We start from the raw sequence: 121,896 nt of genomic DNA on the forward strand, positions 1-121,896 counted from the left end.
TTAACCAGTGAAGATCTCAAGAGTTGGGTCAAGTAAATAATCAGATGTTTGTTGCATTGCTGCAAACTGTAAAGGTGACATGTGTACTCCTTCCGCCTCTCTCTCTCGAGCGACTGAAAACATCACAGTGAATCGTGTATTATTCATAAGTAAACCTTTTCACACCCAAGTACTGCACAGCATCTACACTTATAGATGATTTTGATTATACAAATTCAACACCATATAATCTGACTACAGGGCTCCCAGAAACCCCTGAAAATATTTTCTGAGAAACTTTGTTTTTGTTTTTGATCAGTAACTGACATATTTAATGTTAGGTTTGAAACTAAACAATATTTAAAAAAAAACTATTACAATTATATATTGAAATCTGTCTTTGTATTTTAATGAATTTATTTGAAGACATCAGCCTCTGCAATAACGATGTTTTTGCGCAGCAGTGTGAACTGATTTGATTTATTACTGTCACATGTACCGTGATACAGTGAAAAGTATTGTCTTGTGTGCAGATTGTATTATACAAGTGTGGCAGGGTAACCGAACAGAGTTCAGGATGCAGTGTTACAGCTGCCAAGAAGGTGCAGAGAAAGATTAACATTAAAGAGATCCATTCAAAAGTCTGATAACAGCTGAGAAGAAACTGTTCTTAAATTTGTTCTTGTATACAAAAATTTTAATATCTTCTGCCCGATGAAAGAGAGTATAACTGTTGGGAGGGGCCTGGGATAATGTTGGTTGTTTTCTGGATGCAGCGAGAAACATAGATGGAGTCAGTGGATGGGAGGCTGGTTTGCGTGATGGATTGGGCTGTCTTCAGGACTCTGTGGTTTCCTTCAGTCTCAGGAAGAGCAGATACCATATCAGCTGTGATATATCCGGATAGAATGTTTTCTATAAAAAAATTTGCAAGTGTCTTTCGGGCCATGCCAATTTTCTTTAGCCACCTTGGAAAGTAGAGGTGTTACTGTGGTGTCAATGTGGGTGGACCAGTATAGATTGTTGGTGATTATCACTCTCAGGAACTTGACACTATCAGCCTTCTCCACCACAGCACCATAGACAGGGCATGCCCTCCACTCTGCTTCTTGAAGTCAATAACCAGCTCCTTCATTTTGCTAATGTTGGAGAGATTGCTGTCGTTACACCATGCCATTAAGCACTCAATCTCTTTCCTGTACTCCATCTCATCATTATTCGAGACTAAATCTACAATGGTAGTGTTATCTGCAAACTTGTTGAATGGAGTTGGTGTGGAATTTGGCCACTCAGTTGTGTGTGTAAAAGGAGTACAGTAGGAGGCTGAGTAGGCAGTGGTGCAGGGTGCCAGTATTCAAGATTATCTTGGAGAGGATGTGTAAGCTTATGCTTACTGACTGCAGTCTGAAGGCCAGGAAGTTGAGAATCCAGTTATAGAGAGGGGAGCACAGACCGAAGTCCAGGAGTTTGGAGATGCATTTGTTTGGAATTATGGTGTTGAAGACGGAGCTGTAATCAATATATAGGAGCTTGACGTAGGTATTTTTGTTGTCCTGATGTTCCAGGGATGAGTGTAGATCCAGGGAGATAGTGTCTGCCATGGACCTGTTATATCAGTAGGGAAATTGCAGGGGATAGAAGTAGACTGGGAGGCTGGAGTTGGTGAGCCATGACCAAGGTCTTGAAGAACTTCATAATTAGAGGTCAGAGCCACTGGATGGTAGTCGTTGAGGCACGATCATGAGTTTTTGTTTTTAGCACTGGGATGATGATCGTCTTGAAGCGAGGGGATTGTTGTAAGGAGCAGTTGAAGATGTCTGCAAATACTCCCGCCAGCTGGTCCCCACAGGATCTGAGTGCATGGCCGAATACTCCATCTAGGCCGGTCACATTCCATTCGTTCACCCTTAAGACACCTCGAATGCCTTCAACAGCGACCATGGGTACAGGTGCAACCCAGGCTCAATGGACAGGTGACATTGTTTCACTGTCTTTCTGTTCAAAGTGAGCATAGAATGTATTGAGCGGATCAGGTAAGGATTAATGTTGTCTGTAATTCTGTTCAACTTCATTTTGGAGCTTGCTATGTAGAGTAAGCCTTTCCATTACTGACAGGTGTCTATGTGGTTAGTCTGGGTGGAGAAAGTGAGGTCTGCAGATGCTGGAGATCAGAGCTGAAAATGTGTTGCTGGAAAAGCGCAGCAGGTCAGGCAGCATCCAAGGAACAGGAGATTCGATGTTTCGGGCATAAGCCCTTCTTCAGGAAGGGTCTGGGTCTCTGGCTTTGTTTGGTGTTGCCTCTTGGCATCCCTGATGGCCTTGCGAAGGTTGTACCTGGATTTCCTGTACAGGTCAGGGGTCACCCAACTTGAATGCCCCGTAGGGAATGGATCGCCCAGTTCATCCATAGTTTCCAGTTGGGAACATCTGGATTAACTACTTTGACACGCAGTCGTCTACACGCTTACTAATGAAGTCTGTAACAGTAATGGCGTACTTGTTTAGGTTGGCTGCTGAGTTCTTAAATATGGACCAGTCCACTGATTCCAAGCAGCCCCATAGAAGCCCTTCCATTGTTTCAGACCAACACTGCACTACATTCTACATTGGGTCCTGATGCTTCAATTTCGGCCTGTGAGCATTGTGGTCTGATTTTCCAAGATGAGGACCGAGGAATGGTAGGCATCTTTGTTTGTGTGGCAGTGGTCATGGACGTTCAGCTTTCTTGTGGGATAAGAGACCTGTTTATGGTATTTGGGTAGCACATTCTGGAGGATGGCCTGGTTGGATTCACTGGTTATGGTGAATAAGGCCTCGGGATAGTCTATCTCTTCGTAGCAATGTATACCATGTAAAATGCACACTTCAGTTCTGCATGGGGTGGGATGTAGGCCACTGCCACGATAGCAGAGGTGACTCCGTGTGGCAGGTAGTAGGAATGACACTTTACTGTTAGATACTTGAGGTTAGGGGAGCAGTGACTCACTAAGTATGAGCACCAGGAGGTGTTGATCAGGAAGCAGACCCCACCATCCCTTGCCTTGCCCAACTACACCGAGCGGTCGATTCGGTGAACTGAGAAACCCTGCGGTTGTAAGGCACAGTCGATAGTAGCAGGAGTGAGTCATGTCTCCGTAAAACAGCACACAGTGGTCCGTCAATTCCGTCTAGAAGTTGAGTCCTTTTAAGTTCATCCATTTTGTTCTCAATGGCTTGGACATTTGCCAGGTATAAACTGGGGGAGGGAGAGCTTGAAACTTTGGAATTTTAGTCACACCTGAAGTCCAGTATGTCTCCCACATTTCCTGGGTGAGGAACCACTAACTCCTATTCGATCAATGAGGGACATCTGCTGCTTCGGACGGTGAGTGAGTGCTCCTAATGGGGTCTTGAGTACCAGTCCCAGCCTTGAACACTCTGAGGGGCCTTGTGGCTGGTTTGGTCAATCGCTGGCGTCAGTGAGGGAAATCTGCTCCAGAAGGTAAGTGAATTTGGCTTGTGCAGTCTGTGTTTGTGTATCACACTTGATTTCCCAAAACTGATCCACACTATTTGGTCGCTGTACGGATGAAATAATTTTCTTCAGGTTTTAGTGGTTTACATTGAAAAGCTTCTGAAATTGGCTTGCTTTTGTTGAAACAGAGGACAATCTTTAGACAATAGGTGCAGGAGTAGGCCATTCTGCCCTTTGAGCCTGCACCACCATTCAATATGATCATGGCTGATCATTCTTAATCAGTATCCTCTTCCTGCCTTATCTCCACAACCCTTGATTCCACTATCCTTGAGAGCTCTATCCAACTCTTTCTTAAATGAATCCAGAGAATGCGTCTCCACTGCCCTCTGGGGCAGAGCATTCCACACAGCCATCACTCTCTGGGTGAAGAAGTTTCTCCTCATCTCTGTCCTAAATGGTCTACCCAGTATTTTTAAGCTGTGTCCTCTGGTTCGGCACTCACCCATCAGCGGAAACATGTTTCCTGCTTCCAGAGTGTCCAATCCTTTAATAATCTTATGTCTCAATCAGATCCCCTCTCAGTCTTCTAAACTCAAGGGTGTACAAGCCCAGTCGCTCCAGTCTTTCAGTGTAAGGTAATCCTGCCATTCCAGGAATTGACCTCGTGAACCTACGCTGCACTCCCTCAATAGCCAGAATGTCTTTCCTCAAATTTGGAGACCAGAACTGCACACAATACTCCAGGTGTGGTTTCATCAGGGCCCTGTACAGCTGCAGAAGAACCTCTTTGCTTCTATACTCAATCCCTCTTGTTATGAAGGCCAGCATGCTATTAGCCATCTTCACTACCTGCTGTACCTGCATGCTTACCTTCATTGACTGGTGTACAAGAACACCCAGATCTCTTTTGTACTGCCCCTTTACCTAAATTGATTCCATTTAGGTAGCAATCTGCCTCCTGTTCTTGCCACCAAAATGGATAACCATACATTTATCCACATTAAACTGCATCTGCCATGCATCTGACCACTCATCTAACCTGTCCAGGTCACCCTGTAATCCTGCTCACATTTCACCCTGCCACCCAGCTTAGTATCATCAGCAAATTTGCTAATGTTATTATTAATACCATCTTCTATATCATTAACATATATTGTAAAAAGCTGCGGTCCCAGCACTGATCCCTGCAGTACCCCATAGTCACTGCCTGCCATTCTGAAAGGGAGCCGTTTATCACTACTCTTTGTTTCCTGTCAGCCAACCAACTTTCAGTCCAAGTTCATACTTTGCCCCCAATACCATGCACCCTAACTTTGCTCACTAACCTCCTATGTGGGACTTTATCAAAAGCTTTCTGAAAGTCCAGGTACACTACATCTACTGGATCTCCCTCGTCCATCTTCAGAATTACATCCTCAAAAAATTCCAGAAGATTAGTCAAGCATGATTTCCACTTCATAAATCCATGCTGACTCTGACCGATCCTGTTACTACTATCCAGATGTGTCGTAATTTCATCCTTTATAATAGACTCCAGCATCTTTCCCATCACTGAGATCAGACTAACTGATCTATAATTTCCTGCTTTTTCTCTCCCACCTTTCTTAAAAAGTGGTATAACATTAGTCACCTTCCAATCCACAGGAACTGATCCCAAATCTATCGAACTCTGGAAAATCACCACCAACGCATCCACGATTTCTTGAGCCACCACCCTGGGATGTAGACCATCAGGCCCCGGGGACTTATCAACCTTCAGACCTAACAGTCTGCAACACCAATTCCTGGCAAATATAAATTCCCTTCAGTTCAGGTCCGTCAGCCACTATTACATCTGGGAGATTGCTTGTGTCTTCCCCAGTGAACACAGATCTGAAGTACCAATTCAATTTTTCTGCCATTTCTTTGTTCCCCATAATATATTCCCCTGTTTCTGTCTTCAAGGGCCCAATTTTAGTCTTAACCTTTTTTTTGCCTTTCATATACCTAAAAAAGGTTTTACTATCTTCCTTTGTATTTTCGTACCTCTTTTTTTTTCTCTCTGCGTGTTTCTTTCTTCGTTCTTTAAAAGCTTCCCAGTCCTCCGTTTTCCCACTTATCTTTGCTATGTTATACTTTTTCTCTCTTAACTTTTGTATGTTTCTTAACTTTTATATGTTTCTTAACTTCCCTTGTCAGCCACGGCCACCCATGCCACCTCCTAGGATCTTTCTTCCTTTTCGGAATGAACTGATCCTGCACCTTCTGCATTATACACAGAAATATCTGCCATTGTTCCTCCACTGTCGTCCTTGCTAAGGTATTGCACGATTGAACTTTGGCCAGCTCCTCCCTCATAGCTCCATAATTCCCTTTATTCAACAGAAATATTGTCACTTCCGATTGTACCCTCTCCCTCTCAAATTGCAGATTGAAGCTTATTGTATTATGGTCACTACTTCCCAATGGCTCCTTCACTTCGAGGTCCCTGATCAATTCTGGTTCATTGCACAATACCAGATCCAGAATTGCCTTCTCTCTGGTAGGCTGCAGCACCAGCTGTTCTAAGAATCCATCTTGGAGGCACTCCACAAAGTCTCTTTCCTGAGGTCCAATACCATTCTGATTCTCCCAGTCTACCTTCATGTTGAAATCCCCCATAACAACTGTAGCAACATCTTTGCAACAGGCCAATTTCACTCCTGATTCAACTTGCATCCGATATCCATACTACTGTTTGGGGGCCTGTAGATAATTCCCAAGAGAGTCTTTTTACCCGTTAGAATTTATCAGCTCTATCCATACTGACTCTACATCCCCTGATTCTAGGTCCCCCCGCGGAAGGGACTGAATATCATCCCTTACAACATGACCACCCCACCCCCTCTGCCCGTCAGTCTGTCTTTACGATAGCACCTTTAGCCTTGAATATTCATTTCCCAGGCCCTGTCCACTTGAAGCCATGTCTCCGTTATCCCCACAATATTGTATCTGCCAATTTCCAAAAGACCCTCAAGCTCATCCATCTTATTTCTAATGCTTCGTGCATTCATATATAGTATTTTTAATTTGTTACTGCCCTCACCCTTCCCAGCAACTTCTATTTCACTCAACCTTACAGCATGATCCCGTTTTGAATTTTCTGCTTCATTGATGCAGTTGTCTTTCTTGACTTCCCTTGTTCTAACTTTCCCTTCAATTTCCTTCTTAAACATCCAGTTTGTCTCCCCCCCCCCCCCCCCCCCCCCCCCCCCCCCCCTTAAACTACTTAGTTTAAATGTAGCTGTGTTGCAGTTGCAAACCTGCCTGCCAGAATGCTGGTCTCTAACCTGTTAAGGTGCAAACCGTCTCTCTTATATAAGAAGCTTTACCCAAGTGTAAGTTATTGATTATAGTAAACAATTATGCGTAAAAAAAAATTAGGTAACCAACTGTTGGATCTCGCTGAAGCTGTGCATAAAAGAACAGTAACTACGTAGGTTTAAAATTACCAGCAGTACAGGAATACTTGGACAAATTGTTCTTGGGTACTGATAGACAAATCAAATGTGTGTCTCAAACAAATTTTGCTTTTAATGTTTATAAAACATTTGAGGTGCTGCCAATGATGATTGGTTTTGAACTGCATTGAACAGAGAGGAATTTTCAATGACTTCTGCTATTTGCCTTAAAAATTTGGATCCTATTTCTTCGTAAGCATGGGTGCTGAATTTGCATAACAGAAGACTATTTGTTGTACTTAATCAGTTGTTGGTATCCTTTGGTTTCACGATGACATCCAAACCAGGTTGCAAGTTCCTGTCATGGGCCTTCAAAGGGCTGAACAGTCTGTCCTTAGAGCACTCAAGACAGAATATCCCAGGTGGCAGTGTGATTCGGAGTGCTACATTTCTTCCTTTTCTTTTTGCTGAGGTGATCACTCCACCTCATCATTTAAGGCAGCGGGACTCCAAGCGTGATGCAACTTGATTTAAATATCACCATTTGAATGATGGGTAGTAAACTTCTCCCAGTTGGTGCCTCCATGTTTCAGGGAGAGCTACAGAGTGCCACTGAAACATTTCCTGCATCCTTCCCTGGAACACCACCCATATGAGAGTTGAGAAACAAATCCTTAGCAGAGGAGGTATCTTTCAACCATCCGAACATGGTGTCCACTTCATTGTGGTGGATTTTGCAAGTGTGTTGCCTGAATGCTGGTGGATCTGGCTTAAACAAATATACTTTTGATATTTTTCGCTTTGAATCTGGAGCATGCAGTGGAAGCATTGCTGGTGGTATTTCTTTAGCACTCTCATGTATCACTGATACAATTGTCGCATTACAGTACAAGAGTCAGCTGACCTGTCTACTCTGAGAGGGCCCCAGCTGTCTGATTTTCAGCTCAGGAGGCAGGGGGTGGAATGGAGTCTGCCTGCTGCCTCTAGAGACAGCTTTTGGGCGGCTGAGGAGGTGGGCGCATGCCAAGGTAGGCTGGTTAGCAGGCCCACCTCCATTCCCATAAGATACACCCCTGCCTCCACTCACTCTCCTTATACTCCCTCTATGCCCCTTCCATGGGCCCCATGCATCCTGTTCCCCCAGTTTGCACAATAGAACCAGTGAGTTTCATGATAACAATAGCAAGGCATTATAAAAAAACAAAAGCACTCTCATTTTGAAAACTGCTTTTGAAAAGAAATACTCCTTTCATAACCTTGTAAAAGTATTAATCAGACCGAGCCGTGTAACTGAAGCTTTGCCTTACTTCACACCAGCAACCACAATAAGATTGAATTTTACATTGTTTGAAAGGGAGGAGAATGGAATCTAGGATTAGTATTTGAAACCTATGTCAGGATAATTGTTTGGCATGAAAGCTGAGCTAGCTGAAGTGAACTGACTAACTCGGGTAGAGGACAGATCAATAGAGTCACATGGTAGACATTTAAGGGGATATTTCCGAATAGGAGAAAGTGAGGACTGCAGATGCTGGAGATCAGAGCTGAAAATGTGTTGCTGGAAAAGCGCAGCAGGCCCTGAAGAAGGACTCATGCCCGAAACGTGAATTCTCCTGCTCCTCGGATATTTCCGAATACTCAAGGTAAGTATATATCTACTATAAAGAAAATGTCATAGTGAGGATCCACTATCTGTGGGTAAGTAAAGAAGTTGAGGAAAGTATTAGATTTAAGGAAAAAAACATATAACTGCAATGAATGTGTGGCAGATGAGATGAATGATCAGAATATAAAGATTGGTAGAGAATGAAGGTTAATCAGGAGGAAGAAATTAGAATATGGGAGGAAGCTAGCTAGGAATAACAAAAATGAATAACGAGAGTTTCTATAATTTGGAGATGACGGTTGGAGAGTGTGGACTCCACCTCACTTTCAAGGTTGTGGCACCTGCTGTAGAGTTGGTCCTTGAGATTTTTTTTTAGATTACTTAGTGTGGAAACAGGCCCTTCGGCCCTACAAGTCCACACCGACCCGCCGAAGCGCAACCCACCCATACCCCTACCCCTTACCTAACACTACGGTCAATTTAGCGTGGCCAATTCACCTGACCTGCACATCTTTGGACCGTGGGAGGGACCCGGAGTACCCGGAGGAAACCCACGCAGACACGGGGAGAATGTGCAAACTCCACACAGTCTGTCGCCTGAGTCGGGAATTGAACCTGGGTCTCAGGCGCTGTGAGGCAGCAATGCTAACCACTGTGCCACCGTGCCGCCCACAGATGGTTGAAGAGTTTGCAAGAGGTGCGGTGGCAAAATCTCTCTGTGTAGTAGGTTGACTGGAGTGGGTTCGTGATCCATAATCCTTTTGGGATCTTTCCTGCTTTCCCGCATTTCTGCAGAAACTTGATGTCTGTGTCGATATATGTGCGATGTGCTTGGAGATCCTCTCCACTTTGAGCCGGGTTTCTAGGTGATTAGAAAGGAAATGAGTAAGTAAGGTCAGTGTTAGTTCTCTGGAGAGTGTGAGGGAGGAGTTAATCGTAGATAATAAGTAAGTGCTGGATGAGATTAACAAATATCTTGCTTCTATCTTCACTATACGGAAACTTTACAGTGATAGCTATAAACCAGGAGGTTAAAGGGAGAGACCAGTTTAGCAAAGTTAAAATCATAAGGGAAATAGCACAGAATAAACTGATGGAGCTGTGATCTTAAAAGAGGTGGCTATTGAGGTAGTATATGTGTTGATGTTTTTCCAAAATTGCCTAGACTCAATACTGGTTCTGTTGGATTGAAAAGTACGAAATATGACCCCACTATTCAAGGAGGGAGGCAGAAAACTTGACAATATAGGCCATTTAACTTGACATTAGAAGGTTTTAGAATTAGTGAAGGGATTTTAACTATGCACTTGAAAGAATCTGAAGTCATCTGGAAGAGTTGATATGCTTTTGTTGAAGAGAAGCATGTTTAGTCAATTTATTGTAGTCCATTAAAGGAGCAAACATGCACTATGGATAAAGGAGAGGCTGTAGGCATTTTATACTTGGATTTCCAGGATGTATTTGCTAATGTGCTACATTAAAGGTATTGCAGAGAACAAAGGCCATAGGAAGGAGGTAAAATATCAACATTGGTAGAAGATTGGCTGACGAGCTGAGGGACAACTGTCTGCTGAATGGCAGGGTATGACAATGGAGTTCTGTGCTGGGATCTCAACTTTATCAATTTACATCAGTTTGTTAGAGGAGGAAATGACAACGATAGCTAAATTTGTAGATGAGCCAAAACACGTAAGAAAGTATATTATGAAGCAGACATGGGGAAATTGCAGATAGATATTGACAAATTGAGTAAAAATCTGGCAGATGGATTATGAGATGGGAAGATGTGAAGTTGTTCACTTTGGTGGGAAGAATTAAAAGGAAGAGTGCAACTTAAAACCAAAATTAACTGCATAATTCTGAGATTGTAGAGGGATTTCAATGTAATGGTGCTTGAGCACATAACCAAGAAAGTGAATGAGATGCTATACTTTGTGAAAGGAATTGGACATAAAAGTAATGATGTTATGCTTCAGTTATATAGAGCATTGGTAAGACCAGATCTCAAATACTGTGTGCAGTTTTGGTTTCCTTGTTTTAAATACAATGGCTGATGCCTGGAGTGAAAAAGCTGTTAGGATAGATTGGACAATATAGGCTTGTTTCCATTGGTGCTTGGAAGAGTAAGCAGTGACTTGATTAAAGTGAATGGGATCCTGAATTGACTGAACAAGGATGTGGAAAGGATGTTTCCTCTTGTGGGTTAGGCAGCACCATTTTAAAATTAAGGGTTTCCCTCAAAGGATAGAGATGGAGAGGTTTTTTTTTCTGAGGCTAGTATAGCTTTGGAACTCTGTCTGAGAAGTGGTAGAGCCTGGGTCATTAAGTATTTTTAAGACTGACGGTGACTGATTCTTATTTGGCTAGGGAATCTAAAGTCATTGTAGGTTAATGGAAATGTGGAGTCCTCAATCAGCCATGCTCTTATTGTGTGGCAGTGGGAATGAATTGTCTGTTTCTGCTTCTATTTCATATGTTTGGTTTGTACCTCTGTATGAACACTCCTGTCTTCTATGTTTCTATACCTATTAATCTTACCTAAATAAACATATAGACTTTGAAAGAAAAAGTTAAGAATAACTTACTACTTTCAAAATGTCAGCAGACAGAACTATTATTGATGATATCAATATCCAAAGTTTTGCCTCCCTTCACACACTTTTAATTGTGCCCAGATATGAGGCCCCATCCATGAATTGTATCAATTGAAACAGATGGTTAGACATTGCTTCTTCCATTGGAGTTGACCTTATGAATAGTTGGCTGAATTCCAAGACTCACTAATGGAGCAGCTCAGCAGGCAGTCAATTGTCACAGGTGGATGTGAAGATTTTGCTTGATTTTGCATCAAAGACTTGTGTCTCTGAACTATTGGTGCTCCAGCCAAGCTGTTCCTTTACAGGTATCACACTGGCATCAACCAGGTAATGTGGAAAATTGTCCAGGTATCTGCTGTCCCCTAAAAGGAGGGCAAATCCAATCTGCCCAGTTATAACCCCAACTGTTTAATCTTTCGCAAATGGATGGAAAGTGTCATTGTGCAATCAAAATTGTATTATTTAACCTTGATTCGTAGTCATCCACTAATATCATTTTATTCTAAAACTTCATTATGGGCTTGATCAAAACACGCTCCAAAAAAAAGCTGACTTCCAGATCTGAAGCGAGAGGTGGTTGTTCTTGGCATCAAGGTAGCCTTTTACCAGGTCGGCATGAAGCAGCCCTTGCAAAAGAACAGTGGTGATCATCGTGGAAATCTCTTCACAGACAAACACAAGGAGCTAACACAAGGAGAGATGGTTTTGGTTTTTGCAGGGCAGTCATCTCCGCCACAGGACTTTACAGGTGGTCCTCCTGGATAAACAATCCTAAATGTCAACATTTCTTTTTCTGCTTCATCAATGACTGCTTCAGTATGGACGAAACTCACTGATTGCAGCAAGTCCATCATCATTCATAATTCTTCAGATAGAGAAACAAGCCATGGCCACAAGTATCAGCTGATCAATGGCAAGTAACATTCATGCCACATAAATGTGGGAGGTGTTGTCCTACTTGTATTATTGCTCAACTATTAATCCAGAGATCCAGGTAATATTCTAGGGCCCTAGACTGGATGGACTGATTGGCCTACTTCCACACTGGAGGGATTCTTTGGATCCAAGTTTGAATCCCACCATGGCAGATGGTAAAGCTTGAATTCCAAAAACAAATTTGGAATAAAGAGTCTTAATGATATCCATGAATGTCAATTGTTGAAAAATTCCATCTGTTTCACTAACATCCTTTAGCGAATGAAATTGCTGTCCTTATCTCACATGGCCTCCACGTGATTCCAAATCCACAGCAATATGGTTGACAACAATTAGGGATGGGCAATAAATGCTAGCTTAGCCAACAATGTCTACATCCCATGAATGAATTTTAAAAAGGCATGCATTGATCACCTCTAACAAGAGAGAATCTAACTAATTCCTCTTGATGTAACATGGCGTTATCATCATTGAATCTCCCAACATTAATATCCTGCAGGTCACCATTGATTATATTAAAACTGTGACTGCAAGTTCCACTCAGAGGCTGGAACTTTCGAACTGTACCACCCAGAAGGTCAAGGACATCAAACATTTGCAACACTGCCACACTCTAAGTCACACACCATCCTGATTTGAGTTGTATTGCTCTTTCTTTCCTGAATAATAATCCTGGAACTCCTTCATTAATAGCACATGGCTGTACCAACATTGATTGCAGTTGTTCAAGGTGGTGGCTCATCACCACTTACTTGAGGGCAGTTCAGAGTGGTCAATTAAAGCCATCTTGCCAGTGATGCTTCTACGCGGAAGACACAATTGGAAGTGCCTGGCAACTTTTCAGATTATATCAAGAAGAAACATATGGGTAAAAAATAAGTAGGGATAAGGATAAAGGTAAAAGCAAATTACTGCGGATGCTGGAATCTGAAACCAAAAGAGAAAATGCTGGAAAATCTCAGCAGGTCTGGCAGCATCTGTAAGGAGAGAAAAGAACTGACGTTTCAAGTCTAACTGACCCTTTTTTTTTTAAAGAGTTGCAGAACAGTGAAAAAATATTTTAAAAAAATAAATTAAATAAATGAGATAAAATTGCGGAGCAGAATGGAAACAGAGGGTCAGTTAGACTCGAAATGTCAGTTCTTTCCTCTCCGTACAGTTGCTGCCAGACCTGCTGAGATTTTCCAGCATTTTCTCGTTGGGTTAAGGATAAAGATAGTTGTGCAGGAACAAAAAGAGAAGGTGAATCTCTGTCCATGAATGGATAGAGATGAATTAGAATCAGGCAAGGGCTGTTCCTCACACTGGCACAGAATGGTGTGAAGAATGGAGGTCAAGAAGAATGTTTTCCTTTTGTCATTGTCACAGAGATTTTTATAAATTTATAAATTATAAATTCCGAAGAGTTGTTTTAATTCTTTTTGTAGGAGTGGAAATTTGCTGATAGAGACCGAAAGATGGAGTCCTTGGAGAGAGATGGGCCAGATTTGAAAGATGACCGTACGCTTAACTAATTTGGACAAGAAATTGGATATTGGAGATGGGATGGTAGTTTCCAAGACACAGCATAAAAAGGTTTTAATATTCTGAAGGAGATGTAGTTAACAGACGTGAAGGAGAGAGAGAATACTCCTGAAGAGACTGAGTCATGTTAAACAACAACTGAATTTAAAGCTTGGAAGAGATTCTTGATGGCTGTGGTTCCATGAGAATAGTAATTGAGAGAACCTGGAATTTGGTCTCAAGATAAAGTTGGAGAGGGTATGAGATTACAGAGCAACTGGCGAAAGGTACAATGTAAAAGCTGGACCACAGTAGAACTTTGGAAGTAGTTTGGCACTGTGGGCAGTGGAAGGGAGGCGGTGTGAGAGACAGGAGCAGGCATCCACCATGAGTGGTGGGGCAAATTCTAGCCTGCCCCACTATTCAACATGATCTGATCTGCCCTAGGCCACCATTCCTCCGTGTTTGAGTGGCAGAGGCACTGAATGACTGGTCTCAATTTAGTACAGAGTAGTTTCTGAATTTACTCTTATTGAAGTCAAGATTAGAGTGGTGCTGGAAAAGCACAGCAGGTCAGGCAGCATCGGTGAAGCAGGAAAATTGATGTTTCTAGCAAAAGCCCTTCATCAGCTATTCCTGATGCTCAGATGCTGCCTGACCTGCTGTGCTTTTCCAGCACCACTATAATTTTGACTCGAATTTCCAGCATCTGCAGTATCCACTTCTGCCTTACTCTTGTTGGAGCTGAGGGAGAAGGAAAGTCAGATGGAATTTTAAGAAGACAACTTGCTATAAACCAAAGAAACCTAGAAGTTATGTTTGCTTTCCAGCAAGATCCTGGAATAGTGAACAGCTGTCACAGATAAGAATACGACCCAGTTGTTCTGTGTGTTCTCATGCCAGATCTATGACTGAATAGCTTAAACTAGTTGTCTGCCTTATCTGTTCAAATGCATAGCTTGGACATGGAGCAAAGATGAAGTCTGAACTGGGTAAGAGTAATAATAATTTCTCAGCTGTTTCTGAAAGCTGATAACAGAAAATAGTGGTCAATTGACCTTTCGATATTACAACTGATTTTCTAATATTCAACATCTACCTTTAATTGTATAGCATAGCAGAGGGCCTTTGGCCTGTTAAGTCTGTACCACCAAAAAATACACTAAATCCTACACCAGCACACTTTCCCACACTCGGCCCACAGCCGCGAACGTTACAACACCCCAGGTGTTCATCCAAGTACCTTTTTTAAAAGGTTGTGAGGTTACCCACCTCAAATACCCTCCCAGGGAGTGCATTCCAGAACCCCACAATCCAAACATACCTTTAAAGAGTGCACCAATGGTGAGGCAGCTGTTGTCATTGGTAAAAATGGACAAATAGTTAACCACTTTAGGCTGGCTGATGACTACATTTTAAAGGTGAGTAATCTGTAGGTTGTGATGCCTTCATTCACAATTAGAGGAAATAATATTTTACATGTATTATGGTTCAAGTTACAGTGATCGGTAATACAATCTGGCAGTGAAATCATGGCTAGTGGCAAATAAAGTTGTTTACTTTGAATTGGATTTGATTACCTTTTATTGGTTGGCTGTACTGTTAAATGCAAGCTGAAAACAATTGTGTCTATTAGTTTAATGCAATATGTTCTCTCTCTCTCTCTCGCTCTCTCTCTCTTTTTTCACTAAATAGGTTGTACTGGTAAACAGAAAGTTACTTGAGCTCCAGGATTCCAAAGTGTTTGTGGCTGCAGTGCTAATTGGAATAATGCTCGTTAACATAAATAAGTCAAGTGGTAACTTCATAGCTTAATTGAAGGCCACAGTACAACTGTTACTGCATACATCAAACCGCCATCAGTAACCATGAGCTCAGAGGAGAAAAACATGTCGCCTGCTCACCAAATATCAACTCCATCTCATAGGAGTGCATCATCATCTTCATCCTCTCAAAGAGAGAGTAGACCGGTAAGGAAATATTTTTTTTTAAATCTTGCTGTCTATATTCTGATCTTTCAGGTGTTAAAATACATTTTGAGTATGGCTGAATTTTCAGCTATTAATGAAATTGGTGCTTATTTTAAGTAAATGCTTATATGCTGTAAAGTGCAGTGGGCATTAATTTTGATGAAATAGATTCATGTAAATTGGACTTTTATTTGTGAATAGATTTGAGGAATCCTATCATGAGGAATGATAGGAACATATTGTATAAGCTCATTATTAATAAGATTAAATAGTTATTTAAAATATATTTTTCAGAATCTTGTACCTCTGTTTGAAGTCCTGTTCAAATATTTAAATATTTGTCTTTGAAATTCTTAGGTGCAGTATTCTGAAACAACATTTCACAACTAATTATTTTTAACAATAAAAGTTATAGCTTTAATAAAAGGTTCTGTGTTAAAAAAATAATGAGAATTATGTTCGAGGGTTTCATTCCAAGATGGTCTAATGGGCTTGTCATACACTTTTCAATGGGTTGAGAGCTGGTCAGTTGATACCATTAGGGGTGGATATCTGCAAGATTAGAGGCAAAAGTGGAAGTTAAATATATTCCTTTTGGTGCAAAGCTGCTTGAAAGTGGGGATTGGTGTGGGGGAGACGTGGGGGAGAATTTGCTGAATGGTTGAGCTTTAATTTATTGCTATCCTATCTATTTGATAAACGATGCCAATGAATGCCACAAAAAGCATTCAAAATCGCCTTGGTAAATTAGCTGAGTTTAAATTCCTAGAGGTCATATTGGAGTTCGTCAGTGCCCTTGTCAGGCTGCAGTTGGTTACTATCTTCATTTAGGGTATCATGGAGGTCATTTGGAACCCTGGAGGCTGAACATTGGACAAAATGTTCTATGACAGTGTGACAGAGGATAAATTGATTAGGTCTGACTCTTAAGCTTCAAAATGATGCCTCGTACTGTATCGTATTTCTGAGATGCCAGGGCACAAGTGCACGAATTCTGGAATGTGAAGAGCTAATTAATTTGACGTAGATTTACACAATAGTACATTACGAAAAACAGCCATTTGATTGCTGTGACTGCACCACCTCTTTCAAAGAACTGACCAGTTTGATCCCATATTCCAGTTTTTCTCCTCCCAAATTAACTTCTTCAAAATACATGCATAAATGCTTTATGAAGGTTTCTATTGAAGCAAACTTTACTACCCTTTCTCAGTGGTATGTATCAGATGTTATAAATCCAGTATGAACACTTTATCTTATTTTCCCTTCTATCTAGTTCATTTACTATTTATTATAAATCTATAGACTCCTCTTACTGAACCACTTGTCAGAGGGAGTGGTTCTTGCCACTTATTCTATCAAGACACTGCTGCATTTGGATGATCTCCATTGGATCTTCCCCAATCCTTTCCTGCTTAAGGAAAAACCACATTTCTTCATCATCAATCACCCCATGCTTATAAGGTCACTCCTCTTTGGTAGCCATGCTGATAAAAGTCTCATGTACATTACTCATGGCCTCACCATCCTTCCTAAAGTGCCAAGAATTGTGGAGACAGAGCTCTGGTTGTGACCCAACAGTGACCTCTATGGCTTTAGTGTAACTTCCTTGTTTTTGTACTCTGTGTTCCAGAGCATTGTGAGGTCCTACCTTCTCTTAAGGCATGGTGATCCGCCAGGGAAACCGCTTACCATCACGTGCTTACTGATTAACAATCTCTCTATTTCAATCTTCAATGTATTTAACAGCAAAGCCTGTACAGTCCACAGATCCGCTGTCCTCTGGGAGAAGAAATTGCAGCTCATTTCTAGCCTTAAATGGGTGATTCCTTACTCTGAGGTTATTCCTGTTGGATCTCAACCTACCCACAAAAAGAACCAATCTCTCAACATCTACTTTGTCAAGCTTCCTAAGGATCATTTATGATCCAATAAAGTTATCTCTCATCCCTCTTAACTGCATGAGTACAGGCCTAACCTAATCAAACTCTCCTCATTGATCCTGGGCGTGGGGGGGATTTAATGTGAACTTTCTCTGGACTGCCTGCAATGCCAGTTTATCTTCCCTTACATAAGGGAACCAAACTGTTTACACTATTCCAGGTGTGGTCTAACTAGTGCCTTCTACAGTTCGAGTAAGACTTCTTTATTTTTATTATTCTTTCCTTTTGAAACATTCCAATTGTCCTCACTTACTACCCACTGAATTTGGATGTTAGCTTTTTGTGAATCATGGCCAAGGACTTGGAAATCCCTCTGTGCTGTAGTTTGTTGCAGTTTTTCTTAAGTTAAACAAAAAATATCAGCTCCTCTAATTTTCGAAGTGCACAATCTCATATTTTCCTACACTGTATTCCATCTGCTTAGTTTTTGTCTACACACACTCATTGGTGTCATCTTCACCATTTGCCTTTCCACCCAGTGTTGTCATCCACAAACTTACTATAGTATGTTAACTTTCCTCATCAAAGTCTTTGTTATACATTGCAAATACTTGTCGCCCCAGCACTGATCCTTGGGGCACACCATCACTACATATTGCTGTCATCTTGAAGAAAATGCCCTCTTTATATCATCTCTGTTTTCTATTAGCCATTCCTCTATCCATACTAATATACTGCCTCAACACTTAAGTGGGCTAACGTGTGATACCTTATCAGATGCCTTTTGGAAGTCCAAATATATTACATCTTCTAGTTCTCCTTTTATCTATCCTGTTTGTTACCTTTCCAAAGAATTCTAACAAATTTGTCAGGCATGATTTTTCCTTTGTGAAGCTGATTCTAAATGCTCTGCAATTTTATACTAGATTCTAACATTTTCCCAGTGATAGATATTATCCTCCAAGGCCTGTAGTTACTGTTTTATGTCTCTTTCCTTTTTTGAACAAGGGTATTAGGTTTGCAGTTTTCCATTGCTCCGGGACTTTTCCATATTCTAAGTATTCTTGAAGATCACTACAGTGCATCCAATATCTCTGTAGCTACATCCTTTAATATTCTAATGCAACCCATCAGGGTCAAAGAACTTATCAGCCTTTAGCCCGATTAGTTTACCTAATACAATATCCATCCCAGGGGTAAAAAAAGTATCTATTTCACTCCCTACCCCTTTCCCAAAAACGCCTTCTAGCACCTTGAATATTTTGTATGTTTGGAATAACATTAGTATCTTCTACTGTGAAGACTCTGGCGAAGTATTTATTCAACTCCTCTGCCATTTCATGGTTCCCTACTGATATTTGTCCAGCCTCATTCTTGAAGGGACCATAGTTCACTTTGGCCCCTATCTTTTGTTTAAAGAGGCTCTTATAGTCTGTTTTGATATTACTTGCTGATTTACTCTCAAAGTTTATTTTCTCTCATATTGGCTCTTAAAACTTTTCCAATCCTCTGGCTTACCATGAATTTTTCCCACGTCTTTTTTACTTTTAATTTGAAACTATCCCCAACCATAGTTAACTGTGATAGGTTTTTCCTTTTTCTAGAATTCTCCTTCCTCATCTTTATTGTGAGTCATGAGCTATTTTCTTAAACATCTGCCATTGTCCACCAACCTTCTTTTCAACTAAACCCTTTTTCCCAATCCTCTCCAGCTAACTCTGTCATCATTCCTTTGTAATAATCTTTTATTCAAGTTGAATGCAGTTGTTTCCAACCAAAACCTCTCACTGTTGATCTGAATGCTAAATTCTACCATGCCATGGTTATTGTTCCCTCTGGGATATTTTACTCTGGGATCTTGATTTAAAGCTGTTTCTTCACATCACCAGGTCCAAAATGACCTGATTCCTGGTTGGATCTACGACACATTGTTCTAGGAAATTATGCCAAATGCACTCAATGAATTTGCCCTTGTGGCTACCTCTGCCAAATTGATTTTACCGATCTCTTTAAAGATTAGTCACACATGCCTCATTACCTCCTGATTTATTTTCTGTCTGAAACTATAGCTATTGTTAGGTAACCAATAGACGACACCCATCTGTGTCTTCATCTTCCAATCCAAGTTCATAGAACATAGAAAAATACAGCGCAGTACAGGCTCTTCGGCCCTCGATGTTGCGCCGACCGAAGCCTACCTAACCTACACTAGCCCAATAACCTCCATATGCTTATCCAATGCCCGCTTAAATGACCATAAAGAGGGAGAGTCCACCACTGCTACTGGCAGGGCATTCCATGAACACTCAACCCGCTGAGTAAAGACACTCACTTGATATCATACCTATTCCATCTCATGTTTACAAAATGACCCAGGATTCATGTTCCTGAGCAGTGTGAAAATACTCAAAGAAAATGATTGACAGAAATTGCCGATATTATAATACATTAAAAGTAAAAATTAAAAGTTAAAAGTCATAAACTGGCAAATTTAAGTTTAAAAGGTGTTTGGTAATGCACATCGAAAACTTAATTTGCACACGTGTCAGTTTAGATCATCAATGTGTATTGCAGCACAGCGGAGTGGATAACAGCAAATTAATAAGTGAATAGAGCACTGACCACCACTAAATAAATATATTCTAAAGCAACAGACACCAACAAATTAAAGAAGGAATATGATTGAGGAAATAAAATGCTTCCAAGTCAGTAAAGTAATGGGCACACAAGTAATTAATAAGTAACATGCAACAGTGAATTTATAGCATTTAGTAAGTTAATGTAGAGGTGGGAATCAGTGAATTAATAAGTTCACAAAGTAGCAAGTACAACAACAAAATTTACAAATTGTTGGATTGTCAGCGACTGAAAATGAAGTCTTAAAAGGAAAGAAAGCAGATAAATCAAACAATAAGAAGTATTTTAAAAAATCAGATGAATAAATTGCAAATGTGAATTATTTTCATAGAACAGTGGACATCAATTAACTAACAAATTGATACTTGATTGAAGGCCACCAGGTAAATGAAGGAGTTGACTTATCGTGCACCAGTGAATCAGCTGTTAATGGAGCGAATGGAGAAACACCTTTTTATTTACGATGCTATCTGCGTTGTCAACTACTTGTAGCTTTGTGTAATATTGGCTTAGGACTGCAGGCTGGAAGTGAGCACAGAAAAGGCAGGAGAACATGGACATGGGAAGGCTTAAATGATACAAATAGCATTGAGGCAGGAAGTGAGGAGAAGGGAAGCTTAAGGAGCAGTGGACGCAAAGTTTCACATGAGGCAGATGAGGAAAAGGGAGAGGATTTCAGAGTCGGGCAGGGAATGAGTGCAAAATATTTTCTTTCTTAAGTTGCAGCCAAATAAAACTGGCAAGTATGCTTTATGAAAGGATGGGAGTAGAAATGATTTATTTCTTTTTGTTCATCTTCACTTTGCAAATGCAGGTCTAACTAGTTAGTTAGATCTCTTTATATGGCTCAGTGTCAAAATTAATCAGGTAACTGGAAGTAAAGTATCTTGGGATGTTTTTCTTCATGAAATGTGTTACATTATTCTCCTTAAAAATGACATGTGTAACCTCTTAAGCTGTTCAAGTAGTTTAAATACCACGAAAGGCAAATGGATGAAACTTGTTAACGTGACAATGAAATATGCAGTATTTCCCTGTCATTGATGCTCAGTAGCTTTGTCAGAAAGTGAGCTTTCCAAACTAGTATCTTTTACTAACATATATAGTACAGACTGTACAGAACAGAAAAAATTCTTATAGCTGTCCCTATTGTTATTCAACTCTTAAAATGTGATAGCTTTCTTTGTGCAATGGTTAATGTTCAGCACCATTCGCAAACCCCCGATCTAAACCCAACCGTATCCATTTTAGACAAGTAACATTCACTGCACTCAAGTGCCAGGTAAAGACCATTTAACCATCACCTCTTGATGGTCAACAAAATTACCTTCACTGAATCTCCCACTATCAGCTTCCTGGGGGTTATCATTGACCAGGAATGGAACTGAACCAACCATATATATGTTGTGCCAACAAGAGCAAGTCAGACACTAGGAATCTTGCAGCAAGTAACTCACCAGCTAACTCTCCAAAGCTTGTCGACCATCTACAAAGCACAAGTCAGGAGTGAGATAGAATACTCCCGACTTGCCTGGATAGGTGCAGCTCCAACAATACTCAAGAAGCTTGACACCATCCAGGACAAAGTAGCCCACTTGATTGGCATCTTATCCGCCACGATCCATTTTCCCTCTCTTCACCATTAATGCATAGTAGCTGCAGTAATTCACCAAGGCTTCTCCAACATCACCTTCCAAACCTGTGATCTCCATCAGCTAGCTGGGAGGATAAAGGTGGCAGATACATGGGCTCGCCACCTCCTGTGAGTTGCTCTCCAAGCCTCTCTCCAGCCTTACTTGGAAATATATCACCATTCCTTTAGTGTTGTTGGGTCAGAATCGTAATCTCCCTGATGCCACTGTGGTGCATCTGCATCAATGAATGCCAGCAGTTTAAGAAGACAGCTCAATATCACCACCTCAAGGGCAGTTAAGAATGAACAATAAATGCTGCCAGGGATACCCACATCAAATAAAATAAGTAAACCTTTCTAAAGCACTTGTTAGGTTTCAGCTGGTCACTTTAGTGCATTGCCCTTTAGGAAAGTTATCAAGTTTTAGAAATTGGTGCAGATGAGCTTTTCTAGAGCAGAGATGAAAGCTTTGTCATTTGGAGAAACTAAAGAAATTGGGATTATTCCCCTTAAATCAGAGAAAATTAAAGGAAGAATTGTTAGAAAAATTCAAAACCATATGGCGAAACTATAGTCTATAGTTTAAGGGTCAATAGGAGTCAAATATTATTTATGAAAAGAGCCAAAGGTGAAGTGAGGCATTGATGTTATGCAGTAATGGAAGGTGTAGCTTGAAAGTAAAGTGGAAGCAAATTCAGTAATGAGCTTTGAAAAGGAACTTGGCTAAATACATAAAAGAAATCCATGATAGCAATTTTACAATATCAAGAGGCAATGGTTAAATATTAAATAAATGGCAGATGTCACTTGTCAGCCCAAACCCAGATGTTGTCCAGGCCTTGTGACATTTGGTCATATAAACTCCAACATCTGAGAAGGTACAAATGGTACTGAACTTTTTGAAATAATTGGTCCTGAACAATCATTGAACATTCCCACTTCTGACTTTCCTGTAGCTCCATACATGTAGATGAGTGAGATCCTAAACAAATATTTCTTTTGTTTTTACCATGGAACGGCACGGTGGCTCAGTGGTTAGCACTGCTGCCTCACAGCGCCAGGGACCTGAGTTCAATTCCTGCCTCAGGTGACTGACTGTGTGGAGTTTGCATGTTCTCCCCGTGTCTGCGTGGGTTTCCTCCGGGTGCTCCTGTTTCCTCCCACAGTCCAAAGATGTGCAGGTTAGGTGAATTGGCCATGCTAAATTGCCCATAGTGTTAGGTAAAGGGGTAAATGCAGGGGAATGGGTCTGGGTGGGTTGCGCTTCGGCGGGTCGGTGTGGACTTGTTGGGCCGAAGGGCCTGTTTCCACACTGTAAATAATCTAATTTAATCTACCTGAAAAAGACTTGGGAGCTAGGAAACTCTGGAAAATAAGTAGTGATGTCTCGAACAGAGTCCACATTACAGAAGAGAAGGTGCTTAAAATGCATAAAAGTAGACAAATGTCCAGTAATGAAAAGAACTGCCAGAGGAAGTGGTGGAGACAGTTTCAATTACAACATTTAAAAGACATCTGGATTGGTACATGAATAGAAAGAGTTTAGAGGGATATTGGCCAAGTGTTGGTAACTGGGACGAGATCAGTTTTCAGGATATGTGGTCGGTGTGGACAGGTTGGACCAAAGGGTGCTATCTAACTCTGACGGTAGAGGACATTATGGGATGGTGGGGCAATTAGGGAAGGGCAATGAATATGGATATGGGCTAAGCACCAGACGAGTGGGACGAGTTCAGTTTAGGAAACTTGGTCGAGTTGGGCCAAAAGGTCTGTTTCTTGCTGTATGCCTCTATGCCTCTATGAATGCATTTCCTGGATTTAGGGCAAGAGCAGGGAACTGGTTTAATTGCATGGCTCTGGCACAGACACACTTGCTGGAAGGGCCCCCCTCAATGTTCCAATCTCTAATTTTCTGTCCTGCAAAGTAATTTGCATCTTTGGGAAAGGAATCAACGCTGAGGGATAGTCCCAAACAGGTGGATGAAGGTAAAACGGTTGATGTGATGTATGTGGATTTCAGTAAGGCATTGGATAAGGTTCCCCACAGTAGGCTATTGCACAAAATATGGAGGCATGGGATTGAGAGTGGTTTAACGGTTTGGATCAGAAATTGGCAAGTTGAAAGAAGACGGAGATGGTGGTTGATGGGGAACATTCATCCTGGAGTTCAGTTACTAGTGGAGTACCACAAGGATCTGTTTTGGGTCCATTGCTGTTTTGTCTTTTTTATAAATGACCTGGTTGAGGGCGTAGAAGGATAGATTAGTAAATTTGTGGATGACACCATGGTCGGTAGTGTTGTGGATAGTGACTTTTATTTCTGTAATCGATAAGCTGCAGAGCTGGGCTAAGAGGTGGCAAATGAAGTTTTTACTGCGGAAAAGTGTGAGGTGATTCACTTTGGAAGGAGTAACAGGAATGCAGAACACTAGGCTAATGGTCAGATTCTTGGTAGTGTAGATGAGCAGAGAGATCTTGATGTCCAGGTTCATAGATCCTTGAAAGTTGTCACTCAGGTTGATATGGCTGTTAAGGCATACTGTGTGTTAACTTTTATTGACAGAGGGATTGAGTTTCAGAATCATGAGATCATGCTGCAGCTGTACAAAACACTGGTGCGGCCACATTTGGAGTATTGCATACAGTTCTGGTCACCGCATTATAGGAAGGATGTGGAAGCCTTGGACAGGATTCAGAGGAGATTTACTAGGATGCTGCCTGGTATGGAGGGAAAGTCTCATGAGGAAAGGCTGAGGGACTTGAGGCTGTTTTTGTTGGAGACAAGACGGTTGAGAGGTGACTTAATTGAGACATATAAGATAATCAGTGGGTTAGATATGTAGGACAGTGAGAGCCTTTTTCCTCGGATGGTGATGGCTAGCACAAGGGGACCTAGCTTTAAATTGAAGGGTGATAGATATAGGACAGATGTCAGAAGTAGTTTCTTTATTCAGAGTGGCATGGAACACGCTGCCTGCAACAGTAGTAGACTCGCCAACTTTAAGGGCATTTAAATTGTCGTTTGATAGGCATATGGTTGAGAATGGAATAGTGTAGATTAGATGGGCTTCAAATTGGTTCCATAGGTCCCCACAACATCGAGGGCCGGAGGGTCTGTACTGCGCTGTAATGTTCTAATGGGGCACTGTGGAAGAAAGAATGGTCATCTATAGTGGCGATTAATGAATGGGAGAAAGAAATATTACTCAGGAACAAAGAGTACAAGCAGGAATAATGGCTTTAGAAGCCAGCTAAATTCAAACCAGATCTGGTAACCATTTTTAAAAATATTACAATTGATACAGAAAACTCATTGGATTCTATTGAAATCTCTGTGATGGGAATGCATGTCTTTGGATAAGAATGCAGGATGTCTGAATTAGCTACAATTTAAAGAGGTATAATTATCAAAAACAAGCTGGAAGAACATTAGAGAAATTGAGGCTCAATGTGATAAAAGCATGGATTAAAGGCTCCGCAGCAGTGAGAATTCCAATACATCTGGAATCCCATGTGGCTTGCAGGTTGGTTGAGCAACTACCCACCATCGCATCCCTTTTAGTTAGAGCCATCTTTGAAGTAAGGCAGAAGCAGGAACTTGTGACATGTAAGGGCTGAATGAACAATGTAAATACCGTAACCATACAGACACAGATTAACAGTAAAGCAGTTTGTGTTTAATAGAGCTTTGATATTCAATTGGAAAAAAAAATAGAACAACAGTAATTATTGTTTAACAGTACAGGATTAACAGCTGGCAACTGTGGTTGTAATTATACCCAGTAGAAAATAATCGATTAAATTGGAAGACACTTTCAAAGAATCAGGCAGTCAAGCACCTGACTTCCGTTCTGCAGCAGCTGGTCTGCTTTACATCTGGTTCTCCTGGTTTGCCATGACTTGCAGTTCCTTGTCTAAGTCTATGATAATGTGCCTGCTCATGGCACAGTTGCGTATGAAGCATGCCATAATTATTAGATTAGATTAGATTATTTACAGTGTGGAGACAGGCCCTTCGGCCCAACAAGTCCACACCGACCGGCCAAAGCGCTACCCACCCGTACCCCTACATTTAACCCTTACCTAACACTACGGGCAATTTAGCATGGCCAATTCACCTGACCTGCACATCTTTGGACTGTGGGAGGAAACCGGAGCACCCGGAGGAAACCCACGCAGACACGGGGAGAACGTGCAAACTCCACACAGTCTGTCGCCTGAGTCGGGAATTATTTTGGAGACCAGCTCTGAAACACATTGTAAGATTTCCCTTTCTCCTTACTAGTATAAACATTGGCCTTACCACCACAAAACACATTTTTTTTTAACTACTGATTTCAGGTACTCTTGTCTTGATGGGAGCTAGGGTATCAATAACCATGTCAGTTAGGCGCACAATTTTCCCATCACTGCAAGGGGAGAATAGGGCAAACAAGTGCAGTAATTTGTCCCTAGAGAGACCCCCCCCTCCTTCAGTCATTAGGCTCAGCTTGCCAGTAAGTAAGGACCTTAAATGGTCAATAAATAATCCAATTAAAAGCGTCAACATTTCCATCTCTCTGATCATCTGCATGTATGGTGGGTGAGAAAGGTGACTATTTCCCAAATGGGAAAGCATGGCAACTTTCCTATTGAGTCTGGGTGGGGGCCTCCAGTTGTCCCAATTCAAGGCTCAGATGGCGAGAAGGATGCTGGTCTTTGACAGTCACCCTCTGCCTCCTCTTCCTCCTCTTCCTCCCTATGAACCCCACTCGGCCAGAGGAACAACAACAATTTACCTTCTCACCACTGATGTCCACTGAGGAATAAATTTTGCTTGGCCCCTGATTGGCCGCAGCTCTGGTTACCTGAATCACCAATATCGATGGCTGTAATAGGGCAAAAAGCTCACTTGCCTGAGCCATCTCAACGAGCTGAATGGAGGGTAATTTTGTGCGTTGTCTTGCTGTTGTGAGGCCATGTTAGTCATCGCCTAGCATGCTGGGCCCGACACTTAGAAAAGGCATGGAAAAATTCTGCTCATTCTAATCCTTATGTTGTACTTAATGAGTTGGAAACCTGTTAACGAACTGCTACATTTTTGGCTACATTTAAAAAAAATTCAGTCTGATGTGATGAGGATAGTAGCCTGTGCACATGGAAAATTAATATTTCATGAATTTTGAATTACCTTTTACAAATTTCATCAGCAAATTTTTGTTGTAACAGAAGTGAGTCAAGCAGTCAGGACAGGCAGGGACAAGGTAGGACTAATAAATTAAACTGCATTTATTTCATTGCAAGAGGCCTAACAGGGAAGGCAGATGAACTCAGGGCATGGTTAGGAACATGGGACTGGGATATCATAGCAATTACAGAAACCTGGCTCAGGGATGGGCAGGACTGGGAGCTTAATGTTCCAGGATACAAATGCTACAGGAAGGATAGAAAGGGAGGCAAGAGAGGAGGGGGAGTGGCATTTTTGATAAGGGATAGCATTACAGCTGTGCTGAGGGAGGATATTCCCAGAAATACATCCAGGGAAGTTATTTGGGTGGAACTGAGAAATAAGAAAGGGATGATCACCTTATTGGGATCGTATTATAGACTCCCTAATAGTCAGAGGGAAGTTGAGAAACAAACATGTAAGGAGATCTCAGCTCTCTGTAAGAATATTAGGGTAGTTATGGTCAGGGATTTTAACTTTCCAAACATCAACTGGGACTGTCATAGTGTTAAGGGTTTAGGTGGAGAGGAATTTGTGTGTACAAGACAATTTTCTGATTCAGTATGTGGATGTATCTACTAGAGAAGGTGCAAAACCTGACCTACTCATAGTCACTGCCCTGCCATTTTTCCTGAGGTGTCAGTGTGGGAGCACTTTGGGGCCAGCGACCATAATTCTATTCGTTTTAAAATTGTAATGGAAAAGGATAGACCAGATCTAAAAGTTGAAGTTCTAAATTGGAGAAAGGCCAATTTTGACGGTATTAGGCAAGAACTTTCGAAAGCTGATTGGAGGCAGATGTTCGTAGGTAAAGAGACGGCTGGAAAATGGGACACCTTCAGAAATGAGATAACAAGAATCCAGAGAAAGTATATTCCTGTCAGGATGAAAAGGAAGGCTGGTAGGTATAGGGAATGCTGGATGACTAAAGAAATTGAGGGTTTGGTTAAGAAAAAGAAGGAAGCATATGTCAGGTAGAGACAGGATTCTTGAAGAAGGGCTCATGCCCGAAACATCAATCCTCCTGCTCCTTGGATGCTGCCTGACCTGCTGCGCTTTCCCAGCTACACATTTTCAGCTCTGAACTCCAGCATCTGCAGTCCCCACTTTCTCCTATGTCAGGTATAGACAGGTTAGATCGAGTGAATCCTGAGAGTACAAAGAAAGTAGGAGTATACTTAAGAGAGAAATCAGGAGGGCAAATCAGGAGGGGACATGAGATAGCTTTGGCAAATAAAATTAAGGAGAATCCAAAGGATTCTTACAAATATATTAAGGACAAAAGGGTAACTAGGGAGAGAATAGGGCCCCTCAAAAATCAGCAAGGCGCCTTTGTGTGGAGCCACAAAAAATGGGGGAGATACTAAATGAATATTTTGTATCAGTATTTACTGTGGAAAAGGATATGGAAGATATAGACTGTAGGGAAATAGATGGTGACATCTTGCAAAATGTCCAAATTACAGAGGAGGAAGTACTGGATGTCTTCCAACGGTTCAAGGTGGATAAATCCCCAGGACCTGATTGGGTGTACCCGAGAACTCTGTGGGAAGCTAGAGAAGTGATTGCTGGTCCTCTTGCTGAGATGTTTGTATCATCGATAATCACAGGTGAGGTGCCGGAAGACTGGAGGTTGGCAAACGTGGTGCCACTGTTTAAGAAAGGTGGTAAAGACAAGCCAGGGAACTATAGACCAGTGAGCCTGACCTCAGTGGTGGGCAAGCTGTTGGAGGGAATTCTGAGGGACAGGACGTACATGTATTTGGAAAGGCAAGGACTGATTAGGGATAGTCAACTTGGCATTGTGCATGGGAAATCATGTCTCACAAACTTGATTGAGTTTTTTGAAGAAATAATAAAGAAGATTGATGAGGGCAGAGCAGTAGCTGTGATCTATATGGACATCAGTAAGGTGTTTGACAAGGTTCCCCATGGGAGACTGATGAGCAAGGTTAGATCTCATGCAATACAGGGAGAACTAGCCATTTGGATACAGAACTGGCTCAAAGGTAGAAGACAGAGGATGGTGGTGGAGGGTCGTTATTCAGACTGGGGGCCTATGACCAGTGGAATGCCACAAGGATCGGTGCTGGGTCCTCTTTTTGTCATTTACATAAATGATTTGGATGCAAGCATGAGGGGGTCAATTCAGAACAGAAATGCGGAGACGTTTCTTCAGCCAGAGGGTGGTGGGCCTGTGGAGTTCATTGCCACGGAGTGCAGTGGAGGCCGGGACGCTAAATGTCTTCAAGGCAGGGATTGATAGATTCTTGTTGTCTCGAGGAATTAAGGGCTACAGGGAGAATGCTGGTAAGTGGAGTTGAAATGCCCATCAGCCATGATTGAATGGCGGAGTGGACTCGATGGCCGAATGGCCTTACTTCCACTCCTAGGTCTTATAAGAGGTACAGTTAGTAAGCAGATGACACCAAAATTGGAGGTGTAGTGGTCAGCGAAGAAGGTTACCTCAGATTACAACAGGATCTGGACCAGATGGGCCAATGGGCTGAGAAGTGGCAGACGGAGTTTAATTCAGATAAATGCGAGGTGCTGCATTTTGGGAAAGCAAATCTTAGCAGGACTTATACACTTAATGTTAAAGTCTGAGGGAATGTTGCTGAACAAAGAGACCTTGGAGTGTAAGTTCATAGCTCCTTGAAAGTGGAGTAGCAGGTAGATAGGATAGTGAAGAAGTCGTTTGGTATGCTTTCCTTTATTGGTCAGAGTATTGAGTACAGGAGTTGGGAGGTCATGTTGCAGTTGTACAGGACATTGGTTAGGCCACTGTTGGAATATTGCATGCAATTGTGGTCTCCTTCCTATCGGACAAAAGGGTAACTAGGGAGAGAATAGGGCCCCTCAAAGATCAGCAAGGCGCCTTTGTGTGGAGCCACAAAAAATGGGGGAGATACTAAATGAATATTTTGTATCAGTATTTACTGTGGAAAAGGATATGGAAGATATAGACTGTAGGGAAATAGATGGTGACATCTTGCAAAATGTCCAGATTACAGAGGAGGAAGTACTGGATGTCTTCCAACGGTTCAAGGTGGATAAATCCCCAGGACCTGATTGGGTGTACCCGAGAACTCTGTTGTGAAACTTGAAAGGGTTCAGAAAAAATTTACAAGGATGTTGCCAGGGTTGGAGGATTTCAGCTATAGGGAGAGGCTGAACAGACTGGGGCTGTTTTTCCTGGAGCATCGGACACTGAGGAGTGACCTTAGAGGTTTACAAAATTATGAGGGGCATGGATAGGATAAATAGACAAAGTCTTAACCCTGGGGTCCGGGAGTCCAGAACTCGAGGGCATAGGTTTTGGATGAGACGGTGTTACGTGTATGGAATGAGCTGCCAGAGGAGTGGTGGAGACTGGTACAATTGCAACATTTAAGAGGCATTTGGATGGGTATATGAATAGGAAGGGTTTAGAGGGATATGGGTTGGGTGCTGGCAGGTGGGACTAGATTGGATTAGGATATCTGGTTGGCATGGATGGGTTGAACTGAAGGGTCTGTTTCCATGCTGTACATCTCCATGATGATGAAGAACTCTCCCTTTATGCTGGTTAGAGTCTTCAATTTCTCTGTCTTGAAAATATGGATTGTAGGGTTATCTGTTAACGAACTGTTCTGAACTGAATTTAAAAATATTTCAACTACCCTGCTAAAAATATCAGAATTAAGAGCAGGAGTAGGCCATTTGGCACTTCTAGCCTTCTCTGCCATTTGTTCAGATTATGGCTGATCTAACGATGGCCTTAACTCCATTTATTGCCATCTCCCCATAAGCTGCAGTTTCCTTGTGGATTCAAAATCTTTCCAACTTGGCTTTGAATATATATTTTTGACCCAGCACTCACCTCTGTTTTAGTAGAGAATTCCAAACCTTAATGCATCTCTGAGAAAATGAATTCCTCCTCATGAGTTAATTCATGGCATGTGGGTGTTGTTGGCTGGCCAATCCTTTGTTGCCCTTGGGAAGGTGGTGGGTGAGCTGCTGCCTTAAACTGCTGAAATCCATTTGGTATAGGTACGCCCACAGTACTGTTTAGGAGCGATTCCAGGATTTTGACCCAGCGTCACTGAAAGAGCTTGTTTTCATTTTGGTTAAAGGAAGATTTTGTTTTGAGTGAGAACAAAGTACAAAAATGTGAGTAGCTTTTATGTTTTATGCTTTTTCATAGTTTTGTATAGAAGCATCACTGATTGTGTTCATGACTTCAGCAACATTAATTTGTTATGTGTACAAAAACGAAAAACACACAAGAGAAGTACAGCACAGGAACAGGCCCTTCAGCCTCCAAACCTGTGCCAATCATCGTGCCCTAACCAAACTAAATCAGTCCTTGCCTTCTGCCCTTATTTGGTCCGTATCCCTCTGTTCACCAATGTGCCTACTTCCACCACCTCTTCTGGCAGTGCATTCCAGGCTCCTACCACTCTCTGTGAAAAACATCCCTCTCGCATCCCCCTTAAATTCTTCCCCTCTCACCTTGAACCTGTGGTCCTTTGTAATTGAAACTTCAACCTTGAGAAAAGCCACTGACTATCCACCCTATCTATGTAGACCTCTGTCATGTCTCCCCTCAGCTGTAGTCTTTCCTGTGAAAACAGTTACCCTTTCCTCGTAGCTAATGCCCTCAAGACTGGGCAACATCCTTCACTGCACACTCTCCAAAGCTTTCATGTCCTTCTGGTAGTGTGGCAACTAAAGCTGCACGCAGTATTCCAAGTGTGGCCTAATAAGGGTTTTATATAGCTGCAACATGGTTTGCCAACTTTTGTAGTCCATGCCTGGCCGATAAAGGTAAACATGCCATTATGCCTTCTTAATTACCTTAGCTACCTGTGTTGCCACTTCTAGGGAACTGTGGACCTGCACACCCAGATCTCTCTATGTTGACGTTCTTAAGGGTACTGCCGTTTACAAAATAATTTGCACATAAATTTGATTCTCCTAAAGGCATCACCTCACATTTGTCTGGATTAAACTCCATCTGCCATTTATGTGCCCAAGTTGCCAATCCTGTTGTATTCTTTCACAATCGTTGGTACTATCAGCAACTCCTCCATTCCTCCTGTCAACTGCAAGCTTACTAATCAGACTACCCACATTTTCCTCCAGATCATTTGTGTGCTACTAACAACAGAGTACCTAAAACTATTGCTATGGAGCATCACTAGTTACTGATCTCCATTCTGAAAAACACCTTGCTACTGTTACCCTGTGTCTTCTATGACCAAGCCAGTTTTGTATCCATCTTGCCAGTCCCCCCCAAATCCCATGTGATTTTAGTTTTTGTACCAATCTGCCTTTTGTACTTTATATGGACTTTAGTAAGACATTTGATAAACTATATACACAGCCCTTCCCTCATCAATTATCTTTGTCACCTCTTCAAAAAATTCACCAATCACCTTCTCCCTCTCCTTCATCCACCTATCACTTTCCCAGCTACCTCCCTCCACCCCCCCCCCCCCCCCCCCCCCCCCCAAAACCCCACTCCCCTCTCATTTATTTCTCACCCCTGACCCACAAGCCTCATTCCTGAGGAAGGGCTTATGCCTGAAACATCTATTCTCCAGTTCCTTGGATGCTGCCTGACCTGTTATGCTGTTCCAGCACCACACTGTCGACTCAGATCTCCAGCATCTCCTTCAAAAACTTCAGTCAGGTTGATGAGACATGACCTTGCCTGTACGAAACCGTGCTGCCTATCACTAACGAGTCCATTTTCTTCCAAATGTGTAAACACTGTTAGAAACATGGACTGATGATGTACCAGTCTCCCCAGAAATACTTGATTTAGCTAATTTTTAAACAATCTTATTAATAAAATCACCTGCATTCCCTGATTAATCACTCACCCAAACACACACCTTCCTCTCAAAAGTATGAGATCAATCTAAGATAAATTACATCTTTGGTTCCATCTAAAGCCATTCCATAGTCTGCAGCTCCCCAGCTCACCGTGTTTGGAAGAACCATATGCATCTAGCATCTCCTACGTGGCATAGAATCAGTAATTCACCATGTGATGTGACCCCACATCCACTGGACCACCATGCTTGCCCACTTCACTGTTGCAGGAATGTCTTCCTTTAGCAGTAACTTGCTGTCAACATTTAAAACTGCTTTAGAAACCAAGGTCAATGACATGAATTATTACTGTTACGCAAACAGCCAGTCAGCTATTTTGTAACTAACCTCATCGTTGAATCTAGGGAATGCAATAGGAATCACTGATATGAAGGGCATTACTTTTACTATGGGTAATGGTGGCTGCTTTTGATATATAATTGATTACTGCTAACAAGTATTGCTGAATGCAATTTATTTCCTAAAACTGTGTTTGAAACAGTTATAAGACTCATCAGTGATGCCTGTGCTGGTGCCAATGTTATATTTTGTATGCATTGATGGAAATCAATAGTGAATAGTCTATTTGGCTGCTATTATGGTTTTGGCATAAATGGGTGAAAAAATGCCTCACACTATGTAACCAAAATATCATATAACTAGAATCACACGATACTTACAAACACGACCTGACTTTGCATTTATGATAAATAAAATCACTGCAGATGTTAGAAATCTCAAATGACAACAGAATACGCTGCAAAGATCCAGCACCAATGGAGGGAAAACCGAAATAATGCTCAGATTAGTGGTCTTGCATCAATCCTGGAAACAAATTGAAGATTTAGCAGGTTTTAAGTAACTAGAGAGTCAGAAAGTGAAATATGGGAGGAAAGAATAAGAGGGCAGGTCTGTGTTAGGGTGGTGGACAGTTGCATTAAAGCATGGAATCTGTGGTGTTAATGATGGTTGAACTGTCATCATTGCTCATGTCTCATTACTTTTCTGAAACTAACAGCAATTTCTAGTAGGGGAAAGTGAGGACTGCAGATGCTGGAGACCAGAGTTGAAAAATGTGGTGCTGGAAAAACACAGCAGGCCAGGCAGCATCCAAGGAGCAGGAGAATCGACATTTCGGGCAAAAGCCCTTCTTCAGGAATGAGCAATTTCTAGTATCTGAACAAGTGCAAATAAACAGAAAAATACAGAATTTTTACTGACAGCGATTCTGTGCTTCTCCAGAAGGTGAATAGCTGAATACAGCCAGACTGAAATCAACTCGACATCAGTGAACTGATGAGAACTTCCAACTTGGAGCTCTGGTCTTGCTGTAAATGCATTTATAAAACACACTTTCTTGAATGAACTATATATTAAATCCATAAGTATTGACAGAACCAAATGCTGAAAAGGTAGCTTTCTGTTTGTCCGTAATGACAAAATATATAGATTTTTATTTTTTACATTTATTTGATATTTCACCTTCGACTTTAATTCCATACGTTAGTTCAAAACATTTTCTCTTTATAAGATGAAGGATGAACAGTGATTTTCACTTCCTGCTTTGGTGTCAGAGAGTTTTCAATGTGCTTACCCTGCTTAATGAGGTCACTGTTGCTAAAAGCCCAGAGATTTCCTTGAATTTGGTGGCACATTTAAGCTAGAGGAGGTGTAAGTTGCAACAGCACTAACAAGGTTGTAAAGTGCCTGATAAACTGAAGCGTTGCTTTTTTTTAAGTGTTTGCTGAACATTACTGTAATGAAGACCTGGACAGATAAGAATGGGAGTAGGGCAGAGAATTAAAACCGCAAGGGGCTTGAGCTCAGGGTCATGTTATTAGACTCTAAAGTTTTCAGCAAAATATCCACCTGATTTGGTTTTTTCAATGTATTGGAGAACACATCACAAGTAGTGAATATATTACACAAAAGTTGCAAGTAAACTATGTTTCTCCTGCAGTTTATCGATTAGTACCAGTATGGATAGATGGGAGTATACCCTTGGATAGCTGCAAGGGGCCTCTCAAGATTTCAGAAGATATGTTTGTAGGTTTATAATTCTTGTGACATTACAACATGGAACGTATATGGCCCTGTTTATATTTTGAGTTTCATGTAAATATGACCATGTAAAAATGAACCCCACCAAGCCCTTTCCTCCAGCTTTCACTTTCTTCCCATGTCCACACATTCTGTTCCATAATTTATCCTGACCTTCTCAACTTTCCATTTCATTCTCTCTGTTCCTCATTAATAATTTATCAAAAACGACAACGTCCTCGTCCAGTCAGCCTTAAACTTGATGCTGTTAGCAAAATTATTCCCCTGCCCATCACCTTTATATCTTGTGCTTACTCATGCCCTAATGAGTCCATTGGTTTTAAATCATTTCTGCAGGTTTTGTAAAACTGATCAAATTAAGTAATCTTTTGCATCAGTGTAAATTTCATGTATTAGCCCACGAAGTCTCAGTTAGCTCTTTGGGTAAGCAACCTGGCTAGTCCCACTCTGTTCTGCCCTCTTCTCATTGCCTGCTGTTTTCTTCTGTTTTTGTGCTATAGATCCAATTCCTTTTTGAAAGCCGTGATTGAAGCTGCCTAAGCCACTCTTTCAGACAGAGCATCCAAGATCTTAATGTTACCCTGTGTATGAAAAGTGCTATCCTCATGTTGCCTTTGGATATTTGACATCATTTTAATTCTGTCTCCCCTGATTCTCAATACTATCACTAATGGAAATAGTTTCTCTTAATGTATTCTGTCCAGACTCTTCATGATAATGAGCGCTTCTATCAGATCCTCAGTCTACGTTTGCTTCTCTCATGAGGACCATTCTGGCTTCTCCAGTCTGTTATCATGCCAGAAGTCTCTCCTTCCTGGAAACATTCTTATAAATCTCCTTTTTGCCTCTGCAAAGTTTGCACATCCTTCCCAAAGTGAGTGCCTGGAATTGGACACGATACTAGACAGTATCGTACAATAATATTTAAAAGATTTCTTATAACTTCCTCACTTTTGTACTTCTGCATACTTAAAGGGTCCTGAACTTTAGAATTATGTTTTTAATCATTTTCACAACCTGCCCAGCCATCTTCAACTGTCTGTGTACATATGCCCCAGTTTTCCTGATTCTGGCATACTCTTTAGAATTGTGTCTTCAGTTTATATTGCCTCTCCTCATTCTCTCTGCCAAAATGCATCACTTCACACTTCTCTGCATTAAATTTCATCAGTCATCCATGTGCCAATTCTACTAGTTGGGCCTGGTCGTCTTGTTCGATAACAGTCCACGATAATTCAAACTTCTGTGATAAATGCATACATTGAAATTGTGCCCTGTATGCCCAAGACCAGTTTATTTTTATATATATCAAGAAAACATCCTTCCAGTTTGAGAGACAACTGTCCACCACTGATTGCTCTTTCCAACTTTGTATTTACACTGCCACTGTTCCGTTTATTATATGGGCAGGGAGAGTTTGGACTCTTCACTGCTAGGAGCAAATTGGAAAGCCAATTAAAAGCCAACGCCTCAGCCAGAAAGCACTGAGGACTGGTTAAATGTGCACCACCTAGTATTTCTGACTCTCATTGGGAGGAGGTCCTGTCCTCTGGAACTACCAGGTAGCACCAACAGTCCCTGCAGTGGCACAGTTGTAGGACCTGCTGGGACTGACATGCGATTTTGATCCCAGCTTTACAACTTGGTCAAAACAGGCAAAGTGGGTGGATTTTAATGCACATTAAGTTGGGAAGTAATGGGAGCTGCTATCTTCTTGGGACCCCACCACCAATAATGGCAGGAACCTGCTTTCCTTTGTTTTAAGCAATTTCAAAAATTGTAAAGCCCACTCCTACTTGCCAGCCCATAATAAGTGTCTTATGGCATTGGTGTAGAGTAATATTGGGGTCAGTTGAGCTTTAGGATATAGTGAGCTGACCGCCCTCCCTAACTTACATGTCATCTTGCCCAAAACATACCCAAAAGAGGCATGTATTATCCACCTCCTCACCTTTTTGTCAATTTTTAACCTATCCAGCAACTCTTGTCATGAAGCTGTAGGGGTACTGTATATTTAAGCAAGTTGAAAAGCTAGCAAGAGAAGCACAGAGAATCTGGAACAAGGTAACAATGGAACATTTGGTGGGAACAGCTAGAGTAGATGGGTTGCCATGAGACACAAACAAATTCAAATTGGCCCAATCAGTTTAAATTATACCCCAAGATACCAAACTCCAATCGCATTTGAACTTAGTATTTTGGTAATATTAAAGTCAATGAAATGATCCAATGTTTTGGGGTATAAAACTGAATATTTTTGACTAGTTGAGAGAGAACTACCAAAAACCAACAGGTGTAGGCTTCTAGTTTAAGATCTCTGTGAGAGGTAACTATCTGTGGAAGAAGTCTGCGCAGCAGAACATCCAGGCCAAGCTGGAGAGCGAATCTACAGAGGAAACTTGGTAAAACTGACTGGTTTTGAAACTTTTTTTTGTAAATCATATTACAAGATATCCTTTTATTGGACTAGTTTTATGGAGGGGGAATTAAAAGATTGGTTTAAAGAAAGGAGTTGTAAATAGTTGTTAGTTAATATTCTCTGTTAGACTTAAAATGCAAAGTTGTTAATTTTACTTTAAACAGTGACTTTTGAGAGAGTTCTTTGCCTCTCAAATTTTAGCAGATTACAGCACGGGCTGAATCTTTTGTGTTGCAGGTTTAAATTAGCAGATATGTCATAGCACTCTCATGTGTCCTCATTCACTATGACTCCAGTAGCATTTTCTTCCTTAGTAAAAGCAGATGTGAAATACTCATAACATTTCAGCCACCTCTCTCTTTTCATGTGTAGAACCCTTTCAGGTCCCTAATCATCTCCATCCCTCTTATTATCATGCTTTTATAGTTGATGAGCCTCTGCAAGACTTTTCGATTCTGTTTTATGTTTGCTGTCATCCTCCTACTCTCTCATTGCCTCTTATTTTGATTTGATCTTCACTTTGAACTTCCCATTTCAAACCTGGTTCTCACTTGTATAATCAAGATGACACTTGCCATGCACTTTCTTTATCTGCTTTGTCTTAGTCTATCTCTGTAGATAGACTACAGAGCCCTGGTTTTGCTTTCCCTACATTTTTTTTTCCCTCACTCAGGAAAAGGACATTAATTACACCTGAGCCATCTGCTGTTTAAATATAGCCCATTGCTCATTTAGTTTTGCCTGACAATCTTTCATTCTGAGGACAGGCCAGTTCTCAGTCCATGAAAACTGGGTTATCATAGATCTTTACACCATTCCCTTTATTCTTGCTAACCTGGCTGGCTTCCAGTATGCTAAGACTTCCATATTAGATTTTGTTTAATATCACTGATGTGATGTTTTGTGATATTGAAGGCATATAAAATTGCAAATTGTTGTTTTCTTAAAAATTTGAGAATTTCTCCCTTCCATCTCCAGTGGAGCAGTAGCTCCCTAGGCTGTTTCTCCAACTGTGGAGTAAAGTGAACACCTGAAAAACTAATGTCAGCAACCAGAGAATGTGATTTTATTAAATTGTTAGCAAAATGCAATTTTTCTCTTAGATAGGATTGCAATGTCCCAATATGTTTATAATGCTCCATAAAATGAACAGATGGGGAATGTAGATCCTTCCTCCGACTTCATTTCAAGCTGTGCGTAAATAGCAAGACAGTGAAAGCAATTAAGTTTTCTTCGCAATCCCGTGCATATTGTCTATTTTCTCATTTGCAAAGGTTTATCCTAAACATTGCCTTATTTCTGTATAATTTTCTTTGTCAAAATTCACAGGATGGTGACAACTGGGAAATCATTGAAGGATTAAAAATTGGTCAGACTAATGTGCAGAAACCAGATAAACATGAGGGGTTCATGTTGAAAAAACGCAAGTGGCCCTTAAAAGGTTGGCATAAAGTAAGTATTAGATAAATTCCTTCTCAGGGAAGGCAATTGTACTGGTCATTGCCTAAGATTACAAAGTAATTTTGAATAGATTATCACTATGATTAATGCCCTACTTCTAACTGCAGTCTGTGAAGCTTTGCATTATTTGTAATTGCTATGTCATCTCAGCAATGGTCTATCGTGGATTTTTTGCCTGTTATACTATCATGAGCTGAGTTTGCAACTTGCATCTGAGATGGGAAAATGGATTTTATAACGTCAGAACGTTGAGTTATTTGCTGGTGTGGTGTATATGATCTTCGAGTGGAAAAGATATTTTAAGTAAATCTGTTCTCTAACATCCTCCCTGTCTCCATGATCCTTGCACAAAGCAATCCCTTGACCCAAAATAATGTTTTTTTGTCTCTTTATACTTCCCTGTTTCAAAATTTAGAAAAATGAAAATAGAAAATTAAGAGCAATTGCTGCAAAATCAGTTGAAGTACAGTAAAGGAAGTGATCATGAATATTGCAAAAACAATAAGGAAAAAAAGACTATTCAGTCCTCTTTGCCAGCATTCCCATTCTTAAAAAAAAAAGAGACTTAACAAACAATCCAGGTCTTTTTCAATATATAATTTCAGTTACATCGCATTGTAAACTTATGCTATAAATTCTGTGTCCTACAACCACCTGATGAAGGAGCAGCGCTCTGAAAGCTAGTGCTTCCAAGTAAGCATGTTGGACTTTATCCTGGTGCTGTATGATTTATAACTTTATTCAGTCTTCTGTTTCAGTGTATTCTGTACCAAGATGTAACCCTGCTTCAGAGTTTGCCATCTTTAATCACAGCTCAAATAAATTAGTGTCCAAATCAATTTGCCGTTCTGTCCAGTTTTTCATTCATATTCCTTCTTTCATATCTCTTAGAATTCACAAGGTAAGTGAAAATGTTTAAATATTTTCTGTTCATTTTAGCCACAGATCTTTCAGCCTGTCACAATGCCCTCCAACTGTTTCTTAAATAACTCAAGGAGTTTTATCTCCACTATTCCATCTCAAAGTCTATTCCACTGTTGATCATGTAATACTCATAAACTTGCCATTTATTCAATTAGACCTGGTTCTCTTGTCGTCTTGTGTTTCATTTGAATTAATTTTCTGAATGTATACAACCACTCGATCATCTATCACATCTACATTTGGGCTGAAAAGCCCACTTTCTTAAAGTTTTCTTCATTTATTTGAGAAAGAATGATCTCAACTTGGTCCCTGCTGAAGCAGTGTAACCATTAGTGAGTTGGGAGCCATTGGATGCTGAAATGGACTTTGCTGTGGTTTGTTGACGGAGCCACAACATCAATCTCATGCGTTTTGGTGCCACAACCAATCAGAGGGTGGGTGGAATAATGTTCTTGCTTTGCCAAAGGTAGGGTTTCTAATTAAAGGGCCACAGTGTAGCTTACAAGGACTTAGCTGCATCTGGGTTTTCAGGCTATAGCTAGCACAGGAATGGTGACCTGGGAGCGCAACTTCCTGGGTTTTCTCATTTATTTGGAGGTCCTACTGTGGGATGAGAGAGGGAAAATAATTTCTCTAACCAAGTAGATATACAAGTGATTGAGGACATCAGCAGAAATGTACTCCTTCCGATCTGGAGTCAATGCACAAGAGGATCCAGGAGGGCAGGAAAGCTGTGACAATAAGACCTCTGAGTGTCAATCCTGCAGTTTAACATTTCCAATCTACTCTGCACAGCATTTCTTGTGCACCAAATTCAACAGTTCCACTTGTGGCTTTCCCAAGGATCTTACATCGGAAAACTTGATACTCAAATTCATTCTCATCCTATCAACCTCCTGCTCCCAGGCCTCAAAAAATACTCCACAAACGGCATTTCCATCTCCATGCAAGACTTCAGTAATTTATCCTTCTCTGTTTTTACTCTTTGCAGTAGAGGAGAGTTCTTAGCCTCAGGCAGAGGCAAGGACCCAGGATAGGAATGCCCCTTAAGTGACCATTGGTGATGTATACCCATGTGCTCCATTCCGAAGCAGGCCTGGTTTCAGAAGGCTATGGGTGTCAGCACCGACTGGGTCTTCGCTTCTTGAGGCACTACATTGACAGAGTTAATCCTCTGCCTGCAAGCTCAGTTAGGTTTTCTTTGAATTGGTTCTTTGTATCCATTCCTGCTTCCATGTGGAACAGCACATGACTGAGGACAAAGCAGCTTTTCTTGCAGTGATGAACTACTCATGTCTTGTATGGAGGATGGAATGATATTTGTGGAGGATGACTGAAGCCTGGCTGCAGGAGGTTGACAAGATGAGACTGAATTTAAGTATCAAGAAAAGACTGAGTGTCCAATTGTCTGCCACTTCAACACATCACCCTGTTCCCTGGCCAACATTCTGTCTGAAAATGTGTTGCTGGAAAAGCGCAGCAGGTCAGGCAGCATTCAAGGAGCAGGAGAATCGATGTTTCGGGCATGAGCCCTTCAGCTCTGATCTCCAGCATCTGCGGTCCTCACTTTCTCCTACAACATTCTGTCTGAGACTTGCTGCAGTGCTCCAGTGAAGCTCAGCGCAAACTGGAAGAACAGCACCTCATTTCCCGTTTGGGAACCCTGCAGCCTTCTGGACTCAGCATCAAGTTCAACAGTTTTTGGGCTTGAGCTCTCCCATGTTCTTACCCCAAGCTTCACACACCAGGTCTTGTTATCACATAGTCTGCTATTACACAAAGCCCATTCTTAGTCACTAATAGTCCCCATTAGCAGCCATTCACCCTCCGAGCAGATTGTTATCCAGTGTCCAATGGTTCTCTCTCTTTAGACTGTATCCCCACCTATTGTTTACTCCTTTTATCTTCCTTCCCCAACCCTATTTTCTGCATAAAAACCAACATTTTTCTAGCTACCATCAGTTCTGAGGAAGGGTCACTTGACTGGAAATGTTAAGTGATTTCTGTCCAAAGATGCTGCCAGACCTGGTGAGCTTTTCCAGCAGTTTGTTTTCATTTCTGACTTACAGCATCCACACTTCTTTTGTTTGTTTTTCTTGCCGCTGGTATTGTTCATGTTGCTTCCTTTTTTTTTTGCTCCTTGTCATGGAATGTAGACAGAGCAGAATGAAGTGCCCCCCCATGTCAGGTTGAAGACTGGCAGCAGGGAAGGTGAGGGTAAGGCGGGTGAAATTGCTTCCGTGAATATAGAAATCATCATTGCCTCTCTCTCTCTAAGGAGGAGTGCTGTTACAGCAACCCCTCCATTTGCATTTACTTAGTTTAATTGATCTAAGGTTTTATAGTGTCACTGAAGAAGTACCTCTTGCTGTGCATTCAGTTCAGTGGCTTGGTGAATTGCTGACAACATGGGAAATACTTATGTGTAACCTTTTGTGATGAAAAGCTCCTTAGTCAATGTTTTCTAATCCCTTGAGGGTCCAATGAAATGATGAGCCCCCATTTGTTCATGTGTGAATGTAGATGGTGGTGAGCCTGGGCAGCTGGCCATGATGAAAAGCCCACACAGGATCACAGACCTCTTAGCTCCCACTGAACAAGTGACCAGCAGAATTAATGTTAAAACTTAAGTATAGTATGACATAGATTAAAGTTTAAGATATTTATCATAAAATAGAGAATGGTGAATTTGTTGAAAAACATCACAATTGGTTAAGCCAGAGCTTAATTATTAGCAAATGCACAGAATTGCTCTGCTCATCTTAAAATCTGCCTTACCTAAACCTGCAATAAGAAGGAATGTGTCCATCACATACTGACATTCGTGGTTCTAATGACAGAAGCTTTACCCCACTTCACATTTCCAATTCTTGTCCAAATAAAGACTTGGACATTGAAGAACAAACCAGAGAGAATATTCTATTGTAAATTCATAAAAGTGAATTCATAAAACTCATTAGCCTGTGTAAACTGATCCTGAGCTAATTATTTGGAGCTCAGCCAGGCATTCATAACAACACCATATTTGTTCTTTGGCCTTTTGTTTTTCGGTATCTATATTTATTTAGATAAGATTTAGAGGTTTGAAATTTGAGTCAAGCTTCTTTTATTGAAGGTAAGAATGCTAGTGACCAATTGAAACTTTTATAAGGTTGCGAGAACAACATTTTGTTTTCTCTGAAGTAGATTTCTGAATTATTCTTCATCTTGAAATGCTTATGAAAAATAATGTTTCATCATTACTTTGGGTCATGGATTCTGTACAGAGAGTCCACTGGGACAAAGGGACATGGAACCATAGAGAGGATGTTGGTAATAGCTTTTAAACATATCTCTTAAAGCCTACCCAAATCCAGCTTATGGTTCATAGTTCATCTGTGGGCCAGCGAACCACAAGTCCTGGAGCAGCTATCCATTGAAACTGTGGAGCATTATGAGATACTTTTTTATGCATTAAAATTGGCCAATTTGAGATTGAGTGCAGGCTTGCTAGCTCCACTTTTTATGCCAATCTAAGTGAAAGTTGGTGGTTTGAGCAACAAGGAAAGGAGTGCCAGAATAAAGTCCCACCCTACTTCTAGAGACCTACAGAGGTAGCTTACTCTGTGGAAATCCAGCCCATTATGTTGAGTTTTGATTTTGTCAGTAAAACAACTTGGAAACCATGCCACCCTACGTGGGAAAATGTATGTCTGGAGGAATTGTCTTTAGTTAGTCCTCAAAATATTTACAGTTGATTTCTAGATCTTGAGTTTACTGAGCTGTCACCTTTTTAATTATCATTTATATTCACTTATAGCGCAGTAACAAAATATATATTAAAAATTATGTTTTTTTTAAACTTAAATGTTTAGAAATGAATTGTATTGTTTAATTGTTTTATACCATCCAATTGATTTTTATTTGGGACTTTTAACTTGTAAAATTAATCAGAATTAACTTGTAGGTTAATTTATTAATCAAAATATGTCCTGTTACAGCGCTTCTTTATCCTTGATAATGGAATGCTAAAGTACTCTAAGGCACCATTTGATGTGAGTAACAAGACAACATGTTCTGATTTGGGCAGTCTCCAAGTACCAGTTGACCAGTCAGATTTATTTAGTAACCACCTATTATTCTTTAAATTTAACTTCAAAAGGTGGATCATATATAGGTAATAATGGAGTTTTATTTGATAACCAATTATCAGGTTTATTGCAATTTATGATGAAATGGAGAACAATAAAATTTACAGACTTTTGAATAATTACAATTGTAAACTCTGATTCCAAGCAATAATTATGGGTTTCATATGTGTTTATCATGGACTAGAGACATTGTATGTTAGTATTTCTACTGTGTTGTGTTAGTACATAATGGCAATGAAGTGAAATTTGCTGAGAAAGAGGAGTTGGACATTTTTGCATTCTCTATGGCCACATCTGGGAAATAGAATGTGACAAGCCAATAACAGGATTATTTTACAGCCTGTCACAAGTTAGAAGGAGGTCATTAGAATAAATGCCAAGGCCACCTTATGATCATGGAGAATTGTAATCTTTCCTGCCTAAAATGGAACTTCCAGCAGAGGCAATTTGAATGTAAAGATTCATTATGAAACCTAATTATGAACTCAACAGAAAATTCAATAATTTAAGTAGGAATAGAAAGCTGTGTTAAATACTGAAATATTTAGGTCTAACCATCAAAGTTGTCAATTTTAAGCATAACATAAGGACAGCCCGCATAATGTAAGTTATTAACTGGGAGTTCAGAAGTGCAGACTTTGAGGAAGAAAATGCTACTTCAAAAATAGAAAGAAACCAAGGATATGCAAGTTTGGAATATGAGAGAAACAGTGAATGATTTAAAGATTACTAGTATAGGGATAGAGGCAGGGGAGGTGATGGCCCAGTGCTATTATCACTATACTATTGAATAGCATGGTGGCTCAGTGGTTACCACTGCTGCCTCACAGCACCAGAGTCCCAGGTTCGATTCTAGCCTTGGGCGACTGTCTGTGTGGAGTTTGCATATTCTCCTCGTGTCTGAGGGTTTCCTCTGGGTGTTCCTGTTTCCTCCCACAGTCCAAAGATGGGCAGTTCAGGTGAATTGGCCATGCTAAATTGCCCAAGTGTTAGATGCATCAGTCAGAGGGAAATGGGTCTGGGTATGTTACCCTTCAGAGGGTCGGTGTGGACTTGGGCCAAAGGGCAGCACGGTGGCTCAGTGGTTAGTACTGCTGCCTCACAGCACCAGGGTCCCAGGTTTGATTCCAGCCATTGGTGACTGTGTGGAGTTTGCACGTTCTCCCAGTGTCTGTGAGGGTCTGTTTCCATGCTGTACATCTTTATGTATGTACGATTTGGACTATGTGTCACAGCAATTTGGTTCACTCATAACTGCCCTCTGGGAAATTAGAGATGGGCAATAAAACTGGCCTAGCCAGTGATGTCTACATTTGTGGATCAGTAAGCTACAAGTCCTCCTTATGTGGCAAATTAGGGGAGCTGTCTCAGACTGTGGTGGAACAATGATATTCTGTTTGAAGTGAATTGCCCTCAAAAGAGTCCTGAACATGACTGAGCTATGATTGATCCTGTGAAGTCTCATGGTGTCAGGTCAAACATGGGAAAGGAAACCTCCAGCTGATTACTACCTAAAATGCCCTCAGCTGATGAATCACAACCCCTCCATGTTGAACATCAATTGAAGGAAGCATCGAGGATAACAAGGGCACATAATGCTTGGTTGTGTCGGGGATTTCAATATCCATATTTGAATTTCAGAGATGAGATGAGAATGACTGCCTTTAATATTGAGGCAACATTGAAGTGACTGTGGCACCAAGTGGAATTTGGGGCAGTTTCTTACTGGTTGGAGTTGTCCCTGGTACAAAGGATGATGGTTGGGATTATTGCAGGTCAATCATCTCAACTCCATGACACCTCTGCAGGTGTTCCTCATTAGGGTCTAGGTCCGACCATCTTCAGCAGGTTCATCAATGACCTTCCCTCCATTATAAGATCAGAAATGGCAATGTTAGCTGATGACTGCATGTTCAGCATGATTCAGAACATGTGCCATACAATGACTATCAGCATCAGGAGAGAAACTACCACCCTTGGAGATTAGTGGCATTACTGTTACTAAATCCTCAAATAACATATCAACATGAAGGAACTATCTTTGTGCCGAGTGGTACTGTGGTTAGCACTGCTGCCTCACAGCACCAGGGTCCCAGGTTTGATACCAGCCTCTGGCGACTGTCTGTGTGGAGTTTGCCCATTCTCCTTGTGGTCTGTGTGTGTTTCCTCCCACCGTCCAAAGATGTGCAGGTCAGGTGAATTGGCTATGCTAAATTGTCCATAGTGTTAGGTGCATTATCAGAGGGAAATGGGACTGGGTAGGTTATTCTATGGAGGTTTGGTGTGGACTTGGGCTGAAGGGCCTGTTTCCACACTGTAGGGAATTAATTTAATCATTGTTCAGCTATATAAATACTGGGACTACAAGATTAGCTCAAAGGCTAGGAATCCTGCAGCAAGTAACTCCCCTCCTGTCTGCTCACAGCCAGTCCACCACCTACACAGCACAAGTCCGATGGCATACTCTGCTGTAGTCTGGTTGGGTGCAGCTTCAACAACATTCATAGAGCTTAACCCCTTCTGGAGCAAACTAGCCTGTTTGATTGATACCCCATACATAGTCTTCAACATTCACTCCCTTTGCCATTGATGCACATTGGCAGCAGTGTGTGGAGAGTCCTTGACACTAGTCTGGCTTCCTCAGACAGCTTTGAGTGAACAGGACTTCTGACACTTTTCTGTAAACTCTTTTGTAATCGTTTAATAAAATAAAATAAACAAACAGTTAACATTTACAGCTATTTACAAGAGAGAGGAACAGTGAAACCAGGCCCCAAACCCTACCGTTCAACCAGTTTATAGGGAAGTGAGGACAAAGCCCAAATCCCAGTTTCAAGTATGACAAGACAGCAACAATGACATTTGTACATAAAAAGACAATCCAGTTACATAAGTGCAAACAATACAGACCAGCAAGCACCCCCCCCCCCCCAATCCCTCTCACCTTCCGCCACTCTAAGACAGCCTATGCACCTTCCGGCTCTTGGTCCACCCTGACACACCTTTCGATCACCCCTAGGACAGCCCGCCCTGGTACCTGCCCGGGGTGACAGCACTGAGGACTGCTACCCATCTTCTGGCTGGCTGTCTGCCCCCTACGTACCATTGGGCTCTCACTCACCCCAATGCACCATCCGGCCAGTGGGCTACCCTGACATATCTTCTCTAGGACAGCCCATCCTTCCCCAGGACGACAGCGTGCACGGTAGCCCACAAACCTTCTGGATCTCAGCCTGCCCCTACACACCACCTGGCTCTCGGCTGCTCTGACACACCTGCCGACCATCTCTGACAGCCCGTCCCGATTACCCCTTCTCAGGATGACAGCACTCAGAACGGCCGCCTCACCATCTGGCTCTCAGGGCAACTGGCATTAGGGTGGCCTACCCACCCTCCAGCTTTCAGGACAGCCTACCAACCTTCAGGTTCACAGGATGGCCTACCTACCGGCTCTCAGGGTGACAGCTTTCAGGATGACCCATGAGCTCCCCAGCTCACAGCAAGGCCTGCCAGACCCAGGGACACGCAAGACAGTGCAGGTGATAGACCCAACAAATAACACAATACAGTTAATTATCAAAAAAACGGAGTCCTTTCTGGTACACAGAGTTCAGATATAGAGTCTTCAAAAATATAGAGTCCATTCTCAGGAACATAGTCCACTCCAGTTTACAGCATGCATAGTCAGAAGTGGAGTCTACTCCAAATTGCAGAGTCCACTCCCAAAGGCAGCAAATGCACACCCCTCAGCACAAAGGTGTTCAGTCTCCATGGAGTCCTACCCCAGCCTTGGAAAACCAGGCCCATTCACAGGAACAGTATATTATACAGGGGCTTGGTTCACTCACGAAGGAAAGGTCTTCTCCCAAACTCCAGGATACAGCAAGTGCTCACCTCCCAGGACACACACAGGTGCTCAATCTTCAGAGACCCAGTCCCTGGGCTAGGCCCCCTCACAGGAACAGCTCCTCTGGTAAAATGTATGTCTTCCACAAGGGCTCAGTCCAAACACCAAAATCAATGAAGACACATACCAAAAAAACAAAGGAAACTAGAGTCAAGGGCTAAGCCCGACCACAAAATTAACAGTGTCCTTTTCTCAAAAAGTAAAGGAGAAAAGAGTAACACACAGGCTGTAACCAGCCAGTGAATCCCCTAATGAGAACACATTATGTGCATCAGGAGTTTAACAATCAGTCCTCACTAAAAGGAATGCCAGTTAACAAACTGGCTAAATAATTCAGCCAGTTCAGGAATCAGGTTTCCACCCCAGAAAAAAAAGGAGCAGAAACCAACTGTAGCACCAGCCAGCACAAAGTCAGTCCCCTAAACTGAGAAGGCCTCTGAATCTCCTGTTTATTTATTTGTTTCTTTTTTCCTTTTTTCTTTTTTTTCCCCCCACACTACCGCCTAATTGCGGTAGTGCTTATTTTCCCCAGCACCCATGGTGTGTGTGTGCAGGTGTGAGAGACATAGTGAGAGACACAAAGTGCACAAATCTTTATTTAATTTCCACCACCAGGAAAAATAGGAAAACACCCGAGTGGCCAGTGACAAGCAGTGCCCTTCACATCAAAGAGAGCAATGCTGTGTGATGAATCTCCTGTTTATGTCTGTCAGCCTGGGCTCCCTAATTGGACCAGGTTAACAGCCCCAATCAGGGAACTTCTCTTCTATGAAGTCCACCTGGCTGACTTTGTTACACTGTTCTATCTCCATAATGCATTGCAGTAACTCACTGAGCCTCCTTCAATAGGACCTTCCAAACCCATGACCCCTACCATCAAGAAAGTTAAATGATCCATGGCAACACCACTTGTCTGCACATTCCCCTCCATCCCTGACTTGGGAAATATATTGTGATTTCTTCAAAAGTCATAGTGGAAGAAAAACTGAATTAGGAAAGTACTGATCTTTGTTACCACATTCAATGAAACATGAGCAGCTTTACTTTATTTTTGCAGAAGCCATGGGATGTTTGAGAGTTCACAAATTGTTGGAAAAAATTATGCTTGTATCTTTTTCGTTAAATTTTAGTATTGTCAGACCTGAAACTAGTGTAACGTGTGAAAATGCTATCTAGAACATAGAAATTTCACTTTAAATTTTGAAATTCTAATAACACGGTTAGAGTCCGTACATGAAAATGAGGACACTGGTTCAAAGTGGTAGATCATCTGCATCTTCCTAGATGCAGTTCGGGATGAACAATAAGTGCCAGCCTAATCATTGATCCCATGTGTTAATTAAAAGAAAACTTCTGGTCCTTGACATTGAACTAGCTTTGAAGAACCTGGCCTAAGAGTGTGACTAATTCCTGCAAATGCCCAGGTCCCCATCAGACGAGTCAAGTCCCAAATTTGGATTGCAGCTCATCAGCTCTGAACTAAAATGTTACTCAGGCTGAAGAGATGTACTTCAAATGTGGTTGCTATGAATCACAATCCTCACATGCTACAGCTGCAACACCTCACCTATCCTGCCATTTTTATGTTGTTTGATGAAACTAATTAGGTCTCAAGGTTTAGCAGTGCTCCTCAATGATATTCTGAAGATCAAGGAGTAAATCAAATTATTGTCCTATTTGCCTTGTCTTGATTTTGTGGAAGATGAAAATTTGATGGTGAATTACCCAAGGGCCTTCAGAATCTGATGATGGACCTAGTTTCAGAAGGACAGGTTCTACAAAACAGTTTACTGTTTTTTTGTGTTAAGGAAGTTGCAGATCTAGTGTATAAGGATGAGGTGTAGTGGTTATCTGCATGGTTTCAAGAAGACCCTTGAAGTTTTCCCAATGTTCATATGGGATAGAGAGGAAAATAACAGATTAGATTCCCCACAGTATGGAAATAGACCCTTTGGCCGAACAAGTCCACACTGAGCCTTAGAAGAATAACCCACCCAGATCCATTCCCCTACTCTTATATTTACCCCTGACTAATGCACTTAGCACTATGGGCAGTTTAGTATGGCCAATTCACCTGACTTGCACATCTCTGGATTGCGGGAGGAAACCAGAGCACCCGGAGGAAACCCACATGGACAGGGGGAGAATGTGCAAACTCCATACAAGCAGTTGCCCAAGGTGGGAATTGAACCCTGGCCCCTGGCACTGAGAAACAGCAATGCTAAATCCTGAGCCAAGGTGCTGCCCGCCATGGCACTGATGACTGGTGAGCGTGTATAAATTTGATGCAGAAGGAGGTAAAGGGCAATTGCTGCTACACTTGGTGTAGCAAGGTTATGATGAATGGCCAAGGTACACAAGAACTTTTTCTGCATAATTATGTCACGATGTTTATAGGCTGTGCTTGCAATTTATTTGGGTCATTGAACACAGCAAAGTCATAGTAGAAGATTAACTGAGAAATTATTGATCTTAGTTACCAAATTCAATGAAACATGAGTAGCTTTGCTTTATTTTTGCAGAAGCTGTGGAATGTTTGAGAGTTGACAAGTTAATGGAAAAAAGTGTTGCTTGTATTTTATTTGATAAATTTTAGTTTTATCAGATTGTCAAGAGGCAGTACTGTTATGTGTCATGTGTATGTTTCATTATTCCACTATATCTTGGGTTTTTTACACTAAGCTATCTTACTGTCATTTAATGTGTATCAATGAAAGGGAAGCAGTAATTTTCTGTTTACACATGAGACCTGTCATCATTGTCTCTTAATGTGGTCAGAGGCTACTCTTCTGTAGGGCCGAATATATTGGATCTTGTTAATGTACATGTATGTTCATTTTTGATTTGTAAGTTTTCAACAAAACAATACTGTGCTTTGATCTTGCCATTCAAAATTGTGCATTCTTAGATTCAAAAAGGCAAACTTCATGGAAGCATTGATGTTGGGTTGTCAGTAATGTCGATCAAAAAGAAGGCACGCAGAATAGACCTTGACACAGAAGAACATATCTATCATCTAAAGGTATGTTAACATAACCAATAGGAACCTTATTTATTATCTGAAGATGTAACATCATCAGAAATAGGAGCAGGAGTAGGCCATTCAGCTCATTGTGTGTCTCTGTTCCACTGTTCAATAGGATCATGGCTGCTCTGATTGTGCCTTCAATTCCAGTTTTCTGTCTGACTCCCATATTTGTTAACTTGTCTGTTGATCGAAATCTGTATAGCTCAGCCTTGAGTATATCTAGAGATCCAAAGCTTTCCACTGCTTTCTGGGGAAGGGAATTCCAAAGACTAACAACCCTGTGAGCGACAAAATTCCTGCTTGTCTGTGCCTTAAATGGGAAACAACTTATTTTGAAACACTCTTCCCCGTTTTAGATTCCTTCATGAGGAGAAACACCCTCTCAACATCTACCCAGTCAAGTCCCCTGAATCTTTTATGCTTTAATAAGATTGCCTCTTATTCTTCTAGACTCGAATAGTTAGAGAACCTGCTTAACCTTTCCTTCATCCCCGTACTCTCTCTAATCAATGTACTCTGAGCTGCTTCCGATGCATGAATATACTTGGTTAAACAAGGAGACAAAGGCTCAGATCCTCCATTCTCTAGAAAATTAAAGTACCCTGAAGGATGCATATTGGCGCCCCTCGGAAGTTCAAATGCATTGACTTCATGGGAATTGCCCAGGAAGTTTAAACTACTGATGAAAAATCTCCTATTTGCAATTGATGAGGGTACCATGGATCTCACCGCTCACACCATACACCAGAGCTGTTCTGCCCTCTTTGTTTTGTTTTGTTAAAGTACTAAGACTTGAAATATTAAGTAATAATTTTAATAGTTATGTTATGAAGTCTAATTAGCTTTATATATTTAACATGCTGCTTAAATTTTCCCAGTTGCCTTTTAATGTCCTGTCCCTGTTGAGAAAGGAATAAAAATTTATAAAATCACCAGCCCCCTACTTATTTACCTATTTTTTTGCTATCTGATTTCAGTCCTCAAGTCTGTCTTTCATTAACCCTTTCAGACTGCTTAATTTTGCAAATAAAGGACTGACAGCATCTTCTCCCCTCACTATACAAAATTTCCTCATTTGTCAAATTCACAGGGTTAAGTATTTTACTTCACTGCACTCAGGCAGAGTGTACCTTTGTGCTGTTTACTGAAATAAAGCCTATTGACAGAAACATTTTTAAATAGAAATTGTCAACACATTTTTATGTGCACAGGTAAAATCTCAGGAAGTGTTTGATGCTTGGGTAACAAAATTGCGCCATCATCGATTGTACCGTCAAAATGAAATCGTGAGATCACCCAGGGATGCCAGCTTTCATGTCTTCCCGACATCACCAAAAACTGATACTTCACCAGCTCCAGCTACCACTGTGTTGGATGTAAAGGTGAGTGACTTTAACTGATCTATAAAGCATGTAATGTTTAAATTTGAATTTTCCAGTGACATTTTGAACTAAAACAGTTCAGATTAATTTAACAGATATTATCTTGTTATTTGTGCATTTTCCTTTTAGATTGGTGTTCACAAAATGCTTTCTTCTGTTTGTCACTGACAAAATAAAATTTAATCATGGTTGTAAAAAAAAAGCCAGTTTGGGTTTTGTTGTATTTCTACTTATGATTAAAATTAAAGCTTTGTTTTCTTTCTTTAATTTATTTCACAATATACCTATTTTTAAAGTATCCTAACATAAGACGGATGGTCTATTCTCTGGCTCATACCAGTGAAACATTGCAGCTGTTATTTAACATGATGATATTTATGTATAAAATACGCTGGCTATTTAATTTTAAACTGAAAATGTTTTGCTGGAAAAGTGCAGCAGGTCAGGCAACATTCAAGGAGCAGGTGAATCGATGTTTCGGGCATGAGCCCTTCTTCAGGAAGGGCTTATGCCCGAAACATCGATTCTCCTGTTCCTTGGATCTTGCCTGACCTGCTGCGCTTTTCCAGCAAAACATTTTCAGCTCTGATCTCCAGCATCTGCAGTCCTCACTTTCTCCTATTTAATTTTAAAATCAACATTTTTCTTCAATGCGTGTGGAAATCTTTCAGTCTGCTCCTTGAGTACGTAGTTACAGAATGGTTGTTCAGTCAATTATGCCTGTGCTAGCTGTTTGAAGGAGCATTTCGTCTAATTCCACACCTCAACCTTCTCCCTGTAACTCTGCAGACTTTTACTTCTCTGAAAATAATCTAGTTTCCTTTAGATTGCCTCAGTGATTCTGCATCACCGGGCACTCTGGCAGCACAGTCCAGATTGTGGCTTCTTGCTCGATGAAAGAATATCTCATCCTGTTGATCCATTGCCTACTGCCATAAATGTGTTGAGTCTGTAAAAGGCGAGTGGGTAGTTTAACGAGTGAGCAGGAATTTGGGAGGTGAAGTATAGTGTGAAAATATGAGCATCTCCCATTTCGAGAGGGAGAATAGAAAAGTAGTATCTTATTTAAATAAAGAGAAGTTGTGGAAGTCTGAGTATGATATCTTAGTACATGAAGCACAAAAGGTACAGCAAGTGATTAGGAAGGACATTGGAATGTCCTTTTTTATTATAAAAACAATGGAATATAAAAATAGGGAAGTTCTCTTACAATTGTACAGAGCATTTGTGAGACCATATCTGGAATCTGATGTGCAGTTTTGGTTTCCTTAATTAAGAAAATATATAATTAGACTAGAAATTCTGCAATGATGATTCACTTGGCTGGTTTCTAGCTATGAAAGTGTTACATAGAACATAGAACATAGAAGGATACAGCGCAGTACAGGCCCTTCGGCCCTCGATGTTGCGCCGACCGAATCCTACCTAACCTATACTAGCCCAATAACTTCCAAATGCCTATCCAATGCCCGCTTAAATGACCATAAAGAAGGAGAGTTCACCACTGATACGGGCAGGGCATTCCATGAACTCACAACCCGCTGTGTGAAGAATCTACCCCTAACATCTGTCCTATACCTACCACCCCTTAATTTAAAGCTATGTCCCCTAGTAACACCTGACTCCATTAGCGGTAAAAGGTTCTTAGTATCTACCCTATCTAAACCCCTAATCATCTTATACACTTCTATCAGATCTCCCCTAAACCTTCTCTTCTCCAATGAGAACAGCCCCAAGTGCCTCAGCCTTTCCTCATAAGATTTTCCTACCATTCCAGGCAACATCCTGGTAAACCTCCTCTGCACTCGTTCTAAAGCTTCCACATCCTTCCTATAGTATGGCGACCAAAACTGCACACAATACTCCAGATGAGGCCTCACCAGAGTCTTATACAACTGCAACATGACCTCAGGACTCCGGAACTCAATTCCTCTGCCAATAAAGCCCAGTACACCATATGCCTTCCTCACAGCACTATTTACCTGGGTGGCAACTTTCAGAGATCTGTGTACATAGACACCAAGATCCCTCTGCTCATCCACACTACCAAGTAGCCTACCATTAGCCCAGTAATCCATCATCTTGTTATTCCTACCAAAGTGAACGACTTCGCACTTAGCTACATTGAATTCCATTTGCCACATTTCCGCCCAGCTCTGCAACTTATCTATATCCCGCTGTAACCTACCACTTCCTTCCTCACTATCCACAACTCCACCGACTTTTGTGTCATCCGCAAACTTGCTTACCCAGCTTTCAAGTCCTTCCTCTAGATCATTTATAAAGATAACAAAAAGCAATGGTCCCAAAACAGATCCTTGTGGTACACCGCTGGTAACTGCGCTCCAAGATGAACATAATCCATCAACTACTACCCTCTGTCTCCTTCCAGCCAGCCAATTCCTAATCCAAACCTCTAATGTATCCTCAATGCCATACCTCCGAAGTTTTAGCATTAGCCTACCATGGGGAACCTTATCGAACGCCTTACTAAAATCCATATACACAACATCTACTGCTTTACCCTCATCCACTTCCTTAGTCACCTTCTCAAAGAACTCAATAAGGTTTGTGAGGCACGACCTGCCCTTCACAAAACCATGCTGGCTATCCCTGATCACGTTATTCCTACCCAGATGTTCATAAATCTTATCCCTTACCATTCTCTCTAAGACTTTGCCCACCACTGAAGTCAGACTCACTGGCCTATAGTTACTAGCGCTATCCCTACTCCCTTTCTTGAACAATGGGACCACATTCGCTATCCTCCAGTCCTCTGGTACTATTCCCGTTGACAACGACGACATAAAAATCCAGGCCAATGGCTCTGCTATCTCCTCCCTAGCTTCCCATAGGATCCTGGGGTAAATGCCATCAGGCCCAGGAGACTTATCTATATTCATCCTTTCCAATATTCCCAAAACCTCTTCCCTGCATATTTCCAGGGCATCCATTCTAATTATTTGTGATTCCATATTCACATCAGCAACAGTGTCCTGTTCCTGAGTGAATACTGATGAAAAGTACTGATTTAATGTCTCTCCAATCTCCTCCGCCTCCACACACAACTTCCCACTACTATCCTTGACTGGACCGATACCTACCCTAGTCATCCTTTTATTCTTGACATACCTATAGAAAGCCTTTGGGTTTTCCCTAATCCTACCAGCTAAAGATTTTTCATGTCCCCTTCTCGCTTCTCTTAGCTCCCTCTTTAGCTCCTTCCTGGCTACCTTATAACTCTCAATCGCCCCTACTGAACCTTCACGCCTCATCTTTACATATGCCGCCTTCTTCCCTTTCACAAGGGACTCCAATTCCTTACTAAACCACGGCTGCCTCACAAGGCCCTTTACACCATGCCTGACTGGTACATACCTATCGAGGACACGCAGTAGCTGCTCCTTGAACACTCCCCACATCTCATTAGTGTTCTTCACTTGAAGCCTGTTTTTCCAATCCACACATCCTAAGTCATGCCTCACTGCATCATAATTTCCCTGCCCCCAGCTATAGCTCTTGCCCTGCGGCGCACGATTATCCCTCTCCATCACTAAAGTAAAAGTCACCAAGTTGTGGTCACTGTCCCCGAAGTGCTCACCTACCTCCAAGTCTAACACCTGGCCTGGTTCATTACCTAAAAGAAGTGGTCAGCCCTGAACCTATGGAGTTCAAAAGACTGAGGTGATCTTATTAAAGAATATAAGGTCTTGAGGGACTTGACAGGCTGGATGTTGAAATTCTAATTCCCTTGTGGGAGAGTTTAGAAGTAGGAGATATTTTAAGAAACAAGGATGCTCAATTTAATACTAAGGTAAGAATTATTTTTCTTTGAGAGTTGAGTCTGGAATTGTGTTCCCTAAAGAGCATGGAGGCAAGGCCATTGAGTATCTTTAAGGCTAAATTAAGTAGATTTGTGACTGACAAGGGAGTCAAAGGGCATGGGTTAGACTGGAAAGTTGAGGCAACAGTCAGATCAGCCATGAACTTATCAAATGTCAGATCAGGCTTGATCAGCCAAACTGTCTATTCTTGCTACTCCTTAATACAGGCATTTTTCTGTAATGTCTTTGCAAACTTCATTCTCTATGTCCTTCCTGCTGGTCGGTTGCCTTTTGACTACTCCAAACACTGTATTTGTACCATTTTTGCCTTTAGATTCAACCACATAATGTGTCCTTAATTCATCTGAGAAATCCTCTCCCTCCAGTATTGTTGCATCTACTAAATCAATACTGTCATCTCTTTCATTACTTTCCGAGCAATAATTATTATTGAGTCATATCCTCCTTTGAGCTTGTAATAACAAGACCGTCATATTTCCATATTTTGTCTGCACATTTTGGATACTGGAATCAGTAAATGGGAACCTTCTTTGCCTATCTGTAACATTTACAGATATGTCAGCAAAATGATTAAAAAGACACAGGGTTGGGGATGGGTGTAGGGGGAGCTGCAGATAAAGGGGATGGGGCTGTTTGAGTAGTAGAGGGGAGGAGTGGTGAGGTCGTGATAGATGAACATGGGTCGAGGCTATGGCCTGGTTGGTCGATGTGAAGAATGAATCCGGTTGGTAGCTGGAAGGAAGGGTCAGTTGGAAAGGAGGAGGAGAGGCTGGAAAGGGAGTTGAATAATGGGAAGATTATTTGAAATTGGAGAACTCCATGTTGAGTCCTTCAGACTGTGGGCTGCCCAGGCAGCAGATGAGGTATTGTTCCTCCAATTTGCAGTATGATTCACTGTGGCAATGGAAGAGGCTGAGGATGGTCATGCTGGAAGAGAATAGGAAGGGGGATTGAAATGGCTGGTGACCAGGGCAGTTCATTGACTTTGCCAACAACTTCCACCCCACCCTTAAATTCACTTGGTCCACCTCGAACACATCCCTCCAACTTCTTGACCTGTCTCCATCTCCGGTGACAGTCTCCAGATGGCCACTGACTGTAAACTCTCAGACTCTCTCAACTATCTCAACTACACCTCTTCCCACCCAGTATCCTGCAAAAGCTCCATCCCGTTTTCCCACTTCCTTCGTCCCAGTCGCATCTGCTCAGATAGGGAAACATTCCAGTCCCAAGCATCCCAGATGTCCACCTGTTTCGACCAATGTGCTTTTCCCCCACACTGTCATCCAGACAACCCTCCACTGCACCACATCCATTCCCTGTTCCACTGCTCTAACCCCGCACTAATGCAATAAAGACAGAGTCCCCTTGTCCTCACCTACCACCCCACCAGTCTCTGCATCCAAAGCATCATTCTGAAACACTTCTGCCAACTCTAGCTAGATCCCACCACCAAGAACATCTTCCCCTCTCCATCCCTGTCCACCTTCTGCAAGGATCGTTCCCCTCACCAATCCTTGGTTCGTGCACCACATTCCCCCCCTCACCCCCAGGTACTTTCCCTGCAACCAGAAGAAAAACCTGGCAGCGCCCCCCCCACCCCCCATCCAGGGCCCCAAACAGTCCTTCCAGGTGAGACAGAGATTCACCTGCCTCTCCTCCAACCTAGTTTACTGTATCTGGTGTTTCCAATGTGGTCTTCTCTACATTGGGGATTCCAGAAGTAAACTCGGCACATTTCACCAGGCATCTCCGCTGGGCCTGCAGGAGCTGACCTGGCCTTTCGTCACAGCCCATTTTAATTTGCATTCCCAATCCTTCTCCCTTTCTGACATGACCATTCTTGGCTGCCTCCATTGCCACAATGAATCAAACCATAAAGTGGAGCCCAGAGGACTCAACATTGAGTTCTCCAATTTCAAATATCCTCCCTTCCCATCCCCCAACTCTCTTCCAGCCACCTCCACCCCCCCACTTCCATTCCTCTCATCAATCAACCAGGCCAAACCATCTATCAATGTTCACCTATCCTTCCCTCCCCCACCTTTACCTCCACCCCAGCCCTAAAGAAGGGTTATGCCCGAAACATTGACTTCTCCACCTCCTGATGCTGCCTGGCTTGCTGTGCTCTTCCAGCCTCCTGCTTGTCTATAAATGATTTAAAAGGCCTTTTGAAGAATAAAATATTTTTGCAGTCAGGACTTGTATTTAGATATCAGAATATGCTCTATGCTTAGAGTTTAATGAGCAAAATTAATTTTTGTTGGATACGTTTTGAAATTGGCTAAATTATTTTTATCGAGCTTAATGAAATTTGTAATTTGTTATGAGGAGTCATGTCTAGCACCTTGGTTTATAGGCCAATTACTTTCTGAAGACAAATATTTTTGTGTGGAACATCAGACAGGATAATGTCTGGAGATAATGATGATTTGGTTGCAGCTGCACAGCCAGGGGATGGTCTTGTTTTACCTTGGGTACATATAGATACAGTAGAAAATGAATTAATCAGAGCCACAAAAGACTAAATATATTTATTTCTGGAACTTCTCCAAGTCAACATGGGTGGAAAAGAGCCTGCTAAGATAAGATGATACAGCAAGTATGTATTAAATTTCTTTATTTAGATCTTTATAATTATCAGACCTGCTGACCTGTGAATTATTTAGGATTCTTTCCGCCCTTTCCATATTGTTGTACTGTTCCAGAAATGTCACTTGCCCTTTCAAATCTGGTCTAAATATTAATGCATGAGTCATGTCCATTGAGTATGACAGATTATTTGTATGCTGAGTCTGACCCACAACCATTTTGCTGCAATCAACCAACACAGAAAAGGCTGTGGATGAAATATGTGAATGTCTGATCTGTTACTCATTGAAAAGGTGTGCTGCAAAGTAGAGAACTCTATTGCAACTGATTTAATGATAGGTTATTATAATCTTTAATATTGAATGTCAGATATTTATTCCATTTGCTTTTGGCACCTTTATGTAGACAGCAACAATAAATACACTTGCATGTGAAGTAATGCTTTGTTATTTCATATTGATTTACACCAGCATAACTGTGTTTGCCAAGTGGAAGCAAAGTGAATTATCAAACACAATATGTAATTGTGAAATTCACATTTGTCGTTCACAAATAATCAGTAAAGCACATTATCTGAATTTGAGTTTAATTGTGTTTCCAGAGTTCTGTTGGAAATATGCTGAATTACTGAACGCCATATCTCAGGAACAAAGCCAGGGACTGACCCAGGGAATTGAATTTTGCCAATAGGAGCCAATTAAATGGCTGTGTGTGTGTTTGTGTAGGTTTGTTGATGGGCCAAATGAGGCTGCTAAGAAGTTGCATTGCTATCAGTTGGCCATTCCCACTTGGGATCTCCTAAAGAGTGTCCAAAAAAAAGGGATGCATCCAGTGGAGACCACCAGAGCTTTCCCAACGCTTTCCCTGCAAGGTGGCAGAGCCACCTCTTGCTGGGAAGGTGGGATGAGGGTTACAGAGCTCAGTTGGCTGGATGGCTAATGTACAGTGATGCCAACAGTGTGCATTCAATTCCCACACCGGCTGAGATTACCATGAAGGACTGTCCTTCTCAACCTCTCCCGTCACTTGAGTTGCGGGGACCCTTATGTTAAACCACCACTAGTTGTCTCACTGAGGAGAGAGTATCCCATGGTCTGGTAAGACTGTGGCAATTTTTTATGTGGCTATGACTCAACTGAATTCCTAGCTGGCAGCTGAAGCTCATGTGTCATCTTTCCCACCAAAATGGCATAGTAGAGGGAATGCCTCAACGTCAGTGCCTTTTTTTTTCCAGCCTTCCAGCTTCTCAGTTCAACCCCAGCGAAGACTGATAGTGGAATGACTATTCTAGAGGACTTTGAAATACTGAAGGCCAAACTACAGCATAGAAGACCAGGGAGTTCACTTTGTAGTATTGAAGCATGTTGATAGATTATATTTCAAGAATAACCTCATTCCAGTAATATGATTTAACTTTGTACTTCCTGTAATAGCACTTTTAAACAAATCTCCCCAACGTCTACCACAAACCCACAAAACAAGTTAAGTCAGCATTAAAATGATGCATTTTGGAAAGCCATTGACAGAATTTAGTTGTTGAATCATGAATTAAGAAAGATCATTCAGCCAGTTGTGTTTACACGAACTTTCCAAATAAGCAATCCACACGGTGCCATTCCCCTGCCTCCTCTCCGTATATCCTCTCCGTATAAGCTTCTTCTCTCGGTAATAATTCAGTTCGCTCAGTTGCCTCGATTGAACCTTCCTCCAGCACACAATTGGGCAGTGTATTAAGGAAGACCATAATTATAAGATGTTGGAGCAAAACGAGGTCATTTTGTCCATTAAGTCTGCTGTATTGTTCAGTGAGATTATAATCTTCTACTCCATTTTCCTGCCTTCTCTCTATTACCCTTGATTTCCTTGTTGATTAAAAATCTATCTGATTATAATTAATAACAAGGCCTCTCCAGCTCTGAGTAAGGGAATCTTCAGATTGCCAACTCTGAGACAAACAATTTCTCCTCCTCCTCATTGATTCTTTACTCTGATAGATGCCCTTTGGTCCTACACTCTCCCACAGGGAAAACCATCTCTCTCCATCTACCCTGTCAAGCCTCATCATACTCTTCTATGTTTCAGTTGAGTTTGCTATAGTCCTTCTAAACACTAATGACTATAAGCTCAACTCTCCTCATAATAAATCCCTGCATAACAGGGTTATACCTAGTGAACTTTCAACATCACTGCCAGTGTATTGGTCCTTAAATAAGAGGACCAAAATAATTCAGTGTTCTGGGTCTGATTTACATAGTGCCTTTTATAGTTTAGCAAGACCTCGCTATTTTATTTTGTTTTCAGTCTCTGGCCTGTTGCAGTGCTCTAGCAAGGTTCAGTATAAGTTGGAAGAATAGCATCTTATTTTCTCCTTGGGAACCCTGCAACCTTCAGGACTCGATACCGAGTGAGAACCAGAACATTGTCTTCCATGTCCTTTATCCAGTCCCATACACAGGCCTGAGGTGACATGGGCTGCTTTCAGCTTGGTTAACCCATTTTCACTTCCTTATGATCCCCATCAGCTTTCCTTTCTCCCTGGCAAGCTATAATCTATCCCGTTGTCTGTCAAACTGTTGTCTCTCTCTGCCTCCATCAGTACCTATTTGCTCTCACCTACACACCCTGTCTTCACTTATCCCCGTCTGTGAATCCATCTTCCAATGTCATAAACTGCTTACTTAAACATCTGCCATTGTTCCTTAACAGCCATTTGCACTAAACTCCTTTCCCTGTCCATTCCAGCCAACTCTGTCTGCATCCCTATGTAATTAGGAGAAAGTGAGGATTGCAGATACTGGAGATCAGAGCTGAAAATGTGTTGCTGGAAAAGCGCAGCAGGTCAGGCAGCATCCAAGGAGCAGGAGAATCGACGTTTCAGGCATGAGCCCTTCTTCAGGAATTCCTGAAGAAGGGCTCATGCCTGAAACATCGATGCTGCCTGACCTGCTACGCTTTTCCAGCAACACATTTTCAGCTCCCTATGTAATTACCCTTATTTAAATTCAGCAGGGTTACTTCCAACCCAGGTTTCTCTCACTTGATCTGAACGTTAAATTCTACCACAAATTTGTTCTACAGTGCTGCAGTCAGTTCCTCCCTACAGTACCTCCTCTCGTCCATACAGCTTACAAGGTCCTTGTAATTTGTACAGTGGCAGGGACGGAGGTTCCTCAAGGGCTGCCCTTTGTGTCCCCAGTTGCTTTGCCTGCAATCACATTATTCATATTTTCGATCACAGGGCAATGACCTCATCAGCCGGGGCAGGGGGTCTCTCTCCCTCCTGGAGCAAAGTGTCCGGGTAACTTGCCCTTTGCCTGATTTGAGCCTGCAGCTCACACACTAGCTCCTCAAACTGGATCCAAAGTTACTGGAGCTGTAAATATTTGCTTCAAGTATATTCCTTGTGGATCATCTTGGATGTTTACAGCTGCAGCACATCATCTCACCCGCCATCTTTAATGTATTTGGTTTAAGTTCTGAGTTAAATTACTTCAGTATCCCAACTCTTTCCACATGAAGAAAGACTTCCAGTGAGTGCCTTTATTGTATTTGCTTCCTTTTTTGAACACTCTAGTATCTCTCTCAAACTTAACAAATCCTTCCAGACCCTAAGTGACTTATTATAAACATTAAAGTCAGATAGATATTCCACCTTTTTATTAGCATGTGAAACAGATGAATTGCAAGTACTCCAGCAAGGAGTAATTAACTGGATATATGCGCTACATTATTGCCACCTGGACAAACTGCTTATTAAAACGTTAGACATTCAGTGAAAGTTGTTCTTATTAAAACGCTTAGTTCACTATTTATTAGGCAGTGAATTGTTTGGAAGGCTCTCACATCATATTAACAATAGCCTTGATCTTCTGCTTGTCATCGAAGAGGGTGTGACCAATGCTGACTACAATTTTAATGTACCCACTTCCCATTTAACAGTGCTGTTTTTGCACCTTGGATGCTGGCTACATTGTCAAAGCTGGGAGGCCAATTGTCAGATGTAACTCCAGTCCAACCCCTATTCTCATGATGAACTGAAGATGTGCCCCTTCAGATCTCCCCTCAGTTTGTTAAATGGAGCTGTCAACCCCGATACTGCTCAATGTCTCCTCCCTCACGTGCCCAACAATATTCAATCCCACAGCCACCACATCGTACAAACCTATTCTACTCTTCCCATTCCCTGACAATGCTGTCTTTCCTATCATCATCTGGACAGGAGGGAGGGATCACAGAAGGTGAGCTGGGAGAGGCAGTTTCAGAGTTGGACAGTGTCTGGGATTGTGGAGCTTAGCTGGATTGGGGAGCAGAGCATTCATGAGATGGGGCTGGGAAGGGTGTGAACATTGTTTGTACCTACACCGATCACAGCAATGACTGCAAATGCTGGAAACCAGATTCTGGATTAGTGGTGCTGCTCCTTGGATGCTGCCTGAACTGCTGTGTCCTTCCAGCACCACTAATCTTTGTTGAGTCTTTCTAGTAATTTCTGTTTTTGTTTCTGATTTTCAACCATCTGCAGTTCTTTCGGTTTTTATTCGTAAGATTTAGGGCCTTATTAATTAGATTTAGGTAGAGCTGAGTCATGATTTGTCATTGATCCTAATTGAATAATAGTATCCAAGAACAAGTGAAGGATCTAGTCACTTTAAATATATATCAATTGAAATAAAGATTATTCTCAACATTTCCCCTTTCAGAGTGACTCCTGACAATGAAGTGGAAGACTTGCATTTGTGCATATGCAACTCTAGTTATGTCCTGCAACATGTGACATCCACCAGACTGCATTTGCACATGTGCAGAGGGTAGGTGCTGCCCTTGCCTTATGATGTCGCTGGACCCACTTGTTCCCATTGACATTAAGTACCATTTTCAAACCCTTCACATTGTAAATTTACAAAGAGAGAGAGATCATCTGCAAAAGAGATCATTTATGACACCACAGCCAACTACCTTAGTATGCAACCTGTTCAGGTTCATTGTCAGCAGACACATACATCTCCTCAATATGTCTGGAGTGATGGATGAATCACTACAGTGTTTGATTAATATATAACGCTAATCTGTGAGCTGTTTTGTCTAATTGTGGACATATAAACAACAGCATGTTTCCTATGTTGTGTTTATCATGTTTATGCTGAAGTGATATGTTAATGCAGATTGAAATTGGGCCTTAAACTTCTTTCCCCCGTTGTTGTTTCTCACAGCTGACAATAATGGTGGTCAATACAATGCAGTGTTCCAATATAACCAACAGTATTAAGTCCCTAGAGTGTTTGTAGATATCTTACAATATTTTGTGATTGTTGTGCCGTTTTAAATATTTTTGTAGTATGAGGTTATGTTAATTGTATATTATTGTGCCTCTCATATCAACAAATATAATATCAATAGGAAATTGTTTAAGTGAAAGACTTTGTGATTTTCTATCTAAATGCTATTTCATGTAGTTGGGTGAGTTAATGACTGAAAATAGCCTGATTATAACTCAATGACCTCTTACTTTCAACAGAGACATCATTTTCATTTATTTAAAACTTATGAATTTACAAGCAATGGGCATTGAATGTAAATAAAACAAAGATCAGTAATAAGGAAAAAAAACTAACCAATACAGTAAGAAATTAGTAAAAAAAAATTGCTTAAGGGCCAGTGAATAGTACAAATAATGAGATATGAAATTATAAGAGACAAACAGAGGCTATGGCCATCAATACAAGAGGAAGCATACAGGATTCACACAAATGGTATGGGGTTGCAACTTCCAGAACTGGGGAAGACTTTCGTTGGTGTTTCAATTGAGGAACATTTCCTCTAGGATGGTAGGAAAATCTCAGGTGACCCATCCATACTTCTCTCTGATGTTTCTTTCCACTAAGACTACACATATCAGCTGCAAAAGCAACTTGCGTTGCACCAATTACATTTCATGCAGCTGATATCAACTCACTGGTTGGATGGAACCATAAAGAGCCAGCACCTCATCACTGACCCAGCAACTGAGGTCCCTGGATTGTCGTTCCTTGAAGACTGAGCATGTGACCAAATCAACACTGGGCTTGGGTGGTGTGGCTACCAGCTCCATAGTGGAAGGTGAGGGATCACCAAATCTCAGATTGTGGCCGTGAGTCCCAGGTCAAGGAGAACATCACATCAAACCTGCCCACTAAGATCTGTTGCGTGAAGTACATCATTTTTCCAGCTGACATCTGAGGAGAGCCATTGCATGGATCATTAAACAAGACATCCGATTATAAGTTTTCCCTTTTTTATGAAAGTTGGGAATGGAACTACGGAAGACAAAAAAAGCTAAATTTAAGAAAAGTGATTTGAACAGTACTAGTTTAAAAAATATAGTGTTCTCAAATTTGAGAGCACCAATGATCATGAAATGAATATGAAGGAATTTCAGCAAATACCAGATCGGCCAAAGATGCTTTTGGCTCCAGGATTTTGAGGTTTTTCTCTCTTTACTACTTTATCGACAAAAAGTTACATTAATTTTGTGTTTCATGCATTCTCTCTCTCTCTCTCTCTCTCTCTCTATGCACTTAGCCTCAGCAGAACAATTTCACATGGCTGCCCTCCATTCCATGCAGTACAAGTCTACCTGCTTCCTACAGCAGCAGCCAAACCAAAGTTGCAGCATGGTTGTTGGAATCTGAGGAAATGAGCAAGTGTGCTAAAGGTATTTTGTCAAAATTTGTTCAGTAATTATATTTTTCTTATTTTTTGGGGTTTGGGTGTCACTTGTTGCCCATCATTGAATGTCACTGCCTGGTCCATTAATAGTCAATCATATTGTATTTGTGGAGTCACATGTAAGCCAGACCAGGTAACCATGGCAGATTTCCTTCCCTAAAGAATGTTGGTGAACTAGTTGGCTTTTTGCAATGATCGACAATCAGTTCCAGATCATTTTATTAATTTAAATTTAAATTTCACCAGCTACTGTGATGGAATTTGAACCTACCTCCCCAGAGCATTAATCTGGACTCCTGAATTATTCATTCACTATTGTTACCACAATGCCACCCCCTTTCTATCCATGTTCTTGGATCTAAAGATGAAACCATCAAGGTTATTCACATTTTTTATGATTTCTGCAGATCTCGCAAATTGCCAATCAAGCTTAGTTGAACTCAGTAAACTACTACAAAATCTGGAAATCCTACAGAGGACACAGTCTGCGCCTAATTTCACTGATATGCAGGTATAGATGCTGCCTTTGCCTTATGATGTTGCTGGACCCACTTGTTCCCATTGTCATTAAGTACCATTTCATCCCCTTCACATTGTAAATCTATAAAGAGAGAGAGAGATCATCTGCAAAAGAGATCACTTATGACACCACAGCCAACTACCTTAGTATGCAACCTGTTCAGGAACTCAGGAATAGTTCAACATTGAGTTTTTAATTGCTTTTTAGAAGTGCTGTTTGAATCATGACTATTTTATGTATTGGTAAAATAACCTTTACATTTTCTAGGCTCAACATAGATTTAATAGACATCAATTTGGGGAACTATAAACAAATAAATCCAAATCGATCTTTCTCATGCCAGATACAATTCAGCAATTTGCCCAATTCTAAGAGGTTAAAAAGATAGCAAACATTTTGTTGCTTCTACCTAATTACATAAAATGTAGAGTGCAAGGTTGTTTTCAGTAAGCTAGTTAGTGCGGACAAATTGGTCAGCTTTGCAACAAAGGACCTAAACTTAGAATAGTAATTTTAGAGTAAATGATACCAATTAAATGGAAAATTGAGATAGCGTCATAAAGCAGAAAGGCAAAACCTGAACAGATCAACACTTGGCAGCATGCTGAAGTTAGATTATAGCATTTGAGTCATTTCCTGGTATATTTCATTTGAGCTTTCTTGCTTAGGGAAGGGGAAATTCAATTTTTTTTTGTAAATTGCAGTTGTCATTTCAGAAATTGACGTCATCTTACATTTATGTGAAGGGCATAAACAGCTTGTGACATCATTGTTATGAGCTTATTATGAAATAATTAAGGTGGTTACTAAAATAAACTGATAGATACTTGAGAATTAATTTGTTTTCATGTGGTTCTGGTAAATCGTGCCAAACTAAGTCTAGATTTTTTTTTTCTAAATTGTAGTTTTTAAATTGTCCTGGTCTCTATTGTGCACTAGTTTGTAAATTTAACAGCATGTTTGTCTTTGATTTTAACTGTTTTTGTAATGTAGGCTAACTGTATAGATATTACAAAGAAAGACAAGCGTGTCACCAGAAGATGGAGAACAAAAAGTGTCAGCAAAGATGGAAAAATGCAGCTTCAGGTACTCTCTTAACCTTTATGATGTTGTTGCTTATTATTTGAGACGGGTTACAATCATGCCTTTTGTTCTGCTGCATAAGCTGCCATAATGTTTCAGTAGTGGTAAGATAACTTTGTATATTGCAATCGAAATAGCAATTCCACAGTTCTTGAAATTGCCTATATCCCAACATTGAAGTTTGTGTCACTTGTAGACAAGATGATTAAAAAGGTGTTTGGCACGCTCTCCTTGATTGGTCAGTCCTTTGAGTATAGGAGTTGGGAATTCATGTTGAGGTTGTACAGTATTCCAGTTCTGGTTGCCCCGTTATAGGAAGGATATTATCAAGCTGGAGAGGGTTCAGAAGAGATTTACCAGGATGTTGCTGGGTTTGAGTTATAAAGAAAGGCTGGATAGGTTGGGACTTCCTTCACTGGAGCGTAGGAGGTTGAGAGGCGACTTTAAAGAGATTTGTAAAATAATCAGAGGTGTAGATGGAGTTAATGGTAGCTGTCTTTTCCCTGGAATAGAGGATTTCAAGACTAGGGGGCATATTTTTAAAGTGAGAGGAGAGAGATTTAAAAAAAAGACGAGGTGACTTTTTTTAAACCAGGTGGTTTGAGTGTGGAGTGAACTTCCTCAGGAAGTAGTGGATGCAGATACAATTACAATGTTTAAAAGACATTTGGATAGGGATTTAGGTAGACATTTAGATATATGAATAGGAAAGATTTGGAGGGATATGGACCAGGATCGGGCAGGTGGGGCTAGTTTAGTTTGGGATTAATTTCTGCATGGACTGGTTGGACCAAAAGGGTCTGTTTCTGTGCTGCATGACTATGACTCTATCTGTCACCCAGAGTAAAATGTTTGAATAAGTATTTTAAGTTGAACATATTACACTATTATTTATCTCTTATGTCCTTGTGATAACAGTGGGTTTCTTCTTGGTTAATTAGCCAGTAAGTGCTTAAGGGTATTCTGCAAGCTTGAGATGTACTATGTATCGACTACATTTTACTGGATATGAAGGGTGGGAGTGGGGAGAGCAATAAACATTGTGAGAGAAACCAAAGGGATGTTGAAATATTCTGCCAATATATTCTGCCAGTGGACATGGACAGCTCTCTTGTCCAGAAGACAATTGTATCCCTTAAGTGATGAATTAAAGGCTTTTTCCTTGCACTGCTGGTGTTTTACCAGGTGGAGGGTCAGCCTTCTGTTTTAAGGGAAGGCCCACCCCCTCCCCTGCAGACTCTGGCAGGAGGACTCTCGCTAACCATTTATTCTATGGCCAACTGAGCAGCACCTCAGCAGCAACAGTACCTGTCCTTCAAATTCACCAAGAGACTAAGTGGGCCCAACAGTTATCCTCTAAGTCCTGCCCCAGATTTTCCTTTTAAAAAAAAAAGCTGGCGCCAGAGTTCCAGTCCATCAAAAATTCAGTTTAATAAACACGAATTCTGATTGATTGTCTTTTAGCAGCCGCTGAGGAGAACCCAAACATGTATGAGCCATCCTTTTAGTATTGGGTGTGGGGAAAGGTTAAGAGAGGATCCTGTTAGAATGTAAGATTCCACCAGAAATAGTTTTTCTTTTAACGATTGCTCATTGAATTGATTCATTTTCTGCCCTATCATGCACTGTTGTTCCGGAGCAAAGGTTTCAAAAATTTACCTTCAGCCTTTGAGGCTTCTCTGGCTCCCTACACACCATGGCTATAAAAGATTTAGTCTGCTTGAGAAAATTTTCAAGGGCTGCCTTTAAGAAAAGGTGGTCTATAGAATTGACCAAGAGATCTGACAATTGTCCTCCAGTCCTGCCCAAGTATAGGTGCACGCTTGGAAATCTGAACTTTTATAAACTGCAAATTAGGCTGTATCTGTGAAAAGAGCTAAACAATTTGGCTGTATTCGTGTTACTAATTACATTGGGTAGGATTTGTCTGTCTGACATCTGCACTACTGAAATCTGTACATAGTGTCATAACTGCACATATAATGCCGATCTAATTATGGTTACCTGGTCTGATAGCAGTAGTTATCATCCATTCTGAAAGTAGTGTTGCTCATGAGGACTATTTGGTTAAATTAGCTGGGTCAGTTGTTATCCTGCAGACTTCTCATATTCCATTTAGTGCAGATAAGGTCACATGTTGGCAAAACATAGCATGTGTGGCAGCATGTATGATTAGTGAAATACATATGTGGAGACAGAGAAACTGAGTGTAAGATAAATAAAGATGTTCAAAATTCCACCATGTACAAAAAACATTGGAAGTACCATGTAATCATAATTCTGTAAGACTCAAACACTTTTATTGTAAAGGGCTCAATTGCTAATTGTGATGAATTTGGCTCATGTTATGAATGATTAAACCACTTCTGTTCTGGGCTATAAATCAACACCTATATACTTTTCTAAATCACCATGATTATACCTTGAGATTGTGGATATGGTTTTGTTTATAATTGCTTTGACCTTCCAGGATAAACGATGTTACGAAAGCATTACAAAGCTAATTTGTTCACACTTGCAGGTTCCTTCGAGCGTCCCTATGTCTCCACTTCGTTTGCACTCTTCAAATCCCAATCTCTCTGCTGACATCGGAGACTATCCAGTACAGCCAAGTCCACTTGTGGACTCCCCTGATTCTACTGCAGATTATACTAAACTTCAAGAAGAGTTTTGTCAAATTGCACAAAAAGGTACTTGTATTCTTAGAAATGGTTTATAAGTAAATTTGTAATTCTTCATGGAGTCATTTAGCTATTAACACATATATAACTGAGATCTGACAATTCATCATGTGTATGACAAATGAAATAAATTAAAAATAATCGAACAGTGATGGATTATTCCATCACATTTGCATTAAATCATATGAAACATAAGTAATGAATCCTTCTTAAGTTACCCAAATGAACATTATTGATATATTGCCTTTGCTAATGTTACTTAGTCAGTTTATTACACATTGATAAAGCAACTGTGTGATTTTAGTAGTAAAGACTGAATTCCGTTTAGTCAAGGAAAGAAAATTACTCTTAAATTTAATGCTTTTTAAGTACTTGCATTACCAATCATCTCTGCATGGGGCCTTGTAGATGAGTAGTTTCATTGAAAGTTTAGCGAGGCTATTAAGGAATTAACTCTCTTTAATATGGAGCTATGAGTATAAACGTTTGGCTTCTCAATGAGTTAAGTACTTGAAGGGATATGAATGTGTTAAGTTGGCTTTTGTTTGTGTTAATTTTATTAACATAGTTAAAATTCCAAGTATTTAGTACAGATTTATTTAATCTCGTCTCACCATAACTCCTGATGAACACTCATAGCAGGTACTAGATGAGTTGGCATGGAAAGTGTAAGGACAAAGTTTGGGATGGGGGGAGGTCACTGGTTTGTATGAGTTGGCATCATGTTGGACAAGATAGCATGAGGGGCTTGGGATGGACGGATGGTCAATTATTAGCATGGAGGGTATAGTCAGCCATGAGGATTGGGAGCATTAGGTTGGCATGGATGGTGTATGGAATGGGGGCGATGGATAGAGGGCAAAGTAGAACATTGGGAGAGGGTGGTGTATCAGTGCTATGGAATTGGTGAGGTGCATGCGGGGCATGGGGAGTGTCTAAGGCTGAGGAAACGAGAGGCTGTTTTTAGCTTTATGGCATTTTTTTTTACAACTGGAATGAAATTTCTGAGCCCAAGGTGAATATTTTAACCAGTCTGCTTCAACACTTGGCAGCTCTTGTTGCTGTCTCATTTCGACAGGCCAAACCGTGGAGGTATCCACTCCTGTCCCAATCCACCCCACCCAAAAGAATAAAATTGTACAAATTCAGTGAAGTTTCTCCCGAGTTGAGTTTGTGAAATTATTTTCAACAATGAGAATTCTGTCCTGCATATCTCAGAACCCTGTGGATGTGTATATACATCAGAATGTTATTTGCAATTCAAAGGGATGTAGTTCCCTATTTATAAAAGAAAATTAAAAATTCTTTCTTGCCACACATCCATAACGATCAAAATAAATTTATTAGATTAGATTCCCTACAGTGTGGAAACAGGCCCTTCAGCCCAAACCAACCCTCCGAAGAGCAACCCACCCAGACCCATTTTCCTCTGACTAATGCACCTAACACTGTGGACAATTTAGCATGGCCAATTCACCAGACCTGCACATCTTTGTGACTGTGGGAGGAAACCCATGCAGACAGGGGGGAAAATATGCAAACTCCACATGGACAAACGCCTGGGACTGGAATTGAACCTGGGACCTTGGTGCTGTGAGGCAGCAGTGCTGACCACTTAGCCACTGTGCCACCCCAAACTTATTGACAATAATTGGTAACTTCCCCAGTGAATCAAAATCTTTAAATAATAGTGAGGTTAATTGCTAACATTCTGATTTTCCAGAAAAATGCAAACTTTTTCAATGGTATGAAATATATTCATTGACTGGAAATCTTTAAAACCTTGATCTTCCAATTTAATCATGTGGATTTGACAAATGTTTTCATTATATTTAACATCCCGTACACCTTTAATTTAAGCTATTTCTTCCACTTATGTAGAAATTATTGCAAACCTTCTTTAAACCCATTCTGTGAGAATTGATGCTTAAAAATTAAAAGCAGGAATGACTCAACAGTTGTGATTTAATAACATATTACAAACCAAGCTTAAGTTTTTATCAGTGTTGCACAGGCTATTGTTAAAAGGATTAATGCAAATGTGCCACTAATTGTGCCAACAGTGAAGAAGCCTGCAGTTTGTCATTAATGGTTTAAGCTTAGGACTTTCTATTTAAAGTTCTTTACCCTTCAGCAGGTATTAAAGTTGATAGAATACAATTTTTGGAATTTGTCTCATTTGCACTAATGAGAATCCTTTGCTAAAGCAATTGCAGTCATTGCCATGAAATTATATGTTTCAATAATTCAGCTGTTGTTTTTTTACTGATTCATTGTGAAGTACAGCAGATCCAGAAGAAAATGAATGGAGGAAGCCCTGACAATTATAGCAAGTGCACTTATGTCTTTTCAACAGCAAGTGGCTGCCTATCTTCTGTCATTCATTAAGCACTGTCACTTCATTGGTAATGTCACCTTAACACACACCTGCATTTAGAAAAGTTAAAAAATCACACAACACCAGGTTATAGTCCAACAGGCTTCTTTGGAAGCACTAGCTTTCAGAACGCTGCTCCTTCATCAGGTGGTTGTGGAGTATAAGATCATTAAGACAGAATTTATAGCAAAAGTTTACAATGTGATGCAACTGAAATTATATATTGAAAAAGACCTGGAATGTTTAAGTGTCTCATCTTTCAGAATGGCCATGTTGGTTTCAGTTCTGTCATATTTTAACTATTTTTAAAAGTTACATTCTCAAGTGAACTTTAACAATAGGTGCCATGTCATCTCAGATAATACCTTGGTGTGAGGTGCCCTGTGTGAGGCTGCCTGTGCCCCAATGTTCAGACTTATTCTAATCTAAAAAAGGGATTTACAGAATCCAACATGGATTCATGCAGTTTTTGAGCAAAATAAAATATCCTACAAGTACAAATTCACCCTAAAAAACTTGTGGGTGTGTGTTTAGAATTTAGCATTTGTGTTTGGTTTATCTGTTCAGACTTGCAAATAAAATCAGTTGTTTGTGATGGTAAGATGTGGAATCTTGTTTATTTTTATAAAGTTATTAATGCTTTGAACTAACCATGGCATTTCTCTATGCGCTAGCTAATATGATCTCTAAATCTCAATGATTGCTTAACAGATTATAGAAGATTGAGACCTGGAATATTCAAAAATTGAAAACTGGATGAGAGTAGTAGGGACGTGGAATGCACTGCCTGCAACAGTAGTAGACTCACTAATTTAAGGACATTTAAATTGTCTGGATGGGCATATGGACGAGCATGGAATAGCGTAGGTTAGATGGGCTTCAGATTGGTTCCACAGGTTGGCACAACATCGAGGACCAAAGGGTCTGTACTGCACTGTAATGTTCTATGTTCTAAGACTTTCACCTGCACCCTCCATTAGTTCAGAGACTCACTTCAGTGGGTTCTCTTTCTAGATAAGACTCAGGAGCGCAGTCTGTGTGCATCACTGATGTATTTCTGCAGCAGGTCGCGCAAGAAATGCTAAAGGTGTCTGACACTTTGAGAACTTGCCCCAGGCAGGAGAAGATCTTATGATCTCAACTATTAATGACTCTGTTACAATATGCAGGCAAGCACAGAGACAGCAGGCAGGTTTGTTAGAGGTGTTCCCTAAGTGGGATCCAAGAGGCTATCAACATCAGTCCATGCTGGCTCTGTCATGCGTATATCTGCCTCTCTGTGCTGAGAAGCAACATCATGACAGAGGTCGGCAGTCTTAAAATCAGTGTAAAGTGATTGAGCACTAAGAAATGAAGCAAAGAGCCAGGAAATGCATCCTGTGTCAAGCATGAGATTCATGTGTCCCTGTGCGTCATGTGACTTGCAGAAGCAAGCAGATCAGAGGTGTCCTGAGCTCCAAAGTGAAGACTTGATAGATTGAAATGGTATGTAATTTGATCCAAGAGCAGACCTGGTGATGTGGTGAGGTTGGTGGTGGTTTCCTGATGCCAATGTGCGTGAAAGAAGGGCGGACCTGAACATTATCCATGGAGCATGTGGGGCATGATGGTGAGGACAGAGTTGGATGACAGCTTGGAGAAGCAAGCAGCGAGCTGCTGCCACCAAACCCGCACTGGGTTTCATGTCAGGAATTTTCACCATCTAGTCTCTCCGGGATTAGAAAGAGAATTGGACATTGGCCTGACTAAGTTCTTTGCAATACTAAAATGTATACTAGGTAGTTGCTGTTTATTAACAAAATCTTAAAATTCCTATTTAAATCCTTAGGGGAAAGGTCATAAATTTTCTCATCATTGCTCATGTTGCTCCATGGAGTAGAACATTTCACCCAATGCTATAATATAGCAGCAGGTTTCAAGGTTAAAATATATATGTTTACTTGGAGTGCTTTGTGAAGCTGGAAATCTGTAGAAGGCCGCCTTGAAATAGAAATTTAACTTGAAATAGTTAAATCCTCAGGCCCTTAGTCTCACGAAATGATAAAAGTAAGAATGCTACTTAGCTTGAACTTTGTCTTAGAAAATTATTTGTCATGGGGTAAACCGTTTAATTTTGGCCAGCTTTTACTCTGAAACCACACAACTATTTCACAATGGCGAAGGTGGGTACTGCAAATGCTCTAGGTTAGAGTTAAGATTAGAGTGGTGCTAGAAAAGCACAGCAGGTCAGGCAGCATCCGAGGAGCAGAACGGTTTCACAATGTCTACTACCAAGATAGTGGAGTGTATTTTACAGATGGCAACTGCTGTTAACCATCATGTGTTTTTACCTCCAAAAGAGAATTACATCTGATGCAATGATGCTTAATTTACATTGTGGTATTATTTAGTTAATTGTTGCTCTTGAAAAGTAATGTGATAAAATATACAAGGTTCAGTGGCAATGTCATATTTTTCATCAAAAGTTTTTTGAAAAATGAAGTTGTAGGGTAATATCAGATTGATAAGGAATCAGAATAATTAAACCATTTTACGATATTGTTTTACTGTTTTCCTTTCACAGTTCATTGTCTGTTAAAGTCTGCCTTCAACACAGTCGCAATAGAAAGGGAACAGCTGAAGCAAATGCTGTTGGAGCAAGAACATTCTGGCCACAATGCCCAAATCTTCAACCTTAGGAGAACACTCTCCCAGGTACTTTATACACAGGAGATTGCAGTTTGACAGTTTTGACTTTCCGGAAAGTCATGATGTGGAGGTGCCAGTGTTGGACTATGCCAGAAGCCTCCCAACAGCAGGTTATGGTCCAACAGATTGATTTGAAATGACAAGCTTCAGGAGCGTTGTTGTAAAAGTGACTTCAAAAGATGGTCATTTCGAATGAACCTGTTGGACTATAACCTGCTGTTGTGTGACTTCTGACGTTTTCCAGAAAGTGACCAGCAGTCTTTGATAGGGCCATAGGTTAAGATTATTTGCAAACAGCTTTACTAACACTTATTCTATTTGTAATGCAATTCTTTTTATCGAACCTGCTGCTGTATTTGAGTCTCTGTAATCCTATCCCAGCATGTCAGTGTACAGTCAGCCTGACTATTCCTTTGCTGAAGTTACAAAGGATACACCATGTCAGAGTGATAAGAAATGTAAGTTGAAGATACGCTGTTTCATCTGTAGTGATTGTAATGAGGTCAGCCAGATGCATATCATAGAATGAACTCCCTGATTGCGTGTGTTGATCTGGTCCAGTCAGGGAGCCCTGGCTAACATATAAACAGGAGTTTCAGATTTCCAGTTCACTCCAAGAGCTGGCTCTGAGGGAGCTAGATCAGTGTCAGGGACTCTCCATGTGTAAATAAAGGGTGATTTGGTGATGGGATACTGACCTCTGGGGAGTTATTTCAGTGGTGACTAGAGGAAAGCATGCTCCAGAAGAAATTCTGAAGATTGTCATTTTTGAGTTGGGAGAAGCCTTTCTAGCATCGTGCCATTATTTGGAAAGCTTGATCTGTTCAATCCTGCCATCAAAGACTGGACTCAGCATGTGCGAAGAATGCATTTTTTTTTCCTAGGTAAATGACATTAGGGCAGATGACAGCCCTTGACAGCTTCTGGACCCGCAGCTTTTTATGTTATTAGGAGTGTAACTTTCCCTGAGGCACCAGATATTAAAACTTCAGTTAAGGAATATTACAACTATAAGCTACCTCTAATTCTGAGATCCTATTAGTTTTACTCAGCAATTCAAGAACCAGGGAAATTGTATCAGGATCTTTGACTAGGTTAAGATGACTGGCAGAAGCATGTGACTTTGGTTATCCCTTAATGAGGTGGTGAGAGACCCGGTGTTATGTTAGATTAATGATGTAACCATGTCTAATGTTTGCAAATAATCTAAAGCCCAACTGGACTTTAAACAGACACTACAACTAGCTTTATCATTGAAAAATGCAGTACCTGGAGCATATGAGCTGCAGGGTATTCCAATGGAAGTGGACACCTTCGCCAGTCTGACAGAGCTTGGGGAATAACACTTGAGTGAAGGCAATTGCCATAGCCTCATTCAGGACGTATCCTGAACAGAGGGACTCCACCTCAGTCCACAGCAAAACCCCAAAACAAAGCCAAGCTTCAGCCAAACGGTTCATGTTTTCTCAGGGATATGAGCCAGCAAGCCAGTGTAGCTGCTGCTGGTATATGGTCTTGAGACAGCAAAAGAGTCCCACTCGACCTAAATTTAGTGTTATGGACCAGACCAGATCCCATCAAAATATTTTAAGAAGGTCGCACGGTGGCACAGTGGTTAGCATTGCTGCCTCACAGCGCCAGGGACCTGGGTTCAATTCCTGCCTCAGGTGACTGACTGTGTGGAGTTTGCACGTTCTCCCCGTGTCTGCGTGGGTTTCCTCCAGGTGCTCTGGTTTCCTCCCACAGTCCAAAGATGTGCAGGTCAGGTGAATTGGCCATGCTAAATTGTCCGTAGTGTCAGGTAAGGGGTATATGTAGGGGTATGGGTGGGTTGTCGCTTCGGTGGGTCGGTGTGGACTTGTTGGGCCGAAGGGCCTGCTTCCACACTGTAAGTAATCTAATCTTAACATTTTCATGATTTCAAAGCAATTATTTCCGTTCCTGATGAAAAGCGATTGGCCAGATAACTCAGTTAGGCTAAGCACAATTTCTTTAATCACTGTAGTTAAAATACAACAAAAGAAAGAGGAAGTTAGAATAACAACTCTACTGGAAATGTAACAGATTAATAAATAAAGTAACTATTACTAATTAACTGGTACAATATAGTAACATCCCATAAACTCACTCCTTGGCAAAAAAAAAGGAAAATTTAGACACCAATTCTCCCAGTTCTCCAATACAGCAAGAAAAAAAAAACAAGGAAAAATTCAGAGTGTAGCAGCCAGGAGACAATCACTGAAGCTTTCAACTCTTCTGAGGTTACTCAGAAATCCTGATCTGTGAGAGTTGGCCACACCCATTCAGGCTGTTTTTTTTTAAAAAGAACCAACCTTCCCCAAGCTGTTTAATCAAGTGGTCTTCAATGGCCAGGTCATCACCTCTCGTTCAATCTCTCTCTCAAAAGAAACCAGGACAAAATAACCTCTTAAAAGCCACAGCATCATCACATGAGTGAGCAAACTCATAGGCTGGTATCCAGGCGAGTGCATACCCTGGAAAACCCAATTCCATCTGGATTGAAACAGTTAAATTACCTAGCAACAACCAAATCAGAACCAGTTAAAATAAACCTCTGGTTAAATAGTTACCTGGTTCTAATGGAGGTCATTACCAGTGTGTCCGTTTCAGTGATCGCAAAACCAATCTCTAACAAAACTTGCTCTGGACTCCAACTCATAAGTTTGTACAAGTCCTCGGCTAGATGGAGAATCTATAGAGGGGAACCTTGCAGATTAAGGGTACAACTTTAATTCCAGTCTCTTAGGAGAAGCAGCTGGTTCATTTACCACTGACTGTAGTAAAGGGCTCAGGCCCAAGCTTAATGGGCCAAAATTTGTTTGAGAAAGATTCACTTAGATTGGCTCAACATTTTTCAATCAGGAAATGGCTGCCGAGTGAAGTCCTAATTAAATACCTCGAAATTTAACAAAAAATCCAGGGTCTATCGAAGGGGTCAAGGCCATCTCAGATGTTGACCATGAAGTAATTCCATGATTCTGCAAAGCCTGTCCAGTGCCATTGGCCGTACAGGCAAAAGTAGAGACAGAAATCGGGAGGCTAAAAAGCGAAGGAATCCTTAAACCAGTACAGTTTACGGAATGGCAGCACTGGTCGTACTGATTGTGAAGACTGACGGGTCAGTTTGCCTTTGTAGGATTTGTAAACAACAGTAAACTGCCTTTCACAGCTGGATAAATACACAATCCCTTGCATTGAGGATTTATGCACAAAGCTGGCAGGGGGACCATCCTTCGCAAAACTGGACATGAGCCATGTGTACTTTTCATTGCAGTTAGATGATGATTTGCAAAGTATGCTACAATTAATACCAAAGGGTTTGTACCGATCTGAGACTGCCCGCACTGACACGACTTCAAATGGCAATTTTTCAGCATACCTTGCGAACATCTTGCAAGGTATACCCCAAGCTGCCATTTATCTAAATGACATGCTAATAACAAGGCAGAGTAATAAGGAACACATAGAGAACTTGGATGATTCTCCCAGGCAGGCATATGCCTTAGAAGGGAAAAATTCAAGGGAATGGCCAGGTAAACCCTGAACTCTATTACAGATCCTTTCGTGGGCTCAATGTTCTTAGTCATTGTGGGCACCTTCTCAAAGTGGCTGGATGTGCATAGAGTTTATTTGTCAGACACTGGGATGACGATACAAAAACTGCATGTGTCTTTTGCAACACGCAGACTTCCAGAACTGTTGGTCACAGATAACAGGCCATTGTTTACCAGCAGGGAGTTTGAGTATTTATGAAAGTCAAATAATATTCAGCATATATGGAGAGCTCCATAGCATCCATCATCCAGTCTGTCAGAAACAGCAAGCCAAACTTTGAAGGCAGGCTTAAAGAAACAGTCTACAGCTGCACGAGATACCAGACTGTCCTGGTTTCTATTTGATTGATTATAGGATCACATCCCTCCTGCAACTAAAGGGATAACTCCAGCAGAGTTTCTAATGGGGAGAAGACACCAAATTAAATCTGAACTTCCTGGAATCTGGAGGTAGAGGGTGAAATGGCAACAAGAGCACCGAGGCTGGATACAAGACTCCGCTAAGATGGAGAGATAGTTGACTTCAGGGGATGAAGTTTGATGTAGGAATCATGGGAAGCATGGATAAGAGGTATGGTCAACACGAGGTCAGTGACGTATGAAGTTTGGATACGTGCGACAATCCTGAACAAACACGTGGATCATGTGAAAGCTGCAAGCTCTCAAACAGTGCGGGAACATAATGTGCCCAGTTCCACGACAGCCTTTCTGACTGTTCCAGAATGCGTGGGTTCTCGCTCTCCATCAAGCGATGAAGATGCCTTGGAATCTGAGGTAGACACGGTGGATGTCACCGCCTTGACACCTGAAGAAGAGAATGAATTTCTTCCGAGATGCTCCAGGTGCAAGAGACAAGCTACTGTACGTTACATACCACCCGCATCCGAGGCAGAGTCGCAGGGACCTGACCCCGTGCCAAAATACTCCAGGAGGAGCTACATAAAAAAGAATCGGTCTACATCCTTGGACTTGGAGAGAGGGATGTAGTGCCTGTAACGAGGTCAGCCAGGTGATCCTCCTTAGAACATGAGTTCCATGATTGAGTTTGTTAATCTTGTCCAGTCAGGGAGCCCTGGCTGACAGATATAAACAGGAGTGTCCCCTGCAACCACAGATTGCGGTGGTTCACGGACTCCTGCTCCTGGGCCTGGCCAAACCGGCCATAAACAGGTCCAGGCAGTGGAGGGGGTCGTTAGGGCCGACTGCCTGCCCCTCTTCTGCGGTTACGTTAGGGCCCGGGTGACTCTGGAAAAGGAGCACGCGGTGTCCACCAACACCCTGGAGTTGTTCAGGGAGAGGTGGGTGCCGCAGGGAGTGGAGTAGAACATAGAACATAGAAAAATACAGCGCAGTACAGGCCCTTCGGCCCTCGATGTTGCGCCGATCCAAGCCCACCTAACCTACACTAGCCCACTTTCCTCCATATACCTATCCAATGCCCGTTTAAATGCCCATAAAGAAGGAGAGTCCACCACTGCTACTGGCAGGGCATTCCATGAACTCACGACTCGCTGAGTAAAGAATCTACCCCTAACATCTGTCCTATACCTACCACCCCTTAATTTAAAGCTATGCCCCCTCGTAATATCTGACTCCATACGTGGAAAAAGGTTCTCATGGTCAACCCTATCTAAACCCCTAATCATCTTGTACACCTCTATCAAGTCACCCCTAAACCTTTTCTCCAATGAAAACAGCCCAAGTGCCTCAGCCTTTCCTCATACGATCTTCCTACCATACCAGGCAACAACCTGGTAAACCTCCTCTGCACCCGTTCCAGTGCCTCTACATCCTTCCTATAGTATGGCGACCAAAACTGCACACAATACTCCAGATGCAGCCGCACCAGAGTCTTATACAACTGCAACTCAATTCCTCTACCAATAAAAGCCAGTAAACCATAGGCCTCCTTCACACCACTATTTACCTGGGTGGCAACTTTCAGAGATCTGTGTACATGGACACCAAGATCCCTCTGCTCATCCACATTACCAAGTATCCGACCATTAGCCTAGTACTCCATCTTGTTACTCCTACCAAAGTGAATCACTTCACATTTAGCGACATTGAACTCCATTTGCCACCTATCTGCCCAGCTCTGCAGCTTATCTATATCCCGCTATAACCTGCCACATCCATCCTCACTGTCAACAATTCCACCGACTTTCGTATCATCTGCAAACTTGCTCACCCAACCTTCTAGCCCCTCCTCCAGGTCATTTATAAAAATGACAAACAGCAATGGTCCCAAAACAGATCCTTGCGGAACACCGCTGGTAACTGCACTTCAAGATGAACCTTTACCATCAACTACTACTCTCTGTCTTCTTCCAGCCAGCCGATTCCTAATCCAAACCTCCAACTCCCCCTCAATGCCATACCTCCGTATTTTTTGCAGTAGCCTACCATGGGGAACCTTATCAAATGCCTTACTAAAATCCATATACACCACATCTACCGCTTTACCCTCCTCCACCTCCTTAGTCACCTTCTCAAAGAATTCAAAGCAGTGCATCATTTTCCCCCTCCAACTCTATTTTGATTTAGTCCCTGCCTTCCCCTTCACTGTTTTGATCACACAATATTGCCCTTTGACGTGAAGGGCACTGCTTGTCACTGGCCACCCGTGGTGGAAATTGAATAAAGATTCGTGCACTGTGTGTCTCTCACTGTGTCTCACACCTGCGCACACATACCATGGGTGCTGGGGAATAAATAAGCACTACTGCAGTTAGGCAGTAGTGTGGGGGTTTAAAATGAAAAAATAAAATAAACAGGAGTGTCCCCCGCAACCACAGATTGCGGTGGTTCACGGACTCCCAGCCCAACTGCTTGTTCTGTGGTGCTGTGGAGTCCGTGGACCATGAGTATATTGGGTGTGGGCGTTTGCACTCCCTTTTTGATTTTCTGAAAAACCACCTCCTCTGCTTTTGGTTGTACTTCAGTCCCACGCTCCTGATTTCGGACCCTTGGTACAGAGGAGGGAGGGCAGGTCTGAAGACCACCTCGTGGGTCTGCTCCTGGGCCTGGCCAAGAAACTGGCCATAAACAAGTCCAGGCAGCGGGGTGTGGAAGGGGTCATCAGGGCTGACTGCCTGCCCCTCTTCCGCAGTTATGTTAGAGCCCGGGTGTCCTTGGAGAAGGAGCACGCGGTCTCCACCGACCCCCTGGAATTGTTCAGGGAGAGGTGGGCGCCGCAGGGAGTGGAGTGCATTATTTCCCCCTCCAACTCTATTTTGATTTAATCCCTGCCCTCCCCTTCACTGTTTGATCACACAGCATTGCCCTTTGATGTGAAGGGCACTGCTTGTCACTGGCCATTCGGGTGTTTCCTATCTTCCTGGTGGTGGCAAATGACTAAAGATTTGTGCACCTTGTGTCTCTCATTGTGTCTCACACAACATAGGTGCTGAGGTAAAAACAGCACCACTGCAGTTAGGCGGTAGTGAGGGTTTTTTAAAAAAAAATATAAACAGGAGTGTCAGACATCCTGTGCACTCTGAGGGAACTGAATCAGTGTCAAAGACTCTGTGTAAATAAAGGGGGACTTGGGAACATGATATCTGCCTCTGTGGAGTTATTTCACATCAATGGTATGTGCATTAATGCTTGAAAAAACAGACGTTAAGTTCCCTTTTCTTGTCTACTCACATCCAACTGCATGGAGCGAGATCACCTACCTTTGCCACGTTCCTCCTTTTACTTTAGCCTCTCAGAATCAAACTTCCTGTAAGGCCCTGCGATGATCTTGAACTTGTACTTTCTGTAGTTTGTCTCCTGTCAACACTCATCTACTTTCTCACCTTGTCCTGTCGATGAAATCTCTGTTCTGCTCTCTTGGCTTGATACTCACTGAGCAGCAGCCCTCCCATGGCAGCAGCCATTCTGAAGAGTTTTCTTTTTGCAGGTTCTCCCTTTCCTTCCAATCTGCTTTAGTCAAGACCTTTTTATTTTTGCAAGCAGCCAGCTATCTCCAAGCTCCCTTTCCTCGCCTACTGTGTTGTTGCTTCCTAAATTCGTGCTCATCTTTCTGGAGTTCCATGTTCTCCCCTTCTCATGCGGGAGGGGTAGTGATAGTGTCTTGGGGTTAGTAATCCAGAATTTCAAACATGTATTTTGGAGAGGAGTTCATGTCTCACCATGACAGACGACGAAATTTGAATTTGGTGAAACATCCGGCCTTCACAGCTGGCCTAGTGGTGACCATGGGATCATTGTCAATTGCTGTAAAAACCCATCTTGTGCACTAAAGCCCTTTAAGGAATAGAACTGCTGTCTTTACCTGGTCTGCCCTACACATGACTCAAACCCACAGTAACGTAGTTGATCCTTAACTGCCCTGTGAGCAGTTGTGGTTAGGCAATAAATATTGGTCTAGTCAGTGATACCCATGTTTCATAAACAAAAAAAATCTACAGTGGCAAGGGCATAACCCTGTACCAAAACAGCTCACTCTTTTATGAAAGGTATAAGTAATATCCTTTGTGACCATGACAGAGGTAAAAATCCACCCTCACCCTTTTTAACCTTTATGCAGTCTTTGATACAGTTGGTTACATTATCTTCCTCCAGTATCCCTCCACTGTCATCCAGCTGAATGTTTGTAATTTGGTGGTTTTATCTGTTTAAACATCGTCAAAGAATCTTCTTTCCATTCCTACAAAGTGACATCTAATATCACCAAGGTATTATCTTTGACCTTCCCAGTTGCTTATCTACATGCTACACCTCAGTGAAGTAATTTGAAAATGCACTGTAAATATCCACACAGGCTGACGATATCCACTCTGTACCTCACCACATCTCTCGACTCTGCTTACATTGAAAAATAGATCTTGGTAACCAGTAGGGGCTGTGATGCATGCTGTCATTGAACCAATTAGCAGATGCTTCTGTATCTAGGTAGACATGGGCAGCTTTCAGCCAGGCCTGGAGGGCTGGTTCCCTGGTCTATCAACATAAGGCTGCCTGCAGGCAGCTAAACTGTGCCAGGCTGTCCATGGGAACCCAGAGGCAAACTTAAGGTATTCAGTTGGCTTTCTTTAATTAGCCTTAGTAGGATCTTAAGGAACTGTATGAAAATTGCTATAGAACTTCATAAATGAGCCATTTCACATGAGGGCGTTAATTGCGATTATAAACTTTCTGTACTGACTCATTGCTGTCTGTCTGTCTATCTGATCAGTATTCTCTGCACTTAAACTGTGGAGAAATTTGATTTCATGCCTGATGTACTATAAGTGGAACTGTTTGCAAAATTCCCTCTAAATTACTATCGGTCAGAAGCAAGAATTCCATTAGTAGAGGTATGATAATTTTAGTTTAGTGTTTATTCTTTGTGCTGTTTGTGAGGCTGTTTACAATCTGACTGGTTTCAGTCACTTTAAAGGAGAGAATACATGCACTGGATTAAAAAATTAAATTGTGACCTACAAAGCTAACAATTGAATTACTCATATTTGTCATGTAAATCATGAAGAAAATTCTTATCTATATTTTGCAGTTATCAAACAAACTAATCTTGCTGATATTTATCCTTATGCTTGATCACAGAATTCTTATGGGACGTTGCACAGCTAATTGCAATTATTAAAATCACTGAATCTCTGCTACATCTGAGAACTGTGTAAAGTGGGGAAGCAACAGCATGTCTGCTCAACCAATCATATTGAAAAAGCCTCATTCCGACACACAGCTTTGGATGTTAAAAGTCGGTGCAGATTGGAGTAGGCAGCAATTTTGCACCATTGGCCTCTGTCCCACTAGCTTTCAACCGTACCATGACCGTCAGAATATCATAGGATCAGCTTGGTTGCTGCTGGTATGAGGCAGGTTTCAAGTTCAGGCTGATTATTAATCATTTGCATTCCGGCACTGACTGGGACTTTCACTTAGCAATGCGGCAGCCATTGTCATGGTGGACTGAGCCTGATCAATGAAGGGGGGGATAGACGGGTCACATGGACTTTCCAACCAGAAATGTTGCAGCTGCTATTCATTGCCCATGAGGATTGTCACATGCTCACCACTCAGGAATGGGGCCACTTTAAGTTTATTTTTAAAACCTGACCACCTCTTCAGAGAGACATCTCAAGAACTTACCCCTAGCTCACTGCCTAACATAATTGTCCCCTGCTGTCTAAAAATCTGTATGGGACGTACCACACAGGTTCAGAACCTGAAACTGAAATATTGGTCAGGTTCCTGAGCCAATTTAAAAATAGCACTCTCGGAGTTTAAACCAGGATGTGTAATTGTTTCGTTCATCAGAGATTAGCTTCACTAGATGGGCCAGCGTTTATTGTTCAACCCGAATTGCTCTTGAGAAGATGGTGACGAGCTTCATTCTTGACCTGCCGCAGTCCATTTGCTGCAGGTGATGCTGTTAGGGAGGGAGTTTATATTTCGTGCACCAGAAGGGAAATAACAGAGAAGAAGAGATTGATTTATGAATAAAAGGTTTTGAAAAATAAATCTCCATTAATAATTAGAACCTGAAGCAATGAGACTGTACAGTTTTACAAATGTATTTGGCAGTAATTAAGACTTACCACACTCATTGTGAATTGAGTCCTAACTTCCTGGCTAATTATTTACTGGTAATCTAGAAGGTAAGGACGACAGTGTCATGTCCTTCAAGTCTCTGGGTGAAATAATAATTGAGTAAAGTTTCACAGCCAGAACTGCAGTTTCCTGATTCAACATATCTAGATGCCTGAGTTTCTCCTTAATAGTATTGATGGCAGATAACTTCACTTTTATTGCTATAATACCAAGACAGTTGATTCTATTATGATTTCCAGCTCTCAAATCATTTAAGTGTGATTATGCTGCAAGATTTATTGATGCATTTGTATGACATGAAGGTAGAGGTTTGCATGTCATCTTCTGTTTCCCTCAATGGTTAAAACTGAACAACTGGTTAATTCTTCATTCGACTAGTTTGATTTTCTTCCAGAGGTCATTCCCTGGTGATTGAAATACATGTCATTTTAAAAACTTTGAAATGGTATTGATATAGTTTTACCTCTTTTGACCAGGCAGTAGGTTATTTTATTTGTGAGATTATCTCAAATTGCTGAACAACCTCCATGTAAATATTCGATCTGGAATGTGGATTGGGCCATTCAGTCTTGTCCTAACAACTAAAGACTGCTCACTGTTCCAAAAGCAAGGCCACCTCATCCAAAAGTGGACCTCTATCCAAGCATAAACCCTGTCTATTTGTTTTCCCACAGGTTGATAAATCTGTTTATCTGCAGCAATTTCTCTTTAAAATTAAAACATCAGCATTTAAATTGTGCTGCATCTCTACTTGTTGCTCAGCAAATCACGACACTTTGATTTCTTCATTTTCTGATTAATTGTGGCAGTATTGTTGAGTGGTGGTATTAAGGAGCCAGCTATCTAACTTATAGTTCGAATTAGCATTTAACTATTGTTGTTGTTGTTGTCTGACAATTGGATGGCAACTTGTATCTGTCCAATTGCAATATCCAGCATTAATGTTTCCACAGTAAAAAGAAGCAGTTACCACCTTATTGAAAAAGAAACCATCTGCTTTATGTCTGAAATATTGGAATATCTACCCAATAGATTAACACAGAGCTACAGGGTGCATGCAGAATTTGTATGTTCTTGCCATGTCTGCATGGGTTTCCTCCAGATGCTCTGGTTTCCTCCCACAGTCCAAAGACATGCAAGTCAGGTGGATTGGCCATGCAAAATTGCCCATAGTATCCAGGAATGTGTAGGTTTGATGGATTAGTCATGGGAAATGTAGGGTTGCAGAGATAGAGTGGGATGCTGTTCGGAGGTCATTGTGGACTTGATGGGCCAGATGGCCTGCTTCCACACTGTAGGGATTCTATGATACCAATGTTGGAAATCTGGGAGTGCTGGACAAATATAGCAGGTCTGGTAGCATCTCTACAGAGAAAACAGAACATTTTGAATTCAGCATCCCTCCATTAAAACATTCTTTGTTTCAGATCTACCCAATAGACATTAGCTATATAGTCAATATAAAGTTACTCCTTTCAAAAATATTTTTCTACCTCTTGAAACTCAGACTCCAAGATGTGATGTAGCTGATGTAAGTTTCTCAAGAATTTGTTTAATGTAGTGTGTATGGTAATCGGTGGACTCTAGCTTTGCATAATTGTGTTATGGATACCTGAAAACATTGTAGCTAATGCAACATTTCTATATCTGTAATTAAATGATAAATTATTAGAACAATTGAATGGAAGAAGAAAATAGAACTTGCATGGCCTTCTTTGTCCCAAAGTGTTCACAGATATTTTAAGAATATAAGTTGTGTGGTTTGTAGATCAACTCACTTTGACAAGGTTCCCCAAGCAGAAATTGAAATAAATGACAACTTGCTGAGGAAAGATTTCTCCAGGTAAAATTAAAGATTAATATTAAAACACATTTTTAGCAGTTTTGGTGTTCCCATTTTGTGGGTGTCTCCACCTATTGAGCACATCAGCATCACTTGACCCTCCTGCAAATAGACCTTAAAATTTTAATGTCATCTTGGTTTCTACTATCCCGTTACTTAAGAATCACACAACATCAGGTTATAGTCCAGCAGGTTTATTTGGGAGTACGAGCTTTTGCAGCACTGCTTCTTCATCAGGTGGGAGCTTGTACTTCAAAATAAACCTTTTGGACTATAACCTGGTGTGTGATTTTTAACTTTTGTCCACCCAGTCCAATAACGGCACCTCCACATAATGACTATCCAGTTAGGCAGTGGATAATTTATCTCCTGCCAGTGATTTTCTTGCCTCATAGAAGCTAAACTGTAAATAACTTTAGAAATAGGATCAACGATAGAACAATACTTTAGCTTACACTACATAAAACAGATGTAAATACAATTTTCGCAAAATAATTTGATCAATTCGCTACTGCAATTCACATCAAACAGAGATGATCAGTCTCTCTGCATTAGTTTGGCTTGTGATGATTCTCAACTACAAATGATGCAGTTTTCAGCCTCACAACAATCATATTTCTTCTTTAAAAAGTCACACTTTTCCACAGGCTATTTCTGCAGAACATAGTTAATTCAATTAGTAAATGCTTTACACAAGGGTTGGAATGATTGTATGCCCTGTGTTGAAGTGGGATTCTTAATGGTTGAATATAAATGTTTGCTCCTCAGTTTCTACTGAAATTTGGCAATGCTATTCTGAGTGAATTTGGTTTCACAATGGAAAAGATCAGCTTTAAAATTTTAAGAGAATCACTTGAAAATGGAATCTGTTATTGTGGAAGGAACAAAATAATTTGGCAAGGAGGAGGTTTTATTGAAACGACTGATTATAATATAATATTGTACCACCGAAATAAGTGCTGTAATTTGCTGAGGTTGCTGATTTTCACTGGTGCTTGATAGACTTTAGCAGAGATGGAGGTGCCTATACTGGGTTCCCTCCTGACATTACTAATTCTCCTTCATTGTACGCTGAAGTGAATGGCCGACTTGGTATTGGTAGTATCTCTAGTCTAAGCGTGATAGATAGGTGACCTGTTTCTTCACTCGGGTGAGTCAGGTGGGAAGATTTTGATCAGAGTTCAATTTGTGCCACTTTTTGAAAATATCACTGTCCCATTTGCCCATCTCCCTGAAATAATGTCTATGAACTCAAATACTTCCCTTTCAGGTTAGTATGTCTAGCACATGAACATATGACAGCACATTCATATTCTTAAAGGGATACACACAAGCTGGAAGATATTTCACAATCCTGAAAGACATCCTAAAAGTAATATGTTTTCATCAAATCATTGATGCTGCAATGCCCATCCTGTACTCCCATTTTTTTTTGGATTTGCTGTGTTAATTTGGAGGTGTTTTCTCAAGGCAGCTTTGTGATTGCTTTGTGACTAGTTTGAATGCATTGATCAAATAATTTGTGATGTTATTATAAGTGACATAGGTTTGGTAAGTGCATTGCTTTGATATAAATTATGGAAAAAGTGAGGACTGCAGATGCTAGAGAACAGAGCCAAGAGTGTGGTTGGAGGAAAGCACAGCAGGTCAGGCAGCATCCGAGGAGCAGGAGAATCGATGAAAGGGCTTATGCCTGAAATTCGATTCTCCTGCTCCTTGGATGCTGCCTGACCTGCTGTGCTTTTCCAGCAACACACTCTTGATACAAATTGTACCCATAATGGAGTTGGAATATCAAAATTGTATGCTGTTGATCAAATGTTATGCTGAATTAAAAATGCATTGAAAATTAGCTGCAGAAGCTCAAGTGCATTTGAAGCCTAATATACCTAAAGCTAATGATCTTCAACATTTCTTATTTTATTTAAACTTTCAGCCAGGCGGGAAGATTCATGCCAGCATCCCATTGTCACAGCAGGTCTGTAATGAGAGCAGGCTCTCCATGTCTGAATCAGTGTCAGAGTTCTTTGATGCTCAAGAAGTGCTTCTATCAGCAAGCTCTTCCGAGAATGAGGTAAGACAAAATATTACTTTACTTTGAAGGACAAGATTGATTGTGGCAGAGGAAAAGCCAAATTTTGACTGGTCGTTGTTGATATTGGTTTTATGGAGCATTCCAGCTGTTCGCTTCAGTTATGGCATGTGTACTCATAATAAATGGGATTAAATACTTAGACTCATCCTTTCAGATCATGCATTTTTAGTTAGAGATGTGTTTTCTTAGCTTGCCCAGTCCTAGAGGTCAAAAAAATGAGAACCCCAAGCTAATTGGAAACAAAGATTCGTAGTTTGAATTATTGACAGGTGCAGAAATTGAGTGCAAGTCCAAATTTTTTTTTTTGTAAATTGAGTTCCCTGAGGAAGTCCTGGATCCTGACTCCTCCAGGACATATTCTAAGGGTAGAAGTGGGCAATGGGGAATGTGTTGGCCTTCAATTGAAGGGCTGGATAAAAGACCAGGGAGGGCAAAACTACAATTTTCCAATGTGATTTTGGCAGACATGAAGTTTGGTGCAGGTTAATATAGAACTGTCAGATTCAAATTGAGCAGAAATGAAAGCTACATTTTATTGCAATGAGAAGTATTGTAACCTGGGCATTTTATCTCTCAGGTGCTTGCACAGACACTTTTAAACAAAATTTATATTGCTGTCCCTCTAAGATGCTGTCCGCTTGCCTCAGAATTCCTATCCTCTAACATAATCTTGTAGTCGCAGTATTTATGTGGTTGGTCCAGTGGCCTCCAGAATGTTGATAGTGGAATTTTCAGCAATAATTGTTATTGATTGTCAAAGAATGGTGATTAGCCTCTCCTTTTGAGATGATCGTTGGCCAGCACTTGTGTAGTATGAATGTTACGTGCCATTTATGAGCCCAAGACTGAATATTGTCTGGGTTTTGCTGTGAATGAACATGGACTGCTTCATTACCTGAGGTGTTGTGAATGGTGCTGAACATTGCACGATCTTTAACAAACAACCCCACCTCTGACCTTTAAAATGATGGAAAGGTGAATGATAAAGCAACTGTAGACACTGGCCCAATGAGATGATTCTGAAGAACTCTCATAGTGATCTCCTGGAGGTGAGATGGTTGATCGCCAATGACCACAGGCTTTGTGCCAGGTATGATACCAACCAGTGAAAGATTTTAATCTTGGTTCCTGTTGACTTCGGTTTAGCTAGGGCTCCTTGATGTCAAATTCTGTCTTGATCTACCTCACCTCACCTTCAAAACCAGGTGTGCAATACTGTTCACTGATTTATGATTTTAAATATATTGCTGGAAGTTGATCTCAAAATTGAAAAGCACTGTCTCTAACTTCCTCCAGTTCGTTCACAAGCTCCAGTAAAAGTTACACTATATTCTTGTATATAACTAGTTGTATTTAACATTTCTGGAGCTAAGATGTAACAGTAATTTTGTTTTTTTTTCCACAATAAATCTGATTGTTCTATTTTTAATCCTCAGGGATCCGATGATGAATCCTATGTCAGTGATGTCAGTGATAATATTTCAGAAGATAACGCCAGTGTTGGAGATACTGTTTCGCGACAATGTATGAACAAAATCTTACATTACAATTTTGTAATGATGAAATTTAAAACCATCTGAAAATTTACTTTTCAGTGTGTTGAAAAATATATTTCAAGTTTCCATCAACAATTTAGATTCAGCACCAAATTTGGGGTATATTTTGTATAAGGGATGGTGACAAAATGCCCTTCAGCCCAACGAGTCCACACCGACCCGCTGAAGTGCAACCCACCCAGACCCATTCCCCTACATCTACCCTTTCTCCTCACACTACGGGCAATTAAGCATGGCCAATTCACCTAACCTGCACATTTTTGGTCTGTGGGAGGAAACCGGAGCACCCGGAGGAAACCCACGCAGACACTGGGAGGATGTGCTAACTCCACACAGACAGTTGTCCGAGGTGGGAATTGAACCCGGGTCTTTGGCGCTGTGAGGCAGCAGTGCTAACTGCTGTGCCGCCCAAGTGTTAATACACTTGCAGAATGGCTGTTTAATTGAAAAACAAATTAAATCCAAGAACATGAGACATGGTGCATTTTGGAATGAAGATTAAAAAGACCACACAATCCTTGAAAGGCAAGTTCTTAAATGGGGTCTTAGGACGTGCATCTGAGGGTGGGATTTACTCCTACTCAGGAGCAGAAATGCTACTCTGCTTATTAAGGCATCTTGTAGAGTAATGTTGCTTTGGGGAAGCCTGTTTTCTATCTGGGTTTGGGTGAGAGGGAGCAACAGTCACCCCTCAGTTAAATTCAGCACCTTTGGAGTATTGTGAACCTTTCTGATCTCCATTTAACAAATAGAAGTGAGAAATGATTTACCAGATTGCTAGCAAACCTGAGAAATTATACTGAATAGACTAGGCTGAGTAGGATGAGACATTTTGTTCCAGAAAAGAGAAAACTGAGGGAAACATGATTGAAGTCTTTAAGACAATGAAAGAATTTGATAGAATATGAGAGAGTATGCTTCCTCCTATGGAAGAGATCGAACTAGCTATAAGAATGTCAGTAATTAATCTGAAAATGAGTTCTAGAGAAACTTTGTTAGCTAGTGGGTAGTTAGAATTTACAACTCAGTAGCAGAAAGAGTAGTTGAGACAAACAGGATAGATGTATTCAGCGGATGTAGTGTAGGCACATGGGAGAGAAAGGGATAGAAAGATTTGTTGATGGGGTATGGAGGAGGCTAATGTGTAGCTCAAACATAAGTCTGCTTCTTTTGGAACAATTGATCTGTTCCTCAGTGACTAAATTATAGTTAACCACCACAACATACTTAAAGAATGCACATTTTTATATGTGTTGCAAGGCGCATTACAGTATAGAGACTACATTTATGAATATTCTTTCACTGCAACACCTGTCGTATTCCTGAAATGGCCTCTGATCCATACTGTTGTTTAAGTTCAGTTTACTGATTGTATTTGTTAATCATTTCTAAATTTTCTGTGGCATCTGCTTTTGTGCATAGTTGTAACAGGAGTGATAGCAGGTTGTCATTACTAGAAATCAATTAAATTGAAATAATATTGGTCAGATTTTAAGGGAATTAGCATAGCTCGTGCACATTATATTTTAAGTTGGAAGAGCTACTTAACCAATCCAAACTAGCAGTTTCTGCAATCAAGGAGAGCATTGGAAAATTGAGAGGTGATAGAGATGAGCAAAGGATAGAGAATTAACATCTGAGTCTTCATTTCACTACATGATATTCTTGTCACTTAAATTAACTTCCAAGCATTGAAAGATAATTGTGTCGTACTTTAGGATCTCATTAAACTAATTGCAGCAAATTATCCTATTGAGACAGTGGGTATCATTATACTACGCTAGCTACCAGTACATCCTTATCTCCTGAAACAAGAGACCTCAGATCAATGACCATGCTCAGCTGGTCTATGATTTAAACATTCCGCATCATGGAATATTCATCATAAACAGGAATCTTAACACTAAAGGTGTGTTTGTTGTTTTAAGTTTAAAGTGAAGAGTAACTGAGTCTGAGGAAGTCTCCGTGTTAGTAATGTGATTTACGTGACCAGCTTTACGCAAGCAGCTACAACAAAAACTTGCATTTGTATAGTGTCCCTCATGCAGGAGTATGGAGCACCTTTAGTGGGGGGTGCGACCAGCAAGAGGTGGTAATGATGAAAGGAGAGCAGGGGTTCCCAAACATACATCAATGGATAAAGAGTGTTTTAAAGAGAGCTTCAAAGGACAGAAAGAACATGACTGAGTCATTTTGGATTTAGTTTGAAAGAGTACAGGTGTTGTGGATTGGCACCTACAATGGAGTAAAGGAATGGATAACAGTATATAGAGCCAGGAAAGTGGAAGGACAAGTTTGAAAACTGGGAACAAGAATAGACCATTCAGCCCCTCGAACCTATTCCAACGTTCAATCAGATCATGTGATCTTTGCCCTAACTCCATATACCTACCTTTGACCTATATCCCTTAATAACTTTGCTTAACAAACATTTATCCATCTCAGATTTAAAATTAATCCCTGATCCAGCATCCACCGTTGTTTGTGGAAGAGAGTTAACACTATCATCCTTTGTGTGCAGAAATGCTTCCTAACACCCCTCCTGAATAATCTAGCCCTAATTCTCAGCCTCTGCCCACTAGTTCTAGAAGTCTCAACCAATGGAAATAGTTTATCTTTATCCACTCTGACATTTCCTGCTAATATCATGTACCATTCAATGAGATCACTTTTATTACATTCCATTCGCTTGCCGTGACTTCATACCCCTAAACACCTTTGGCTAGGAAAAAAAAATCTGCCATTTAAGATTATCAATTGAACTCCTATCACTGCTTCATTTGAAAGAGACTCCTTTCTTCTACCGCCCTTTGTGTGAAGAAGTATTTTGTAATTTCTTTTTTGTATGAACTAGCTCGAATATTGAAGTTCTCCCACATTCAGTGGAAGATATTACCCTGAATGCAATCCATTCATTTCTTTAAAAATGATTAACGTCATCACAGTTTGTCGTCTTGGTTAATTTGACCATAGCAGCCTAATGCTATGGATTGTTCAGAATTGATCTAAGAAAAGTAAAGGTGATTGGTGGAAGAGGTAACCATGGAGATGTTGGTGTTAATGTTGATATCTTCAAGGACATTGGAAAGAAAATGCGAGTCTTATTCAGAGCAACATTTGACGGAATAAAGCAGCTAAGTTTAGATTTACTGAAATAGATATTCTTTTTAAAGGATATTGGGATTCCAATCGTAAGTAACGTTGACAAATAGGTATTTGGGATTGACGAGTCATTGCTTAGTCATCAGAAACCTTGTTGAAGTCAGGCATTCAGTTAAAGAAATAGATGTAGATTTCATGAAGCAAATCAGTTTGGGTGAGGGATGGAAAATAATCTATTAAGAAGGGATGAGGATAGACTAATGTTGGCAGTAGGGTAAAGTTGGAGGAGATCCTGTTCTGTCTACTCAAACTCCTCATTTCTATGGCTTAGTGTAGCTTCATCAGAATAGTTGATCATCTACCTACTCAATGTAAAGAGAATTTGGATTTAATTAGAAATATTCCTACTTGACATGAAGTTTAATTTCTCATACAATTGTGAATTCTCAAGGACAGGGAAGAGAATAGATCTGAATTTTAAAATATAATTACTTAGGCTTCCCTGCTCTGTAAGGAGTACTTTTCAATATATAAACTATGGGCGATTATGAACTATTGTGTAATGAAACACTTTGTTTCAGTTGATATCTAACTCCCATGATAATTTTGATTCCTTCTTTGGTCTGGCATCATATATAATCCATTGGTAATAGATCAAAATAGTTCTAATGTGATTATGAGCATTTAACTACTCTTATAAATAAGAAGAAATCTAACACGACTGTTTAATTAATTGTATGAGTTTTTTCAAACAGTTACTAGAGCTTACTGGGAAAGGTGTAAAGTCCTCTGAGCACTGTCTTCATGTCCATGAACAGCTTTCATTTTAAAAAGCACTGAAATGAGCAGGTGTCACAACTTTTATGAAATTTAATAGTGTGCTATGTTGCTGAATACTGAGCAAATGGGCCTGTATGTACCTTGGGGACACATCGCTGTCCTCCTACTGCTCCCTCTGGTGACATTGTCGCAATACCCTCCTGATTTACACATCCATTCTACCTATTGCTACCATTCTCAGTTATCCCTCTCTTGTCCAACCCCCATTATTCGATCTCTGGTCCGTATCATTACTCGTTATCTCTGCCCTGATCCATCCCACCCTCTATTTTCACTCTCCTCCCTTTCCCATTTTCCTTTTCCCTTTTTTTCTATTGTCTCATTCTCCATCTTATCATGCCATATGTATGAACTGATAGTTCGTTCTTCTAGACATTAGAGCAAATGAATTACACGGCGTGTTGAGAGGAGGCACAGAGCTTTAAAACTTGAACTTTGATCATAAACATCCTTAAAATCGATTCATCCCACTAAACAATGAAACAAAGCTGACTAAGTGTGGCCTTCCATCCATTAACTATGAATTTAACTTCCATGAACCACTGGTTTCCAGGCTGATACATGTGGCTGAGTCATTGCTAAAGCCATATGCTTATTAGCAATTCTTCATATGAATGTTTTGCATCAGTATTTACTATGGAAAAGGATATGGAAGATATAGACTGGAAAGAAATAGATGGTGACATCTTGCAAAATGTCCAGGTTACAGAGGAGGAAATGCTGGATGTCTTGAAATGGGTAAAGATTTATAAATCCCCAGGACCAGTCAGGTGTACCCAAGAACTCTGTGGGAAGCTAGAGAAGTGATTGCTGGCCTCTTGCTGAGATATTTGTATCATCGATAGTCACAGGTGAGGTGTCGGAAGACTGGAGGTTGGCAAACGTGTGCCACTGTTTAAGAAGGGCAGCAAAAACAAGCCAGGGAACTATAGACCGTTGAGTCTGACCTCAGTGGTGGGCAAGTTGTTGGAGGGAATCCTGAGGGACAGGATGTAATGTATTTGGAAAGACAAAGACTGATTAGGGATAGTCAACATGGTTTTGTGCGTGGGACATCATGTCTCACAAACTTGATTGAGTTTTTTGAAGAAGTAACAAAGAAGATTGATGAGGGCAGAGCAGCAGATGTGATCTATATGGACTCCAGTAAGGCGTTCGACAAGGTTCCCCATGGGAGACTGATTAGCAAGGTTAGATCTCATGGAATAAAGAGAGAACTCACCATTTGGATACAGAACTGGCTCAAAGGTAGAAGACAGAGGGTGATGGTGGAGGGTTGTTTTTCAGACTGGAGGCCTGTGACCAGTGGAGTGCCACAAGGATCAGTGCTGGGTCCTCTACTTTTTGTCATTTACATAATTTGATTTGGATGCGAGCATAAGAGGTACAGTTAGTAAGTTTGCCGATGACACCAAAGTTGGAGGTGTAGTGGACAGCAAAGAGGGTTACCTCAGATTACAACAGGATTTGGACCAGATGGGGCAATGGGCTGAGAAGTGGCAGATGGAGTTTAATTCAGATAAATGCGAGATACTGCATTTTGGGAAAGCAAATCTTAGCAGGACTTATACACTTCATGGTAAGGTCCTAGGGAGTGTTGCTGAACAAAGAGACCTTGGAGTGCAGGTTTCTAGCTCCGTGAAAGTGGAGTCGCAGGTAGATAGGATAGTGAAGAAAGCGTTTGGTATGCTTTCCTTTATTGGTCAGATTATTGAGTACAGGAGTTGGGAGGTCATGTTGCAGTTGTACAGGACATTGGTTAGGCCACTGTTGGAATACTGCGTGCAATTGTGGTCTCCTTCCTATCGGAAAGATGTTGTGAAACTTGAAAGGGTTCAGAAAAGATTTATAAGGATGTTGCCAGGCTTGGAGGATTTGAGCTATAGGGAGAGGCTGAACAGGCTGGGGCTGTTTTCCCTGCAGCATCGGAGGCTGAGGGGTGACCTTATAGAGGTTTACAAAATTATGAGGGGCATGGATAGGGTAAATAGACAAAGTCTTTTCCCTGGGGTCGGGGAGTCCAGAACTAGAGGGCATAGGTTTAGGGTGAGAGGGGAAAGATATAAAAGAGACCTAAGGGGCAACATTACCACGCAGCGGGTGATACATGTATGGAATGAGCTGCCAGAGGATGTGGTGGAAGCTGGTACAATTGCAACATTTAAGAGGCATTTGGATGGGTATATGAATAGGAAGGGTTAGAAGGGATATGGGCCTGGTACTGGCAGGTGGGACTAGATTGGGTTGGAATATCTGGTCGGCGTGGACAGGTTGGACTGAAGGGTCTGTTTCCATGCTGTACATCTCTATGACTCTATATTTTGTGGTGAACAGCCACATATGTATAATGAATCCAACCAACAGCTTCTCATTTTGAAAATCTATTGAATAGCTTAACTTCAGACTGTGTGTTTATCTGATTGTGATGGGACATACCAAGTATATTTGTGACTTTGATTTGCTTTGGACTTTCCTGAGCCATTTGGCTCTAGATTGTGTCATGATGCATTGAGAACTCCTGGGTGAGAAACAAGCTTGAGTCCTTATATTGCCTTCCCTGGATTCCAAGATGGTGTGTAGATCCCATCACTTGCATCCAGCTTGGGTCTTTTCCTCCAACCCAATGCCAAGAATTCCCAGTCAATCTCCTCTCCCAGAACTCTTGACTGCTGACTCTGGAATACCCTCGGCATCACTGCCTGTTGTGGTGCTTTGAATCCTTGCCTGGCTCCTAACCTCCTTGCTGTATGCTGCGCAGTTCTAGATTTGTCTCTGCTCTCCCTATTCCTCCAATACAGTTCAAGGTGACTATATCCCAGTCACTGATTCCTTCTGTCTTTCTGTGACCACTTCCTACTCTCTCAATCACAAATGCACTTTATCCTGTTTTCTCTGAAGTGGCTTGAGCTATTGCCATTGGGTTTTGATAATCTTCCCATGCCCGAGTTTGAGCTCCCTGCTGTCAGCAGCTCTGTGTTTTAATGCGTGGCATATTGACGGAACATTTGATAATATGTGTCTTGATTTGCTACCTTATTCATAGGAAACCCACGTTAGATCTCCGTAACATTAAGGAAGTACTACTTCATGTTTAACTCGTCTTGTTACAGTATCCAATGACGAGCTCAGTAGTGGTGCATTTCGAAATGGTAGACGTACGTGTCTCCCGGCACCATCTCCAGATACCAGTAGCATCAATCTGTGGAACATTTTGAGAAATAACATCGGAAAAGATCTGTCCAAGGTTTCCATGCCAGTTGAGCTGAATGAACCCCTCAATACTCTGCAGCATCTATGTGAAGAATTGGAATATTCCGAATTGTTAGATAAGGCTGCCGAAACGGACGATCCATTTGACCGAATGGTAATCTTTTTACTTTGTAATTGAATATCATTGTTCATTTTAACATTTTATTGTTGGTTCAAATCCATTCTTGCTGTTAAAGATCAATCTTTGCAAAGTTTGGTTGTTGTGATTAAGCAATGTTGCTGCCAGTGTTCCAAACATACTTTATATTCAACATTGTTTGGAGGATTTCAAAATTAAAGTCTTTTGGAAAGGGGAATTGGTTTCAAGTTTTGTGGATCTACCTGGAGCGATTTCTATAAACACTTACTGTGGTAGTGGAGATTTTTGTTTTAAACCAAGGCTTACTAGCAATTGCATGGCTGTGATAACTACTTGCTTTTGTGTAGATCTTGCTGTTATTGAATGGTGACTGGCTTGGAAGAAATCCTGCTATGAAGCAGCTGAATTAGGGGGAACCTAATGCTAGAACAAGCTAAGTTGAAAGAAAGTTTGCTATGAACAGGTTGTAAGTGGACATCTCCCATTGCTGAAAAGAAACCCTCTACGTCAGTTCGGGGTGAAACCTGTTTTGTTCTTTTGAAAAAGTGATTGATAGACCATCTCCAGATTCTATTTGCTCAGAAGCTGTTGATAGCTCAGGCAACGGTGCATGATTAACCTGACCACGTGTGTGTGAAAATATCAGAAACAAAGTACAGCACATTACAAAACATCCTACATTTTATCCTTTGTCTTCAAAAATAACCCGTTGGCTGGTGTTTCCTTTCCATCAATATCTACAGAAAAATCTGGTTTTCTTTCTCCCCACTCTGCCTTTTCCTGGAGAGAGAGAGAGAGAGAGTGTGTTTGTGTGTGTTTTGGGGATATTTATAGGAACAAACATTTATACTTATATATTACTGACCGTGCATGTGAGACAATTATTCCATCCTTATTGAATAAGTTTTGTTTTGATAATAACCAATCATTATCTTTGTAAAAAATCTGATTGACATAGGGTTATTTATTAATGATCTTCACAATGGGAAAAATATTTTTATTTTATGTTGTGACCCGTGGATTCGTGAAAGTAGTGACAGTGCACGCCTTCAACCTAACCACGTGTTGAAACAGAGATTGTAGTGTTATCTTTGCTCTGTTGAACGCACACAATCTCAAGATGCATTCCAATACTAGAAATTTAAATATAATTTATTAGAATAGAACTTAGAAAAATATTGGTCTTAATTTTCCTTCAATGTGTCTCCAGAACTAAAATTTTGATTGTTTTATTTACATGCCATGTTAGGATATTTGACCTGGGTAACTTCACTTAAACAAAAATCTAGACTAAAATAATAGAGAAGCAATGGTTATTTGTGTATATTTGGATATTATATTTTTCTGTTTCCCAACGTGATCTAATTCCACCTTTTGGTCCTAAATTTTTAGGTTATGATTGCTACATTTGCAGTTTCAGGATATGCTACAACATATTACAGAGCTACTTTCAAACCCTTTAATCCTGTGCTTGGAGAGACATATGAATGTATTCGAGAAGACAAGGGATTCCGGTTTTTTGCAGAGCAGGTATGATCTATATCCTAATCCATTGCGATCTAAAAGTCAGCTGACCTCAAAGGAAAACTGTGGGTTTTTTAAATTTTCAGCTATGCATTTAAATTATCATAAATTACTTTTAAATTACATTGTAAAAGTGAAAAGAAAATCTTAGAACACTCTCTCCTGACTTATTGTTGCACATCTCCACATTCTAACAGATGTAAGTAGATCATGGATGAAATATAACCATGTTGTCCATTGAAAGCGAAAATCTTCAATACATGAACGCTAAGTAAATAATTTTATTGTTAAACTTAAATAATTAAACTCACCAAGGGATTAAATTAATCGAAGCCTGTTCTGGGGTATGAGTAACCCAAACAGTAAATCTGAAGCAGATCAGAGCTGGTGAAATATTATCATGATGTCACCTCTCTTTGAGTAATTACCTGTTGTTTGGATCAAAGTTGTGAGAAGGTGAAAAGCTGAATGGTTCTGGCAGAAACTGGACTGAAGGATCCTGAGATTAGGGATTCCTCATGGGCACTATTGATTTCATCATAGAATCTCTACGAAGAGTAACCCACCGAGATCCATTCCCTTATCCTATTACTCTGCATTTATCCCTGACAAATGCACCTAATCTACACATCCCTGAACACTATGGACACATTGACATGACCAATTCACCTAACCTGCACATCTTTGGATTGTGGGAGGAAACCAGAGCACCTGGGGGAAACCCACGCAGTTGCCCGAGGCTGAAATCGAACCCGGGTCCCTGGCACTGACAGGTAGCAGTGCTAATCACTGAGCCACCATGCCGTCCCGTTCCACAGTTTTGCTGTTATTTTATGAGGGTGCTAAAGTGGTAATTGATTGGTGAAGTTTATCTTGTCTTTATTGTTAGGATTTTGGATTTTTTTTGTTGTGCACATTGAGTGCTCCCACGTCTTGTTACAACTTCCACAATACATCACCTCAACAATTTTCAGCATTAAGTTCCATCTGCCATTGATCTGCCTATCTGACCAGCCTGTTCTTATCTCCCTTTAAACTAAGACCTCCTTCCTCACTATTAACCACCTGATTGATGCATATCCAGTTCCTTTTCTGTTTTATATTGCTAGCTGTCTCTGCCAGTATGTTGTACACCCTGTGTATATATATCTGATGCTCTCTCCTGGTTCTGCCACCCCTGCTGAATTAGTTTTTGTCAGGAGCTGCCACTTTCTGTTAATTGCCTGAATGTCTGCCACCATTCTTAACTGCATGTGGTACAAATGCAGAGCTTTGCCTAGTTTGTTAGATGTGTTTATATGATATGTGTGTAGCCTGTTACTGCAGTGCATCTAGTTTGATACCTTATTCTAATTTGTGTGGGATGCTACTGTAGAAATGTTCAGCTGTTGCGTCTCTTGAGCCAGGTTGATCTTCCAGCATAATGTGATGGATAAGCAGGGGATGGGACGTTCCACAAAGTTGTAGGAAATCTGTTGGAATTAACAGACTATGACACCTCGCTTATTATGGCTCTGCTCTTAGTGGTGCATGTCATAATGGAGAATATATTCACTGAGAAGATAAAGCAGCACATACGGAGGCCCTGATCAGCAACAGTATCCTTTACTGGTGAACCATTCTTCATGGTCAGGATTAAAGTTACTCACCTGGAATATAGCTTGTGCTGCTCCTTCCCTTAAGCTGTCTCCAAGTAGAGATCAGTGTGAAAAAAAGTGACTTGTTAGTTGTAGGCTGTTAATGCTCGCCAGTAGCTAAACAGCTTCTTAAATTCTGTCAATGCCAGAAATTGAGGCAAAGTTGTGCTGAAAGGAGATACCTGAAATGTCACTCTGTCCTCAGATGTAGCTCCTAACTTGCTGAGAGTTTCTCGCAACATTTCTTTCTGCTACAATAGATAACAGATATTCCATGATAAGTAATCTATGTCCATACATACATTCTGTCATTATATTTTTTCTAAGTTACCATGTATACTGCTTGAATTCAGTAAAAATGAAAGCTTCCAGACTCTCATAAACATTCAACTGATCCACTAGTTGATCAGCTATATAAATGCTGTGGTTGCAGGAGCAGGTCGGAGGCTCTACAGATTCCCCAAAGCCTGTTCACCTTCTATAAAGCACAAATCAAGAGTGATACTCCCCACTTACAGGATGGATGCAGCTTCAACAACACTCAAGAAGCTCCACACCATCCACAATAGATCAGACTGCTTGATTGGAACCTCATCCACCACCTTCAGCATTCATTCCCTTCAGTACTGAGGCACAATGACAGCAGTGTGTACCATCAACAAAATTGAAGGCAGCAGCTCATCCAGAGTCCTTCAACAATACCTTCTGAATCTGCTGGGCTGACTGATACCTGGACTTCAGAGGTTAAGTTATGAGGAGAGATTATACAAATTAGGCCTGTTCGTTCTCGAATTTAGAAGGTTAAGGAGTGATGTGATCAAAGTCTTCAAGCTATTAACAGGAAAAGACCGTGCAGATGACAAACTATTCCCAACTTGTTGGGGTTTCTAGAACTGGGGCATAGACCTTCAGGAGAGTAATTCCATGCACTTCTTCACTTTTACAAAGACAGGGGAGAGGTTTGGAACTGTCTTCCACAAATGGCAGTTATAGTGTCATACAACACGAAAACAGACCCTTTAGTTCAACTCCTCCATACTGACCAGGTTTCCCAAATTAAACTAGGCCCATTTGTCTGCATTTGGCCCATATCCCTCTAAACATTTCCTACTCATGTACCTGTCCAAATGTCTTTTAAATGTTGTAACTGTATTTGCATCTACACACTTTCTCTGGGAGTTCATTTCACATACGAACTCTGTGTGGAAAATGTTGCCCCTCAGGTCCCTTTTAAATCTTTCTCCTCTCACCATAAAGATATGCCCTCCAGTTCTGAACTCCCCACCCCAGGGAAATGACCTTTTACAATTCACCTTATTCATTCCCCTTATGATTTTATAAACCCCTCAACCTCCGATACTCCAGTGAAGAAATTCCAGCTTACCCAGCCTCTCCTTATAACTCAAACCTCCAGTCACAGTAACACCTCAGTAAATGTTTTTCTGCACCCTGTCCAATTTAATAATATAGTAGGGTAACCAGAACTGTACACAGTATTCCAAAAGTGACCTCACTAATGCCCTCTACAATCTCAATATGATGTTCCAACGTTTATTCTTAATGGTCTAAGCAATGAAGACAATGCTTTATGTATCATTGTGCCTACCTGTTGATGCTAGGTCAGTTGTAAATCTGAGATTAATTTTTATTTCACAAAGGTAGTAAGTGATATGGATGAAAGGCAGGTATACTGAGTTAGGTCACAAATCAGCCATGATCTCATTGAGTGCTGGAATGGGCTGAATAGCCTACTCCTGTTCCTGTGTTCCTATGTGCACATTTGCAAGGGAAACATCCAAGGTAAACTTGATATGCTGTCTCTGTAACATAACCCCTTGGAAGTGCTGCACCACTACTAACAAGTTTACAATGGTACTTTTCATGGTTTACAACATTCCTTGCATCCTATGCCTTTCACATTTCTGTAGATATGAACAAATTGTGAACCTTTACTGCTACTAATTTCCTTTAAAGAATATATATATATATATATATATAGTACAAACAAAATGCTCCTTTGACTTTTATAACCGTTTCAATATTTTCATTTTACAGGTCAGCCACCATCCACCGATCTCTGCCTGCCATTGTGAATCAAAGAAATTTGTCTTTTGGCAAGGTATCCACTTACTCGATCCTTTCCTAAAACCGAAATTTGGTCTTAATTTCCCACTGAGATGATTTTGGTGTGAAGTTAGTGGAGTAGATGTGAAGACATCTAAATGCCATAACATTTAGATCACTGGAAATATCTTTAATTACTCACCTGAATAATTCTAAATTGCTGACTTTTATTTGTATAGATTTATAAAAATGGGATAAAACATATGACTATTGGTGGCATTTGCTGTAGTCATATTCATGGAATCTTGAGCACAAGGTTTGTGCAAAGATTTGTAGCTCGGGTGTTCGTTGTTGTGGTTCTGTTCGCCGAGCTGGAAGTTTTTGTTGCAAACGTTTCGTCCCCTGGCTAGGCGACATCATCAGTGCTTTGGAGCCTCCTGCGAAGCGCTCCTTTGGTGTTTCTTCCGGTATTTATAGTGGTCTGTCCTTGCCGCTTCCGGTTGTCAGTTTCAGCTGTCCGCTGTAGTGGTTGGTATATTGGGTCCAGGTCGATGTGTTTGTTGATGGAGTTTGTGGATGAATGCCATGCCTCTAGGAATTCCCTGGCTGTTCTCTGTCTGGCTTGCCCTATGATAGTGGTGTTGTCCCAGTCGAATTCATGTTGCTTGTTGTCTGTGTGTGTGGCTATTAGGGATAGCTGGTCATGTCGTTTCGTGGCTAGTTGATGTTCATGTATGCGGATTGTTAGCTGTCTTCCTGTTTGTCCTATATAGTGTTTTGTGCAGTCCTTGCATGGTATTTTGTACACTACATTAGTTTTGCTCATGTTGGGTATCGGGTCCTTCGTTCTAGTGAGTTGTTGTCTGAGCGTGGCTGTTGGTTTGTGTGCTGTTGTGAGTCCTAAGGGACGCAGTAGTCTGGCTGTCAGTTCAGAAACGCTCCTGATGTATGGTAGTGTGGCTAGTCCTTTGGTTTGTGGCATGTCCTCGTTCCATGGTCTTTCTCTTAGGCATCTGTTGATGAAGTTGCGCGAGTATCCACTATCTATCATAGGGCAAGCCAGACAGAGAACAGCCAGGGAATTCCTAGAGGCATGGCATTCATCCACAAACTCCATCAACAAACACATCGACCTGGACCCAATATACCAACCACTACAGCGGACAGCTGAAACTGACAACCGGAAGCGGCAAGGACAGACCACTATAAATGCCGGAAGAAACATCGAAGAAGCGCTTCGCAGGAGGCTCCAAAGCACTGATGATGTTGCCTAGCCAGGGGACGAAACGTTTGCAACAAAAACTTCCAGCTCGGCGAACAGAACCACAACATCTTGAGCACAGTTGTAATATTGAGCATTAATTTGATTTGTTGCTTTATAGCTGTTTATCACATATTTGGCATGAGCAAGTCACCTAAATAGGTACATTCCACAAATCATTTTGGTGAATTGAATTGAATTTATTGTTAAATGTACCAAAGCACAGTGCAAGTTTTGTCTTGTGAGCAATACAAAGTTAAGTAGCATGGATAAGTAAATAATAGGTAAACAGCGGCAAAAACAAAAACACAGGTACAGGCGAATGTTAAGAGTTTGAGAGTCCATTCAGTATTCTAACAACAGTAGGGTAGATACAGTTATGAAACTAGCTGTTCCGTGTGTTCAGGCTTCTGTGCCTTCTCCCCGATGGTAGAGATTGTAGAAAAACATTGCCAGGGTGGGATGGATCTTTGAGAAAGCGAAAGTGGGTACTGAGATGCTGGAGATTAGAGTAGTGCTGGAAAAGCACAGCAGGTCAGGCAGCATCCGAGGAGCAGAAAAATCGACGTCAACCCAAAAACCTCCATCAGGAATGAAGCCTCATTCCTGATGAAGTGCTTTGACCAGATTTTTCCTGCTCCTCAGATGATGTCTGACCTGGACCTTTGAGAATGCAGGCAGCCTTTCCTAGACAGCAGACCTGGTAGATGGATTCTATAGATGGGAGGTTGGCCTTTGCGATTGTCCGGGCCAAGTTCACCACTCTCTGTAACTGTCTCCGATCTTGAATGGTACAGTTGCCATACCGGGTAATGATACATCCAGACAGAGTGCTCTTGATGGCGCACCTATAAAAGTTGGCAAGGGTATTCGCCGTCAGCTGCCTGAGGAAGAAGAGACGTTGTTGGGCCTTTGTAACCAGTGGGTCCACATGAAGAGTCCAAGAAAGCTTGTTGTAGATGACCACTCCCAGGGGCTTGGCGCACTCCACTCGTTCCACCTCTGTGCTGTTAATGTGTAGAGGAGCATGAGTAGTATTCCGTCAAAAGTCAATAATAATTTCCTTGGTTTTGCCGGCATTGAGAGTTAGGTTGTTCTCAGTGCACCATTTTTCCAGGTGTTCCGCCTCTTGCCTGTAGTCTGTTTTGTCGTCAGCGAACTTGTAAATGGCATTAGTCTGGTTTTTGGTGATGCAGTCATGGGTATACAGTGAGTACAGTAGGGGCTGAGTGCGGACCCCTGGGGAGGTGGTGTGTGTGGGGGGGGGGGGCTCCAGTATAGAGTGTTAGGATAAATATTGTCCCCAGTCTTCACTGATTGTGGCCTGTGTGGTGTTAACTATCCCTCCAGATTGGTAGCTGCTTGGTCTCTTTCCTTTTACTGAAATCTCAAGTTCTCTCCAGGTCACTTATCTGGATTGTTCTGCTGAAGTACAGTGCTCGATTTAGTTGAAAGCATTGGATGAAAGTCCTTTTAATAAATCCATCATCAGATATTTGATGACATGCCCGTTGGTAAGTCAGGCTTTAAATTGCTGTAAAGGACAGCTGCTGAGGTGTGACCAGCAGTTTAATATTGTCAGTGAAAAAGTTTCGAAAGAAATTTGTAAGAGAACAATTCAGATGGTATATGATTTTGCTCTGCTTTGTCCCTGTTTCTAATGACCAGTGATTCTTCCCTACTTGCACACCGCAAGTGTCCAGCAGAGGGAGTATAGCTCTTTGCTTGCAGCAGTTCCAGCTTTTAACAGCTAAACCTACATGTAGGAATTTGATTATGATGGAAGAAAGATGCACGCTGCTGCCTCCCCCTGCACCCCCCCCCCCCCCCCAACCAAAGCAGCTTTTTGCATGTTCTCGGTAGCTTATTAGCTGTAATGGATGACAAGTACAAGGCATACCTTGTTTTCACCCTTTGCCTCAGTTGACTTAAGGTTAGTAATCACGGCTTAAGCCATGACATTGCTGTGTGGCGTGTTAGGCCTCTAACAATCTCAGCTAAAGTGAGTATTGATCCTCACATCCCTGTTGTCATTCTGCACTGCAGCTTACACAATAAGCTAACTGGCCCTTTTCTTCATTTGCACCCACTAATTTGTTTAGGCTTTGAAGTTTTTTGGCAAGACTTGAGAAAACAAAAACCCCAAAATCAAAAACAATTTTCAACTATCTGTCATTGCCAAACTTCACTGAAACAAATATAAAAGGCTCTGCTTAAATAAACGTGGTTAAAAGTGGCGAGAAATATAACATAGTTTGCCTTCAACTTATATTTAAATGGCATGTTTTATTTGTCACACGTGTAACTCGAATCCTTTGTGCATGGTGGAATAAGCAGATATATGATAGATAAAATGTAATGCAGAGAAGTATGAAGTAACACATCTTGACAGAAATAATGAGGAAAGGCAATAAAAAAAGGTATAACTTTGAAAGGGAGTGCAGGAACAGGCTTATTAATAGTGATATTACAGATTGAAAAAGTTGTTTGAAAAAATCTCCCAGGATCTTGGGGTGAAATCTTCTAGTCCCAGCTGTGGAAGGCCAGAGGCAGAAAAGTAACTTAAATAATCCCAGAGTCCTTCTGTCTTCTAGTCTCCAACCAGTACTGGACGGGAAGCTCAATCTGTACTTTACCACCCAGCCACCAGTTCCGGCCCTTAAGGGATAAATTAATGAATGCAAAATTACAAGGAATATCCCAACCTGGATTGCATTTACCTCGAGCAAAAACAGAAATTGCTGGAGAAATTCAGCAGGTCTAACAATATCTGTGGAGACAGACCCAGAGTTAGCGTTTCAAGTTCAACGATCATTTTTTTTAATTGAAGTGTTCTGAAGTTTTTCCAGTATCTGCCATTCTCTGTTTTCTGCAATTATCTCAGTTCTAGGTCAGAGAAAATAACCTGTAAACTAGCACAGGCTGCCTGTCAGTTGGCAGGGCATTCTCTTGATCTGTTCTGACGTGCATAATTGAGGGGTGGCCAATGCCCTGGGCATACCTCCAGCTCTGTCCCCAGACCCCCTTACCCTTACCCGCCCCACTCATTAAAACTATCAAACATAAATACCACTGATACTTTGGACTTGTGGATATAAGCTAATCAAAGCCAATATCCACATCAAGTTTTGCATGGGGAGCAGATGACTCAAGCCCTGTTTATAGGATTGCTGACAAAACCAGTCTTAGAGTGCGTGGACGGTATATTGTGTATTGACCAGTGATGGTGAGTAAATACTAGCCATTCCGTAAGAAAATGGCAGCCCTGATCATTTCTCAGTTGTATATTGTGCATTTGGCTGGAAATACACCCAGTCTGCTTCAGATTACCCTGGAACGGTAAAGCGTCTTAAAAAAAAATTGAGCAACAGCTGAACCTAACTGTTTTGTGGTGCCACTATGCAGTAGCAACATAAGTGGTGTCCTTTAATTAAGGATGGCGTCATTGAGCCAAAAATATGTTCTGCCTCTCACTCAAATGTGTATTGTGATATATGAATTTCAGTGCCAGTTTGATGTTACATATGTAGGTTGTACATCGCATAGACTGGCAAATCATATCTAACAGCATATTTCTACAGCTGTTCATGATAGACCAAGTACTGACTGTTCGTACCAGCCCATGCTCTCAAAACCCAAACTAGGTCCCAACATTAGATGTGATTCTGCAACTGGACAATATTTTACAGTTATCCTGACTGTGCCCAATAATTATGCAGTCAACCAATTTAATAACATCAGCTTGACTTGCAATATGGTACGCACAAGCATATTATGCAGACAGAAAGACATACACATATTGTGCCTGGTTTCAATTTAAATATTGGCAGTTAATCATCAGTCACCATCTGACTGGTACATACTCCAAGGCAATGCTTCTACAATCAGAGTGCACTTAATAACCAGTCAGCACTCTCTTCTCACACTGTATAAAATGTTCTTCTTTGGATTGGTATTCTTGTGAATGTCTTGATGAGGGCAAAGTGAAAAGATTCAATAAAATGTGCTTTTTATTCACCAGTACTCAAGATTCATACTACCAGATGACTATTTGTATTACTTCTTAATTGTCCGCATTAGGAAGGTTGACGGTAATGCAATTATCACATAGTTAAAAGACAGCTTACACTAAATATGTTGCACTTGTAGATTTAACTCAAAGGCAAGTTTAGTTTTTATGTAGTGTGACAATATCACATCTTTATGTCATTGAGTGATAAACAGTAAAAGCCAAATTTTGCAAAGCTACAGGTGGAACCGTACAACTCCTGACAACATTTGCTTATTGTCAGTTAACAGCTCGTCATTCTATTTGAAGTTACTGAACCATTTAAGCATAAATAATTGCAAGTTCCATTCACCACCTCATTATTTGAACTGTAAAATCTAATCAGTGGTGACAACATTAAACTCCTTTCCAAGTTTTTATATGTAAATGTAGTCAAAGAAAATCTTAATATGCAATGATGTGTATCTATAAGAAAATGCATGTATTGAATTTTTATTATCGTCAAACTTACCATTTCTTTTAGATATCAGATGGAAGAATAAATTTTGGGGAAAATCTATGGAAATACTCCCAATAGGAAGAGTGAATGTCATGCTCCCTAAGTGAGTTTAATTTTTTTATTTGTTTAAATGTTTAACCATGCGCGCACACAGCAAATTGCATTAAAATGTTTAATGGTTGTCCACTCAATATTACAAAGCTATATAAAATTAGAATGTGAGTTTATTGAGTACTTTTCAGAGAATTTCAACCTGAGCGCATTCAATGTACTTCATCATTAATCTATTTTGTTATAGAATAGTCATATTTTTCAAACTTTTACTGTTTAATATTATTGGAGTAACTGCAGTGAGGATGGACACTGGCCGTGGTACAATGGATGGGGAGAAAGGAAAGTAGTAATGGTAGGGGTATAGGACAGCTGGGGGAGTAGAAACTTCTCTTCAGCCATGACAGGGAATCCTAGTTGTGACATTTCCTGTCCAGTGTCGTGATTGGAGAAGACCTTGAAGGAGGAGGATTTGGTTGTTACAGTTCATGAAGCAATCAACAACATGGATGTAACGAACAATGAGGTTCTGCAGTGAAGCAAGTTTCAGGAGCTGAGATCTAAATTAATAAGCAGCAATGCATAGCTCAGAGAGTTTGTGGGGCAGGCGGGGAAGGAGGTTTAGAAACCTAAAGAGAAATGCCAAAGCAATAGCAACAACGTAACTGTTTTGAGTAAAGATAAGCAAGGTATGACAGAAAGAAACAAATGGCTTGTAAACAATTTCTGTAGCACCACCTCAAGTACAGCAGTAAAGATTTCTTGAGGTTACTTCCTAAGTGGCTTGCTGCAAGTGAATGACACACTTGTGCATCTGCTGTATGGATGCTATCAAAATTTCAGTCAAAGAATAAGACAATATATCATAAGGTTCGCAAACATGGTCAACACACATAAAGGGAATGTCTTCATCAGTTATTTCTGAACAAATTTTATGAAGCAAGATGAGCCCCTGTCCTGGTACTATTGGAAAAGTATTTCTGACTGTAATGCAAAGACAAGGATTGTGGAAGTTCTGTGATGAGCTGCTTATTGCTCTCTTCAGATTGTTGCTGCACGTAAGAAAGGAGGAAAATTTAATGCTTTGCACAGGTTTGAGGGCAGTTGTTACAATGGGGCAGAGTCCTTATTGCAAAGTAGACAAGCAGGAGGCTGGAAGAAAAAAGCAAACCGGGCAGCCATCCGGAAGTAGAGAAGTCAACATTGTGGGAGTAAGGGGAACTACAGATAACGAGAGTGGGTAGAGGGTGAGTGCAGATTGTTGAGGTATAGAAGGTACGGCCTGGTTGATAGATGGGAGGAATGAATCTGGTTGGTAGCTGGAAGGAGGAGTCGGTCAGAGGAATTGAATGGAGGGGAAGGGGCTGTCAGGGGATTGGAAGGGATGTTATTTGAAATTGGAGAACTCAATGTTGAGTCCTTTGGGCTGTAGTGCCGAGTCTGAAAATGGGGTGTTGTTCCTCCAATTTGTGGTCTGATTTGTTGTGGCAATGGAGGAGGCCTAGGATGGTCGTCGGAAAGGTAGTGGGAATTAAAATAGGTGATGACTGGGAGGTCAGGTCAGCCCTTGCGGGCCCAGCTGAGATATTTCAGCGAAACACACCCTGAATTTACGTTTGGTGTCCCAAAGTAGAGAAGACCACATCGGAGCACCTGATACAGTAAACTATGTTGGAGGAGAGGCAGATCTCACCTGGAAGGACTGTTTGGGACCCTGGATGGAGGTGAGGGGGGTGGCATGCTGGCACGTTTTGCATCTTCTGCATACCTTGACACGGTCCTGTCCCCCTTAATCCAAGAACTCCCCACCTACATTTGGGACACCACCCACGCCCTCCACCTCCTCCATGATTTTCGCTTCCCCGGTCCCCAACGCCTTATCTTCACCATGGACATCCAGTCCCTGTACACCTCTATCCCCCATCACAAAGGACTCAAAGCCCTCCGCCTCTTCCTTTCCTGCCGTACCAACCAGTACCCTTCCACTGACACCCTTCTTCGACTTGACTGAACTGGTCCTCACCCTGAACAATGTCTCTTTCCAATCCTCCCACTTCCTCCAAACCAAAGGAGTTGCCATGAGTCCCAGCTATGCCTGCCTCTTCGTAGGATATGTGGAACATTCCAACTTCCGCAACTACATGGTACCACCCCCCCCACCTTTTCCTCCGCTACATCGATGACTGTATCAGCGCTGCCTCGTGCTCCCACGAGGAGGTTGAACAGTTCATCCACTTTACCAACACCTTCCACCCCGACTTCAAATTCACCTGGACCGTCTCAGACTCCTCCCTCCCCTTCCTAGACCTTTCCATTTCTATCTTGGACGACCGAATCAACACGGACATCTACTATAAACCGACTGACTCCCACAGCTACCTAGACTACACCACCTCCCACCCTGCACCCTGTAAAAACGCCATCCCATATTCCCAATTCCTTCGTCTCCGCCACATCTGCTCCCAGGAGGACCAGTTCCAGTACCGTACAGCCCAGATGGCCTCCTCCTTCAAGGACTGCAGATTCCCCCCAAACGTGATCAACAATGCCCTCCACCACATCTCCTCCACTTCCCGCTCCTCCGCCCTTGAGCCCCGCCCCCCCCAACCGCCACCAGGACAGAACCCCACTGGTTCTCACCTACTACCCCACCAACCTCCATATACAGCGTATCATCTGCCGTCATTTCCGCCACTTCCAAACGGACCCCACCACCAGGGATATATTTCCCTCGCCTCCCCAATCAGCGTTCCGAAAAGACCACTCCCTCCGTGACTCCCTCGTCAGGTCCACACCCCCCACCAACCCAACCTCCACTCCCGGCACCTTCCCCTGCAACCGCAAGAAATGCAAAACTTGCGCCCACACCACCTCCCTTACTTCTCTCCAAGGCCCCAAGGGATCCTTCCATATCCGCCACAAATTCACCTGCAACTCCACGCACATCATCTATTGCATCCGCTGCACCCGATGTGGCCTCCTTTATATTGGGGAGACAGGCCACCTACTTGCGGAACTTTTCAGAGAACACCTCTGGGACACCTGGACCAACCAACCCAACCACCCCGTGGCTCAACACTTTAACTCCCCCTCCCACTCCACCAAGGACATGCAAGTGCTTGGACTCCTCCATCGCCAGAACATAACAACACGACGGTTGGAGGAAGAGCACCTCATCTTCCGCCTGGGAACCCTCCAACCACAAGGGATGAACTCAGATTTCTCCAGTTTCCTCATTTTCCCTCCCCCCACCTTGTCTCAGTCGAATCCCTCGAACTCAGCACCGCCTTCCTAACCTGTAATCTTCTTCCTGACCTCTCCGCCCCCACCCCACTCTGGCCTATCACCCTCACCTTGACCTCCTTCCACGTATCGCATCTCCATCGCCCCTCCCCCAAGTCCCTCCTCCCTACTTTCTATCTTAGCCTGCTGGACACTTTCCTCATTCCTGAAGAAGGGCTTATGCCCGAAACGTCGAATTTCCTGCTCCTTGGATGCTGCCTGAGCTGCTGCGCTTTTCCAGCAACACATTTTCAGCATATTCTGTGGTTGCCAGGGAAGCTATCTGGAGGTTGGGGAGAATGGCGCAAACCAAGGATTGGTGAGGGAACTGTCCTTGTGGAAGGCAGAGGGTGGAGAGGGGAAGATGTTCTTGGTGGTGGGGTCTAGTTGGCGAAAGTGTTTGAGGATGATACATTAGATGTGGAGACTAGTGGGATTGTAGCTGAGGGCAAGGGCGACCCTGTCTTTGTGTTTTGGGGGCTTGGGGAGGTTTAGAGCAGTGAAGTGGGGAATGAAAAGGTCCAGTGGAGGGCTGTGTGGATGACAGAGGGAGGAAAGGCACTTTGTTCAAAATAGGTGGACGTCTGGGAGTGGAATATCTCATTGTCCAAGCAGTTGTGGTGGAGCTTTTGCAGGATACTGAGTGGGAGGTGTTGTTCTGGTAGTTATGGGAGTTTGTGGGTTTGTAGTAAACATCTGTCTAGAGACTGTTGCCGGAGATGGAAACGGAGAGGTCAAGAAAAGGGAGGGAGGTATTTGAGATGGACCAAGTGAATTTGAGGGTGGGGTGCAAATTGTGGGTGATGTTGATGAACCTGCACTCCAAGGTCTCTTTGTTCAGCAACATTTCCTAGGACCTTACCATTCAGTGTAGAAGTCCTGCTAAGATTTGCTTTCCCAAAATGCAGCACCTCGCATTTATCAGAATTAAACTCCATCTGCCACTTCTCAGCCCATTGGCCCATCTGGTCCAGATCCTGTTGTAATCTGAGGTAACCCTCTTCGCTGTCCACTACACCTCCAATTTTAGTGTCATCTGCAAACATACTAACTGTACCTCTTACGCTCGCATCCAAATCATTTATGTAAATGACAAAACGTAGAGGACCCCAGCACTGATGCTTGTGGCACTCCACTGGTCACAGGCCTCCAGTCTGAAAAACAACCCTCCACCACCATCCTCTGTCTTTTATCTTTTGAGCCAGTTCTGTATCCAAATGGCTCATGTATTCCGTGAGATCTAACCTTGCTAATCAGTCTCCTATGGGGAACCTTGTCAAACGCCTTACTGAAGTCCAAACAGATCACATCTACTGCACTTGCTACCATCTAAATTAGCAGTCTCATTGCTTTAAATTACTTTAAATTTTAGATATGGAGATCATTTTGAATGGAACAAAGTTACCACCTGCATACACAACATCCTGAGTGGACGTCGTTGGATAGAACACTATGGAGAAATCACCATTAGAAACACAAAGAATAATGTGTGCATTTGTAAACTGACTTTTATTAAGGTAAAGACAGATGAATTTGCATTATTATAAAAAGGCAATTCTTAGTCATCTGCAAAAAGGAATTGTCATTCTATTGACCTTGCCTGTGAAAATGTTAGTCCAAAGTACCTTTTAAGCATGACTAATCAATTTAGTTCGATTATATACTAACATTAAATTTATGTAATTATCTGGTGCAGTTTTGTTTTAGATTTTTAAAAGTAGTTTGCTTGATCTAAACATAGTTGAAGGCTATTTTGTTATCCACTCCCCACTGTTCTAATGTGGCATATTCTGTATGTTAAGAAAGCACTATTGGAAAATAATTGAAGAGGAGTAAATAAAGTTAACTACTGAAGCATAACCATTGTATAATGGTAGAACCTTAATGCTTTTTCTTGCAGCTTTTTTATCCAGATCGCCAGCATCTGCAGTATTTTGCTTATGCCTTCCAGCTTGTTTCACCCGTTTTCCCATTTTTTTCCCCATGTTATTTATAAAACTCAGGACCAGATTTTTAAAATCAAACTTGTAGTCTACTCAAGGACAGTGTATTAACATTGGGATGATTGGCACATAGTGAGTACCATTAACAGTAACATAAGTGTAATATTCTTCCCATTGCCTTGTAATGGCAAAATATGCAGTAGTAAGAGAACAAAGTTGCTTTACTTCAAACCTAATATGTAAAGACTATCAGATCAGCATATGGTTATCATTATAAATCATATTTCTTCCTTTTATATGCAAAGGGAAGTTACTGGAGCTCAAACGTAAATGAAGTCCAAGGACTTGTGATGGATCAGGAAGGGAAGATAGTACGTCGGCTGTTTGGCAAGTGGCACGAAGGGCTGTACTGTGGAGTTGCACCCTCTGCCAAGTGCATGTGGAGACCAGGTAAACACATTGTGTGATTTACCACTAGGCAAATTCTTAAGTTCAATATATAGTGTCTGAATTGATCAAATTTGTGTTGGCAAGGGACCATCATTTACAGCAACAATGCAACACATCCTATTTTTTTAAGACTAGCGATTTCCGTTTTGCTGGTTTCTTAGTATTCACATTTTCAACATGTTGAATTTTCACAGCAACAACTGAGTTTTATATTTGACAAGTGTGTTTTGTTTAAAAGTAAATTTGGTAATAAAACTGGAAGGATATTCAGAATATCAAATAGGTTCATTTTCCTTGGAGCAGAGCAGATTGAGAAGGGAACATAATTGAGATGTACAAAATTATGAGGGCATAAACAGGGTAGAATCTTTTTCCCTTGGTGAATGGATCAATGACTGGGGGCACAAATTTAAGATAAGGGGCAGGAGCTTTAGAGAGAATGTGAGGGAACAGGTAGGAATCTGGAACTCTGCCTGTAAGGGTGCAGAAACCCTAGTAAAATTTTAAGTATTTAGATTTACGCTCGTGATGCCAAGGCATTTGAGGCTATGGACCAAAAGCTGGAAATAGGATTAGCATAGTTAGATAGTTGTTTTTGACTGGCAGATTTGATGGGCTGAAGGGCTTTTTTAATTCCCTGTAGATGTCTGTGACTATCAGGAATAACCTTAACCTTGCACAACCAAAGTGAATAGGGCAGGTTCTCATTGGATGCCATCCAGTTAAAGCTTCAACTTCCATTTTCTACCTGGACTTTAACCATCCAATTAAAGTCAATACTGTATAAAACTAGGGGTTATGTTTGAAATAAGTATCTAATCCAAATCCTTCCGGTTTGGTCCAGACTAGTTAAGTTAAATTGCTCACAACCTTTGGAATAAGTGAATATGATTATATGGCCTATGGAATACTTCTAGCAGTATCCCAGTTATAGGCCACTCCACTTTGAGAAGTCATATTAAATAAATGAAGTTGAAAATCTTAGACAATTTTACATGTACTGGTTTGCTTTCCTTCGTGATTAGTTGTGGTAAGTTGGCAGCTATGCTGTTAAATGCAAATTCAATTAAATCTAACAGCAAACTGTACCATCTACTCCCAGCAGTGCCGAAAGTGTCTGAGTCCCTGTCAGAATATCCTCCTCCCACTATTATCCCCTTGTAGGGGTTTCACTTGCTCTCACTTCTTTGTGCGTAACATGATACAACTTCTGTTCTCTAAATCATCCCTAGGTTCATTGGGGTGTGGGAGAGGAGTGTCTATGCATGTTTGTAGGAATGGAAAGTTGTTGAATGCATGATTGTAGACATCTTTGTTTTAATGCTTTTCATTGTGTGAAAAAATTCATCTGCAAGGCATACAATACAATACCACTAAGGAATTGTAAGCTGTATCACAGAACATTTTGGTAGAATGTGAGAAAATTGAAATTGTAGCCGTAAGCCAACTGCATACACTGTAGTAATAAGTCTGAGATGGTAACTCTAATTTTGTTTATTAATGTGTTCCTGCCTGGCTACAACTTCATTGTTTTGGCCAGAAAAGAGCTTGGCACACCCAGAAATAAACACTTGTGCCTTCCTGGTGTGCAGTCTTGGCTTCATATTTTAAAGAAAGATATACTTGCCATTGGAAAGACAGTCGAGCAAAGGTTCACAAAATTGGTACCTGAGATGAGAAGGTTGCTCTATAATGAGAAGCTGAGTAAATTGATCTTACACTCTAGGAGTTTAGAATAATTAATGGCGATCCCAAAGATACTTGGTAAGATAGGCACTGAGAGGTTATTTCCCTCAGGTGGGAAAATAGAACATCAAAGCACAGCCTAAATTTAAAGACGTTGAAAATTTAGGGTCTTCCATCATTTACATTTATTTAAATCAGAGATTGAGAGATTATTGAGCTGTCAGGAACTGAAGTGATATAGGTAGTGGACAGGAAGTTGAGTTGAATTGCGAAGAAAGCTTGAGGGCCATATGGCCTACTCTTGCACCTATTTCTTACACTACTCTGATTATTCCTAAACTATCTAAAGTTTGGAAATGTAGAAGATCATAGAGTAGGAAGGATAAATAATATATGGAACTTAATAGTCATGGCAGGGGGCATGTTCAAGGCAGAAAAACCCATGGTATCTTTACCAACACCATTTTCAGGAGGCCCAATTGAATTAAAACCCAAATGGAGACATTTTCCCACCATCAAACTTCATAGTTCCTGTGAGAGAGTGTTCTTCCAAAATCCTAATGGATTTCCCACCTGTTAGTGCCGCGAGCCAGTCAGGGACAGTAGGGAGCAGTGTTGCACTTTGGCCTCGTAGAAGTTTGGTGATGGAGCCCCAGGTATAAGTGAATGGGGTGGATTTGCTGAGACCATACAAGGAGGCCCCTGCATGGAAAGCTTGGAAAAGAGTTGACATGCAGGTGAAAGCAGGGTCTTATTCCAGGTCCCTCTGTTCCCACTGACTAGTTCTACCCTCTTGTACTCAAGCCTAGCTGCCAGGATATTCATCGTGGTCTATTCATGTGATATGGCTGCTCCCCACCCAAAAATATTTAAACACCAGCCTAGATAGCCTGACATCAGTCATCAGGAAAACGCTGGGAACTTTTTAGAAAGCACAAGGAAATTGTGCATTTAGAAGATGATGAGGCAGCCAATATGCTTTTAAGGGAAATCATAATTGATAAATCTATTAAAGCTCCTTGAGGGTGTAACTAAAAGAGTAGATGAAGTAAAGCAAATGGATGTTGTATACTTTGATATTCTAAAGGCATTTGTAGAGTATAAGTTTTGAATTGAATTTAAAATAAAAAATGCATTGGGGTAATATGATAGCATGGTTAGAGCATTGGTCAAAGAAGAGAAAATTACAGTGGGCTGCAGCAAAGATCAGTGCAGGGCCTCAGCAATTTACAAGTCCAAGGGCAACTGGCAATGGGTGATAATAGCCTCTTCGGGGTCACAAGCCTCCTGTTGGAAATGTCATCCTTGAGCCTTCACCCTTCACTTGATTTCACACACCCACATTTATCAAGTACATTTTTAAAAGACCAAGAATGGGGTGGTTCCATCAGAACCCTCTTGACCTCTTTGGAGACCAATTTCATAAGGCAGTGCACCACATTCACAGACAGGTCATTCTGGCATAACACACAAGTTGGCTATAATGCGAATAACAAATTATGAACGATATTTGGATAACGTAACCTTTCTACTGAACGGGTTAGCAATTTTCTTTGGCAATCTTCTACCCCCTGATTGTTTTACAACATGGGTTTGCAATGGAACACAACTGTTGCATGAGAGCAGAACGGCCTGTACCATACAATTAAATATGAGTAATGGGATTCTCTCCAAAAAATTTGGCAGCTGAGTTTAGTCATGCCTTGGTCTGGACTATCCAAAGTATATTTTTTAAACTAAAATTGGTCAATGATGGTTCGCATACTATAAATTGTATCCTTAACAGAAGTGTCATAACAGTACATTGGTAGTGTATTCCCTCATGAACTGAATAATTTTAGTTGCCTCTGCATTAATATTCATTTTGTTCAACATATGCTTAATGGTTTGTCAGCTTAATCTAACCTCATGAATGACTTCCATTGTGTTAGTAATCTAAAAATCAAAATATGTACCAAAGTATGGACATTTTGAAAGCATTATGGTTACATAATGTTTTGCATTGTTTGCTAAAATAAATCACACAACCACTAATAATTGAATACCAAAAACTTAAAGCTGCTTAATTTTTGTGTTTGATGTTATTATGATCTATCTAATGCTGTGCAGCAGGCAACTGAAAAGGATTGACTTCAGTAATTTACTTCCAGTGAAGGTAGTGTAATTGCTGTGTATTTCCATGACAATTATGTTGAGATAATGTGCATCTCTTTTAACTCCACAGGCTCTATGCCAACAGACAGTGACATGTATTATGGATTTACAAGATTCGCTATTGAGCTGAATGAATTGGATCCAGTGTTGAAAGAGTTCCTCCCATCAACAGATGCCAGATTTAGACCAGATCAGAGGTAAAAATGGTTAAATATTCCCCTTTTAGAGCAAGTAATATCAGAATCCGTAAGTGCTAATCAATAGCTCCCAAATTCTGGAATGGTCCCAGTTTACTGGAAGATAACAATTCTAACATTGCTATTCAAGAAAGATGAGAGTAAAGGAGCAAAGAACTAGTTAAACATCTGACATCAGTTGTCACAAAAATACTGGGAACTACTACAAAGCAACGGTATATTTAGAAAATGATGAGGCAGCCTATATGTTTTTAAGGGAAATCATGGTTGACAAATCTTTGACGGTGTAACTAGCAGGGCAGATGAAGTAAAACGAATGTTGTATACTGGAACTTCAGAAGACATTTTTAAATTAAATACAGAAAAGGTTGGGGTTAATATATTAACAGGGGTAGAGGTTTGGCTGAAGAACAAAAAAAATTCCAGTCGGGTGCAGGAAAGATCAGTGCAGGGTCTACACAGTTTGCAGTTCAAGGGCAACTAAGGATGGGCAATAAATACTGGCGAGTCGGCAATGCCCACATCCCATGACCGAATTAAGTCTATATTAAGGACTTAGAAGAAGGAACCAAGTGTAATGTATACAAATTCTCTGTTGATATAAAACTAAATGCAGTTGGAAGTCACAAAAGTCAGAACAGACCCACATGTAGTGGGGAAGATGGCAGAGAATTGGTAACTCACTCACAATTGAAGTGAATTTTGCCAGGGCTCTGTACCCAAGGATGCCTTGGAGAAGGATGAAATAAAAGTTCACTGGATTGATTGGAATGTTGAGGGTTGTCCTGTTCAGAGACTGAGCCTATAATTTCTGGAATTTAGAAGAGGAGGAGTTCTGTCTTTGAAACAAATAAAATTCCAGATAGAATAGATGCTGAGAAGTTTTTTTTCCCTCAGTTGGAGTTTAAATGCAATAGGCATATTCCTAACAGAAATGATAATTGCTTCAGGCAAGGAATAACCTTAGAGGTTTATAAAATAATGAGGGGCATGGATAGGATAAATAGACAAGCTCTATTCCCTGGTGTGGGAGAGTCAAAAACTAAAGGGCACAGGTTTAGGGTAAGCGAGGAAAAATTGAAAAGGACCTTAAGGAGCAACATTTTCATGCAGAGGGTAGTGTGTGTATGGAATAAGCTGCCAGAGGAAGTGGTGGAAGTTGGTACAATTACAACATTAAATGGGCGTATGGATCGGTATATGAATAGGAAGAGTTTGGAAGGATATGAGCCACATTCTGGCAAATGGGAATGAAATAGGTTAGGATATCTGGTCATTTGGACCAAAGGATCTGTTTCTGTGCTGTACATCTCTATGACTGTAACTGATACGCAGGAATGTCTGGTAGATTCAAGACAATATATTAGGTTTGGTAAGGGATATAGAAACATGGTCATGAAGGGTTCCATCATGATCAAACTTTTGGATTGGTCAATTTTTAAAATATTTTCTTCCAGCTTTCTTCATGGAATTGTGGAAATGCATCAATCAGTAGCAGATTTAGTCGTGCAGATTTCTAGCACATAAAAAGGCCCTTAGCCCATTATATCTGCATTTGTCAAAACCAACTACCTAACTATTTTAGTCCCATTTTCTACCCCTGGCTGATAGCCTTGTATGCCTTGGCATTGCAAGTGCACATCTTAAATGTTGAGGGTTTCTGCCTTTATCAACTTTAAGTCATTGATCCGTACACCTAAGGGATTTTCTTTTCCTTGTCTACCCTATCTATTCCCTTCTTTTTATATATCTCAATCATGTCTGCTCTAAGGAAAGCAATCCCAATCTGTCAGAATTGAAAATAGTTGGCAAGAGGTGTTACTTAATGCTGAAATTGTTAAACTCAACATTACAAGGTATCTAGGCAGAGATGTGTTGTTCCTCCAGCTTGTGTGAACTTTGCCAGTACTGCAGCAGGCCAGAGACAAACATTGGCATGGGATCACAGTGGTGTGTTGAAGTGGCAGGGAACTGGAAGCTTGGGGTCAAATTTTAATGAACAGAGCATAGGCTTTCAACAAAGCAGGCACTCAACATATGTTTCATCTCCCCAGTGTAGAAGAGACAATACTGTGTAGCAAATACAGTAGATTAGATTGAATAAAGAGCAGGTTAAATCACTGTTTTATCAGGAAGGTGTATCTGGAATCTTGAGAGGAGGGAGGTGGCAAATGGACAAATATTGCACGTTCTGCAACTCTGTAGGAAGTGGAGGAATGGACCAGGATGTCATGGAGGGAACAGAACCTGGGGAATGCTGATAAGGGAGGGGAGGGAAATGTGGGTCTGGTAATGGCAGCAGAACTGGTGGCTTGTAATCATTTACATGTAGTTGTTGATGGGATGCATAGTGACAACCGGGTGGACCCAGTCATTGTTGGGGAAGAGAACAGATGAGGACAGAAGTGTGAGAAATAGTTCCCTACGGCCTATAGCAAATCCTTGGCGGAGGAAAAAGTGAACATTTCTGAGGCTCTACTATGGAAGGTGGCATTAATGTGGTTATGGGGTGCGAGGATGTATAATCAAGCTAATTGGGGGATTCTCATTTGTAATACATATAGGTAGTCAGCTTAGCCCTAGAGACAGATGCTGAAATGAATTTTTCACTGAATTTTATTTTTGGGATAAAATCATATATTTCTCATTCAAATTACAATTCATACCTTTCTCATCAGATTCCTGGAAGAAGGAAATATTGAATCAGCTGCAGCTGAGAAGCGTAGGATAGAGGAATTACAAAGAGAACGGAGAAGATTAATGGAAGAAAGCAATTCAACTTATCAACCCCGATTTTTTAAGTGAGTGCTGCCTGTTATGGTGTTAGGCTTCAGGTGCATTCTGTTGTACTTTAAGAAGAATCAAAATTAGTTATTTTATATACAGAAGATTTTGCATCTGCAGATAATTTTAATAAAATATACCTTTTTTTGCAGGAAAGTTCTTGACAGTAATCAAAGAGAATCCTGGATGAGCAATGGGACCTACTGGGAATTGCGGAAGGATCCAGGGTTTAGTAAATTAGAAAACATAGCACTCTGGTAATGAAAAGTGAAGAAATAAAAATGACAGTCTTCACAAAGAAATTAACTATGCATAAGTAATTATAGCTATTATAAATCTTACTGTGTTCTTATGGTTTTGCTGGTCATAAGCTAGGTACGTCTGTTTAATTACAGACACAATTATAAAAATACTCCATGACCCAAACACTGGTTTAGAAAATTCTTTTCCACTAAAGCTGTGAATTTTTGGTAAACCAAAAGTGTAATTTAAAGTGAATGCACAAGAATAAGGATGGCTGTTTGACAGTCGCATATTTATGAAACTATAATCTTAATGAAGCATTAATACTTACCATAGCTTTTTGCTAAAATGTTTCATCATCCATTTACATGCCTTAAAAATAATAAGTACTTTTAGCAACATGGTTTTTATTCTGGAAATCTACATGAAGCTAACTGTTTTTAAATACTATAAATATGTCATACTAAAGATTAATGTGCCTAGAGTACAAAACAATTAATTGAAATTCACTCATGTGCAGTCTCATTCAGCATACATAAGCTTGTTCCATCATTACGTTAGGCTTTGTCTTCAGTTGGCTTGCCATTTGTGTTCTGTTGCAATTTTAAAGTCTATATAATATCTACTGATTGGCTTGGTGGTTAGCATTGCTGCCTCACAGCAACAGGGTGCCGAATGCAATTCCACCCTTGGATGA

At 41.1% G+C, this 121,896-nt stretch overlaps 1 protein-coding gene across 1 annotated transcript; it reads left to right on the plus strand.

Annotated features, from left to right (window-relative positions):
• Window positions 1-15,292: 15,292 nt before the first annotated feature.
• On the plus strand, window positions 15,293-121,312 carry osbpl6 (oxysterol binding protein-like 6). The gene is made up of 21 exons (XM_060827955.1): window positions 15,293-15,467; window positions 38,498-38,620; window positions 43,534-43,587; window positions 50,499-50,612; window positions 51,830-52,000; window positions 64,996-65,128; window positions 65,550-65,653; window positions 66,656-66,748; window positions 69,267-69,435; window positions 74,367-74,497; window positions 88,410-88,547; window positions 90,005-90,092; window positions 97,177-97,430; window positions 98,808-98,945; window positions 102,632-102,695; window positions 108,434-108,512; window positions 113,115-113,259; window positions 113,991-114,135; window positions 118,046-118,172; window positions 120,851-120,973; window positions 121,109-121,312. The coding sequence occupies exons 1-21, from the start codon at window positions 15,366-15,368 to the stop codon at window positions 121,215-121,217; spliced, it is 2,604 nt and encodes an 867-aa protein (XP_060683938.1). The 5' UTR covers window positions 15,293-15,365; the 3' UTR covers window positions 121,218-121,312.
• Window positions 121,313-121,896: the final 584 nt, after the last annotated feature.

This window comes from Hemiscyllium ocellatum, chromosome 7 (assembly GCF_020745735.1).
Source record: "Hemiscyllium ocellatum isolate sHemOce1 chromosome 7, sHemOce1.pat.X.cur, whole genome shotgun sequence".
NCBI classification, from domain to species: Eukaryota; Metazoa; Chordata; class Chondrichthyes; order Orectolobiformes; family Hemiscylliidae; genus Hemiscyllium; species Hemiscyllium ocellatum.

Bases quoted from the DNA above. Each gene is read 5' to 3' on its own strand.
- osbpl6 (XM_060827955.1), top strand. From the start codon at position 15,366: ATGAGCTCAGAGGAGAAAAACATGTCGCCTGCTCACCAAATATCAACT. The intron at 69,436-74,366 runs GTACTTGTATTC...TTCCTTTCACAG, and splicing joins TTGTCAAATTGCACAAAAAG to TTCATTGTCTGTTAAAGTCT. The intron at 108,513-113,114 runs GTGAGTTTAATT...TTTAAATTTTAG, and splicing joins GTGAATGTCATGCTCCCTAA to ATATGGAGATCATTTTGAAT.